Source organism: Alosa pseudoharengus, unplaced genomic scaffold (assembly GCF_046254945.1).
Source record: "Alosa pseudoharengus isolate Yale_2024_CS ecotype anadromous, Long Island Sound unplaced genomic scaffold, YU_APseudo_1.1 YU_APseudo_1.1_scf_86, whole genome shotgun sequence".
Lineage (NCBI taxonomy): Eukaryota > Metazoa > Chordata > Actinopteri > Clupeiformes > Clupeidae > Alosa > Alosa pseudoharengus.
Genome location: NW_027468877.1, coordinates 1 through 144,179, shown reverse-complemented (window position 1 = coordinate 144,179; position 144,179 = coordinate 1). Strand labels below are relative to the sequence as shown.

The 144,179-nt window shown below is 43.1% G+C and overlaps 2 protein-coding genes across 3 annotated transcripts; one reads left to right on the top strand and one right to left on the bottom strand.

The window, feature by feature from the left end:
* Positions 1–50,083: 50,083 nt before the first annotated feature.
* On the top strand, positions 50,084–52,332 carry LOC143113490 (uncharacterized). The gene is made up of 4 exons (XM_076275441.1): positions 50,084–51,202; positions 51,307–51,590; positions 52,092–52,157; positions 52,316–52,332. Exons 1-4 carry the CDS (start codon positions 50,559–50,561, stop codon positions 52,330–52,332), a joined length of 1,011 nt encoding a protein of 336 aa, XP_076131556.1. The 5' UTR covers positions 50,084–50,558.
* A 34,779-nt stretch (positions 52,333–87,111) lies between these two features.
* LOC143113491 (mitotic checkpoint protein BUB3) lies at positions 87,112–133,810 on the bottom strand. Of its 2 annotated transcripts, none has more exons than XM_076275443.1 (8): positions 133,685–133,810; positions 106,285–106,479; positions 106,106–106,175; positions 103,878–104,029; positions 90,912–91,070; positions 90,253–90,430; positions 87,915–88,185; positions 87,112–87,395 (listed from the first exon to the last, which is right to left on the bottom strand). In XM_076275443.1, the coding sequence occupies exons 2-7, from the start codon at positions 106,477–106,479 to the stop codon at positions 87,965–87,967; spliced, it is 975 nt and encodes a 324-aa protein (XP_076131558.1). In that variant the 5' UTR covers positions 133,685–133,810; the 3' UTR covers positions 87,112–87,395; positions 87,915–87,964. The 2 variants fall into 2 exon arrangements, with proteins under 2 accessions (XP_076131558.1, XP_076131557.1); XM_076275442.1 differs by having other exon boundaries at positions 87,969–88,185.
* Between the last annotated feature and the right edge of the window lie 10,369 nt (positions 133,811–144,179).

Genomic DNA, 144,179 nt, shown 5'->3' with positions numbered 1-144,179 from the left:
ACACCAACGCTGCACGACTTGTGGCCAAAAAACCAACTTGCACTCTTAGAGTGAATACGCGCTATCTCGGGAGTCGTATGTGATGAAAAATGGAACAGACTGTCATTCTCCCATACTGCCACTAAGGGGCCAAGAGTGAAAACCCGCTAACTCGGGAGTCGTATGTGATGAACATGTCACGCTAGCTGCGGATTCACATACGATTCTGGCCCTAGCCAACCGCCTATCTCCGCGACGCAAGGTCACAGCGAGACGGGAGTGGCGCCATTGCGTCCGGAGCGTCAGAAAACATGGGGGTGCATGGGGGTGCCGCCAGTCTAACACCAACGCTGCACGACTTGTGGCCAAAAAACCAACTGCACCCCGGTGCACTTGTGGCTATTACCCCCTATCATAGTCAGGGATAGTGAGAGTGAAAACACTGAGGCATAGCTGCCTGATTTCCACACGAGGGCGACACTAGTCACGCTAGGGACGTGCTCACATGTGAATCCCGACCCCCCCCCCGCATGTGGAAGCACGCTAACTGCGGATTCGTATATGATTCTGGCCCTAGCCAACCGCCTAGCTCCGCGACGCAAGGTCACAGCGAGACGGGGGTGGCGCCGTTGCGTCCGGAGCGTCAGAAAACATGGGGGTGCATGGGGGTGCCGCCAGTCTAACACCAACGCTGCACGACTTGTGGCCAAAAAACCAACTTGCACTCTTAGAGTGAATACGCGCTATCTCGGGAGTCGTATGTGATGAAAAATGGAACAGACTGTCATTCTCCCATACTGCCACTAAGGGGCCAAGAGTGAAAACCCGCTAACTCGGGAGTCGTATGTGATGAACATGTCACGCTAGCTGCGGATTCACATACGATTCTGGCCCTAGCCAACCGCCTATCTCCGCGACGCAAGGTCACAGCGAGACGGGAGTGGCGCCATTGCGTCCGGAGCGTCAGAAAACATGGGGGTGCATGGGGGTGCCGCCAGTCTAACACCAACGCTGCACGACTTGTGGCCAAAAAACCAACTGCACCCCGGTGCACTTGTGGCTATTACCCCCTATCATAGTCAGGGACTGGTGCACGCTAGCTGCGGATTCACATACGATTCTGGCCCTAGCAACCGCCTATCTCCGCGACGCAAGGTCACAGCGAGACGGGGATGGCGGCATTGCGTCCGGAGCGTCAAAATTAATCTAGAATCTCACCCAATCCTGAGCGCCCCCCCCCCCTCCCCCCCAAACACACACACATTAGCTTAAGCTAAGGCCTTGTGAGAGGCCTACTAGCTACTGTGATGGGACGGGCCGGGAGAGGCCTGGGGATGAGTGCTTGTGCTCAGACGGGCTCAACTTGGGCCTAGGAGCAGGGAGAGACACAGAGAGCTGCGCTAGACCCCCCACAGCAGGCACAGCCACACACACGCACACACGCGCGCGCAGGTGATAGAGAGGGACAGAGAGAGGGGCCTGTTGCTCACACAGGCTGCAGCTGCTCACAGAGGCTCCAAAGACTCCTCTCTGTCCCCTGCGCGCGTGTGTGTGAGCCTGGGAGCATTACCCTGTATCCTACTCCTAAACTTAACCCAAATTAAACACACTAATCAAACTAGCTAACACCCTCTATGCTAAGCCCGCAACAGCTTGACCTCTGGTTTGACCCCTGACGCTTGGAGAGGCACAGAGAGGCCTAGGAGACAGTGCATGTTCTCACACAGGCTGCTGCTGCTCACAGAGGCTCCAAAGACTCCTCTCTGTCCCCTGCGCGCGTGTGTGTGAGCCTGGGAGCATTACCCTGTATCCTACTCCTAAACTTAACCCAAATTAAACACGCTAATCAAACTAGCTAACACCCTCTATGCTAAGCCCGCAACACAAAGTGGCAAACACCCCCCCCCTCTGGGTACCACCCCCCCCCACGGACAACCAGGCTTAAGCACCGATAAGTACTGGTGCACTGTGCCCCACTTAAGCTAACCTCGCAAGGGTTAAAGCCTTAAGCAGAGCCGAAAAAATCTCAAACCCATGGTATACCTGCGGGTTCGTATATGATTCCGGCCCTAGCAAACCTCCAAGCGCTAACTCAAGAGCCGTATGTGATGAACATGTAACAGACTGTCATTCTCCCATACTGCCACTAAGGGGCCAAGAGTGAATACGCGCTATCTCGGGAGTCGTATGTGATGAAAAATGGAACAGACTGTCATTCTCCCATACTGCCACTAAGGGGCCAAGAGTGAAAACCCGCTAACTCGGGAGTCGTATGTGATGAACATGTCACGCTAGCTGCGGATTCACATACGATTCTGGCCCTAGCCAACCGCCTATCTCCGCGACGCAAGGTCACAGCGAGACGGGAGTGGCGCCATTGCGTCCGGAGCGTCAGAAAACATGGGGGTGCATGGGGGTGCCGCCAGTCTAACACCAACGCTGCACGACTTGTGGCCAAAAAACCAACTGCACCCCGGTGCACTTGTGGCTATTACCCCCTATCATAGTCAGGGATAGTAGGAGTGAAAACACTGAGGCATAGCTGCCTGATTTCCACACGAGGGCGACACTAGTCACGCTAGGGAGGTGCTCACATGTGAATCCCGACCCCCCCCCCGCATGTGGAAGCACGCTAACTGCGGATTCGTATATGATTCTGGCCCTAGCCAACCGCCTAGCTCCGCGACGCAAGGTCACAGCGAGACGGGGGTGGCGCCGTTGCGTCCGGAGCGTCAGAAAACATGGGGGTGCATGGGGGTGCCGCCAGTCTAACACCAACGCTGCACGACTTGTGGCCAAAAAACCAACTGCACCCCGGTGCACTTGTGGCTATTACCCCCTATCATAGTCAGGGATAGTAGGAGTGAAAACACTGAGGCATAGCTGCCTGATTTCCACACGAGGGCGACACTAGTCACGCTAGGGAGGTGCTCACATGTGAATCCCGACCCCCCCCCCGCATGTGGAAGCACGCTAACTGCGGATTCGTATATGATTCTGGCCCTAGCCAACCGCCTAGCTCCGCGACGCAAGGTCACAGCGAGACGGGGGTGGCGCCGTTGCGTCCGGAGCGTCAGAAAACATGGGGGTGCATGGGGGTGCCGCCAGTCTAACACCAACGCTGCACGACTTGTGGCCAAAAAACCAACTTGCACTCTTAGAGTGAATACGCGCTATCTCGGGAGTCGTATGTGATGAAAAATGTAACAGACTGTCATTCTCCCATACTGCCACTAAGGGGCCAAGAGTGAAAACCCGCTAACTCGGGAGTCGTATGTGATGAACATGTCACGCTAGCTGCGGATTCACATACGATTCTGGCCCTAGCCAACCGCCTATCTCCGCGACGCAAGGTCACAGCGAGACGGGAGTGGCGCCATTGCGTCCGGAGCGTCAGAAAACATGGGGGTGCATGGGGGTGCCGCCAGTCTAACACCAACGCTGCACGACTTGTGGCCAAAAAACCAACTGCACCCCGGTGCACTTGTGGCTATTACCCCCTATCATAGTCAGGGACTGGTGCACGCTAGCTGCGGATTCACATACGATTCTGGCCCTAGCAACCGCCTATCTCCGCGACGCAAGGTCACAGCGAGACGGGGATGGCGGCATTGCGTCCGGAGCGTCAAAATTAATCTAGAATCTCACCCAATCCTGAGCGCCCCCCCCCCCTCCCCTTAACTTAACCCAAATTAAACACGCTAATCAAACTAGCTAACACCCTCTATGCTAAGCCCGCAACACAAAGTGGCAAACACCCCCCCCCTCTGGGTACCACCCCCCCACGGACAACCAGGCTTAAGCACCGATAAGTACTGGTGCACTGTGCCCCACTTAAGCTAACCTCGCAAGGGTTAAAGCCTTAAGCAGAGCCGAAAAAATCTCAAACCCATGGTATACCTGCGGGTTCGTATATGATTCCGGCCCTAGCAAACCTCCAAGCGCTAACTCAAGAGCCGTATGTGATGAACATGTAACAGACTGTCATTCTCCCATACTGCCACTAAGGGGCCAAGAGTGAATACGCGCTAACTCGGGAGTCGTATGTGATGAACATGTCACGCTAGCTGCGGATTCACATACGATTCTGGCCCTAGCCAACCGCCTATCTCCGCGACGCAAGGTCACAGCGAGACGGGAGTGGCGCCATTGCGTCCGGAGCGTCAGAAAACATGGGGGTGCATGGGGGTGCCGCCAGTCTAACACCAACGCTGCACGACTTGTGGCCAAAAAACCAACTGCACCCCGGTGCACTTGTGGCTATTACCCCCTATCATAGTCAGGGACTGGTGCACGCTAGCTGCGGATTCACATACGATTCTGGCCCTAGCAACCGCCTATCTCCGCGACGCAAGGTCACAGCGAGACGGGGATGGCGGCATTGCGTCCGGAGCGTCAAAATTAATCTAGAATCTCACCCAATCCTGAGCGCCCCCCCCCCCTCCCCCCCAAACACACACACATTAGCTTAAGCTAAGGCCTTGTGAGAGGCCTACTAGCTACTGTGATGGGACGGGCCGGGAGAGGCCTGGGGATGAGTGCTTGTGCTCAGACGGGCTCAACTTGGGCCTAGGAGCAGGGAGAGACACAGAGAGCTGCGCTAGACCCCCCACAGCAGGCACAGCCACACACACGCACACAAGCGCGCGCAGGTGATAGAGAGGGACAGAGAGAGGGGCCTGTTGCTCACACAGGCTGCAGCTGCTCACAGAGGCTCCAAAGACTCCTCTCTGTCCCCTGCGCGCGTGTGTGTGAGCCTGGGAGCATTACCCTGTATCCTACTCCTAAACTTAACCCAAATTAAACACGCTAATCAAACTAGCTAACACCCTCTATGCTAAGCCCGCAACACAAAGTGGCAAACACCCCCCCCCTCTGGGTACCACCCCCCCACGGACAACCAGGCTTAAGCACCGATAAGTACTGGTGCACTGTGCCCCACTTAAGCTAACCTCGCAAGGGTTAAAGCCTTAAGCAGAGCCGAAAAAATCTCAAACCCATGGTATACCTGCGGGTTCGTATATGATTCCGGCCCTAGCAAACCTCCAAGCGCTAACTCAAGAGCCGTATGTGATGAACATGTAACAGACTGTCATTCTCCCATACTGCCACTAAGGGGCCAAGAGTGAATACGCGCTATCTCGGGAGTCGTATGTGATGAACATGTCACGCTAGCTGCGGATTCACATACGATTCTGGCCCTAGCCAACCGCCTATCTCCGCGACGCAAGGTCACAGCGAGACGGGAGTGGCGCCATTGCGTCCGGAGCGTCAGAAAACATGGGGGTGCATGGGGGTGCCGCCAGTCTAACACCAACGCTGCACGACTTGTGGCCAAAAAACCAACTGCACCCCGGTGCACTTGTGGCTATTACCCCCTATCATAGTCAGGGACTGGTGCACGCTAGCTGCGGATTCACATACGATTCTGGCCCTAGCAACCGCCTATCTCCGCGACGCAAGGTCACAGCGAGACGGGGATGGCGGCATTGCGTCCGGAGCGTCAAAATTAATCTAGAATCTCACCCAATCCTGAGCGCCCCCCCCCCCTCCCCCCCAAACACACACACATTAGCTTAAGCTAAGGCCTTGTGAGAGGCCTACTAGCTACTGTGATGGGACGGGCCGGGAGAGGCCTGGGGATGAGTGCTTGTGCTCAGACGGGCTCAACTTGGGCCTAGGAGCAGGGAGAGACACAGAGAGCTGCGCTAGACCCCCCACAGCAGGCACAGCCACACACACGCACACAAGCGCGCGCAGGTGATAGAGAGGGACAGAGAGAGGGGCCTGTTGCTCACACAGGCTGCAGCTGCTCACAGAGGCTCCAAAGACTCCTCTCTGTCCCCTGCGCGCGTGTGTGTGAGCCTGGGAGCATTACCCTGTATCCTACTCCTAAACTTAACCCAAATTAAACACGCTAATCAAACTAGCTAACACCCTCTATGCTAAGCCCGCAACACAAAGTGGCAAACACCCCCCCCCTCTGGGTACCACCCCCCCCCACGGACAACCAGGCTTAAGCACCGATAAGTACTGGTGCACTGTGCCCCACTTAAGCTAACCTCGCAAGGGTTAAAGCCTTAAGCAGAGCCGAAAAAATCTCAAACCCATGGTATACCTGCGGGTTCGTATATGATTCCGGCCCTAGCAAACCTCCAAGCGCTAACTCAAGAGCCGTATGTGATGAACATGTAACAGACTGTCATTCTCCCATACTGCCACTAAGGGGCCAAGAGTGAATACGCGCTATCTCGGGAGTCGTATGTGATGAAAAATGGAACAGACTGTCATTCTCCCATACTGCCACTAAGGGGCCAAGAGTGAAAACCCGCTAACTCGGGAGTCGTATGTGATGAACATGTCACGCTAGCTGCGGATTCACATACGATTCTGGCCCTAGCCAACCGCCTATCTCCGCGACGCAAGGTCACAGCGAGACGGGAGTGGCGCCATTGCGTCCGGAGCGTCAGAAAACATGGGGGTGCATGGGGGTGCCGCCAGTCTAACACCAACGCTGCACGACTTGTGGCCAAAAAACCAACTGCACCCCGGTGCACTTGTGGCTATTACCCCCTATCATAGTCAGGGATAGTAGGAGTGAAAACACTGAGGCATAGCTGCCTGATTTCCACACGAGGGCGACACTAGTCACGCTAGGGAGGTGCTCACATGTGAATCCCGACCCCCCCCCCGCATGTGGAAGCACGCTAACTGCGGATTCGTATATGATTCTGGCCCTAGCCAACCGCCTAGCTCCGCGACGCAAGGTCACAGCGAGACGGGGGTGGCGCCGTTGCGTCCGGAGCGTCAGAAAACATGGGGGTGCATGGGGGTGCCGCCAGTCTAACACCAACGCTGCACGACTTGTGGCCAAAAAACCAACTGCACCCCGGTGCACTTGTGGCTATTACCCCCTATCATAGTCAGGGATAGTAGGAGTGAAAACACTGAGGCATAGCTGCCTGATTTCCACACGAGGGCGACACTAGTCACGCTAGGGAGGTGCTCACATGTGAATCCCGACCCCCCCCCCGCATGTGGAAGCACGCTAACTGCGGATTCGTATATGATTCTGGCCCTAGCCAACCGCCTAGCTCCGCGACGCAAGGTCACAGCGAGACGGGGGTGGCGCCGTTGCGTCCGGAGCGTCAGAAAACATGGGGGTGCATGGGGGTGCCGCCAGTCTAACACCAACGCTGCACGACTTGTGGCCAAAAAACCAACTTGCACTCTTAGAGTGAATACGCGCTATCTCGGGAGTCGTATGTGATGAAAAATGTAACAGACTGTCATTCTCCCATACTGCCACTAAGGGGCCAAGAGTGAAAACCCGCTAACTCGGGAGTCGTATGTGATGAACATGTCACGCTAGCTGCGGATTCACATACGATTCTGGCCCTAGCCAACCGCCTATCTCCGCGACGCAAGGTCACAGCGAGACGGGAGTGGCGCCATTGCGTCCGGAGCGTCAGAAAACATGGGGGTGCATGGGGGTGCCGCCAGTCTAACACCAACGCTGCACGACTTGTGGCCAAAAAACCAACTGCACCCCGGTGCACTTGTGGCTATTACCCCCTATCATAGTCAGGGATAGTAGGAGTGAAAACACTGAGGCATAGCTGCCTGATTTCCACACGAGGGCGACACTAGTCACGCTAGGGAGGTGCTCACATGTGAATCCCGACCCCCCCCCGCATGTGGAAGCACGCTAACTGCGGATTCGTATATGATTCTGGCCCTAGCCAACCGCCTAGCTCCGCGACGCAAGGTCACAGCGAGACGGGGGTGGCGCCGTTGCGTACGGAGCGTCAGAAAACATGGGGGTGCATGGGGGTGCCGCCAGTCTAACACCAACGCTGCACGACTTGTGGCCAAAAAACCAACTTGCACTCTTAGAGTGAATACGCGCTATCTCGGGAGTCGTATGTGATGAAAAATGGAACAGACTGTCATTCTCCCATACTGCCACTAAGGGGCCAAGAGTGAAAACCCGCTAACTCGGGAGTCGTATGTGATGAACATGTCACGCTAGCTGCGGATTCACATACGATTCTGGCCCTAGCCAACCGCCTATCTCCGCGACGCAAGGTCACAGCGAGACGGGAGTGGCGCCATTGCGTCCGGAGCGTCAGAAAACATGGGGGTGCATGGGGGTGCCGCCAGTCTAACACCAACGCTGCACGACTTGTGGCCAAAAAACCAACTGCACCCCGGTGCACTTGTGGCTATTACCCCCTATCATAGTCAGGGATAGTAGGAGTGAAAACACTGAGGCATAGCTGCCTGATTTCCACACGAGGGCGACACTAGTCACGCTAGGGAGGTGCTCACATGTGAATCCCGACCCCCCCCCGCATGTGGAAGCACGCTAACTGCGGATTCGTATATGATTCTGGCCCTAGCCAACCGCCTAGCTCCGCGACGCAAGGTCACAGCGAGACGGGGGTGGCGCCGTTGCGTCCGGAGCGTCAGAAAACATGGGGGTGCATGGGGGTGCCGCCAGTCTAACACCAACGCTGCACGACTTGTGGCCAAAAAAACAACTTGCACTCTTAGAGTGAATACGCGCTATCTCGGGAGTCGTATGTGATGAAAAATGGAACAGACTGTCATTCTCCCATACTGCCACTAAGGGGCCAAGAGTGAAAACCCGCTAACTCGGGAGTCGTATGTGATGAACATGTCACGCTAGCTGCGGATTCACATACGATTCTGGCCCTAGCCAACCGCCTATCTCCGCGACGCAAGGTCACAGCGAGACGGGAGTGGCGCCATTGCGTCCGGAGCGTCAGAAAACATGGGGGTGCATGGGGGTGCCGCCAGTCTAACACCAACGCTGCACGACTTGTGGCCAAAAAACCAACTGCACCCCGGTGCACTTGTGGCTATTACCCCCTATCATAGTCAGGGACTGGTGCACGCTAGCTGCGGATTCACATACGATTCTGGCCCTAGCAACCGCCTATCTCCGCGACGCAAGGTCACAGCGAGACGGGGATGGCGGCGTTGCGTCCGGAGCGTCAAAATTAATCTAGAATCTCACCCAATCCTGAGCGCCCCCCCCCCCTCCCCCCCAAACACACACACATTAGCTTAAGCTAAGGCCTTGTGAGAGGCCTACTAGCTACTGTGATGGGACGGGCCGGGAGAGGCCTGGGGATGAGTGCTTGTGCTCAGACGGGCTCAACTTGGGCCTAGGAGCAGGGAGAGACACAGAGAGCTGCGCTAGACCCCCCACAGCAGGCACAGCCACACACACGCACACACGCGCGCGCAGGTGATAGAGAGGGACAGAGAGAGGGGCCTGTTGCTCACACAGGCTGCAGCTGCTCACAGAGGCTCCAAAGACTCCTCTCTGTCCCCTGCGCGCGTGTCTGTGAGCCTGGGAGCATTACCCTGTATCCTACTCCTAAACTTAACCCAAATTAAACACACTAATCAAACTAGCTAACACCCTCTATGCTAAGCCCGCAACAGCTTGACCTCTGGTTTGACCCCTGACGCTTGGAGAGGCACAGAGAGGCCTAGGAGACAGTGCATGTTCTCACACAGGCTGCTGCTGCTCACAGAGGCTCCAAAGACTCCTCTCTGTCCCCTGCGCGTGTGTGTGTGAGCCTGGGAGCATTACCCTGTATCCTACTCCTAAACTTAACCCAAATTAAACACGCTAATCAAACTAGCTAACACCCTCTATGCTAAGCCCGCAACACAAAGTGGCAAACACCCCCCCCCTCTGGGTACCACCCCCCCCACGGACAACCAGGCTTAAGCACCGATAAGTACTGGTGCACTGTGCCCCACTTAAGCTAACCTCGCAAGGGTTAAAGCCTTAAGCAGAGCCGAAAAAATCTCAAACCCATGGTATACCTGCGGGTTCGTATATGATTCCGGCCCTAGCAAACCTCCAAGCGCTAACTCAAGAGCCGTATGTGATGAACATGTAACAGACTGTCATTCTCCCATACTGCCACTAAGGGGCCAAGAGTGAATACGCGCTATCTCGGGAGTCGTATGTGATGAAAAATGGAACAGACTGTCATTCTCCCATACTGCCACTAAGGGGCCAAGAGTGAAAACCCGCTAACTCGGGAGTCGTATGTGATGAACATGTCACGCTAGCTGCGGATTCACATACGATTCTGGCCCTAGCCAACCGCCTATCTCCGCGACGCAAGGTCACAGCGAGACGGGAGTGGCGCCATTGCGTCCGGAGCGTCAGAAAACATGGGGGTGCATGGGGGTGCCGCCAGTCTAACACCAACGCTGCACGACTTGTGGCCAAAAAACCAACTTGCACTCTTAGAGTGAATACGCGCTATCTCGGGAGTCGTATGTGATGAAAAATGGAACAGACTGTCATTCTCCCATACTGCCACTGAGGGGCCAAGAGTGAAAACCCGCTAACTCGGGAGTCGTATGTGATGAACATGTCACGCTAGCTGCGGATTCACATATGATTCTGGCCCTAGCCAACCGCCTATCTCCGCGACGCAAGGTCACAGCGAGACGGGAGTGGCGCCATTGCGTCCGGAGCGTCAGAAAACATGGGGGTGCATGGGGGTGCCGCCAGTCTAACACCAACGCTGCACGACTTGTGGCCAAAAAACCAACTGCACCCCGGTGCACTTGTGGCTATTACCCCCTATCATAGTCAGGGATAGTGAGAGTGAAAACACTGAGGCATAGCTGCCTGATTTCCACACGAGGGCGACACTAGTCACGCTAGGGACGTGCTCACATGTGAATCCCGACCCCCCCCCCGCATGTGGAAGCACGCTAACTGCGGATTCGTATATGATTCTGGCCCTAGCCAACCGCCTAGCTCCGCGACGCAAGGTCACAGCGAGACGGGGGTGGCGCCGTTGCGTCCGGAGCGTCAGAAAACATGGGGGTGCATGGGGGTGCCGCCAGTCTAACACCAACGCTGCACGACTTGTGGCCAAAAAACCAACTTGCACTCTTAGAGTGAATACGCGCTATCTCGGGAGTCGTATGTGATGAACATGTCACGCTAGCTGCGGATTCACATACGATTCTGGCCCTAGCCAACCGCCTATCTCCGCGACGCAAGGTCACAGCGAGACGGGAGTGGCGCCATTGCGTCCGGAGCGTCAGAAAACATGGGGGTGCATGGGGGTGCCGCCAGTCTAACACCAACGCTGCACGACTTGTGGCCAAAAAACCAACTGCACCCCGGTGCACTTGTGGCTATTACCCCCTATCATAGTCAGGGACTGGTGCACGCTAGCTGCGGATTCACATACGATTCTGGCCCTAGCAACCGCCTATCTCCGCGACGCAAGGTCACAGCGAGACGGGGATGGCGGCATTGCGTCCGGAGCGTCAAAATTAATCTAGAATCTCACCCAATCCTGAGCGCCCCCCCCCCCTCCCCCCCAAACACACACACATTAGCTTAAGCTAAGGCCTTGTGAGAGGCCTACTAGCTACTGTGATGGGACGGGCCGGGAGAGGCCTGGGGATGAGTGCTTGTGCTCAGACGGGCTCAACTTGGGCCTAGGAGCAGGGAGAGACACAGAGAGCTGCGCTAGACCCCCCACAGCAGGCACAGCCACACACACGCACACACGCGCGCGCAGGTGATAGAGAGGGACAGAGAGAGGGGCCTGTTGCTCACACAGGCTGCAGCTGCTCACAGAGGCTCCAAAGACTCCTCTCTGTCCCCTGCGCGCGTGTGTGTGAGCCTGGGAGCATTACCCTGTATCCTACTCCTAAACTTAACCCAAATTAAACACACTAATCAAACTAGCTAACACCCTCTATGCTAAGCCCGCAACAGCTTGACCTCTGGTTTGACCCCTGACGCTTGGAGAGGCACAGAGAGGCCTAGGAGACAGTGCATGTTCTCACACAGGCTGCTGCTGCTCACAGAGGCTCCAAAGACTCCTCTCTGTCCCCTGCGCGCGTGTGTGTGAGCCTGGGAGCATTACCCTGTATCCTACTCCTAAACTTAACCCAAATTAAACACGCTAATCAAACTAGCTAACACCCTCTATGCTAAGCCCGCAACACAAAGTGGCAAACACCCCCCCCCTCTGGGTACCACCCCCCCCCACGGACAACCAGGCTTAAGCACCGATAAGTACTGGTGCACTGTGCCCCACTTAAGCTAACCTCGCAAGGGTTAAAGCCTTAAGCAGAGCCGAAAAAATCTCAAACCCATGGTATACCTGCGGGTTCGTATATGATTCCGGCCCTAGCAAACCTCCAAGCGCTAACTCAAGAGCCGTATGTGATGAACATGTAACAGACTGTCATTCTCCCATACTGCCACTAAGGGGCCAAGAGTGAATACGCGCTATCTCGGGAGTCGTATGTGATGAAAAATGGAACAGACTGTCATTCTCCCATACTGCCACTAAGGGGCCAAGAGTGAAAACCCGCTAACTCGGGAGTCGTATGTGATGAACATGTCACGCTAGCTGCGGATTCACATACGATTCTGGCCCTAGCCAACCGCCTATCTCCGCGACGCAAGGTCACAGCGAGACGGGAGTGGCGCCATTGCGTCCGGAGCGTCAGAAAACATGGGGGTGCATGGGGGTGCCGCCAGTCTAACACCAACGCTGCACGACTTGTGGCCAAAAAACCAACTGCACCCCGGTGCACTTGTGGCTATTACCCCCTATCATAGTCAGGGATAGTAGGAGTGAAAACACTGAGGCATAGCTGCCTGATTTCCACACGAGGGCGACACTAGTCACGCTAGGGAGGTGCTCACATGTGAATCCCGACCCCCCCCCCGCATGTGGAAGCACGCTAACTGCGGATTCGTATATGATTCTGGCCCTAGCCAACCGCCTAGCTCCGCGACGCAAGGTCACAGCGAGACGGGGGTGGCGCCGTTGCGTCCGGAGCGTCAGAAAACATGGGGGTGCATGGGGGTGCCGCCAGTCTAACACCAACGCTGCACGACTTGTGGCCAAAAAACCAACTGCACCCCGGTGCACTTGTGGCTATTACCCCCTATCATAGTCAGGGATAGTAGGAGTGAAAACACTGAGGCATAGCTGCCTGATTTCCACACGAGGGCGACACTAGTCACGCTAGGGAGGTGCTCACATGTGAATCCCGACCCCCCCCCCGCATGTGGAAGCACGCTAACTGCGGATTCGTATATGATTCTGGCCCTAGCCAACCGCCTAGCTCCGCGACGCAAGGTCACAGCGAGACGGGGGTGGCGCCGTTGCGTCCGGAGCGTCAGAAAACATGGGGGTGCATGGGGGTGCCGCCAGTCTAACACCAACGCTGCACGACTTGTGGCCAAAAAACCAACTTGCACTCTTAGAGTGAATACGCGCTATCTCGGGAGTCGTATGTGATGAAAAATGTAACAGACTGTCATTCTCCCATACTGCCACTAAGGGGCCAAGAGTGAAAACCCGCTAACTCGGGAGTCGTATGTGATGAACATGTCACGCTAGCTGCGGATTCACATACGATTCTGGCCCTAGCCAACCGCCTATCTCCGCGACGCAAGGTCACAGCGAGACGGGAGTGGCGCCATTGCGTCCGGAGCGTCAGAAAACATGGGGGTGCATGGGGGTGCCGCCAGTCTAACACCAACGCTGCACGACTTGTGGCCAAAAAACCAACTGCACCCCGGTGCACTTGTGGCTATTACCCCCTATCATAGTCAGGGACTGGTGCACGCTAGCTGCGGATTCACATACGATTCTGGCCCTAGCAACCGCCTATCTCCGCGACGCAAGGTCACAGCGAGACGGGGATGGCGGCATTGCGTCCGGAGCGTCAAAATTAATCTAGAATCTCACCCAATCCTGAGCGCCCCCCCCCCCTCCCCTTAACTTAACCCAAATTAAACACGCTAATCAAACTAGCTAACACCCTCTATGCTAAGCCCGCAACACAAAGTGGCAAACACCCCCCCCCTCTGGGTACCACCCCCCCACGGACAACCAGGCTTAAGCACCGATAAGTACTGGTGCACTGTGCCCCACTTAAGCTAACCTCGCAAGGGTTAAAGCCTTAAGCAGAGCCGAAAAAATCTCAAACCCATGGTATACCTGCGGGTTCGTATATGATTCCGGCCCTAGCAAACCTCCAAGCGCTAACTCAAGAGCCGTATGTGATGAACATGTAACAGACTGTCATTCTCCCATACTGCCACTAAGGGGCCAAGAGTGAATACGCGCTAACTCGGGAGTCGTATGTGATGAACATGTCACGCTAGCTGCGGATTCACATACGATTCTGGCCCTAGCCAACCGCCTATCTCCGCGACGCAAGGTCACAGCGAGACGGGAGTGGCGCCATTGCGTCCGGAGCGTCAGAAAACATGGGGGTGCATGGGGGTGCCGCCAGTCTAACACCAACGCTGCACGACTTGTGGCCAAAAAACCAACTGCACCCCGGTGCACTTGTGGCTATTACCCCCTATCATAGTCAGGGACTGGTGCACGCTAGCTGCGGATTCACATACGATTCTGGCCCTAGCAACCGCCTATCTCCGCGACGCAAGGTCACAGCGAGACGGGGATGGCGGCATTGCGTCCGGAGCGTCAAAATTAATCTAGAATCTCACCCAATCCTGAGCGCCCCCCCCCCCTCCCCCCCAAACACACACACATTAGCTTAAGCTAAGGCCTTGTGAGAGGCCTACTAGCTACTGTGATGGGACGGGCCGGGAGAGGCCTGGGGATGAGTGCTTGTGCTCAGACGGGCTCAACTTGGGCCTAGGAGCAGGGAGAGACACAGAGAGCTGCGCTAGACCCCCCACAGCAGGCACAGCCACACACACGCACACAAGCGCGCGCAGGTGATAGAGAGGGACAGAGAGAGGGGCCTGTTGCTCACACAGGCTGCAGCTGCTCACAGAGGCTCCAAAGACTCCTCTCTGTCCCCTGCGCGCGTGTGTGTGAGCCTGGGAGCATTACCCTGTATCCTACTCCTAAACTTAACCCAAATTAAACACGCTAATCAAACTAGCTAACACCCTCTATGCTAAGCCCGCAACACAAAGTGGCAAACACCCCCCCCCTCTGGGTACCACCCCCCCCCACGGACAACCAGGCTTAAGCACCGATAAGTACTGGTGCACTGTGCCCCACTTAAGCTAACCTCGCAAGGGTTAAAGCCTTAAGCAGAGCCGAAAAAATCTCAAACCCATGGTATACCTGCGGGTTCGTATATGATTCCGGCCCTAGCAAACCTCCAAGCGCTAACTCAAGAGCCGTATGTGATGAACATGTAACAGACTGTCATTCTCCCATACTGCCACTAAGGGGCCAAGAGTGAATACGCGCTATCTCGGGAGTCGTATGTGATGAAAAATGGAACAGACTGTCATTCTCCCATACTGCCACTAAGGGGCCAAGAGTGAAAACCCGCTAACTCGGGAGTCGTATGTGATGAACATGTCACGCTAGCTGCGGATTCACATACGATTCTGGCCCTAGCCAACCGCCTATCTCCGCGACGCAAGGTCACAGCGAGACGGGAGTGGCGCCATTGCGTCCGGAGCGTCAGAAAACATGGGGGTGCATGGGGGTGCCGCCAGTCTAACACCAACGCTGCACGACTTGTGGCCAAAAAACCAACTGCACCCCGGTGCACTTGTGGCTATTACCCCCTATCATAGTCAGGGATAGTAGGAGTGAAAACACTGAGGCATAGCTGCCTGATTTCCACACGAGGGCGACACTAGTCACGCTAGGGAGGTGCTCACATGTGAATCCCGACCCCCCCCCCCGCATGTGGAAGCACGCTAACTGCGGATTCGTATATGATTCTGGCCCTAGCCAACCGCCTAGCTCCGCGACGCAAGGTCACAGCGAGACGGGGGTGGCGCCGTTGCGTCCGGAGCGTCAGAAAACATGGGGGTGCATGGGGGTGCCGCCAGTCTAACACCAACGCTGCACGACTTGTGGCCAAAAAACCAACTGCACCCCGGTGCACTTGTGGCTATTACCCCCTATCATAGTCAGGGATAGTAGGAGTGAAAACACTGAGGCATAGCTGCCTGATTTCCACACGAGGGCGACACTAGTCACGCTAGGGAGGTGCTCACATGTGAATCCCGACCCCCCCCCCGCATGTGGAAGCACGCTAACTGCGGATTCGTATATGATTCTGGCCCTAGCCAACCGCCTAGCTCCGCGACGCAAGGTCACAGCGAGACGGGGGTGGCGCCGTTGCGTCCGGAGCGTCAGAAAACATGGGGGTGCATGGGGGTGCCGCCAGTCTAACACCAACGCTGCACGACTTGTGGCCAAAAAACCAACTTGCACTCTTAGAGTGAATACGCGCTATCTCGGGAGTCGTATGTGATGAAAAATGTAACAGACTGTCATTCTCCCATACTGCCACTAAGGGGCCAAGAGTGAAAACCCGCTAACTCGGGAGTCGTATGTGATGAACATGTCACGCTAGCTGCGGATTCACATACGATTCTGGCCCTAGCCAACCGCCTATCTCCGCGACGCAAGGTCACAGCGAGACGGGAGTGGCGCCATTGCGTCCGGAGCGTCAGAAAACATGGGGGTGCATGGGGGTGCCGCCAGTCTAACACCAACGCTGCACGACTTGTGGCCAAAAAACCAACTGCACCCCGGTGCACTTGTGGCTATTACCCCCTATCATAGTCAGGGACTGGTGCACGCTAGCTGCGGATTCACATACGATTCTGGCCCTAGCAACCGCCTATCTCCGCGACGCAAGGTCACAGCGAGACGGGGATGGCGGCATTGCGTCCGGAGCGTCAAAATTAATCTAGAATCTCACCCAATCCTGAGCGCCCCCCCCCCCTCCCCTTAACTTAACCCAAATTAAACACGCTAATCAAACTAGCTAACACCCTCTATGCTAAGCCCGCAACACAAAGTGGCAAACACCCCCCCCCTCTGGGTACCACCCCCCCACGGACAACCAGGCTTAAGCACCGATAAGTACTGGTGCACTGTGCCCCACTTAAGCTAACCTCGCAAGGGTTAAAGCCTTAAGCAGAGCCGAAAAAATCTCAAACCCATGGTATACCTGCGGGTTCGTATATGATTCCGGCCCTAGCAAACCTCCTAGCTCCGCGACGCAAGGTCACAGCGAGACGGGGATGGCGGCATTGCGTCCGGAGCGTCAAAATTAATCTAGAATCTCACCCAATCCTGAGCGCCCCCCCCCCCTCCCCTTAACTTAACCCAAATTAAACACGCTAATCAAACTAGCTAACACCCTCTATGCTAAGCCCGCAACACAAAGTGGCAAACACCCCCCCCCTCTGGGTACCACCCCCCCCCACGGACAACCAGGCTTAAGCACCGATAAGTACTGGTGCACTGTGCCCCACTTAAGCTAACCTCGCAAGGGTTAAAGCCTTAAGCAGAGCCGAAAAAATCTCAAACCCATGGTATACCTGCGGGTTCGTATATGATTCCGGCCCTAGCAAACCTCCTAGCTCCGCGACGCAAGGTCACAGCGAGACGGGGATGGCGGCATTGCGTCCGGAGCGTCAAAATTAATCTAGAATCTCACCCAATCCTGAGCGCCCCCCCCCCCTCCCCCCCAAACACACACACATTAGCTTAAGCTAAGGCCTTGTGAGAGGCCTACTAGCTACTGTGATGGGTCGGGCCGGGAGAGGCCTGGGGATGAGTGCTTGTGCTCAGACGGGCTCAACTTGGGCCTAGGAGCAGGGAGAGACACAGAGAGCTGCGCTAGACCCCCCACAGCAGGCACAGCCACACACACGCACACACGCGCGCGCAGGTGATAGAGAGGGACAGAGAGAGGGGCCTGTTGCTCACACAGGCTGCAGCTGCTCACAGAGGCTCCAAAGACTCCTCTCTGTCCCCTGCGCGCGTGTCTGTGAGCCTGGGAGCATTACCCTGTATCCTACTCCTAAACTTAACCCAAATTAAACACACTACTCAAACTAGCTAACACCCTCTATGCTAAGCCCGCAACAGCTTGACCTCTGGTTTGACCCCTGACGCTTGGAGAGGCACAGAGAGGCCTAGGAGACAGTGCATGTTCTCACACAGGCTGCTGCTGCTCACAGAGGCTCCAAAGACTCCTCTCTGTCCCCTGCGCGCGTGTGTGTGAGCCTGGGAGCATTACCCTGTATCCTACTCCTAAACTTAACCCAAATTAAACACGCTAATCAAACTAGCTAACACCCTCTATGCTAAGCCCGCAACACAAAGTGGCAAACACCCCCCCCCTCTGGGTACCACCCCCCCCACGGACAACCAGGCTTAAGCACCGATAAGTACTGGTGCACTGTGCCCCACTTAAGCTAACCTCGCAAGGGTTAAAGCCTTAAGCAGAGCCGAAAAAATCTCAAACCCATGGTATACCTGCGGGTTCGTATATGATTCCGGCCCTAGCAAACCTCCTAGCTCCGCGACGCAAGGTCACAGCGAGACGGGGATGGCGGCATTGCGTCCGGAGCGTCAAAATTAATCTAGAATCTCACCCAATCCTGAGCGCCCCCCCCCCCTCCCCCCCAAACACACACACATTAGCTTAAGCTAAGGCCTTGTGAGAGGCCTACTAGCTACTGTGATGGGTCGGGCCGGGAGAGGCCTGGGGATGAGTGCTTGTGCTCAGACGGGCTCAACTTGGGCCTAGGAGCAGGGAGAGACACAGAGAGCTGCGCTAGACCCCCCACAGCAGGCACAGCCACACACACGCACACACGCGCGCGCAGGTGATAGAGAGGGACAGAGAGAGGGGCCTGTTGCTCACACAGGCTGCAGCTGCTCACAGAGGCTCCAAAGACTCCTCTCTGTCCCCTGCGCGCGTGTCTGTGAGCCTGGGAGCATTACCCTGTATCCTACTCCTAAACTTAACCCAAATTAAACACACTAATCAAACTAGCTAACACCCTCTATGCTAAGCCCGCAACAGCTTGACCTCTGGTTTGACCCCTGACGCTTGGAGAGGCACAGAGAGGCCTAGGAGACAGTGCATGTTCTCACACAGGCTGCAGCTGCTCACAGAGGCTCCAAAGACTCCTCTCTGTCCCCTGCGCGCGTGTGTGTGAGCCTGGGAGCATTACCCTGTATCCTACTCCTAAACTTAACCCAAATTAAACACGCTAATCAAACTAGCTAACACCCTCTATGCTAAGCCCGCAACACAAAGTGGCAAACACCCCCCCCCTCTGGGTACCACCCCCCCCACGGACAACCAGGCTTAAGCACCGATAAGTACTGGTGCACTGTGCCCCACTTAAGCTAACCTCGCAAGGGTTAAAGCCTTAAGCAGAGCCGAAAAAATCTCAAACCCATGGTATACCTGCGGGTTCGTATATGATTCCGGCCCTAGCAAACCTCCAAGCGCTAACTCAAGAGCCGTATGTGATGAACATGTAACAGACTGTCATTCTCCCATACTGCCACTAAGGGGCCAAGAGTGAATACGCGCTATCTCGGGAGTCGTATGTGATGAAAAATGGAACAGACTGTCATTCTCCCATACTGCCACTAAGGGGCCAAGAGTGAAAACCCGCTAACTCGGGAGTCGTATGTGATGAACATGTCACGCTAGCTGCGGATTCACATACGATTCTGGCCCTAGCCAACCGCCTATCTCCGCGACGCAAGGTCACAGCGAGACGGGAGTGGCGCCATTGCGTCCGGAGCGTCAGAAAACATGGGGGTGCATGGGGGTGCCGCCAGTCTAACACCAACGCTGCACGACTTGTGGCCAAAAAACCAACTGCACCCCGGTGCACTTGTGGCTATTACCCCCTATCATAGTCAGGGACTGGTGCACGCTAGCTGCGGATTCACATACGATTCTGGCCCTAGCAACCGCCTATCTCCGCGACGCAAGGTCACAGCGAGACGGGGATGGCGGCATTGCGTCCGGAGCGTCAAAATTAATCTAGAATCTCACCCAATCCTGAGCGCCCCCCCCCCCCCTCCCCTTAACTTAACCCAAATTAAACACGCTAATCAAACTAGCTAACACCCTCTATGCTAAGCCCGCAACACAAAGTGGCAAACACCCCCCCCCTCTGGGTACCACCCCCCCCACGGACAACCAGGCTTAAGCACCGATAAGTACTGGTGCACTGTGCCCCACTTAAGCTAACCTCGCAAGGGTTAAAGCCTTAAGCAGAGCCGAAAAAATCTCAAACCCATGGTATACCTGCGGGTTCGTATATGATTCCGGCCCTAGCAAACCTCCAAGCGCTAACTCAAGAGCCGTATGTGATGAACATGTAACAGACTGTCATTCTCCCGTCAAAATTAATCTAGAATCTCACCCAATCCTGAGCGCCCCCCCCCCCTCCCCCCCAAACACACACACATTAGCTTAAGCTAAGGCCTTGTGAGAGGCCTACTAGCTACTGTGATGGGACGGGCCGGGAGAGGCCTGGGGATGAGTGCTTGTGCTCAGACGGGCTCAACTTGGGCCTAGGAGCAGGGAGAGACACAGAGAGCTGCGCTAGACCCCCCACAGCAGGCACAGCCAGACACACGCACACACGCGCGCGCAGGTGATAGAGAGGGACAGAGAGAGGGGCCTGTTGCTCACACAGGCTGCAGCTGCTCACAGAGGCTCCAAAGACTCCTCTCTGTCCCCTGCGCGCGTGTGTGTGAGCCTGGGAGCATTACCCTGTATCCTACTCCTAAACTTAACCCAAATTAAACACGCTAATCAAACTAGCTAACACCCTCTATGCTAAGCCCGCAACACAATGTGGCAAACACCCCCCCCCTCTGGGTACCACCCCCCCCACGGACAACCAGGCTTAAGCACCGATAAGTACTGGTGCACTGTGCCCCACTTAAGCTAACCTCGCAAGGGTTAAAGCCTTAAGCAGAGCCGAAAAAATCTCAAACCCATGGTATACCTGCGGGTTCGTATATGATTCCGGCCCTAGCAAACCTCCTAGCTCCGCGACGCAAGGTCACAGCGAGACGGGGATGGCGGCATTGCGTCCGGAGCGTCAGAAAACATGGGGGTGCATGGGGGTGCCGCCAGTCTAACACCAACGCTGCACGACTTGTGGCCAAAAAACCAACTTGCACTCTTAGAGTGAATACGCGCTATCTCGGGAGTCGTATGTGATGAACATGTCACGCTAGCTGCGGATTCACATACGATTCTGGCCCTAGCAACCGCCTATCTCCGCGACGCAAGGTCACAGCGAGACGGGGATGGCGGCATTGCGTCCGGAGCGTCAGAAAACATGGGGGTGCATGGGGGTGCCGCCAGTCTAACACCAACGCTGCACGACTTGTGGCCAAAAAACCAACTTGCACTCTTAGAGTGAATACGCGCTATCTCGGGAGTCGTATGTGATGAACATGTCACGCTAGCTGCGGATTCACATACGATTCTGGCCCTAGCCAACCGCCTATCTCCGCGACGCAAGGTCACAGCGAGACGGGAGTGGCGCCATTGCGTCCGGAGCGTCAGAAAACATGGGGGTGCATGGGGGTGCCGCCAGTCTAACACCAACGCTGCACGACTTGTGGCCAAAAAACCAACTGCACCCCGGTGCACTTGTGGCTATTACCCCCTATCATAGTCAGGGACTGGTGCACGCTAGCTGCGGATTCACATACGATTCTGGCCCTAGCAACCGCCTATCTCCGCGACGCAAGGTCACAGCGAGACGGGGATGGCGGCATTGCGTCCGGAGCGTCAGAAAACATGGGGGTGCATGGGGGTGCCGCCAGTCTAACACCAACGCTGCACGACTTGTGGCCAAAAAACCAACTGCACCCCGGTGCACTTGTGGCTATTACCCCCTATCATAGTCAGGGATAGTAGGAGTGAAAACACTGAGGCATAGCTGCCTGATTTCCACACGAGGGCGACACTAGTCACGCTAGGGAGGTGCTCACATGTGAATCCCGACCCCCCCCCGCATGTGGAAGCACGCTAACTGCGGATTCGTATATGATTCTGGCCCTAGCCAACCGCCTATCTCCGCGACGCAAGGTCACAGCGAGACGGGGGTGGCGCCGTTGCGTCCGGAGCGTCAGAAAACATGGGGGTGCATGGGGGTGCCGCCAGTCTAACACCAACGCTGCACGACTTGTGGCCAAAAAACCAACTTGCACTCTTAGAGTGAATACGCGCTATCTCGGGAGTCGTATGTGATGAAAAATGGAACAGACTGTCATTCTCCCATACTGCCACTAAGGGGCCAAGAGTGAAAACCCGCTAACTCGGGAGTCGTATGTGATGAACATGTCACGCTAGCTGCGGATTCACATACGATTCTGGCCCTAGCCAACCGCCTATCTCCGCGACGCAAGGTCACAGCGAGACGGGAGTGGCGCCATTGCGTCCGGAGCGTCAGAAAACATGGGGGTGCATGGGGGTGCCGCCAGTCTAACACCAACGCTGCACGACTTGTGGCCAAAAAACCAACTGCACCCCGGTGCACTTGTGGCTATTACCCCCTATCCTAACCCTAACCCTAACCCTAACCCTAACCCTAACCCTAACCCTAACCCTAACCCTAACCCTAACCCTAACCCTAACCCTAACCCTAACCCTAACCCTAACCCTAACCCTAACCCTAACCCTAACCCTAACCCTAACCCTAACCCTAACCCTAACCCTAACCCTAACCGTATTTGTAACCAGGAGGAGCATTTCTGGGAAGCTACTAACACACTTTTCAAGGTCCTCAGGACCAGAGGCTACTCCCGCTCCTTCCTACGACGAAGTCTCCATTCCTTTCGGAAACCTAAAAACTTGGAAAAGGAAACAGGAGAGTTACTGCCACTGGTCACGACTTATTCCAAAACTAGTTTACAGTTAAATAGAAACATTAAGGTTAATTTTGACAAATTTATAAAAAATACACAGGTGTTACAAAAATTTAGGGTCATTTCAGCATTCAGAAGGAACCACAACTTACAGGACCTTTTAGTCCACAGCAAATTGCCTCCATCACAACCTCAAACAATCTCGAATAACTGTCCTGAATACCAACACAAAAAATGGATTAGGAACCATCGAACCAAACAAATTTTCAAGATCTGGCCTGCCCTCAGCCCTAATTTAAAGAATTGCGTATATCTCATTTATTGCATTAGATGCGGCTCACAATATGTCGGGGAAACGAAAAATTCAATTATGATTCGACTACATCAACATAGGTATAACATTAGGAAACAAAAAGAGACGGATACGTACCTGGTCAAGCACTTTCTCACCCACGGTCTGCAGTGCCTTCGGGTTATGGTCCTCCAACATAATTCTCTATGGACAATAACTCAAAGAAAACATCAGGAACATCGTTGGATAGACAAACTAGGAACAAAGTATCCAGGAGGCCTCAACGAACAATAAGGAAACTTCTCCATCTAAGCCCAAACCTTGCCCTTTTCCTAATCCTAACCCCAACCAACTCCTTACCCCAAACCAATCTCTTGCCCTTTTCCTAATCCTAACCCCAACCACAACTCCTACCCCCAACCAATACCTAATCCTAACCCCAACCCCAATCCCCCACCCACTCCTTACCCCCAATCCTAAACCCAACCACAACCCCTAACCCCAACCAACTCCTAACCCCAACCACTTCCTTGCCCCTATCCTAAACCTAACCCCAACCAAACCCCTACCCCCAACCAACTCCTAAACCCTTAACCCCCACCCACCAAAAACGAATCGGCCTACTACCTGAAAAAGGAAAATTACAAAAATTAAATAACTGGAAAAATAATGATTACTTACCTTTTCTTACCTGAAGAAGGAAAAATCACAATATTAAATAAATTACAAAATAATTATGGTTACTTACCTTTTATCTACATGGACACAGACAGGGCCGGATGAACGGTGGGCAGCCTTGGCCTTCTGGGAAGGACCGTGCCCAACGTGAGTCCCAACATCGTTGGGGCCGCGGATTCATTCCCCTAACCTAACCAGCCTGTGCCTCCTGGTTGGCCTTGGTTCGCTTGCTGTCACTGGGCCCTCTATTTTGTAAATTTCAAACAAACCTAATTTCATACAAACCTACTTTCTTTCCCCTTTGGAAATATTCAAAAAACACATAAACCTTAAATTCATTGTCCAAAGAGTCCTTTGCTTCTTTTTCCCCCCCTTTTTTTAAAAAAATACAATCTACAGTCCTAAGGATTTTATAGTTCTTTTTACTATTACATTCCTTAAAAATATTAATAAACCTTCCTCAACATTGTTAAATTACTATAAAACATTATTCTACTAATTCCTATTACTTTCTATTACATTGCTGAAACCTTATTGCTGGTTTGAGTACAACATTTCAGACTCCGCCCCCTGTATAAAAGGCGAGAGCCAGACGATTTGGCTCATTTTAGTTTGGAGCAGCGAAGAGTAAAGACCTCTCCTACCTCACTGAGCCTATGATTTCTAACATTGGCCTTTTGGTCCAGAAATCCATCTAAGACTTTTCATGAACAAATTGTTCTTCTTTTCTTTATTATTACAAAAATAACAAAAAAACAAAAAACAAACAAAAAAATCTTTTTACTTACCTTACTTACCTTATCTTCACTTTGTTACAGAAGAAAGCGACTTGCTCCTTCCTGTATACAAAAACTTTTTTCACTTACCTTTCTTTTCTTCAAATTTTACACAGAAGAGAGCGACTTGTTCCCTGTGGAAAACCTTTTCAACTTTTTAAACTTTGTGGTTTTGCATTATTTTAATATCTTTCTTTACTTTAATATCTTTGTTTAATTTCATAACTTTGAAATCAAAAGAGCGACTTGCTCTACCTTTTTGCTTAGCCCAAGCCTGATGAAGATTTATTATTTTTCGAAACGTTGCAACTTTTTGGGCTATTTAAAATAATTTTCTTTTTCTTTTGCAATTTAAGGCACCTTATTGCCCTTTAAGTGAACACAGAGCTTTCAATTGGAAATCCATATTTTTGGATGATTAAGAAAACGATTTTGGTCTCTGTGGTATTGGATCTTCTGAGCGTTGTTTAGTTCATCCTAATTTATTTATTTATTTTTTTTCTTCTTACAACTTAAAATAATATATTAAAAACTCATTACCTTAGCCACTTTTCCATCAAGATGGCCAACCGTCCGAAGGATAGGTACTTAGGACCTTGGGTTAATCCCACTTACCGTTTTGACCGATCAAGGAGGGGTAAAGGACAAGAAAATCCTAAAAACAAAAGCAAATTTGTATCTCAACCCCGAATTCGAAATCGGACAAACCCTTGGACACAACAGAATTTTCCGGGACCTGGGACCTTTCATCCTAGGGCACCCCAACCATCCTTCAATTCTAATAGGAATTTCATTCCTCTAAATCCCAATCAAAAGATCTTTACTAGAAAAGTTTACGATCTGATTCGGATGGTACACCATTTGGCAAATGTTTCTCCAGAAACAAATCCCAAACAACCACCAACGTTTTTACGGATTGTTGAATATTTGAGCTCAGTTATTAAGCCAGTAGCCCTCAAGGAATCCACCCAAATGCTCCTTGAGGGCAATGCTAAAAATTGGGCCTATACCACCCAACTCATTCTGGAGGCTCATTATCAAGAGGGCATCATCCAAATTATGGAGGAATTGAAACCTCTCATGCAACATAATTGGCGTGAGGCCCTCAAAATTGCCACGGACTGGGCTCAAAGAAAATTTAGACAACGTCTAAATCAGGGTGCTTTAGCTAAGACTGAGGAACTATTAAGGGACCTTGTTGACACAGAACAGGCCCCAACACCGGGGCCTGTGCGAAGGACCACTGTCCAAACTCAGACGGACCCAGATCCACCTGAGAATCCTGTCCCAAGGGATAATGAGTCCCCATCTCTGGGTCAAGTGTTAACTCTCTCCCCACGCAACCCTTTTAGGGATAATTTATTACAAGGGAAAGCTCCCTTAGAACGGAGGGAGGGGAGAGTTAGGAATCCTTGTGTTTTACCAACTGACAACTCCCTTGTGGATATTCATCCACAACCTGAGGACACCCAAACCCCACTTCGACCTACCACCCCACAGAGGCTTTCTCCTCCACTAGTGGTGGACAACCAAGCTGACCTCTCAGTCCATCCTCTAGTGGTTGAACCCACTGCCCAAGACTCAGAAGGGGAGGTGTCATTACCCCCCTCTGATTCAGAGGAGGAAGAGGAGGAAGAAACCTTACAGGAGGCTTCTGCAGCCCCAATTAGATTCAAACCCACTAGACATCTTAGTACTAAAAGGAAAATGGTGGATTGGTCTATTACTGTCCGAAAGAGAATTCTAATGATAGGGGATTCCAATCTTTCTAGGATCCCTGGGCACGACCTAGCGGACCTGCAAATTGATAGCTTCCCTGGGGGGACCTTTAGACACGCGGAAGCCATTCTTGACAAAGCCAAGATGACCTCAGTCACAGTAGACAAAGTGGTCTTATCCTTTGGCATCCTTCATATGGACCAAAATCCAAAACAAACTGCTGTTAAACAGCTTCAGAGGGCGATCAAGATGGCCAAGGACAGGTTTCCGAACTCAGAGGTTTGGATTCCGCTTATAAATGTCTCTACGGGACTGGAGGCAGAATGCCAGGACAATTTGGAGGAGCTCAATAGACACATTCAGACCAATATGCCTTTTATCCCCAAATTGCCGGCTGAGGCCTTTCAAACCACGGATGATATCCACTGGACCAAGGAAACGGCTGAGGCTATGCTAGCGCACTGGCTTAAGCACTTAAACTTACAAGCCCCGTAAGTCCAATTGGTCAGGTGGGGCCTCAAAATGTGATCATTTTGTCCCGATCCTTTAGGGCCACCCAGGCCCAACTGAAATTACTCAGCAAAGGGCTCAGTTTTATTCCTACCTTTAAATTATACAAGAACCAGAAAAAACAAATGACACTGGATTTACAAACTTACCATCGCCGCTTGAAACTAGCCGCTTATTTTGAGGGCAGGGGGGACCCTGATCAACTGCCATTCATGCCGAAATCAGAATGGGTTCCTAAGACAAGCCAATTACCGCGAACTGTACGCAATATTATTAGGGCTGATCAATACGCCCTTTCCAATCTACACTGGGATCAGAGAGACTCCCTTAATCTCTCCCCAGAAGAAACCCTGGCTCTTCAGGAGTTACGGAACCTTAAGCACATTGTCTTGAAACCTGCGGATAAGGGCAGTAGTATAGTGATTATGGACAGAGCACAGTATGTTTGGGAGGCTGAAAGACAATTAAATAATCAAGAACACTACACAAAACTTAAAGAACCAATTTACAAACAAACCATTCCTTTAGTGGAGAACATCCTGGATCACCTACAAGAAGAGGGTGTGATTAATTTCAAACAAAAAACTTACCTTAAAGGTCCAGGAAATCCTCGCCCAAGAATTTTTTACCTTTTACCAAAAATTCACAAAGACCCTAACACCTGGCCCAAACCCTTTGAAGTCCCTCCGGGCCGCCCTATAGTATCGGACTGCGATAGTGAGACTTACCATACAGCAGAATTCATTGAATTTTATTTAAACCCCATCTCCAATCGACATTCCAGTTTTATTAAAGATACATATGATTTCTTAAACAAGATTAAAAATTTAAAAATTCCTACAAATTCATACCTTTTTACCATGGATATTAATAGTCTATACACCAACATTGATACAATAGATGGCTTGGAGGCGGTTAAAAAATGTCTTAAAAAATTCCCACAACCCTCCAGACCGGACAAGTGGTTATTAGAGCTATTGAAAATTAATTTGACCAGAAATGATTTTGAATTCGACGCCAACTTTTATTTACAGATTAAGGGCACAGCAATGGGGAAACGATTCGCGCCCTCATATGCAAATATTTTTATGGCCCATTGGGAAGAAACAGCTCTGGCCAATTGTCCCTTAAAACCATTACATTATTTCAGATTCTTGGATGACATATGGGGTGTTTGGACGTTCTCTAAGGAAGAATTTGAAGCCTTTTTCCAAATTTTGAATGGTCATCATCGGTCTATCCAACTTACTTACCACCTGGACTCGGAAAAAGTCAATTTTTTGGATACTGTTATCTTCAAAGGACCAGATTTTCACCTCACACATAACCTTAGCTCTAGGGTTTATTTCAAGGACACAGATACACATGCTCTTTTATTTAAATCAAGCTTCCATCCGAAGCATACTTTCAAAGGGATACTTAAATCTCAACTTTTGAGATTCAGTCGTATTTGTAACCAGGAGGAGCATTTCTGGGAAGCTACTAACACACTTTTCAAGGTCCTCAGGACCAGAGGCTACTCCCGCTCCTTCCTACGACGAAGTCTCCATTCCTTTCGGAAACCTAAAAACTTGGAAAAGGAAACAGGAGAGTTACTGCCACTGGTCACGACTTATTCCAAAACTAGTTTACAGTTAAATAGAAACATTAAGGTTAATTTTGACAAATTTATAAAAAATACACAGGTGTTACAAAAATTTAGGGTCATTTCAGCATTCAGAAGGAACCACAACTTACAGGACCTTTTAGTCCACAGCAAATTGCCTCCATCACAACCTCAAACAATCTCGAATAACTGTCCTGAATACCAACACAAAAAATGGATTAGGAACCATCGAACCAAACAAATTTTCAAGATCTGGCCTGCCCTCAGCCCTAATTTAAAGAATTGCGTATATCTCATTTATTGCATTAGATGCGGCTCACAATATGTCGGGGAAACGAAAAATTCAATTATGATTCGACTACATCAACATAGGTATAACATTAGGAAACAAAAAGAGACGGATACGTACCTGGTCAAGCACTTTCTCACCCACGGTCTGCAGTGCCTTCGGGTTATGGTCCTCCAACATAATTCTCTATGGACAATAACTCAAAGAAAACATCAGGAACATCGTTGGATAGACAAACTAGGAACAAAGTATCCAGGAGGCCTCAACGAACAATAAGGAAACTTCTCCATCTAAGCCCAAACCTTGCCCTTTTCCTAATCCTAACCCCAACCAACTCCTTACCCCAAACCAATCTCTTGCCCTTTTCCTAATCCTAACCCCAACCACAACTCCTACCCCCAACCAATACCTAATCCTAACCCCAACCCCAATCCCCCACCCACTCCTTACCCCCAATCCTAAACCCAACCACAACCCCTAACCCCAACCAACTCCTAACCCCAACCACTTCCTTGCCCCTATCCTAAACCTAACCCCAACCAAACCCCTACCCCCAACCAACTCCTAAACCCTTAACCCCCACCCACCAAAAACGAATCGGCCTACTACCTGAAAAAGGAAAATTACAAAAATTAAATAACTGGAAAAATAATGATTACTTACCTTTTCTTACCTGAAGAAGGAAAAATCACAATATTAAATAAATTACAAAATAATTATGGTTACTTACCTTTTATCTACATGGACACAGACAGGGCCGGATGAACGGTGGGCAGCCTTGGCCTTCTGGGAAGGACCGTGCCCAACGTGAGTCCCAACATCGTTGGGGCCGCGGATTCATTCCCCTAACCTAACCCTAACCCTAACCCTAACCCTAACCCTAACCCTAACCCTAACCCTAACCCTAACCCTAACCCTAGGTCAAAGGTCAAAGGTCAAAGGTCAAACTACTCCCTTACCATACCCTTGTCCAAACCCTAACCATTCGTCCAACATATTTCCATTGTGTTTCCATTCAAACACATTTTCTTTCATAACTCTCGAACCCTACCCCTAGTGGCGAAATGGATGGGTGCAATTGTAAGTCATTTTCAAAGATCTATCCACTCAAACAGTAAAAAAAATTTGTATGGGGAAAAAAAAAAGTTCACTACAAATGTGTGCCATTCGACTCAGAATCACCTAAAACGTACTCCTATACACTTTCTGGGGGAACTTTTTTCAAAACCCACTTTGGACTTAGAAGAATTTTTGATTTTTCCCATTCATTTCAATGGGGAAACTAAAAACGGCTATAACTTCCGAACGAAAGGTGATAGGTCAAATATTTTCTTTTCCGCCTCCCCAAAACCGGCCACGAGGAAGCCGGGGAACTTGTCCGCTTCTCTCTACGACCTTCCGTTCTCGAGATATAAGGATTTTAAGGTTTATTTCCGGTTTTTAACCAACTTCCGGTCATCACAGGAAGTCGAGAGTGGGCTCAAAAGGAACGGCATCAAGAAATACGCAAGTGATATGAGTTTCAAGATGATAGGACCTTCCTGTCTGAAGTTGTCAGACGATCGTCGCTAGCGACGATCCTGCATTTACCCCCTATACCCTAACCCTAACCCTAGCCCATCTAATACGGGGTTTTAAGCCTATAACCTAGCCAGAGTTATTAGACGCCCATCTAATAGGTAGTTTTAAGCCTATAACCTAACCCTAACCCTTAACCCAACCTCCAGCCACTTGGCTAAATTCCAACCCCACCCCTTAGCCTAACCCCAACCCCTTAGCCTAACCCTTACCCCCACCCTCAGGCTAACCTCAACCCCCAAGGCCAACTCCAGCCCCCCACCCCTTATCCTAACCAGCCCCTTGGCCTAAACCCAACCCCTACCCCTCATCTTAACCCTTCCTTAATTAATTATTTATTTATTTTTCCCTCCCCTTTTCTAATATACATAGTTTCTAATTTAATAATTCTCTTTATATATATTATTTTATTTTTAGACAGTGGACTTCTTCCTACCCTTATTCCCCTCCTTGTTGGTGTGGTTGGATCCAATCGGCCAGTGCACCCACAGTCACCCACTCCACCAAAGATCATGTTCCCCTAACCTAACCCTAACACTAACCCTAACCCAGCTGCTCACAGAGGCCCCAACTTAGACTGAGGCCTTGTGAGAGGCCTACTAGCTACTGCTGACCTCTGACTTGACCCCTGATGCTTGGAGAGGCTTGGGGAAGAGTGCTTGTGCTCACACAGCCCCCTCTGGGTACCACCCCCCCCCACGGACAACCAGGCTTAAGCACCGATAAGTACTGGTGCACTGTGCCCCACTTAAGCTAACCTCGCAAGGGTTAAAGCCTTAAGCAGAGCCGAAAAAATCTCAAACCCATGGTATACCTGCGGGTTCGTATATGATTCCGGCCCTAGCAAACCTCCAAGCGCTAACTCAAGAGCCATATGTGATGAACATGTAACAGACTGTCATTCTCCCATACTGCCACTAAGGGGCCAAGAGTGAAAACCCGCTAACTCAGGAGTCGTATGTGATGAACATGTCACGCTAGCTGCGGATTCACATACGATTCTGGCCCTAGCCAACCGCCTATCTCCGCGACGCAAGGTCACAGCGAGACGGGAGTGGCGCCATTGCGTCCGGAGCGTCAGAAAACATGGGGGTGCATTGGGGTGCCGTTTATTACTTTAAACAGCATGAGCAGGAATGCATTATTATATATTAGCAGGAAAGAATGAACAGGCAAAATCGATGGAACTTTAATATAAAATTATCAAAAGACAAAAAAAAAACAATATAAAAGGCCTTAACAATATATATATATATATATATATAAATGCACTGCCTTTTGTGGACGCTCGCATCTTCTTCCGCCTCAATGCTAGAAGTGTCCATCAGCCGCTGACATTTTTCCATAGCTTTGGTGTATGAATCTACGTTAAGAGAACAAAGTTTCTGTGAGCCAGTAGTAGAGCAAAGCAGTATTTCCATATAGAGAAAACTATTATTGATAGTATTGCAGCAATCAGTCATCTGTACACAACCAGATTTTCTTCACTGGATATTTGGCCCAGCTTTTGACTTGATTTTTGTATTGTAGCCCAGAGAATTTCTAATGGGGAGACACAGCATCCATAGAAATGCATGGGCTTAGTTTGTAAAGCCAGTTTGGCAGCTGTGTATAGCCTACTACACACATTCCGCCCCTTCCTGTATGCTTCCCAACAGACCTCTGAAGTTCGCCTACAAAAAGGAACCAACACTGCCATCTTTGCCTATAAGGAGATCAGGGTGTTAATTTAACCTAACTACCTATGACAAGTTACATTGCAAGTTAGGTCTGGGGTAGCAAAAATCTAAGTTGCTGTCTTAACGTAGGCCTGTTGAAGATCACAGTTAGCCTACCACTCGAAGGCAGAGGACAAACGTGTGTTGAGCAAAATGTCTGCATTATGCCTGGATTATGAAAGACATATGCCTTTCATTATCTCGATCATGCACAAAGCATCATGACCACATGCCTTTGCTACAAAATAGATCAACATAGTAGGCTATTTTCTTAATGCACGATTACAATGTTAGTGATCAGACTTGCTTTAGGCTTACTGGCTATGTTAGGCTACACCTTGCGAAAACTATGCTGTGATCTACAGCGGCATGTGTCAGGCTGCGGTTCAAACACATTCATTTGAACTGATGAAATTGTATTTGCTGCTTTGCTAATGGACAAATGAATAATTGAATGAATAATTTCCGTCCATATAAGCTAGATGTCATAAACAGACGCTTTAATAAACCTTTGGTGGATGTAATCCTCCCTTGAACTAATTATAGCCTTTATGCAAAATGCCATCAACTAGTTTCTTTCAATGTGTTGTTTAACGGTCTTCTAGTAGCCTACGTCGTGGAAAATATAGTAATAGACTACTGACCAGTGATCATATCTGAGCATGTTAATATGACTTGTTGATGAATTATTTAAATTTGAAATGTTTTAACAGATTTATTTAGGAAGTGGTTCTAAATTTAGGTTTGATACGGAAATCGGCTACATAGCTTAACCATAGTTCACACTGAAACCCGATCATTTAATTTAAATGTTATTAAACCGTTTATTAAATGTTTACATGTGTAGGCCATTGACAGTAAAAGAAAGGTGTAGGCTCTGCCGACTGTCTCGCCATGTCTTGAATGAAACGTCATAAACGTATCGAATCTTGGGGAGCCAGGTAGGCCGCAAAGCATACACCCGATGCGCACTCCGTTTCGGGGAAAAGAAGGGTGGATTTGTCGGCCGAATTCGAAGGAGCCCAGGGGCCTCATTTATAAAAGTGTTGCGTAGAAACCATCCTTCATTTGATCTTAGATAATTTCTGAAATGATCTTACGTGTGATTCAGAGAACACGAACGTACGCACAAAAAAACGTGCGTACGCCACCATTCCAGATGTGCCCACTATAAATCACAAATGAACGTCAACTTGTGCGCAGCCGGATGGTTTTAGGTCTCCGCCTTGTAAACACCCCCTCATCAATATCATTAGCATATGTTTTAATGAAATCAATGGCCTAAAAGCTGTAGCCTATGTAAAATTATATATTGAAAACATTGTATAGGCCTAGCCTATATGCGTCAGTTCGAATAGCTTAACTAATTATGTTTTTTCCAGCAAAGCTTTCTGGAAAGAGATCGTATGCATCCATCCTTTTGCTTGCAGTAATGTGAATAATCAACATTTAGTATGTTTAGGCCTACTCTGATTTAGCCTACAAAACAGAGGACTAAATTATAAGCGTGATATGTCATGGCTTAACGTTTCTTTTAGGATAGGCTATGTTTTGCTGATAAAGTAGCCTAGTTCGCCGGTCATTATTCATTCATTCCGCATATCTTTGCTATCGTTTTCTTTCAATAATGTCCAATTGCTTAAACATTGTCCTTTATTGTTGCTTTTAGGCCTACCTTTATATTTTAGCCTACATTATTCAACTCACGTATTGTCATCTGATCTTGGGCACTGCCAGTCAAAAAAACAAACAGGTGCACGCTCTGCACCTCTTTTCGCAACTCCGACGCAACACTAAATATGCCCTGCTTTCAGAATCCGATACCGCATGGCGCAGTCCACCTCACCGAGATCGCAGAATTCATAGTTCACCCACCTCTTATTTTACCACTACATCCCTGGCACGAATGTACTTTTCCTCTCCTAAACGAGGGCAATTGGACATTTTATGGTCAATATTAGATTGGTGGCACTAAATATACTAGATCACCTGTAAGAATGTTTCAATCATTCTATCGTAGGTCTTGGAGTTTTTTTTAAATAGATATTATGAAATAAGTAAGCTATACGTTTTTTTCACTTTATTAAGTGGGCTATAGTTCTCATTAGCAGTTTTATGCCAAACCATGAAACATTAAGCTGCGTCCAAAAACGTATTTAAAAATCTTCTGATATTGATCATGCATATGACAAAGAAAGACATGAGATCGTTGGTCTTGGAATTTTGAAAATGCATCGCACTTAGACCTCAGATTACTTGCAGTACCCCGGCATTACCACAAGGAAATGGTCGTTTGAACCTGACGTGGAGATAAGCACTTTTCCACGTCAAAGACGGTTTTTATAAATCTGAGCGTTGGCATGGATTTGAGCGTACGCACGGTCTAAGATCAAATCTGTGCTTAAGAACGCTTTATAAATGAGGCCCCAGGAAATGGGACTAATTGCGCTACTACCGGTCTACGAATCTGGCCTTAGAACCATGTAGCCCCTGAAATGAGACACGCTCATACTCATGAATGTTTTGGTCCATGGCATTGACCAGTATTGTAATGGGTGTAGACCATTACACACTGTGTATTTGAAATGTGATTTGGTGAGTGGATATGTCAAATTGGGTGTTCGCAAACAGTTACCAGTTAGATAGATAGATCGAAGTCTATCTATCTAACTTTTTTTTTGTGAAGTTCCCCAAGGGGAAATTCAAGTTGAGGGTGTCACTGTCATTCTCGGGAATGACCTTGCCTCATCCTATTGTGTCTGACAGTCTAGTTGTGATGTTGATTTAACCAGGCAATTTCCTTCTGTATATCCTGCTTGCACTGTGACGTGTGCTCAGGCCAGGGAATTTGAGGATGCTGTTGATCTCTCTGATTTCTTCATGACTACGCCTGGTGAGCCTATTGAGTGCAAGCTATCTGTTGAGCCTGATATTTCTGTGTCTGATCCTGCTGACCTGCCTGTCACTAAAGGGTTTGCTTTAGAAATGGGCAAAGGACAATTGAGCACTGCACAAAGGTCCGATCCATCTTTACTTCACTGTATTGAGGCTCCAGTAGAAAAAGTTAATGTCCCTGAAACTGGTGTATGTTTCAGGACATCCCAGCTTGCTTGAGGCGGGGTGGAATGCCACCTATCAAATAGTGTTGCCTACAGGTTATTGTGACCATGTCTTGAAGTTGGCCTATGATCATGTTCTGTCTGGTCACCTAGGTGTAAATAAAACGTATCACCGTATTGCTAAGTACTTTTTCTGGCCTGATTTAAAGTCAACTGTGGCAAAATACTGCCGCTCTTGTCACACCTGTCAACTTGCAGGTAAACCAAAGCAAGTCATTCCAACAGCCTCATTTAAGCCAATTCCTGTAGTGACTGAGCCATTTGAACGGCTCATTGTTGATTATGTGGGCCCATTGCCTAAGTACATCTGGACACCAGTATATATATACTGACCATAATGTGTACTTCCACTCTCTACCCTGAGGCAATTCCTTTGCGAAGTCTCAAAGCAAAATGGATTGCAAGAGAGCTTGTGAGATTTTGCTCCACATTTGGTTGGCCCAGAGTTATACAATCTGACAAAGGGTCAAATTTTACCTCTAAGTTGTTTGCTTAACCCTTAAGAACGTAGGTTTTATTTAAACCAACGTACTCCACTGGGTGAGTTTTTTGGGCTGCGTCACTAGCGTTCTACACTGACATTCTATAGTCATTATTAGGTGGCCTACAATCTATGCAGTGCAGCATGGCCTGATCTGTTTTATTTCACGTGAATATTGCAAAGTACCACACACACACATGCTTTCATCATGTGAGACAACGTGTTACAATTGTCACGAGGATAACAGGACACGCGAATTAGAGCTTAGATCGGGCCCAAACAATCAAGCCCGACCCTACCCGAGCCCGTGCACATTGTGCCAGAGCCCGACCCGGCCCAACACATTAACTGTAATTATGAGCCCGAGCCCGATTTAAACCCGACATTTTTTTTTAAATACGTGGGCCATTAGCCTATAACTGACGTTCTCAACTACAATTCCGAGCTGTTTGAGCTACAGAAATCCGTTTAGAATTATATTAATGAATAATGCAACGGAGGATGAAATGAATGTAGGCTAAACTATGTTTGTTTATTCAGAATGGAATGGATTGCAAATGAATCCGAATGAAGAAACGTAAGCCACTTACAACGTAAAATGATGTCCCTGCAGCAAAACTCAACGCATTTCTCTGTGAGGGCTTGCCTCGCTCTCAGGTGTAGGCCCTATGCTTGGAGAAGTGACAAAAGAGGACATTGAAGGCTGGCTATCATTATTTCTGCCATGGCAAGCCTGCTTCATGTTCATCTTAAAGTATTTTTGCTGTCATAGGTGAACTTCGTGCGCACTTAATGCACGCAACAAAGCATAGCCTACCTGACAAATGCATACCTCCGACTTTTCTCCAAACTTGCTCGAAGTTATTTCTCCTGTTTTCATTTTTTTTTCTTTACATCTTCAAGCTTCACGTTGCACTTAAGCTACACAATACAGCACAGCAGGCCCGGTATGATGCGTGCGAGTGGAGAAGCTGCACATGACACGTGTTGCAGACGACATTACAAATGACATTTTGTAACTCTGAGCCTAACTTGTATAACTTTGTATACACTTGTTACTTAGGCCTACAATGATAAATATATAATATTTCTGAGTCTGACATAGCTTTAGCTCCCCACCCAAGTAGGCTAATGATAAAAATAAAAAAAAGCTTGATCAAGGACCCGGCCCGGCCCGGCCCGAGGATAGTGGCTGGAAATGATCTTGGGCACTGCCAGTCAAAAAAACAAACAGGTGCACGCTCTGCACCTCTTTTCGCAACTCCGACGCAACACTAAATATGCCCTGCTTTCAGAATCCGATACCGCATGGCGCAGTCCACCTCACCGAGATCGCAGAATTCATAGTTCACCCACCTCTTATTTTACCACTACATCCCTGGCACGAATGTACTTTTCCTCTCCTAAACGAGGGCAATTGGACATTTTATGGTCAATATTAGATTGGTGGCACTAAATATACTAGATCACCTGTAAGAATGTTTCAATCATTCTATCGTAGGTCTTGGAGTTTTTTTTAAATAGATATTATGAAATAAGTAAGCTATACGTTTTTTTCACTTTATTAAGTGGGCTATAGTTCTCATTAGCAGTTTTATGCCAAACCATGAAACATTAAGCTGCGTCCAAAAACGTATTTAAAAATCTTCTGATATTGATCATGCATATGACAAAGAAAGACATGAGATCGTTGGTCTTGGAATTTTGAAAATGCATCGCACTTAGACCTCAGATTACTTGCAGTACCCCGGCATTACCACAAGGAAATGGTCGTTTGAACCTGACGTGGAGATAAGCACTTTTCCACGTCAAAGACGGTTTTTATAAATCTGAGCGTTGGCATGGATTTGAGCGTACGCACGGTCTAAGATCAAATCTGTGCTTAAGAACGCTTTATAAATGAGGCCCCAGGAAATGGGACAGCACTAGTTGCGCTACTACCGGTCTACGAATCTGGCCTTAGAACCATGTAGCCCCTGAAATGAGACACATGAATGTTTTGGTCCATGGCATTGACCAGTATTGTAATGGGTGTAGACCATTACACACTGTGTATTTGAAATGTGATTTGGTGAGTGGATATGTCAAATTGGGTGTTCGCAAACAGTTACCAGTTAGATAGATAGATCGAAGTCTATCTATTTAACTTTTTTTTTGTGAAGTTCCCCAAGGGGAAATTCAAGTTGAGGGTGTCACTGTCATTCTCGGGAATGACCTTGCCTCATCCTATTGTGTCTGACAGTCTAGTTGTGATGTTGATTTAACCAGGCAATTTCCTTCTGTATATCCTGCTTGCACTGTGACGTGTGCTCAGGCCAGGGAATTTGAGGATGCTGTTGATCTCTCTGATTTCTTCATGACTACGCCTGGTGAGCCTATTGAGTGCAAGCTATCTGTTGAGCCTGATATTTCTGTGTCTGATCCTGCTGAACTGCCTGTCACTAAAGGGTTTGCTTTAGAAATGGGCAAAGGACAATTGAGCACTGCACAAAGGTCCGATCCATCTTTACTTCACTGTATTGAGGCTCCAGTAGAAAAAGTTAATGTCCCTGAAACTGGTGTATTTTTCAGGACATCCCAGCTTGCTTGAGGCGGGGTGGAATGCCACCTATCAAATAGTGTTGCCTACAGGTTATTGTGACCATGTCTTGAAGTTGGCCTATGATCATGTTCTGTCTGGTCACCTAGGTGTAAATAAAACGTATCGCCGTATTGCTAAGTACTTTTTCTGGCCTGATTTAAAGTCAACTGTGGCAAAATACTGCCGCTCTTGTCACACCTGTCAACTTGCAGGTAAACCAAAGCAAGTCATTCCAACAGCCTCATTTAAGCCAATTCCTGTAGTGACTGAGCCATTTGAACGGCTCATTGTTGATTATGTGGGCCCATTGCCTAAGTACATCTGGACACCAGTATATATACTGACCATAATGTGTACTTCCACTCTCTACCCTGAGGCAATTCCTTTGCGAAGTCTCAAAGCAAAATGGATTGCAAGAGAGCTTGTGAGATTTTGCTCCACATTTGGTTGGCCCAGAGTTATACAATCTGACAAAGGGTCAAATTTTACCTCTAAGTTGTTTGCTTAAGTGTTGAAATTGTTGAATGTGAAACATCAAATGTCAAGCGCTTACCATCCAGAGTTGCAAGGTGCTTTAGAGCGCTTTCATCAAACTCTGAAAACTATGCTATGTGCACACTTTGTTAATGCGAGTAAGGACTGGGCAGAGGGTTTTGCCACTAATGAAGTTTGCAGCACAGGAGACTGTGCAAGAGTCACTGGGCTTCAGTCATGCTGAGCTCATGTTTGGCCACCGTGTTCGCGTTCCTCTAAAACTGTTAAGTGAACAGTTGCTGTCAATCAACCCCTGTGTCTGTTGTTGATTATGTGGGTTTTTGGGCCTAAACTATCACCAGAAGGAGAACACTGGGCTACTCATTCCACCAACGAGTTACCACTGAGGAAAAGAGTCTTGAATTTGATCTAGCGTTTATGGCTGGTCGACACAACAGATGCTCATCAGTGAGTGGTTGGGGATGTACACCTGGATCATAGAATTTAAGATAGCCGTAAGCAGATTCAATAAGTTTCCTATAGGCCAAGGTCTATTATAAGGAGTCAAAGTAGAGTAGTAGAGGAGTTACATGTCCTCTTTGGCTGTTTGAAGACCAGGCGTGCTGCAGCATTCTGAATCATTTGCAACTACACAAGCAGGTAAGCTAGCTAACAGTGAAATACAATAGTCCAGTTTGGATATAACCATGGCCTGCACAAGAAGTTGTGTGGAATTTTGTATCAGATAAGGTCTGATCTTCCTTATGTTTTGCAATTCAGGCTACATGTTCAAAGAAATTAAGTCGGTCATCAATTATGACGCCAAAGTTACGTGCCAATCTAGTTGGGGTCAGTGAAGAGGAGTCAAGCTGGATTTTAATCTGTTGGGGAATAGCTGTTTTAGCTGGAAACACCAAAAGCTCAGTTTTTGAGAGATGAAGTTGAAGGCGTTCTGTCATCCACACTGAAATATCAGGCATGCAGAGATCTGATAGGAAACAGTCCTCAGGTGGTAAAGACAGGTAAAGCCGTCCGCATAGCAGTGTGTTAAATCCATTGGAGTGAATGGTCTCACCCAAGGAAGTGGTGTCAATAGTGCCCTAATACTGATCCTTAAGGCACACCTGTGGTGAGGTCATGATACTTTGCTACAAGACACACTGAAAGAACGCCTTTTAAGGAAGGATTCAAACCAAGATCTTTCCCAGAAATTCCCTGTTCAGACAGTGTAGAAAGGAGAATGTCATGATCAGTATCAAAGGCTGCAGGTAAGTCTAGTAGAATTAATACTGATGACTGAGCAGACTTCTGATTTGAGGTGCTGCTGTTTATGGGTTTGAGACCGGGCGTGTGCAGGGCTGAACCACGCAGGTTAAACAGTAACAGTAAATGTAAGTAGGTTACATTAGCTACTCTCAATGCTTCAGTCACAGACAGAGCAATTTCAGTAGAATGACCCCTCTTGAAACCAGACTGCATACGGTCTAGCAGTTGTTCTTATACAGTTCTTCATCAATTGTATGAAGTGTACTTTTTTTTAGCAAAGACATAACCCTTGCCTGTTTAAAAGATGAAGGAACTATTCCAGAACTGAGTGTAGTAGTATTAAACAAATGCATGACTGCTGGCAGAACAGCAGGTGTGACAGACTGCAGAAGAATAGACAGGACAGGATCCAAAGGGCATGTCGTTGAATGACTTTGCTGAAGCAGTAGTGAAACCTCTTCAAGAGGAGCGAAAGCGTCCAACAATTCACAGGCAAAGCTCTCCTTATAATGGGCTCATCAAATTGAGCACTTATCCTGTTGTGTTTGAGGTCAAATATGACCGATTGAAAATTCTTCTCTCTAAAAAATATTGTTAACTTATTCTCACTACCATGAACACAGGGCATCTGAACATACAAAACAAATGTTGATATTTTGTATAACAATTTGAGTGTTTCATTTAACTTAACTGTTTTATAGAACACCCATGTGTATTATCGGTCAAAAATGACTGACCATTTTTTCACCCATTAATTTCTAATGGCCAGTGTATAAAATTGAGTCCAGGCACATACTTATTGATCAGATGGACTGTATATGCACTTATGTACACACACAAACACACCATCACTCCCCTCTTTGCTTCTATGCCAGCCCCCATTGGAACCTTTCCCCAATGGAATCTTCCCCTTTCTGACTTGCATGAGCTCAGGTCAGTAAGGCCTGCAAGGCCATAAATACCAAATGGAAGTTTAAAACTGGTTATTTCCAATAGAACACAAGTTGATACAAAGGTTTATCACAACATTAGATGATAATATGTGTGTTACTGTGTATTTATAACAAGTTATAATGCAGCGGTCATTTTTGACCAGCAACACAAAACTAGTAAACATAAAACGAACACAACAGGAGGGTGAAGCAACTTTCAGTGAAAATGTTGCAAAGTCATGCTGACAGTGTCACTGCTGACAGTGAAGTTATGGCAGTGGTGGAGGATTGAGAAGAGACTTGAAAGTTGAAAAAGTTTTCTACTATCAGTTGCGCTCTCAATCTTGCTCTGATAGAATGTCTTTTTTGCAAGTCTAACAGTGAATGAAAAAGATGATAGCAAAGACAGGTAGTTACTAAGACCATTTCCATCTCTGGATTTACGTCATTTTCTCTCAGCAGCTCTAAGTATTACTATCATTAAGTCTGCTTGCAAGCACACTTATTGTTCTTCTTAAGTTTTATTATTATTAAGTGTGCTTGCAAGCACACTTATTGTTCTTCTTAAGTTTTATTATTATTAAGTGTGCTTGCAAAGCAGCACACTTATTGTTCTTCTTAAGTTTTATTATTATTATTTTTATTATTATTTTTCCCGTCTCCCTAATTTTTTGTCAGCCCTAGCGCCTAGGCCCTTTGAGACAGAGACACCGTTCCAACTTTAAAACGCCCGGTCAGTACCGGTGTAAGTTGGTCGCGAAGATGACGTCAGGTGGGCATGCCGTTCGTCCGCCATATTGGATTGAACAGAAAGCGAAATAAAATTTTCACAGGTCACAAATTTGTCAAATTTGGGCACAACCTTGCCCAATCATGAAATCCTTGCTCTGGATGGACTTACGAACTGAAATAGCAAGGAGAACAGTAGCTATATATAGCTTACATAATAGAGTTGTTTTCACATTGACGGTATTCAAATTACATTTTTCATTATTGTTACATATCATGATGGGAGAGTATTATTAAAAATGTTACAAGTATGCAAATGCATATGTTTACGGGCATTTAGGTTTTGTGTTGTTTTGTCTGTGTTGTTTTGTTGTAAAGACATGCAAGGCATTCTGGGCCATGTAATAGACAAAGCAGTGGTCGGCAGCGTTAACTTGATTTCCTGTATTAATATGTATTAGCAGTTATCTCATACAATAAGTAGAATAATGTAGGCTATGTAGATGTAGCTGTAACATTATAATAGTAGAAATAATGATATAGATATATGCAGTGTATTAACAGAATATAATAAAACAGAATAAATATGGATATTCAATATGACAAATATATAACAGATATGTACATAACATACAGCTATGTGCAGTGTGAAAACAGTGTCATTGTAGTGCAGAAACAACATTATAAGAGTAGAAAGAATAAGTCTATGTGCAGGATGAATAGTATAAAGATCAGTAGAATAACTATGTATAAATGTAATTACAGTAGGCCTATGTACATTTGTAAATAAATAAAAAACTATGGGTGAGAGGGATAAATAAATTTTATTTAATCGTAAAAGTAAATTGCATTCAATTAAATTGCAATTAAAAATCTTTCCAGTAGGCTTTAATGTCACGCCAGGGGCGTCGCCAGCCAATTTTACCGGGGCTTCAGCCCGGGGTAAATTGAGCTCAGCCCGGGTAGCCAAACATTTTTTATTTAACTTTTTTATTTCGTTGGGCATTCTATCCCTCGTAGCCTGTTAGAACAAGGAATCCCGAACACTAAACTCTGACAAGGAGAAGCAGAACTGGCGAGGGTGGGCTGGGGGTGGGTGGAGAGCGGCAGAGGGTCGCTTCGCGGTCTGGTCTGAGATCAGTGGATCTGTGCTCTCAACTAACGTTACTGCTGTCAACTCACTGGGTGGTGCAGCGTCATAGGTTGCAGTACGTTGATAAAGCAGACGTGACATGGCCAGCAAAAAACAATTGAAACTGTTTGGCTTTTTCAAACGAAAGGAAAAGGGTAAGAATTCATGTTTCAAACTGAAATATAAGCTTAGTCCTGTCCGACCAACTCCATAAAGGCCAGCTATATGGTTGTTGTTTACCTATCCTATTGCTAGCTGGCTAGCAAGCTATCATTAGTAAACACTAAGCAGGAGTCAAAATTAACTTTTTGAAATGTGAATATCTACCATTCACTATCTTGAATGTCTTCACTGACAAATGAAGTGGCGAAATTCACCCACCATTCAATAGGTAATCCGTATTTTCTGTCTGAAATCTACCAACTTCCATATTTACCAGCATTTGTCTGGTGCAATTTTGAGCCCTGCTAGTAGCTAAGCAAGCATTAGGCAACTGCAAGGCATCTGGGTCAGGTTAATTGGCATGACACATTTCAGTGCTCGTTTTGAGAGAGAGAGAGAGAGAGAGAGAGATTTATTACACTCAGCTCTAAATAACAAAATTTAGCCAGAAGGGCTAAATGCTTTCCCTCCGTTCCAATATAGCAGAAAACTGCAGTTTTGATACTGTAGTAGGCCTGCAATGTAGGATTTTTTCGTAAGGGAGATGTTTTAACAGTGACAAACTATAAACCATTAAATATCTAGAGGGGGCTGAGACAGCTTTCATTCATCCTGTAATGAGCCATTTAACCATCAACGTGATTACAAAGCTGATGACATAAACATAAAACAGCATTAAAAACAACAAGTTTCATGCTAAACATGTTCCATGGGAATGGGAATGGGAATGGGAAAATGGGAATGTGTTTAAATGTCCACTGAAATGCAAATGCAAAGCATTTGTAATTAGAGCTGAACATTGCAATCTCAAAAGTTCTTTGTATCCTGCAATGTAGTATAGTATGTTTTTGTTGGTTTGCCACACACTGATCTGATTCCATGATTTTGTAGAGGGTAGCTGTTTTCTCTCTCTCTCTCTCTCTCTCTCTCTCTCTCTGTATGTGTGTGCAATCCCATTTTAACATCAAACATTTTACTGTCTTTTTGGTAGATCTCTGGATCATAGATAAAATAACAAAAGAGCAGATGGAGAAAGAAGGGAGATCAACAGAAGGAAAAGAACATTTGCTTAATGATACTTTTACATGCAACCTCACACTTAAATATGTATGTACCTAGTAATTCAATAATAAATAATTTGGGCAGTCTAATGTAGTCTGTTGTCTACTCTAATAACACCTTTTATGTACTGTATAAAATCAGCTAATCTTTACATTTACATCCGGTCCAGCCGGGCTAAGCCCAGGTTGTCCTGAAAGTCTAGAAACGCCCCTGTGTCACGCAAAAAGTACAACCAAAGCTGAGCTTGATCAACTAGAACGTCTAAAGAACCAGGGGCCTCATTTATAAAAGGGTTGCGTAGAAACCATCCTTCATTTGATCTTAGATCATTTCTGAAATGATCGTACGTGTGATTCAGAGAAAACGAACGTACGCACAAAAAAACGTGCGTACGCCACCCTTCCAGATGTGCCCATTATAAATCACAAATGAACGTCAACTTGTGCGCAGCCGGATGGTTTTAGGTCTCCTCCTTGTAAACACCCCCTCATCAATATCATTAGCATATGTGTTAATGAAATCAATGGCCTAAAAGCTGTAGCTTATGTAAAATTATATATTGAAAACATTGTATAGGCCTAGCCTTTGCCATCTGATGTTAACTAGCCTATATGCGTCAGTTCGAATAGCTTACCTAATTATGTTTTTTCCAGCAAAGCTTTCTGGAAAGAGATCGTATGCATCCATGTCTATTGTCCTCTGCTCGCTTTCATTCCTTTTTCTTGCAGTAAATGCGAATAATCCTACTTTGTAGAAAAAAAAAGGGTAGGCCTATGAAGGAAAGACCTCTAGGCCTATATAATCCTGTACGTTATGGTACAGTAGGCTACGTATCCAATATGACCCAGAGTAATATGCTGATTTAGCCTACAAAACAGAGGACTACATTATAAGCGTGATATGTCATGCAGGCTTAACGTTTCTTTTAGGTTAGGCTATGTTTTTGCTGAAAAAGTAGCCTAGTTCGCCGATCATTTTTCATTCATTCTGCATATCTTTGCTATCATTTTCTTTCAATAATGTCCAATGGCTTGTCCTTTATTGTTTGCTTTAGGCTTACCTTTATATTTTATCCTACATTATTCAACTCACGTATTGTCATCTGATCTTGGGCACTGCCAGTCAAAAAAAGCAAACAGGTGCGCGCTCTGCACCTCTTTACGCAATTCCGACGCAACACTAAATATAAAGATGCCCTGCTTTCAGAGGATAACTTCCGTCCCTTGGTTGTGTAGGCTATATATGATATAAAATATCTATAGCCTACATTTTATAGCTTACAGTCAAATATTACCTTTTTGTTACGAAGCTGGGAATAGGCCTATGAGCGCAAATTACGCGAGTAAACGCAGTTTATCCACCTCTGAAATTTCATAAATAGAGTTTAGGCCTACCCACCTCTTATTAAAGTTTATCCACCTCTCAAAAAAGTTTATTCACTTTTAACATTCAAAACTGTATGATCAAATACTATCCTATATTCCCAATACTGCACAACAACCTCCAACATTATCAAACCTTTTTGAATGCCTTCCTCTCCTAAACGAGGGCAATTGGACATTTGATGGTCAATATTAGGTGAAATTTTGGTGAAAACACTAAATATACTAGATCACCTTCTAGTATATTTAGAAGACATCTTAAGTGGGCTATAGTTCTCATTAGCAGTTTTATGCCAAACCATGAAACAATAAGCTGCGTCCAAAAACGTCTTTAAAAATCTTCTGATATTGATCATGCATATGGCAAAGAAAGACATGAGATCGTTGGTCTTGGAATTTTTAAAATGCATCGCACCTCAGATTACTTGCAGTACCCCGGCATTACCACTAGGAAATGGTCGTACGTCAAGTTTGAACCTGACGTGGAGATAAGCACTTTTCCACGTCAAAGATGGTTTTTATAAATCTGAGCGTTGGCATGGATTTGAGCGTCTAAGATCAAATCTGTGCATTGTGCTTTATAAATGAGGCCCCAGAATTTGAGTGTAGTTTTTTTCTGGGTCCCAGGCCATGTTGGTCTGAGGGGAAATGAGAAAGCGGACAGTGCTGCTAAGCAAGCCCTCAATGAAGAAGTCACAGAATGTCAAATCCCTGCCCCAGACCTTAAACCTATACTGAACTCTTACATCTCAGATAAGTGGCAATCTGAATGGGATTAATATACCAACAACAAGCAAGGAATGTGAATTTTGGCACATTTTCATGATCCACTGTGTCGTTATGGGCCACACAAAAAACGGTGTTGCTAAAATTACTCCTATTGTGGCTATTAGAGACATGCGTTCATGGGTATCCAGCTACATTCAATGATTTAAGTAAAATACATTCACACACAAAAAAACCCCATCACTAATGTTGTGGACATTCCTTTATTTTGAGATACATCAATAGGCTCTCAAAACAATCCCAAACAGACATAAGGTCACACTCATAGCTCATATTTCTAAAATAAATCAGTGAAACAACAGACAAACAACAGACAAACAAGCAGCATTTTAATGCCTTAGTCATATTTCATAATTTCAATTATTTCTCTAGGTTACCTGGATAGCCCAGTTTGAGAGGTGCAAGACGCGTGACATTATTTATTTTTGCAGCCAATCACTGCTGTTGTTTTATTTTATTGATTTGATTTTAGTCATAGAAGCTAAATTCGAAGGCAGGCCACAGGTAAAAGCCAACGAACCGCATTCACCCCGCAAGGCAATAGTTGAATAGAGCTTTTGAGGTATTGCCACTGCTCCAACACTGAAAGGCACTGTTAGAATGCTTGGATCAAGCCAGGTTCAGCATCGAAATATATATATCAAGAAATATAGTGCAATGTAGACAGTAGTATACAGTTGATTTACAGACGGTGGTTTAGAGTAATATGAAGTATTCCTTTATATAGCCCTCTCCTAGAGCTTTTGAGATATTGCCACTGCTCCAACATTGAAAGGCACTGTTACAATGCCTGGATCAAGCCAGGTTCAGCATAGCGTATGCCACTGTCCGCTCACGTTGCTGACCGGACCAGGGCAAGCACACTTTCGCAGTTCCCGGCGGAAATGCAGTCTAGTTAATATAGTAATAGTAACAATAGCCGAGTGGTAAAATAGTATTTTTTATAATTCCATCACCTTTATGGAATTATCTTGTTTCTTATATCAATTAACATTTGTCAAAATGTTTTTAATAGAAAAAAAAAAACTCTAGCTTAGCCAAAAGTGTAGACTCAAAAATTCACCATTTTGGGGATATTCATGGGCGTAGATTTGCGTGGGGACCGAAGGACGTGTCCACACCAATGTCAAATTACGACTGAAATGTCCCCACAAATATTCAGTTTGAAATGGGGGGGAAAGCGCTCACATGCGCTACACAAAGAGTTAAATAATTTCTCACTCCAGTGAGCCGCAGTCTCCTGCGCAGCATTGCCCAGAGCTTCAGCTTCACTTCGACATATGAAGTGCGTCCAAATTCACCCATTCGTCTGTTGAACTCCTCGAGAAGTAGGCTACTCATCAAATGTGTCACATGAAAGAGCCTTTTCTCAGCTTTTAAACAGTGCTAGCTAGCCACTATTTGCTGTGAACAGTTAGCGAGAAAAATAACTTCAAGAGATTGAATAATTATTCTCAGCGCCCATCTCCACATCCATTCGTCTCGGTGGAATACACACTCTTCACGCAACACATGACAAACCATATATCAGAATAAACAGCAAACCTTACCGAATACAAAGGTGTAATGCATTCCCGTGTATCAGGTCCGTAGTCACCATAGACATTGAGGGGGACGTGTCTCCCCAATATTCAAATATGACCAAAATGTCCCCCCCAATATTCGGACATAGAAAAATAAAGAAAGAATAAAACTAGGCCTACAGGAAACCAACACGTATCTGAAATGTAATCAAACGTAAATAACGCACAAATGAGTGACCTATGGTTCCAGAGTAGTCTACACCCCTGAGTGGTTTGTCCTGGTGATTTTCCGTTTTTCGTTAGTGGCGTTCGCTATCAAAAGCTTCCATTTACTGCACCCTACTGCGGTGAGGTAGGGCTGTCAACAATATCGCAAAAGCTACCGGAACAATTTTCACAAAACTTCTTGGAAAGGTGTAGCACAGGCTAAGGAAATCCCATACATGTTTGGAGCCGATCAGACTGAAAGGGAACATTTTCCATATTGTAGCCTATTCTCGCAATGATAGCGAAAGTGAAACGTTTTATTTTAAATGATGAATTTGTGCAAGCCTGTGTCATTTCTTTCACGTCTTTCAACATAAATAATGCATTCATATGCTAGTAGTAATGCCAGAAATTACCGTGTGTAGGCCTCTTAGAAATGATTGTTGCATCTTGCATATTATATTTAGATGCGCACTCAATCGCGCATCCATGCAGGCAAAACGTGATCAAATGTGGCGACAATACGTGATAGCAGTTAATGTGAATCGCGGAAATAACCAAAGAAAGGAATTTGCACCTCCATTCACCAATTAAAGGCTGTAGTAGGCCTAGTGTTTCTACATGTTGGCACAAAACGTCATTTCTGTCAGAAGCCAGTCTATAATGCATACAGGGGTACATGAGGTGAGTCAGACAGAAGAGGGGCCTGTCTCAGTAGCCTTTTCCTGAATCCTGTCCCTTTCAAACTATGTTAAAATTGTGTGATTAGCCGCCAGCATAATAAAATCTAAATTAAAAGACAAAATCTTATTAGGCTCCAAACATGAGTCTAAGCCTTAGTTTTAAAAAAATCTTCAGGTGTAAGTAATAAGTCAAAGAACCACATTCTGTGTTATGTAGAGGTTATCAAAAGATACTCTAGTTTGTAATTTCTTTTAAAGTATACATTTTGAACACAAATGGAGTCATGGGTCCAGGGATGGACCAGTTGCTTCTTCTCCACCCTTCTCTTTTCACGGGTGGGGGGCGCATTCTGTTTGGGGGTCCCTCAGACCCCACCACAGATTTGGTCCCCCCCAATGTTGACATCATGACTACGGCCTTGCCGTGTATACAGTAGTTAGCTTTTCCAGAGTAATCCGGTTTTGAAATAAATTGTAGCAAAATTCAATATGGTCTTTCGGCATTAAGCATTTCTTAAAACTGAGCTGTGCTTACATCGCCTAGATATCTGTAAATATTAAAAGGCAGCTCACGGTTAACGGTGTGTTTCCACACAACGAAATTTCGCGTCGCTCTCATTGAGGTTGAATGGAGACGAAATTCTCCCTAGTTGGGCGAAATGAAAGCGAATCGCCGAGGCAGGCGAAACAAAGTTGGCCAAAGTTTAACTTTATTTAAATGAGGACCAATCGAGAACCAATCAGGTCCGCGTCTTTGTGTTTGGAGGCGGGAGTTACAAAAAAGTGTGACCAAGATGGCGGAGACTACCTGAGCTGTAACACGAACATTTGTATGTGATTAAAATGTTTCTACACGAACATTGGCACTTGTATCAACACGAATTGTGGTTTATATGCCACACGAACTTAGTCAGAGCACATACACCACTAAATAGACCACTATATATGTTAGTTTAAGCACTCGATCTTTTTAGCTAGCTGACAGGCGAAATGCTAGTATTTTAGGACATTGGATTGCATTGTAAACCTAGCTAGACAGCTAGGCTACATGCTGCAACACAGGTATGAAATATATTATGTCTTTGTGACCTTGTTGTTTCTATGAACATGAATTGTTGTTTATATGCAACATCAACTTAGTCGAGGCATAAAGACCCCTGGATATCTTCATTAAGTACTTAAACATTTGAATTAGCTGATTAGCCTAATTAGCTCGCTTGCCACCACTGGCTAGACACTGCAGTCAAAAGGTTAGCGGTTTCGCCGTCACGACCCCGAGGCGAAATTTCGCTGGCCGAAAATCGCGAGGTGTTTCGCTGTGAGCGTAAGAGTCTGCCAATGTAGCCTTAATGATTTCTTTTCACAAAAAGCTAAGCTTGCATGTATTTACGTTTCTTAAAACTGAGCTGTGCTTAAATGGGTCAATGCATTATTTCATAACAGACCAAATAGAAAATAAATATTAAATGTTAAATATAGCCTACATATCTGTACATGTTAAAATCAGATTATGTAGGTTACACAGTATAGTTAGAATTTTTTTTCCATCACATTTTAATCATGGATAGTTGGACAGTAGCACATTTTAATCATTTGTGACCCGCTCTAGCGAAATGAGTCGGAAGTCGCAACGTTCTATTTTGAGATATGGCCGCTTACAGTAATTAACATTGAAAATATCCATTTTTTTTTTTACCTTATATGAAAGAAAAGGTCTTCAAAATTAATCTCCCAAAGTTTCATCACCACAGTAATTGCGAAAATGCACTTAAATTGCTGTTTAAGTTGACTTGCAACTCTTAATCTCACAAAGAATATCTCGAATAACGCTGTTTTACCAGCCGGCTCAACAGAGGATTTCGCACGAGGATTTGGGTATTCCCTGAAACGTCATGATCTCAGTTATCCAAATATGGTGTGAAAACGTCAGTCCCTTCTTATTAAACCTATCAAAATGTTCACAGAGTCTCCTCAGTTGCCAATAGGAAGCCCTGTTTACAGCCTTGTGCGACGCGATTGGTCCACCTACCATCCTGTCAGATTAGCAGTGCTACTGTAGTCTAATGCTAGCAACATTTTCTCCAAAATATCTCCTTAAAAAGTTTGCGTTTCACTTAATACTTTGTATTCAACCTCGTCATTTTTATAGTGTAGTGTAGTGTATACCGTGTGTTTAATGTTTAGGGTCATGTCGTCATTTAAAGAAAGTGAAATAGCTAAAGCATTAAACTCCGTTGACGCCTCCAATTTGCGCTCTGCTGCTGGCCAGGAAGACTGGATAAAGCTGGTGAATGACTACTTTGGATGTAGTGATGTGCCATCTGATGACACTGACAGCGATGAAGACAGTGACTTTGACTCACGACCGACTTTGGAGCTTGCTACCCATACTGGCGACGACAACGACGACGACGACAACATTGAGGACTTCTCGAGCGAGCAGCCTGTCACTGACATAGGCGAGGTGGAGAGGGTTATGTCCACCTGTGAAGCAGTGTGTGTGGGTACGGTGAATGAAAACCGAGAAGATGAGATCACAAAAATTCGTGCGTTTTCTTGCAAAGGTTGTAAACTAAACAATGGGCAAGAGTGTTTTAAATCTTTCGAGGAGGACTTCGTTTTCGACCTTCGATTATCCATGGCGTCTCTTTCTGAATACGAGAAAGACCTTATTCTTCTGGGGAAGATCAGCTGTCACTTCCAGAATGATAAATTCACGTGTTCGACGAAGAAAATCCAGCGAGAGCGTCAACATCAAAGGTCGGAATATTACTTGGATGGAAAAAGAATTTGCCGTGAAACATTCAAGTTCCTACATTGGTAAGTAGGCCTAGCTTTACAACCATTACACTTATGCGACTGATCAGAAGTATGTTCTTGATTTTACTGACAGTAGCTTACGTGATGTTCCCGTTAAATTTCAGCATCAGCCAGAATAAACTGACAGCTCTGCTGAAACACTACAAGGAACACGGCTTGACCCCACGAGTTAAAAAGTCTGGAGGTCGCCAGAGAAGAGATCAGAGACTGCTCACACATGACGACATCTGCCGTGTTGTTTCGTTCATCGTGAACTTCGCAGAGCTTCACGCATTGGTTCTCCCTGGTCGCATTCCCGGGTATAAACGTTTCGATGTGAAGTTGCTGCCATCTCATCACACCAAGGCGACAGTTTTCCGTGCTTATGAAAGCGCAATTAAGGCAAGAGGTAGGTGTTATCCAATGTCGTAGTGGTACAATAAGAGGGGGGTAAATGTAGTAGGCTATGCAGAATCAGATGTTTAAAAAGACATGCAGAATATGTTTGATGATGGAAGCTTATTGCTGTGATATTAATCCTGTAAGGCCTGTATACTTGTAAACTTACTCTTAATTATAGTCTGATGGTTTCCAGGACTTAGTGGGTTCAATCTTAAATCAGGATAATGCAGTGGGATTTGGCAATGTTAATAGTTGCATTTGGTACATAAACTCTATTAAGATGTGGATAAACTGTGTTTACTTGCGTTTAGCTACCACTACATCCTTGCTTATTACTGAGCATTTGTGTGCTGAAATTATGTAAATAAGCCTACACTGCAAATAAGCCTATGCTGAAAAAACATAAGTAGATCTACCTTTGATTACAACAGCATTAAAAAACTGAGATGTTGAAAACAGTGCATTGATACAGAAATTAAGCAAGCCTTTCTCTATTTTGTTTTATCAGAACATCGTGTGGTGAGTCTTGTGACCTTTCGACGCCTGTGGAAGACCCTTGTCTTTGCCATTGTGCGTACAAAGCCAATGACTGACTTGTGTTGGCAATGCCAAAAGAACAACTCCATCATTTACAAGTCCGCTAACCTGACTGAGGCAGAGAAATCCAGTCGCTGCAGAAAACAGGAGGATCACCTTGTGAAAGTCACCCTAGAACGTTCACTCTATCAAGAGATGGTCCAGAAAGCTAGGGATACCGTGAAAAACAATGCCATTCATGAACTCTGCCCATGTGATCCATGCTCCCAAGACATCACGATGCATTATTCCTTCGATTATGCACAGCAGGTGCATTATCCCTCTGACCCTCTTCAGCCTGGTCCCATGTATTTTTTGACACCCCGCAAGTGTGGCTTGTTTGGCATCAACTGTGAGGCCATTCCCAGACAAGTGAATTACCTTATTGATGAATGTGTATGCATCACAAAAGGAGCGAATGCTGTGGTGTCATTCCTTGACCACTTTTTCAAGCATTATGGCATGGGTGAAAAGGATGTGGAGCTGCATTGTGACAACTGTACAGGACAAAACAAGAACAACACTGTGCTGCAATACCTGCTGTGGAGAGTGCTTCATGGTTTGCATGAAACAATCACATTAAATTTTCTCATAGCAGGACATACAAAGTTTGCACCAGATTGGGCATTCGGGCTGGTAAAACAAACGTATCGCAGGAAGATGGTTTCCTGTCTGAATGACATTGTAGATGCTGTTAGAAGTAGCACACAGACTGGAGTCAACATCGCACAACTTGTCGGGGGAGAAGATGGGAAAGTCGTTGTGAATCAGCGTGACTGGCAGTCATTCCTCAAGCCATTCTTCCGACCTCTCCCTGGTATAACCAAACACCAGCATTACAGGTATGTAGATTACATCAATAACGTGCTGATATATGTAGGTAATTGTTAAAGTGTGTGCGTGTGTGTGTGTGTGTGTGTGTTTGTAAGAATGGATGATTTACTCATTTTTTTTCTCAAACTTCTGTATTTTCAGAATGAGCAAAGACTATCCTGGCTGGGTGTTCTACAAGGAATTTGCCAATTCTGAGGAACGTGGAATATGCCTGCTCAAAGAGGATGCACCACCAATGCAGAGACCCCTTGCTGTCAAGCCTCCTGGTTTGGATTTGAAACGTCAGGACTATCTTTACCAACACATTCGTGAGTTTTGCACTGACAATACAAAGGACATTACATGCCCAAAACCAGCTGGGGAGGTGAGCTGTTTCACTGAGAAAGAACCTAAGAAACGTAGAGTTGAAATATGATTTCAACTATGTGTCTCTGTGTTTATGCCACACACACTCTCTCACTAACTCACTGACTCTCTCTCAGTCTCCCTCTCTCTCTCTCTCTCTCTCTCTCTATGTAGATACATGTATATAGTCAATGTCTCTCTGCCACACACACACACAGACACACACACACACTGAACACTCACTCACTGACGTTTTGCCACTCTCTCAAAGGCTTTAAAGCGAAAAAATGTAGTATGTCTGTACTGACTCTCTCTCAGTCTCTCTCTCTCTCTCTCTCTCTCTCTCTCTATGTAGATACATGTATATATAGTCAACGTCTCTCTGCCACACACACTCACTCACTCACTGACGTTTTGCCACTCTCTCAAAGGCTTTAAAGCGAAAATGTAGTATGTCTGTTTTGACTCTCTCTCAGTCTCCCTCTCTCTCTCTCTCTCTCTCTCTCTCTATGTAGATACATGTATATATAGTCAACGTCTCTCTGCCACACACACTCACTCACTCACTGACGTTTTGCCACTCTCTCAAAGGCTTTAAAGCGAAAATGTAGTATGTCTGTTTTGACTCTCTCTCAGTCTCTCTCTCTCTCTCTCTCTCTCTCTCTATGTAGATACATGTATATATAGTCAATGTCTCTCTGCCACACACACACACACACACACCGACATTTTGCCACTGTCTCAAAGGCTTTATCTCCATCTGTTCTGTCTTTTGTGGTTTTGGACATGAGTCTGTCAAATCAGCTGAATTGAATTGTATTGAATTTAAATGAATTGAATCTCTGTAAAAATCGCCTTAAATTATTATTGAATTATTTGATAAATATTGAATAATGTGTAATAAATATTTTGAAATTATTGATGTTTCAGTCTGATTTAATAGCTTTTTCTAAGTATCTAAATGCCTTTAGTAAAATCATGTTGTAAAAAGACTGGATGCAGCTCTGGATGCCAAGGATTACTGAAGAGGTCATCAAAAAACGGACGGAAAACTTTAAATGCGATTATCTCGGGTTTTCAGTTGGAAAAAGGTGCTGCCACGCCATAATTCAAATGAATGTAACTTCATAACCATTTAAGATAGGACTTTGACCAATACATCATTTTAAAGCTTATGTTCTCATCTTTCCAAAGATACCAATATCTCAATTTTGAGTTCTTGGTCACTGTGACTCATTTTGCTGGATCAGGTCACATTTTATATATCTATAGTGGCTGGTGAGTGGCTTTTTTTTGGGGGGGGGGGGGGGGGGGTCCCCTCGAAAGCTCAGACCAAACCTACGCCCTTGGGGATATTATTGAATTTATATTGAGTTTTTGGGAAAATGTCTAAATGCCATATGTTTTAATCTGTTTAAGGTAAGGTACACAATTTATTTGAATTCTATTTAACCTGTAAGAGGCTTATGTTTGAAGGAAATTTAATTATTTCTGATATTTGACAAATATCTGACAAAAATTGTTTTTTTTAATGATTTAAAAAAATACTTAGGGTTTTAAAATCAACAGTGAACCTCTGTAAATATGTATTTGATAGGAAAGGACAGTTTTTTGCTAAAATTACACTGTTTGTACTGGAAATGTCCCCATAGCATAGGAAAAAGTGTGTAAAAATATGCCATTTTGGAATACGGCGGCCATATTGGATTTTTGGACCAAAAACTAGGCCTAATGTTTCCAGCAGATGACCTGTATATAGATATTACACATATCTATATCCTACTTCATACTATTCTTACTGCTCTGTTTTTATTATTTATATCAGTGGTTCTCAAAGTGCGGGGGAACAGAGATATGGCAGATGGGGCAGGATGAAGTGGAGGAATTATTATTTTTTGTGCCCATCGTTTACAATGCCTTTCTTTTTTGACAAGGAAGATCACAGATTCAAAACAAAATAATCACACATAAACATAGGAGTCAAACAGACCGACATATGAATTTAAATAACGTTTTCAACCAACGGAACGAGACCGGAAATATAACGTGGAGCCAAAATGCGAGACCATTTTGGCTGGTTGATGGGGGATCATCCACCCACCTCCAAAATGGGGAAAGAGAGAAAAATCTTGAGAACCAATACTTTATATGTTGAGTGTTATATTTTGAGAGCAAAAATGAATCAGAGTCAAGTTTAGGATGCATCGTAGACAGGTTATCTTTCATTGTTCATCATTCATATGGCCAGAAAAGAATGAGATGACAGTCGAAAGAGACAATTACCGTGCTGTTATCATTTGCTTGGTATAACTAGCCTCCATCACTCAACCAGTGCTAACGGTAACATTATTTTACCTGTGGATATAACATTAAGCTGGTGTAAGATTAACGTACCTGCAGTAAAAACCAAGCATGTCCGATAAACATTCTCAGGTTTATTTCGGATTCAAGAAGAAATGGGAATTACATTTCATGTGAAAATCATCCTACCCTTATTAGACATTCTCTGCTGTAAGCTGTTGTCCTTGTAAGTAAGTAAGTAACACACGTTATAATCAGGGCTTTGAACCAGAATTTTTCCTCAATCGGTTCGTTCCAAACAGAAACAGTATTTTAACGTTTCCGGTTTTCGGTTCTACCCTAAAATTGACGTTCCTGAACTGATTAGAACATAAAAATAAAGTTCCTGAACCGGTTAATAACGTTTCATGTTGTCAGGTTGTTGCGGGACATACAAATAAATAGGCTGCTCATTAGAACTTTAAAATTATATTGTTAGTCTACATAATGTTCCTTAAGTCTCTATCCGGTCATCAAACATTAAAAAATCAATATAGGCTACATTATGTAAGCGGCATAACTGTAATTCTGACATGGCTACATTTTTTTCATGTATAAACATGAAAATTTCTTAAATCATATTGCACAGAAATCTTGTCAAAGAAGGAAAAAAATAACGGTATTAACCCTATTAACATCAATTATTTTAGATAAACGATTCTGTCCCGGAACATAAACATTTTTTAAAGTTTCTGGGTTTTTTTCTGTTCCTAGCAAAACATAAAAAGTTTCTGGTTTTCGTTCCATGAACCGGTTCAAAGCCTTATAATTGCCGATACCGATAGTATGTACGTGCGTTTGTGGATATGTGTGTGTGTGTATTTGTGCGTTCGCACGTGTGTGTGCGTGGATGTGTGTCTGTGCGTGTGGATGTGAGTGTGTGCATGCATGCGTGTTTGCGAGAAAGACTGTGTGTGAGTCATCCTCTACCTACAACCCTTCGCTCAGCACCTACATCTACAGGCCGATGGGTGTACGGACACGGTATGTACACATACATTAATTTGATAGCACCCCATGGATGAAATTCCACAAAACTTGGAATACCCCCAGAGGATGTCAGGTTAATCATACACATGAAATTTGCTGAAGTTCAGAACCTCTCATCTGAAGATAGCTTGGCAATTAAAGCAGTATAATATTGCATTTTCATTTTTTACCGGGTGGGTGCAAATCACAAATGACTGGTCATGGGCTAAGTTGATGCGGACCCTTGAGACCAACATACCATAAACATTTTGTCATCCTCCTAACCCTAGCTAGCGGTGGTCATAATACAGTAATTAGGCCTGCACAATTTGGGGGAAAATAGGAATCACTTTTTTTTAGTTTAGAAATGATATCACGATTCTCTGCCATTTTTTTGTTTATTGCACACATGAACTAACGCTGATGAGCCAGACCCACATCAAGATGTTGGGTCTGGGAACTTACCATTGGCAGTGGTCAATCCAAGGGGCGGGATAAACGGTTGTCTTTCAAATTTTCTCTGCAAGCAATAGGATAGCGCTACAACTCATGACTCCCATGCATTTTCCCACCAGCAGAGCTAGTTGGCTAGTTAATCAAACTTTTGCCAATTTAAAAAAAATCCCATCTCGAGTCGCGATTCAAAGATTGCTGTTCGCCAGCAGCAGCATCCATCTTCTTTGTTTTCAAGTAGCAGGAAATTCATGTGTAACCGTCGCCGACTCTATACACAAAGGCGCGCGGGAACCTATTTTTGACCAGGGGTGCTGAATAACAAAAATAGCCTAATGGATGTCCGACGATTTGTCCCCCGATTATATCCGATTTTGGATTTTGACTGCTACGTCATTTTAGTGCGGTGTGTGGGTGATAGAGCAAAATTTTAGAAAAGTCCTGGGTAGCCACAAATTCCAATGTTCCGCGGCAGCACTCCGACTCCACTGTGCCCACCCTAACCCCACAGAAGCGCACTTGACATCATTAGCCTATTTCAGTATAGCTAAGGAAAATGACTTTTCTGATCGTCAAAACCACACCAGAGATGTTTGGCTTTAAATATATAGCCTAATAATCAGGCTGCAATGATCTCGCAAATAATTTCTGAATAGCCTAAAGCAGGGGTCCCCAACCTTTTATGTACCATGGACCGGTTTGATTGCCATTCTTTTTTCACGGACCGGCAGGGGGGGGCTGGGGGTTCGGGTTGTGCAATGTTCCATATGTGTTGTGCATGCATTACTTGAAAAGAACTAGCTCCAGTTATGTATGAACAGTGAAGGTAACAAACTCTTAAACATGTGAAAAACGTGAACTTGAAGAAGTGAAAATTGAACAATATGAACTATGAATATGAATATATATATGAAACTTGAAGCTACATCTATCAAGTGTGAACATGTTTAACAAAATATGGGAACAAAACATGGGAACTAAACGTGCATTACGAATACAATCAGTGGGAGCCCTGTGCTTGTTTCTCTGCAACAAGAAGGTTCCATCTGGGGGTGATGGAAGATAGTGACACCCTCAGTGTGTTTGAAATGTCCAGTCGATTGCGCAATTTGGTCTTAGTTGCAGTCATTGCCGAAAACCCGGCCTCGATATAGGAGGATAGGCCTACGTGGTGGGAAATGGTAGCAACGTTTTCAGCGCTTTTACGGCTATCTCGGGATATTCTGCTTTGGTTTTGATCCAAAAATCCGCCAGAGAGGTTTCCTCATACACACTCTTAAGACCACCGTCATTTGCAATTTCGATCAATTGCTCTTCCTCCTGCGCTGACAAGTTAGGACTATTTGGGATACTGACAAATGGGTTGCAGACCCACTCATTGGTTTGCCATGGATCTTTGGAGGATGGGAAGTAACGCTCAAACTCATTTGAAAGCGCAACAAGGTGATCGCGCACCAGCTGCGAGAGAAAGGGCCCTGCCTCAGTCTCTCCCAAAACCCCCAGATTTGAGATGACAAATAAACAATTTACTATCTGATTATACCATTGTTGTAACCATTAATAGTGTCTGGTCTGATATATCTGCCGGCCGTAAAACTAATTTATACTGTTAGCCTGCTAGCTTACGTAAGCTAATATAGTTTAACGTCAGGCCTTTGCTAATGTCATACCGTAGTGTTAACCAAAGATTCTAGAGTGCTACGCTCATTTTTAAAAGATGCATTTAATCCAAAGTCATGTCTAGCGAGACAGCTCTCTATGTAGAGAGGGAGGCAGTAGGCAGCTGTCTTCCGTTTCAAACAGACCCAGAGTCTGATGCAGGCCCAAATCCACCCAGAATTCATGTCTTTCTAATGAAACCAAGACTGTTAAATTTCAAAGATATTGGCTATAGTAAGTTTGTTGATGGGGATGGAGTCGCTAAATATTTTAGAAAGGAAACTGAAAGTCATAGAGCCTGCAAGCATACTGCTCCTACCAACAACTTGATACTAAACATTTAGAGCAAGAACAACCATGTGGTGACACTGTTTCAGTGAGTAAAGATTCAGTTTGGAATAAGACACACTTTGCGGAAACATGAGTGTGCTACGGAGAGCAAAGAAAAACGTGAGCAATTTGAATATGCTTCATATCAAGTACACTCTAAAAAATGCTGGGTTATTTTTTCAACCCAAACGCTGGGTTGAGGCTGTTGGGTCATTTTGTTTGGTTGTTTTTACTCATATTGGGTCATTTCTGTAAACCAGCTTGCTGGGTTGATAGTTTATCACTGCTGGGTTGATAGTTTAGGGCTGTGCTCCCTCCTGTCCCCCACCTGATGTGGAGTACACTACCCAGCACCAGGGTGACTTCAACACAGCTGCATAGTTATTTGAAGGTTGAGGGGAAAAAAATCGTCAGGCAGGCACCCAGCAAACACACTAACGTGGCCATCACGTGGCCGCAACGTGATTTTCCAACCAATGTTTACGTTAATTTCCAACGTGGCGGCAACCGGAAAAGTGAAAGACGCCTTGATGTTGCCGCCACGTTATTTGACAACATTACCGCGACATATCGGCGACATGCAGGCAACCTTCCTGCAACTTAATGGCCACGTAACCGCAACGTCATAGCAACATTGAAACCCATGTTGGAGGTCGCCAGAACGTTGTCAGGATATTAAAAAAAACAGCTCTGGGTGGATCTGCAGATGCAGTCCTCATTTGCCCACTCACTTGGTTTAAGAAGATCAGAGCGACATTTCACATTTGATTACACCATTTATTTAAATTCATTTAATTTGGGAGTTCCTGCCGATGACTTGATGTGCTGCTGCTGCTGCTCCTCCTCCTACTGCTGCTGCCGGGCCTGCAAGCAAAGAAGAAAACCTTTAGCGTTCAGGTAAGGGCTGCACTTTTTTTGAATTTGTGCAGACTGTCCTGAAGTTTTACTTACGTTTTATTGTGCTGCATACTCCGGGTTCCGAGCAGTGGCAGCTTCTCCGTCCCCTTCAGGTTGCTGCCTCCAAATTTAGTAGTGTGGGCTACAGAAAACAACATTTCAATTAAGAGAGGCACAACATAGCCAACGTTTTTCGTCACCAACCATGAGAGAAAGGGTTCCACTTTCAATCTCAAACACACAGGCTACTAGCTCGTGTCTTAGAACATGCCAAACTAATGTCAAAGCAAAATAAGAGTTAGGTAAGCATAGACTCAACCTAATGTTACATCTAAAAGGCAAGCTCGAATTAACAATGTTTGGTCTCCTTATTGCCAATGCACAGGCTGCAGAGGGCAGCATGGTGGTACTCCTCCCATCTGGTGTAGAGTAGAGTTACAGGCATAAAAACAAGATCAGTCAAAGACTTTCTAATGAGGAGACAGCACTCAAAAAATCCTCCATAGAAATGCATGGGGTACTGTTGTCGACACATATCCCACCCCTTCTTCGCCAAAATGTCGACATGTGTATACATTGAGCCAATCATGTGGTGTGATGTGACTACATTGAGCCAATTATGTGCTGTGTTGTGCAGACATCGTGCCAATCATGTGTTGTAAACTCGCCACTGGAGCACACTGGTGTCGTAAAGCCTTGTGCACGCATATTTCTGCCGAATAGGATGCCCGATGAGTACCCAAAAAGCGTTGCAATATGACTGCCGAGTGGAGGGACTTGCCTAAAAGGACTTTGGAGCAGTCAAACTCAGCTAGCTAGACACAATTGTTCTTGTATCAGGGCCGTAGTCACCATAGACATTGAGGGGGACGTGTCCCCCCCAATATTCAAATATGACCAAAATGTCCCCCCCAATATTCGGACATAGAAAAATAAAGAAAGAATAAAGCGCTATACTAGGCCTACAGGAAACCAACACGTATCTGAAATGTAATCAAACGTAAATAACGCACAAATTAGTGACCTATGGTTCCAGAGTAGTCTACACCCCTGAGTGGTTTGTCCTGGTGATTTTCCGTTTTTCGTTAGTGGCGTTCGCTATCAAAAGCTTCCATTTACTGCACCCTACTGCGGTGAGGTAGGGCTGTCAACAATATCGCAAAAGCTACCGGAACAATTTTCACAAAACTTCTTGGAAAGGTGTAGCACAGGCTAAGGAAATCCCATACATGTTTGGAGCCGATCAGACTGAAAGGGAACATTTTCCATATTGTAGCCTATTCTCGCAATGATAGCGAAAGTGAAACGTTTTATTTTAAATGATGAATTTGTGCAAGCCTGTGTCATTTCTTTCACGTCTTTCAACATAAATAATGCATTCATATGCTAGTAGTAATGCCAGAAATTACCGTGTGTAGGCCTCTTAGAAATGATTGTTGCATCTTGCATATTATATTTAGATGCGCACTCAATCGCGCATCCATGCAGGCAAAACGTGATCAAATGTGGCGACAATACGTGATAGCAGTTAATGTGAATCGCGGAAATAACCAAAGAAAGGAATTTGCACCTCCATTCACCAATTAAAGGCTGTAGTAGGCCTAGTGTTTCTACATGTTGGCACAAAACGTCATTTCTGTCAGAAGCCAGTCTATAATGCATACAGGGGTACATGAGGTGAGTCAGACAGAAGAGGGGCCTGTCTCAGTAGCCTTTTCCTGAATCCTGTCCCTTTCAAACTATGTTAAAATTGTGTGATTAGCCGCCAGCATAATAAAATCTAAATTAAAAGACAAAATCTTATTAGGCTCCAAACATGAGTCTAAGCCTTAGTTTTAAAAAAATCTTCAGGTGTAAGTAATAAGTCAAAGAACCACATTCTGTGTTATGTAGAGGTTATCAAAAGATACTCTAGTTTGTAATTTCTTTTAAAGTATACATTTTGAACACAAATGGAGTCACGGGTCCAGGGATGGACCAGTTGCTTCTTCTCCACCCTTCTCTTTTCACGGGTGGGGGGCGCATTCTGTTTGGGGGTCCCTCAGACCCCACCACAGATTTGATCCCCCCCAATGTTGACATCATGACTACGGCCTTGTCTTGTATAGCTGTCTATGCACACTTTTTCATTTCGCTTGATATTTTATTAAACTGTGAGTGTGTGAACAGAAAGTATTAAGACATTCTTACCTTTTTTTCTTTTCCAGGGACCGAACTGAAGAGGGATCGATCCACCATTTTGGAGACAACCGGAGGCAACATTGATAACCCTGACTCAGTTGCGACAGCAGAACCAGCATCTCTACGGCTTAAGGACAACTTCAGCTTGATAGAAAACTTACAACACTTAATTGACATATGAACTGATGTTGGATTGGCACCATTTAGCCTACTTGCTGATCGAATAATTTGGTGAATACAATAATAATTGAATTATAATTAAGCTGGTGTTGTAATGTAGAATTATTTTCTCATGCTATGATTTCATACAACATTTGGGTTCTATGGAATTATTTATTTTCTTATTGGACAGGAGACAGCTATTGGACAGGAGACAGGAATATCCCATGTCAATAGAATAATCTGGTGTTTTAAGGTTAATTAGTCGGCGGCAGAATTAATGTATTGAATCAACACAGCATTTGTGATCGCAGGGTTGTTACCTTCGCCACTCGGCCTCAGAACCTCGAGGTTACAGCCAAACAAAACACCTGTGATTATATCATTACCAAACACTCCTACTCACACAATTTCAAATTGCTTAACCTCTTTTCAGCCTTGGTAACTGAATACTAAAATTAAACTTAGGTTGATTGTCAGTTATCAGTCTTATCCTGTGGGTCATGTGCACTGCTGTTATTTTCTTATAATTTAATATAAAGCATAGTTTGGATTGGATTCTGATTAGCAGTCAGTGGTTTAGCTACTCTCCACCTCAGCCTCTCCAAGGTCTTTATGCTCTCTCCAGGTTGACCAATGCCTACCCTGCAACGTGGTGAATGCAACGTGAATTCATGAAACACATGAATTTTACTTCAAATGTTAATAGAAAGAATTGTCAGTGTGATTTATTAATGTGTTCCCTACATGCATTTAAAATAAATGATTCATCAATTCAGTATCTGAATATATTTGATTGCTATTTTTCAACTGGGTCAGAGTTTGTGGAAATTAGAAAATTGTAGTTCTGGATGGCAAACATTAATCTCAGTTTAGCATTATTTTTGTGGGGATGAGTCATCAGGTAGTAAATAAACAGTACAAACCAAACAGTACAAACCAAAGCGCCACGTTGCGGCCACGTTATTTACACCACCAAATGGCAACGTTACCAAATTACCATAGGGCCACGTTATGGCCACGTTGCTCAAGTCACCAAATGGCAACGTTACCAAATGACCATAGCGCCACGTTGCGGCCACGTTATTTACACCACCAAATGGCAACGTTACCAAATGACCGTAGGGCCACGTTATGGCCACGTTGCTCAAGTCACCAAATGGCAACGTTACCAAATGACCAAAGCGCCACGTTGCGGCCACGTTATTTACACCACCAAATGGCAACGTTACCAAATTACCATAGGGCCACGTTATGGCCACGTTGCTCAAGTCACCAAATGGCAACGTTACCAAATGACCTTAGTGCCACGTTGTGGCAACGTTGCTCAAGTCACCAAATGGCCACTTCATAGTGGCAACGTTGTGGCCACGTTGCAGGAAGGTGGCCGTGACCAACTGGCAACTTATAGGCAACGTGGCTGTTTAGTTGTGTGTTAGCTGGGCAGGCATATTCTTTCAACCGTCAAGTCCAGCAGCTGTCAACATGCAATACAAATCAGGTGATTTCGGAAGGTATGTATCTGCTTTTATTTCTTTATTTATTTTTATCCAGACGGATTTTAAAAGTCCACCCAGAGACATACCCTTCGTGATATCAAGGAATATTCTGCCTGCCATTTCGTTCAGCTTCAAGCAGGTTAGCAGGTGTCATTCCACTAATATTAGCTACTGTTAAAGTTAAATCTACACAAATACAGACTCATAAAAACATAGTTCTGTATTCACTGGGTAGGAACTGCTGAACAGAAACAAAACAAACTTTTACAACGAACTACAATTAGCATACCAGCAGCTGGTAGGTAACGTTAGCAGACTTGGAAACTTTATGCTAATTAAATATGCTTCGTGGCTAACGTTTGTCAACTAGCTAACACAGTCGAAGTAGTCTCTTCACAACACGTAACTTATGATAATAATCATGCCAAACAACATCGTATTAAATCATTCAGGGTAGCCTCATATTATAGCCATCTCAGCTAGCACAGTTACGTTGCCGGTACGTTGCTGCAATGTAACTGAATGACCCAAAATACATTGCCACAACGTCGTATCCAACGTTGCCACAACATGCAAAGTGAAAGGTGAGAATTCGTAACCGCAACGTCACTCCCCAACGTTACCAATCCGTAACTGCAACATTAAGTTGCGTTGCAGTAACGTGGAATTGAAAGGTGCCGTTTCGTAACCGTAACGTAAGTTACCGACGCCACCAGTCCTGTTCAGCAACGTTGCCACAACATGCAAAGTGAAAGGTGACAATTCGTAACCGCAACGTAACTCCCCAACGTCGCCACTCCGTAACCGCAACATCAGGTGACGTTGCAGCAACGTGGAGTTGAAAGTTGCCGTTCCGTAACCGTAACGTAAGTTACCGACGCCACCAGTCCTGTTTAGCAACGTTGCCACAACATGCAAAGTGAAAGGTGACAATTCGTAACCGCAACGTAACTCCCCAACGTTGCCAATCCGTATCTGCAACATCAGGTTACGTTGTAGCAACATGGAATTGAAAGGTGCCGTTTCGTAACCGTAACGTAAGTTACCGACGTCGCCAGTCCTTAACAACAACTTCAGGCAACATTGCGGCAACGTCGCTAGTGGAAGGTTTCATTACGTAACCGCAACTTAACTTGCCAATCCGTAACCGCAACAATAATAAAATTATAGTATGTGCCTTACATGACAACTACCCTTCTTACAGCACTTGTACATAGGCCAATTAATACCTGTAGGCACAGCGAATGCTTTGATCCGGGTGATATTACTGTTACTGTGGGAGAGAGACAACTTATGTAACATCAGATCACATCATCATGGTTATCTATTTTGCTATTAATTACCTACAGTCTATGTATGAACTTACCTTATGTGTGTAGCTGATTTTCAACCATTCAGGCTTATGTCCTCCAACAACATACACCATGTAATTGTCAGCTGGACTTTTATACTGGGTTAGAACTAGTAGTTTCACGTCCACGGTTTCTTTTTAAAAAAATATAAACTATTCAATTTATTGTTCAAAACATCAGTAAGAGTTGAGCCTAAGCTAAACTGTTTCAACCATATTGTTTCAAAATCAATAACAATAATAGCCTATAAACGAGGCAACTGACTTGCAATGCATGCTTGGAAGCAAACCTCAACATGAAATAAGAGACACCTTAGGCTACATTAGTTCCCCCCTCATTATGAAATAGCCTACTTTTTACAGTTTTTCACTGTTTTTCTCAGTTGCTAAAACACTAAAACCCATTGGCTGAAGAAGGTTCTCAGTTGCCTGAACTCATTTAGCTAATTCTCAAAACACATTCTGAACTCTAATGCACATGTCATCCATACTGGTAAACACAAGTGACAACAATTACAGTTTTTTTCAATCGCTAAAACACAATTTCTGAAACCTTGCTCCATTTTCTTAAAGCATTAAACACAAAACCCTATTTACAAGCACTATTTACAAAACCTCTGACTCCTCTTGCAAAATCAAACTTTCGCCTTAAAACAGGAAACATCAAGTGGAAATTACTACTCTTTGCATTTTTTTGTTCTTCCTCCTCCTTGTACCTCTATTTTTACAGTATCCTGCATCTCACAAACTTGTCCTTTGATTGTTGTTCTTTGTTGATATGAACTTGCACCAGTCAAAATCTATTGAGCAGTCAGTACTGCAAACAAATGGAAAGCACAATGTTCAGGGCCATACGATTTGTTTACAGTATTGTACAGTATACAGCCTACAATGCACTGTAGTACAGTGTCCAATAAAAATCCTCTTTCTTGCCATCCTCCCCTTCCTGCTCATCCCCCACTTTGCATATGCACTCGTCTTCTTACATAGTTTCTTCTATCCATTTTCATTCCCACCTTCAACAACCTGTTTGCTCTCTGAACTGGCGTATATTGGTTTTGTCACATCATTTGAAACAAGTGAAATCAATTTTGAGTGGTTGTGTTTAATCGATGACATGTGTATGTCTATTTGTATTTTATTTTTGCCACTTGTGTTTACCAGTATGGATACAGTACATAAGCATTAGTGCAGAATGTGTTTTGAGAATGAGTGTTTAAAGTTTTTCTAAAAATTGTGTTTTACCATGTGAAATGGTTTAAGGTATTGACAACAGACTGAATAATTAGCTTAATGAGTTCAAGCAACTGAGAACTTTCTTCAGCCAATGGGTTTTAGTGTTTTAGCAACTGAGAAAAACTGTAAGTACTCATATATTTTAGATGTTACATGTACTGTACATATACTGTATATACTGTATCACCACATATGTATTGTGCATACATTGTATGTGCATGGTCTCATATATGTACATATATTGTGCATATACATATATCTTTACAAATATTACCAATACATTTCCCCATATACATCTGAATACATTATGGTGGATATTTCTAACTAATTTGGGGCAGTCATGGCCTACTGGTCAGGACTTGAAACCGAAGGGTTGCTGGTTCGATCCCCGACCAATAGGTAAAATGCTGACCTGATCATGATGTTGTGGCACCATTCTTCATGGTAGCAAATGGCAACATCATCAGCTGACCAGTTCACAATGTTGTGGCAACATCACTCACAATACTACATGGCAATGTCATCGGCTGACGTCGTGGTGACGTTTCCCACGGAATCAAATGGCAACGTCATCAGCAGACCTGTTTACAACGTTGTGGCAACATCACTCCAAATACTACATGGCAACGTCATCGGCTGACATCGCCGGTACATTTCCCACAGCATCAAATGGCAACGTCATTGGCTGACCTAATCACGATGTTGTGGCAACATTACTCCAAATACTACATGGCAACATCATCGGCTGACGTCGCCGGTACATTTCCCACAGCACCAAATGGCAACGTCATCGGCTGACCTAATCACGATGTTGTGGCAACATCACTCCAAATACTACATGGCAACATCATCGGCTGACGTCGCCGGTACATTTCCCACAGCACCAAATGGCAACGTCATCGGCTGACCTAATCACGATGTTGTGGCAACATCACTCACAATACTACATGGCAACGTCATAGGCAGACGTCGCGGAAACGTTTCCCACAGCACCAAATGGCAATGTCACCAGCTGACCTAATCACAATGTTGTGGCACCATTCTTAACGGTACCAAATTGCAACATCATCAGCTGACCAGGTCACAACGTCGCTGCAATGTCACTAATGGTACTAAGTGACAACATTGTCTGCAAAGTATCTGTGACGTTGCAACAACGTAGCCAGAAGGTAATGTCGCGGTGACCAAATGACAACTTTATGGCGAAGTTGCTGCAACGTCATGTGTTAGCTGGGATGTAACTTACTGGGTGGTTCTTGGTGATGACATTAACTTGGATTCACTAATTGAATAATGTGTTAACATTAGCTAGCTAACGTTAGCACTGCTGAACTTATGTTTGTCAGCCTAATGTTAGGCTAATGGTAATGTTGTTATCAAGCTCATCTGACATAAACGCACGTTTTGTAGGCTATTACCGGTATTATGTTTAAAACAACTCCATAATATTAGGTGGTCATGGTTTCCGAGTGTGTTGGACTAATAATTTGTCTCCTGGTGGATTTTTATGTCTGTCAATATCATTCACTGGTAATGGTTCATGCAAGTCTTGATATAAAGTTCTGTGTTAGGCTAACAGTGATTAAAATGCACTCTTTTTTTTGTTTGATTGACAGGGCTGACCCCCAAAACGGACTTCGGAATCTGCCTGCCTTCATGGAAGTATCACATTTATACTAGGCTATCTATTCAAAAATAAAGAAAATTATAGCTGCAAGCAGCAATGAGGGGGCCAAGCAGAATAGGCCGGAGTAGCCACGGTGACAAGATAGAACTCAGCAGACACCCGGGATCAACAGGGCTGAAACAGGGCTGAGTATTGCCACCGCCTCCGCCAGCCAGCCCCCCCCACCTAATCACCCCAGCCCGTCCCACCCCGTCCTGCCCTGCCCTGCCTTTGCACGCACGCATTAGAAGTAACTGGATGGAGCATGTCATCAGTTTCAAATCAAAAAATAAAAGACTGATAAAACACATCAGCAACTACACATCAAAATGCAATATTGCTAATTGCAGCACCCCTTACAGGTCAAAGGTCACCATATTTTTTGAGCGTCCTCCTAATGGGGTAATGAATATATGTAGTAAGTTTGGTTATGATACATGGCAGGGTTGCTGAGATATGAGCTCACTTCCTGTTTAGCGGCTTCGCCACCAATTTCAATTGGCTGTTACGGGCGAATGCTTTTGTCAATTGTTCCAGAGAGCAATATATTAATAGGTTATGGTCTGAAGATGGTCTGTGCCAATGTTGGTGAAGATCAGATGAAATTTGCGACCTGTGAAAACTTTTGGATGTTTTTGATTAAATCTAACATGGCGGCCGAATCAATTAGGATGACATCACAAGTTGGCCTGGGTCGGCCTAAGGACCTCCAACAGTATTACCAGACACCACTAGTACATTTGAATTCCAAACACAACAGCAGATACAGGGCAAAAGGCATGTTTCTTAATTACAGCGCCCCCTAGAGGTCAAAGGTCACCAGATTTCTTGAGCGTCCCCCTGATTGGGTCCCGAGTCCATACACCAAGTTTGGCTTTGATACATGCAAGGGTTGCTGAGATATGAGCTCACTTCCTGTTTGGCGGCTTCGCCGCAAGTTTCGATTGGCTGTTACAGCCGAATGCTACTGTCAATTGTTCCAAAAAGCAACGCACTGATAAGGCATGATCTGAAGATGGTCTCTGCCAATTTTGGTGAGGATCCGCTGAAATTTGTGACCTGCGAAAATTTGTACGTGTTTTTGATTAAATCCAATATGGCGGCCGACTCAATTACGATGACATCACAAGTTGACTTGGGTCGGCCTAAGGACCTCCAACAGTATTACCAGACACCACTAGTGCGTTTTAATTCTAAGCACAACTGCAGCTACAGGCCAAAAGGCATGTTTCTTAATTACAGCGCCCCCTACAGGTCAAAGGTCACCAGATTTCTTGGGCGTCCCCCTGATTGGGTCCTGAGTCCATGTACTAAGTTTGGTTATGATAGGTGAATGGGTTGCTGAGATATGAGCTCACTTCCTGTTTGGCGGCTTCGCCGCAAACTTCGATTGGCTGTTACGCGCGAACGGTTTTAGTTCCTAAGACAAAAAGCAATGCATTAATGAGGCATAGTCTGTAAATGATATCTGTGAAGTTTGGTGTCGATCGGACAAAATATGTGACCTGAGAGGACTTTTTAGTGTTTTTGATGAAATCCAATATGGCGGAAAATCCATCATGGCGGAAATTGACGTCATAGGGTGCGTTGAACTCGGCTTGGTCCAAGGATTCCAACGATACCTCATTTTTGACAATCGGCAATACGGGTAAAAAGTTACGTGCGTGAACGCACGTCCAACTTTGGCCTGTTGGTGGCGCTAGAGTGCTCTAGGAGCCATCATGAAACTTGGTGACATTAATCATGGGACTGTCCCTAATCAGTGTGCCAAATTTCCCAACTTTTCACCAGACGGTTCTATGGGCTGCCATTGACTTCAATGGCGGAATAATAATAATAATAAATATAGCTGCAAGCAGCAATGAGGGGGCCAAGCAGTATAGGCCGGAGTAGCCACGGCGACAAGATAGAACTCAGCAGACACCTGAGATAAACAGGGCTGAAACAGGGCTGAGTATTGCCACTGCCTCCGCCAGCCAGCCCCCCCCCCCCACCTAATCACCCCAGCCCGTCCCACCCCGTCCTTCCCTGCCCTGCCTTTGCACGCACGCATTAGAATTAACTGGATGGAACATGTTGTCATCAGTTTCACATCAAAAAATAAAAGATTGATATAACACATCAGCAACTACACATCAAAATGCAATATTGCTAATTGCAGCACCCCCTACAGGTCAAAGGTCACCAAATTGTTTGAGCGTCCTCCTAATGGGGTCATGAATATATGTAGTAAGTTTGGTTATAATACAAGGCAGGGTTGCTGAGATATGAGCTCACTTCCTGTTTGGCGGCTTCGCCACCAATTTCGATTGGCTGTTACGGGAGAATGCTTTAGTCAATTGTTCCAGAGAGCAATATATTGATAGGTTATGGTCTAAAAATGGTCTGTGCCAATTTTGGTGAAGATCAGATGAAATTTGCGACCCGCGAAAACTTTTTGATATTTTTGATTAAATCCAACATGACGGCCGAATCAATTACGATGACATCACAAGTTGTGCTGGGTCAGCCTAAGGACCTCCAACAGTATTACCTGAAACCACTAGTGCATTTTAATTCTAAGGACAACAGCAGCTACAGGCCAAAAGGCATGTTTCTTAATTATAGCGCCCCCTAGAGGTCAAAGGTCACCAGATTCCTTGAGCGTCCCCCTGACTGGGTCCTGAGTCCATGGACTAAGTTTGGCTTTGATACATGCAAGGGTTGCTGAGATATAAGCTCACTTCCTGTTTGGCGGCTTCGCCGCAAGTTTCGATTGGCTGTTACAGCCGCATGCTACTGTCAATTGTTCCAAAAAGCAATGCACTGATAAGGCATGGTCTGAAGATGGTCTCTGCCAATTTTGGTGAGGATCCGCTGAAATTTGTGACCTGCGAAAACTTGTACGTGTTTTTGATTAAATCCAATATGGCGGCCGAATCAATTACGATGACATCACAAGTCGACATCGGTCGGCCTAAGGACCTCCAACAGTATTACCAGACACCACTAGTGCGTTTTAATTCTAAGCACAACTGCAGCTACAGGCCAAAAGGCATGTTTCTTAATTACAGCGCCCCCTAGAGGTCAAAGGTCACCAGATTTCTTGAGCGTCCCCCTGATTGGGTCCTGAGTCCATGTACTAAGTTTGATTATGATAGGTGAATGGGTTGCTGAGATATGTGGTCACTTCCTGTTTGGCGGCTTCGCCGCAAACTTCGATTGGCTGTTATGGGCGAACGGTTTGAGTTCCGAAGACAAAAAGGAATAACTTTTGTGAGGCTTCGTCTGAAGATCAAGTGTGTCAGGTTTGGTGTCGATCAGACAAAATTTGTGACCTGTGAAGACTTTTAAGTGTTTTTGATAAAATCCAAAATGGCGGAAAATCCATCATGGCGGAAAATGACGTCATAGGGTGCGTTGAACTCGGCTTGGTCCAAGGATTCCAACGATACCTCATTTTTAACAATAGGGTCAACGGGTCAGAAGTTACGTGCATGAACGCAAGTCCAACTTTGGCCTGTTGGTGGCGCTAGAGCGCTAGAGCTGCCATCATGAAACTTGGTGAAATGAATCATTGGACTGTCTCCAATCACTGTGCCAAATTTCAGAACTTTTTGCCAGACGGTTCTATGGGCTGCCATTGACTTCAATGGCAGAGGAATAATAATAATAATAATAATAATAATAAATATAGCTGCAAGCAGCAATGAGGGGGCCAAGCAGAATAGGCTGGAGTAGCCATGGTGACAAGATAGAACTCAGCAGACATCCGCGATCAACACTTTCAACTAGTGTCACATCAAAACATAACTGATTTTGTAGGGCTGAAACAGGGCTGAGAATTGCCACCGCCTCTGCCAGTCAGCCCCCCACCTAATCACCCCTGCCCGTCCCACCCCGTCCTGCCCCTCCCCGCCCTTGCACGCATGCATTAGAATGAACTGGATGGAACATGTTGTCATCAGTTTCACATCAAAAAATAAAGGATCGATGAAACACATCAGCAACTACAGATCAAAATGCAATATTGCAAACTGCAGCAACCTCTACAGGTCAAAGTTCACCAAATGTTTTGTGCGTCTTCCTAATGGGGTCATGAATCTATGTAGTAAGTTTGGTTATGATACATGGCAGGGTTGCTGAGATATGAGCTCACTTCCTGTTTTGCGGCTTCGCCATCATTTTTGATTGGCTGTTACGGAAGAATGCTTTTGTCAATTGTTCCAGAAAGCAACATATTGATAGGTTATGGTCTGAAGATGGTCTGTGCCAATTTTGGTGAAGATCAGATGAAATTTGTGACCTGTGAAAATTGTTGATGTTTTTGATTAAATCCAATATGGCGGCCGAATCAATTATGATGACATCACAAGTTGGCCTGGGTTGCCCTAAGGACGTCCAACAGTATTACCTGAAACCACTAGTGCATTTTAATTCTAAGCACAACTGCAGCTACAGGCCAAAAGGCATGTTTCTTAATTACAGCGACCCCTAGAGGTCAAAGGTCACCAGATTTATTGAGTGTCCTCCTGATTGGGTCCTAAGTCCATGCACCCAGTTTGGCTTTGATACATGCAAGGGTTGCTGAGATATGAGCTCACTTCCTGTTTAGCGGCTTCACCACAAATTTTGATTGGCGGTTACAGCCGAATGCTTCTGTCAATTGTTCCAGAAAGCAATGCACTGATAAGTCACGGTCTGAAGATGGTCTCTGCCAATTTTGGTGAGGATCCGCTGAAATTTGTGACCTGCGAAAACTTGTACGTGTTTTTGATTAAATCCAATATGGCGGCCGAATCAATTATGATGACATCACAAGTTGGCTTGGGTCGGTCTAAGGACCTTCAACAGTAGTACCAGACACCACTAGTGCGTTTTAATTCTAAGCACAACTGCTGCTACAGGCCAAAAGGCATGTTTCTTAATTACAGCGCCCCCTAGAGGTCAAAGGTCACCAGATTTCTTGAGCGTCCCCCTGATTGGGTCCTTAGTCCATTTACTAAGTTTGGTTATGATAGGTGAATGGGTTGCTGAGATATGAGCTCACTTCCTGTTTGGCGGCTTTGCCGCCAACTTCGATTGGCTGTTACGCGCGAGCGGTTTTAGTTCCGAAGACAAAAAGCAATGCATTAATGAGGCATGGTCTGTAGATGATATCCATGAAGTTTGGTGTCGATCGAACAAAATTTGTGACCTGTGAAGACTTTTTAGTGTTTTTGATGAAATCCAATATGGCGGAAAATCTATCATGGCGGAAAATGACGTCATAGGGTGCGTTGAACTCTGCATGGTCCAAGGATTCCAGCGATACCTCATTTTTGAAAATCGGACTGACGGGTCAAAAGTTACGTGCGTGAACGCACGTCCAACTTTGGCCTGTTGGTGGCGCTAGAGTGCTTGAGGTGCCATCATGAAACTTGGTGACATTAATCATGGGACTGTCCCTAATCAGTGTGCCAAATTTCACAACTTTTCACCAGACGGTTCTATGGGCTGCCATTGACTTCAATGGCGGAAGCGTAATAATAATAATAAGAAAACTAACAAACACAATGGGTGCCTTCGCAGCTTCGCTGCTTGGCCCCCAATAAGAAAAAATAGAAACACAATGGGTGCCTTCGCAGCTTCGCTGCTTGGCCCCCAATAAATATAGCTGCAAGCAGCAATGAGGGGGCCAAGCAGATTAGGCCGGAGAAGCCACGGCGACAAGATAGAACTCAGCAGACACCCGTGATCAACACTTTCAACAAGTGTCAGATCAAAACATAGCTGATTTTGTAGGGCTGAAACAGGGCTGAGTATTGCAACGCCTCCGCCAGCAAGCCCCCCACCTAATCACCCCAGCCCGTCCTGCCCCGTCCCGCCCTTGCAAACACGCACGCATTAGAATGAACTGGATGGAACATGTTGTCATCAGTTTCACATCAAAAAATAAAAGATCAATAAAACACATCAGCAACTACAGATCAAAATGCAATATTGCTAATTGCAGCACCCCCTACAGGTCAAAGGTCACCAAAGTTTTTGAGCGTCCTCCTAATGGGGTCATGAATCCATGTAGTAAGTTTGGTTATGATACATGGCAGGGTTGCTGAGATATGAACTCAGTTCCTGTTTGGCGGCTTCGCCACCAATTTCGATTGGCTGTTACGGGCGAAAGCTTTTGTCAATTGTTTCAGAAAGCAATATATAGATAGGTTATGGTCTGAATATGGTCTCTGCCCATTTTGGTGAGGATCCGCTGAAATTTGTGACCTGCTGAAACTTGTACGTGTTTTTGATTAAATCCAATATGGCGGCCGAATCAATTACGATGACATCACAAGTTGACTTGGGTCGGCCTAAGGAACTCCAACAGTATTACCAGACACCACTAGTACATTTTAATTCCAAACACAACAGCAGCTACAGGCCAAAAGGCATGTTTCTTAATTACAGCGCCCCCTAGAGGTCAAAGGTCACCAGATTTATTGAGTGTCCCCCTGATTGGGTCCTGAGTCCATGCACTTAGTTTGGCTTTGATACATGCAAGGGTTGCTGAGATATGAGCTCACTTCCTGTTTGGCGGCTTCACCGCAAATTTCGATTGGCTGTTGCAGCCGAATGCTTCTGTCAATTGTTCCAGAAAGCAATGCACTGATAAGGCATGGTCTGAAGATGCTCTCTGCCAATTTTGGTGAGGATCCGCTGAAATTTGTGACCTGCGAAAACTTGTACGTGTTTTTGATTAAATCCAATATGGCGGCCGAATCAATAACGATGACATCACAAGTTGGCTTGGGTCGGCCTAAGGACCTCCAACAGTATTACCAGACACCACTAGTGCGTTTTAATTCTAAACACAACAGCAGTTACAGGCCAAAAGGCATGTTTCTAAATTACAGCGCCCCCTAGAGGTCAAAGGTCACCAGATTTCTTGAGTGTCCCCCTGATTGGGTCCTGAGTCCATGTACAAAGTTTGGTTATGATAGATCAATGGGTTGCTGAGATATGAGCTCACTTCCTGTTTGGCGGCTTCGCCGCAAATTTTGATTGGCTGTTACGGGCGAACGGTTTAAGTTCCGAAGACAAACCACCACAACTTTTGTGAGGCTTGGTCTGAAGATCATGTGTGTCAAGTTTGGTGACGATCGGACAAAATTTGTGACCTGTGAAAAATTAGTTTCACTTTCACTAAAATCCAAAATGGCGGAAAATTCATCATGGCGGAAAATGACGTCATAGGGTGCGTTGAACTCGGACTGGTCCAAGGATTCCAATGGTACCTCATTTTTCAAAATCAGGCCAACGGGTCAGAAGTTACGTGCATGAACGCATGTCCAACTTTGGCCTGTTGGTGGCGCTAGAGCGCTCGGGGTGCGGACTCGAAACTTGGTGAAAATAATCCTGGGACTCAGCCTAATTAGTGTGCCAAATTTCACAACTTTTTACCAGACGGTTCTATGGGCTGCCATAGACTTCAATGGCAGAGGAAAGATGTGTAATAAATATAGCTGCAAGCAGCAATGTGGGGGCCAAGCAGGCAGTTCAGCAGGCCAGATTTGCCATGTAAGTCAATGCCGTTGCCTCAGACATATAGCCTAAAGCAGTCACAGCAAGTTCCATGCCATACAACCCAAGATTGGCTGAGTTACAAGGTCAAGTTTCACATCAAAACATAACTGATTTTGTGTGGCTGAACCAGGGCTGAGTGTCGCCTTCCCCTCCCCCAGCCAGCCCACCGCCGCAACCGCCCCTGCCCATCCCACCCCGCCCCACCCTTGCACGCACGCTTTAGAATGAACTGGATGGAACTTGCTGTCATCAGTTTCACATCAAAAATAAAAGATTGACTGAGATATGATCACACTTGCTGTGATTTAAACAGAGAGGACAAAAATTGACGTCATAGGGTGTGTTGAACTAGGCTTGGCCCAAGGATTCCAATGATACCTCATTTTGCCATTCGGGTCAACAGGTCAAAAGTTACGTCCGTGAACACAAATCCAACTTTGGCCTGTCGGTGGCGCTAGAGCGCTTGAGGTGCCGGCATGAAACTTGGTGAAATGAATTATTGGACTGTCCCCAATTAGTGTGCAAAATTGTATAACTTTTTACCAGACGGTTCTATGGGCTGCCATTGATTTCCATTGCAAAATAATGCGCATCAGCAACTACTGGCCAAAATGCATTTTTGTCAATTACGGAGCCCCCTAGAGGTCAAATGTCACCAAATTTCTTGAGCGTCCTCCCGATGAGGTCGGAGGTACATGTACTAAGTTTGGTTTTGATATATGAAAGCGTTGCTGAGATATGAAATCACTTACTGTTTGGCGGCTTCGCCGCAAATTTCGATTGGCTGGTACAGGCCAATGCTTCTTTCAATTGTTCCAGAAATCAATGCACTCATCAGGGATGGTCTGAAGATTGTCTCTGCCAATTTTGGTCAGGATCCGCTGAAATTTGTGACCTGCGAAAACTTGTATGTGTTTTTAATTAAATCCAATATGGCGGCCGAATCAATTATGATGACATCACAAGTTGGCTTGGGTCGGCCTAAGGACCTCCAACAGCATTATCAGACACCACTAGTGCGTTTTAATTCTAAGCACAACAGCAGCTACAGGCCAAAAGGCATGTTTCTTAATTACAGCGCCCCCTAGAGGTCAAAGGTCACCAAATTTCTTGAGCTTCTCCCTGATGGGGTCATGAGTCCATACACTAAGTTTGGTTATGATAGATGAATGGGTTGCTGAGATATGAGCTCACTTCCTGTTTGGCGTCTTCGCCGCAAATTTCGATTGGATATTACGGGTGAACGGTTTAAGTTCCGAAGACAAAACACCACAACTTTTGTGAGGCTTGGTCTGAAGATCATGTGTGTCAAGTTTGGTGACGATCGGACAAAATTTGTGACCTGTGAAAAATTAGTTTCACTTTCACTAAAATCCAAAATGGCGGAAAATCCATCATGGCGGAAAATGACGCCATAGAGTGTGTTGAACTTGGCTTGGTCCAAGGATTCCAACGATACTTCATTTTTGACAATCGAGTCAACGGGTCAGAAGTTACGTGCGTGAACGCACGTCCAACTTTGGCCTGTTGGTGGCGCTAGAGCCCTGGAGGTGCCGACATGAAACTTGGTGAAATTAATCATGGGACTGTCCCTAATCAGTGTGCCAAATTTCACAACTTTTCACCAGACGGTTCTATGGGCTGCCATTGACTTACATTGGCGGAAGCGTAATAATAATAAGAAAAGGTAGAAACACAATGGGTGCCTTCGCAGCTTCGCTGCTTGGCCCCCAATAATAAGAACAAATAGAAAAACAATGGGTGCCTTCGCAGCTTCGCTGCTTGGCCCCCAATTATCAAATAAATAATTGTGTCGAACTGTTTTATTTCATTGCATGGCTTTTGATGGCCATTTAATATAGACTGTTTATATCAGGCCTAAAGCTGTTAACAGAAGGTGACTTTCAAGTAAGTAAATACAAACTTTGAGTTATTAAAAGTTTGTACAAGCAGAGTATTTTAAAAATCAACCAGTAGTTTTTGGGGATTTGGTTACATAACCCAAACATTACGTAACTTTAACTAAACAGTTGTGTCAACATAACCCAACATATTGGTTAAATTTCAACCCAATGCTGTGTTGGACCACATTTTACTCAGCGGCTGGGTTGAAAACAACCCAGTTTGGGTTGTTTTCAACCCAGCATTTTTTAGAGTGTAAGGCTGAAGTAAAACTTGGATGCTAAGCCTGTATTCTTAAACAATTTATCCCACTGATTCCTTTAGTTTTAAGCTTATGTGTATTGGCGTTGCCAAGCTTGTTCGTTGTTGCACTATCGGTGTTGCATTATCTTTTAAAATAAATGTTCTATGAGTGAAATTGCCGTTGCTCTTCGTTCTTTGGGATTTAAGTTTTCTAAGGTGACAATTCGGCTTATAGATTATTTCTCCCTCTTTTAAATTGGAGCGAGCGTGGAGCGATTTCACTGGAGCGGGAGGATTTTTAAGTGGAGTGGGGAGCGAAATTGAGCAGAGCGGCCTGATGTGAATTTGAGCAGAGGAGCAGCCGAGTGAATGTGAGCGAGGAGCAGGATATTCGCACCGCTCAGCTCCGCTCACTAGCTCTGGTACCCAATGCTTTTTGCAATAGCCTACCCTAGATTATTTCTTAAAAGTTATTTCTCCACTACTGGCTCATTTTATCAAACGGGAGCTTTCTCTACGTCCTCCGCAAATTAAGCCACAGGTAGTTCGGTAGAGAGACGTTTGAATAAATTAGCGTTTGCGATTGACAACGTTGTGATACGTAGGCTATACTAACATCGCAAAGTTAACTTGAATGCATACATTTTGAACAAAGTTGTCTAGGCTACACCACGCCAGTCGTGTAGCAGTGCAGGCGGAAGCCAACCTGTTTGAGGGAGGGCGGCGGTGCAGGGAGAGAATGCGTGCTTTACACGCTATGAAATAATGTATCTAGGCTAATCTATATTTTATAGGGCTGTCAAACGATGAATTTGTTTAATCACGATTAATCGCTGAATTTCTATAGTTAATCGCAATTAATCACATATTTTATCACATGATTAAAATTATATTTTGCATTTCTGAACTTTCCTGAAGTCCATATTAACAATATAAAGCTATTATTACCAGTGCATCTTGATTGGGATTCAAATGAAAGCAAAGCAAGTTTCTTTAATAATTAAAACTTTAAGACGTAGGTCTATTTGATTATTTCAAATTTCAAAAGATGTGCAGCAGACCTGAGGCAACACAATGTATTCTTTAGAAATATAGCTGATATAAACTGAAATAAATGCTAAAGCAGAAGTGCATGCACAAAATGTACACACATTATAAAGGGCATAACAAACAGAAAATACTCCATATAGCCTATATTCATTATCCTTGAGTTCATAAGGAACTTTTTATATTGACAAATATGCACAAGAGTGCAAAATGTAGCCTAGGCCTACAGCACATTTTTTTACGAATACGAATACTTTATTGTCCACAAAGTGGAAATTTGTCTTCAGTTTCACCACAGACATATAAACATAAACAATAAGCCCACAATACACAATCAAGCATTCAAGCACTGCACTTATACAAAGCAGAAGAGGAGAACACTAAGTTATGATAAAAAATGTATTTAAAATAGCCTACAAAGTTAATATAAAAGTACATTAGCACTCAGTAGAGTGTTTAGATTAATAAAGTAGCTGAGGAGTAGTAAATATAACATAATACAATACAATAATAAATAAAATAAGTAATAAGACCAATAAAGAACTGGGGGTGGATTAAGTGTAGAATCCTGTATTATTAATCGGCCTTATTCCTTTAGGGACAAAGGAATTCTTAAAGATGTTTTTAATAGCTTTGGGCAACCTAAAACGCCTCCCAGAGGGTAGGAGCTCAAATTCACAGTTCAGAGGATGGGAGGGGTCATTTATGATTTTCCTGGTTTTATTTAAAATCTGTTCATCATACATCACACTTAGTTGCTTTTGCTGCTTTCCTATGATCTTTGAGGCCATATTCACTATTCTCTGTAATTTATTTTTTTGCTGCATGTTCAGGTTGCCATACCACATTATCATATTAAATGATAAAATGCTTTCGACAAGATTTTTATACACTGTTTGCAGGATGTCCCTGTTCACGCCAAAGTTTCTCAGTCTACGTAGAAGGTAAAGCCGTTGTGAGCACTTTTTATAAATAAAATCAAGTGTTTTCTTTAAAGCTGAGGTTGCTGTCTAAAAGAGTGCCAAGGTATTTAAAAACATTTACCACTTCAACTCTCTGTCCCTTTATAATTATTGGCGGTAACAGGTCCATATCATTCTGAATGATAAGTTCTTTCGTCTTACTTACATTCCTTTCTAAGAAGCTATTTTGGCAACATTGCTGAAGAGATGATGTGTGGCCGGCGTAGGCATGTTCTCTTTCCACATCACCTTTCTGCATTAAACCAACCAAGGCCATGTCATCAGCATATTTAAGTAAACTAAAATGTTGTTCTTCAATGAAGTGCATAACAAACAGAAATAGCCTAGTCCATATCTCCATGTTCAGTTCCCGCTTATCAGTGTGAGTGTAAACAATGTTTAGCTTGTGGGCTAGATTAAAGCTTAAACTTGAAATACTTTGGTGATATTTTAATTCCATGTTGACTAAGCCGACACTGGCGCTGACATGAGTGCACTGCTATTTTATAGTCTAGGCTATGGTGCACTGTCACTAGCCACACACATACGCGCCAAAGCTTTTAACTGGCAAACACTGGATGAACAATGGATTTTATGGAGTGTCGCCGTCCAAATAGACCGTGATTTACACGGCGGCAAAGTGTGATGCTGGTGTGCGGAGTTGTATTGAGAAGAATGGAATCTAATGTAGGCCTAATTGAATGTCTATGTCCACAGCGCTTTAAAACACCATTCAGCCGGCCGGGAGCTCAGAACTGCGTTGGTGTTTATTATCTCCATGACTACAGAGGACTATAGGAAACAACATTCTTAGAATCTTTGCTAGGAAGTGTCTGTGGCAGTTTGAGGACAAGAAACGGTGCATAAAAGGGTCAAAATTGTTGCAGCCAAAGATGATTGTTGATAACAGAACAAGTGATGGTGTAAAGTAAAAATTGTGTGCGCGGCGTGTCTTATTTTGTTTCGGGTCTAGCTAGATCTGGTGTGGTGTTGTAGTTTTTCTAACATTACTAGTTGCAACAGCATGTGAAAAAACGACAAGGTTTGGTAGGCCAAAAAGAATGTTAATCTTGCAATAAAAAATTGACACAGTTAAATTGGGTTTGCATTAACGCCGTCAATAAGCCTCTCTCATCTAAAAATGGCGTCTCTTCCGTTTTGCTACGTTAAGACGGATCGCTACTTCCGGTCATGCGGAACACCATTCACGGTGAATGGCAATTGCACAGATGATTTGCACAAGGCGGTATTATGTACCTCTGTGTACCAACAGCAAATAAAAACAACCATATTTGAGGTTTCATAATTTCCCCCGCAATGTGGACCGTCGAAGAAAATGGATTCAAGCCATCAGGAGAGAGGAAGGCCCACTGTTTAACGTCTCTAATAGCACAGTCGTTTCTAGTTTGATGTTCATGAAGTCCAACAACCTTGTGGAAACGAAGATGTTGATGTTGCTAGCTAGCTAGCTTAGCTACGGACCACGACTACGACGCACGACCATCCCCTGGTAAGATTTGATCTGAGTAGATGAACTGGCAAGGAGATAAATAGCCAGGTGTACATTTGCATATACATTATGTTTATTTGGAGGATTTTACTGGCTCTGTGCACTAGATAATGTACTTAAATTGTACCAAAAACGTAAAAAATAACATTACAATGTGCAAGTGTTAAGCTTCTTAAAACCATGGGTGACTGATTAGCACTGATGTGTGCCAGTCTGCTCGGTTTCAAGTTGATATTTAAACACAAATTTAGCTTCCACCTTTTTCCTAAATACACCAGCATGATATGAAAGACGAACTTCGTGTTTGTGTTATGGTCGGTGGACGGCACACGTTTCTCGCTCGTTGTAATCGCTTTTAAAAAGCACCTAAAGATGAATGCTTCAGTTGTGCCAAAATGTATGAAATACAATTTATGCAAGTGTTTTACGCTTCTTAAACCCGTGGGCAGCTCCACGAAGCACTGTTGTGTGCCAGTCTGCTCGGTTTCAAGTAGATATTTAAACGCAATTTTAGCTTCCACCTTTTTCCTAAATACACCAGCCTACGGCATGACATGAAAGACGAACTTCGCGTTTGTGTTATGGTGGATGAACGGCGCACGTTTCTCGCTCGTTGTAATCGCTTTTAAAAAACACCTAAAGATGAATGCTTCAGTTGCTGTAAGTGTTTTAGGCTTCTTAAACCCGTGGGCAGCTCCAAGGAGCACTGCTGTGTGCCAGTCTGCTGTTTCAAGTAGATATTTACGTGATTTTAGCTTCCATCCGCCTACATGCACTACGTGGAGTTTGTCTCTACCTAGTGCTGCACAGAGCCAATAGCCCTAGGTAACAAAGCAAAGATATAGATAGTAATGTTAGCTAGGTTTAGACAGCAAATTGTGTTAGTGTGTCTGTTTTAAACTAAACGAGAGATTATTTCATACATTTATATTTCATACACCTTTTACTGAAACACAGATTATTGTGACGTTATTTTGTGTCACAGCACTCATAACTTACTACAGTACGTCATCATTGCACACTACAGTAATTGTAGTGTACCGTAATTAATTAATAAGCATTGTTGTTTACAGTTTAGCAGGATGTCAGCATCAGGAAAATAAGCTATTCTTGATATGGACTGAGTTTAAAGAGGTGCTGTGATCTGTTTCATTATTTCTCTACTTTTTCTCTACTTGTCTATTTGTTTGCATCAGGTAGGTGCATTGGATGCAGCTCACACGAGGATAGTGGAACTGGAGTATTTTCACTTCCCTGCTCTTCTATATGCATACGCACGCACCCATACACTCCCACATGCTAAGTTGTTAGTAATAATCACTGAATCCGAAATCAAGAAAATACATCGAGAAATATGTCACACACACATGCACGCCCACATGCTGATCAACAGAATAATTGTAAAACAGACAAATTGAAAATTGAACAAAGCACGCACGGATGCACACACACACATACTATTGAAGAAATACTCCATAAATGTGGAATGATAAAAAATATCTAATTTGTCTTTCAGAACTTCAATGACTCGTCTCACCAAATCCTTTCCTCTACACGGAAATGTCTGACTTGGTGTCAGTGACTGTCACACCAGGGAAGGCCAGTGACCGCAAGCTGACCTTGCACCTGGGTGAAATTCCAGTGACTCATTTTTAGTTGAGGTTTCCTCCCAACAAACTTGATGTGAGGTGCCTCGTGATGCTGGTGATGTCTGGCCATTTCACCTCCATTAGTACAAAGTGGGGAACCTGCAAAGAATCAACTACCTGACAATCTAGGCTTGCACCCAGATGTATCATAACGATGCTGCAGTGGGAGACCTTGACCTACCAGAGATCCACGTAGTGGTGGAGCACTTCTGGCTCCAGCCCCTGCCGCATATCTGCGGTTTGCCACGTTCCCTTGAGGATCCTCCCTGCCAACCACTGCTGGGTCTCATCTCTCCTGGCAGCAAGGACCTCATAGCTTGCTGTGAGCCTGCTCCTACGATTTGTCTGGTTAATTCCGATAACGAACGAGACTCCTCCAGGCTCACAGCAAGCTATGAGGTCCTTGCTGCCAGGAGAGATGAGACCTGTCTGAACCTGCGGTTCCTCTCGTACTGAGCAGGATTACCATTGCAACAACACATCATCAGTAGGGTAAAACTAACCTGTCTCACGACGGTCTAATACATGCATACATACATACATACATATATATATATATAATTGGTTTATAGTTTGTTCATTGTGTTCATTTTGGGTGTTCATGTATTGTTCCATGTTGTGTATTTCTATGATGTCCACAAGTTTTTCAATAAAATATGTTTCTTGTTTACTTGTTACTTTGACACTAACCTTTTATAGGGCATATATAATGTGGATTTCACTCTGCAGCGTCCCGATGTTTTTGTTTTTTTAATGACCAACTGGTTAGGTTACGTTTACCTGAGTGCGTGGCATGTGCAACAATGTGATTACAGAGTCCTCTACCAACACACAAAACAGCATATCCCCGCAGTCTTGCTGGCCGAAGTAGTGTTAGTAATAGCACGGTGAGTGGAACATATTAGCAAAAGTTTCTGAACCTTAACTCGTGGAACAACAACTAAAACTTTTGGGAAAGAAATAAGAGCTTTGTCTTCCATAGTGTTGCAACAATTTGCTACTTATGTGTGTTTCTATGGGGAAATGTTTTGGATATCATACAAATTATGGTCATATGAAGGACACATACACACAAGGCATTTAATCAATGATATACCAGCTTGGCTTTTTATTTAAGATTGCCTTTTACAATGTACCTACATAAAAGGCAAGCTTACATAAAAAGCCAAGCTGGTATATCATTGATTAAATGCCTCGTGTGTATATCTGTCCTTCATATGACCATCATTTCTATGATATCCAAAACATTTCCCCATAAAACACACCTAACTTTCACAAGTTAGGCTCCTTACTGTAGTCTACACAGGAAGGTGCATTTGTTATTAACATTGCAAGATGCTCAAACATCGCCCAGGTCTCGGACATCGACACTGTTGCAAGTAAGATGTCATCCTTCAATCAACTAGGCTTCAGTGACGTTTAGCACGAAAAACAGGGTAGGTAGCGTTTGTTTGTCAATTATTGATACATACTCTAAACAACGTTTTTGTTGACAAACCATAGCCATTTGTGTTGAATCTTTTTAATATTATTTGGCCAACGCATCCCCTTCAAAAAGACTGTTGTAAACAATAGCTATTTCGGCGTACTTGTTCCTTTTGCCCCTGAAAGATTCAATGTTCACTACATCTCGTTTGTGCGGCTCCTCGTTTTTTCTAAGAGCTTGGTAGCACAGTGATCTCACAACGACACTACCATCTAGGCCTACTACGTTGGAAACTATACAAAAACAACATGCACGTAATAATTTCAAAATAAAATACTGGATTATTCCTTTACACAGCTTTATTGAAGTGCATTTACAAGCTGTTTGGATCTGACGTTAGCCACCTAGCTAGCTGACATCAACATTACCTTCACAAAACATAAACTGTTTATGGAACAATCTTTATCTACAATCCAATTCTGATGGTTTAGTAGAAGTAGGCTACAGGATAATTTTGTTACACTGCTTTATTGAAGTGCATTTACAAGCTGTTGTGTCTTATCTAGTATTATCCATCTAGTTATCTGGTATTAGCCATCTAGCTAGCTGACTGACTTTACCTTCGTATTTATATATAAATTGTTCATGGAAAAATGTATATCCCCGATCCAGTTTGGATCGCTTAATTTTCGTGTGATGTTACACAGTATCTGCCACCTGTGAATATTTGGCAGATGCCGCAAATTCCTTGTAAACTTGTAGATAGCTCCGATAACGTTAGTTTCTCCATTAGACATTGGGTGTGTTCCAAACGGGTAAAGTTGCTGCCTTTTAAGATATCTAACTGGGGAGCAAGGCAGCAAGTGTGGTTCGAAACCGAAAAAACAAATTCTGCTGCCTTTTAAGATATCTTAGAATTCCCAAATAACGGTCATTTTTGAAGGCAGCATCGATGCACACTTCATGCTCCCTCCTACCCATAATCCCTTGCGGCAACGTCTGAAACAGCTGTGAAAGGTAAACAAACATGGCGGATGACATCGGTAATGGCTGCTGAATCTGTTTAAAATGTCATTTGTGTGACCTTATTTTGCTTAGATTTGTAGAAAAGAGATGAAAAATAAACAACTTACTATCTGATTATGCCATTGTTGTAACCATTAATAGCGTCTGGTCTGATATATCTGCCGGCCGTAAAACTAATTTATACCGTTAGCCTGCTAGCTTACGTAAGCTAATTTAGTTTAACGTCAGGCCTTTGCTAACGTCATACCGTAGTGTTAACCAAAGATTCTAGAGTGCTACGCTCATTTTTAAAAGATGCATTTAATCCAAAGTCATGTCTAGTTAGACAGCTCTCTATGTAGGGAGGGAGGCAGTAGGCAGCTGTCTCCCGTTTCGAACACACCCATTGTTAACCCGAAGCGAGTTTACGGCTTATCGATATTCAAAATGGCAGCGTGAAATAGGCGAATAACGCGTTTAACTGACAGCACTAATTTTAAATAAACAATCACTGGATGCTGCTATGGAAACAATAAGTCAATATATTAGAGATATTGTGAGTAATGCAGGAATGGACGTTACAGTAACTAACTAATTACTGAAATTTGAATTGTAATGCGTGAATTACCTCCGTATTGTTTTGCATTGAGGTGCTACTTCAGACTTGAGTACTGCTATGGTAGGCAACGGAAATTCCTTACTGCAGAAATAGTAGATTGATGCTCCTGTCAACAGTATTGGTCTGGGCGTTCTTTTTAAAAAAAATAGGCTAAATGTTTCATTCAAAGCAGTGCTTTCTCGTCTGCCTCCTTCAGTCAAGATAGCCAGACTGCACTCAAATGTCACTATGAAATGCGATTAATCAGCGTTAATTTTTTAACACGTTATTATTTCTGTAATTAATCAATCGAAATGAAAGGACAATTCCGGCGCAAGATTAACCTAGGGGTTAATAACACATGTGTAGATAATGTGTAGACATAGAAAATAGCACCACACTTTGAGGTAAAAGTCACGTGACAGTCCAGCTCACGTTGCACGCCATTCAGCCTATGCATTCAACTCATAGAATGTATGATTCAACCGGTCCAACGTTGCGAACTGTCACATGACCTTTTCCAAGATGGTGCCTGCCTGCATTGCCTGTATATGTGAACGGTACAGTCTTTCTAAACTATATCTTTTAAAATAACCTGTTGTGTACAAAGTTCACAATGCTTTGGTTTACATGTAGGGACACTTATTATGTTACCGTCGAAGTGTGGTGCTATTTTGAGCCTTGTTAGTGGTATAGAAATAGTGATTCTTTTGCATTTATTTGACTGGTTGTTTTTGCAGTGTTTTAATGACAAATCTCACAAGAGGGAAGCTGAAACCAGTTGTTACTGGCACTGGTTCTGACCCATTGGTATCAGAAGTGTGAAGGAAATAACGACACTTTGACAGCTCAAATATCTCATTAAAAAGCTACACCTGGAAGAGTTCATTGCTCACCTAAAGTGGAGAAAGCATGGCCAAAGATTTCTATTCAAAGAGCCTTGATGAGGCAAGCTGAAACTGTATTACAGGGAATACAATGAAGAGGGTCACCGTAGATGTACAGTATGTTTCAGGTAGCTCCTCCACATTGTGCCATGCCAAAATGCTCTTGACATGGCAGCGTCAGTTTTAGGGCGAGTCACAGTCAAGTCAGCAGTTGATCTCAAGACCCCAATCATATTTATGAGTTGTCAAAATACACTGTAAAAGAAAGTTATATTTCATTTGTTTATTTGTTGGAAACCAGGAAACACTCAAGTAAGAGTGATGCCAGGGCAGCATGGAGTCTGAAAATGTACACAAAACACTAAGTAGATATACAAGTCGTCTTTCAAATGGCAAACTATGGGGAATAAAAAGAGAGGAGAGAATAAACATATTCTACAGTATGACAGAGGCAGAAAAAAAGAGTAAAAATAGTGTAAGGGGAAAAACAGGCAAAATTGGGTGACAACAGGTGACCAAGAGATTGGTTATCCATGAGACATTCAAGTTGACCTGCAAACCAAAACAAGAGTGTTTTTTTTTTTTATTAAATCATGTCCACAAATGTTTTTTAGGCATTAAAAAAAACAATAAAAGTTAGAGCAGTATTTTTAAATACCGATTTGACTGTACTCGCAAGCTGGTTGTTTATAAATATGGTTGCAGAAAACGACTAGAAAAGCATGAGGGTCATGTGTGACAGTTCCCAGATAAAATGTTGTATTGTGCTTTTGGGTGCTAAAAGAAAAGAGCAACAGACTCCATTTCTATAGAATACATCTAATCTTTCTGTTTATTTTCAATTATTTGTTAATTTGTTTGTCTATGTCTTGATGTCTGTGTGTACAGTGCTGTGGGTTACACTCTGTGCATAAAAATGTGCTATATAAATAAAGACTTACTTACTTTACTACTACTTCCTACTTATTGTTAGCACACTACAAAAACTGCTTAACTAATAAAATCTAACCAAGTGGTATTAATAATCTATCAAAATCAAAAAAGTGTTTTTTTCTGCAGTATTTTTCTTACCTTAAAGAGTCCACAGGTACTCATGTTTTTTTGTGACCAGATGAAATAACTCACTTTGGCTTGGTCTCAGCGTCTGTGACCTGTCGGATAAAAATGGCATCCTCTGGGTGTGTGATATCACCCTGCTCATGCATATAAGATGAAGCAATTGCAAGGAGGCTTCCATCAATACTGAAAGCCAAAGATGCAATGCTGGTGGGATAGCGGTGGAACTGGCACAGACGCTTCTTGTTAAAGGGATCCCATATGTTCACAAAGCCATCAGAACCACCTGTCAATGGAAATAAAAGACTTAATAAAAAATCTGGCTGTACAAAAGGGTAAAAATCAAATGCTAATCAACATACGTTAGCAAGTAGGTAAAGCAAGGCAAGTTTATTTATATAGTACATTATATACACTGGGAAATTCAACACTTCAAAACATACAGTTTAAGTCATATAAACTCCCCACAACTTCAATATTTTACAACATAATGAATGGTACTTCGAAAAAGTTTTATTTTAGATAGATTTCTGCTGGGCTATACATCTTAGTGAATGTCTAATAACAGCTCTTAGCAGTCATTGTGAAGAGTGTATCTTGCATGCATATGGTTGATTTCGCCATTTTTATAGTTAGAACATAAGTGTTCCCATTTATATAATGTTTCTACTGCACAATGTTACTTCACTATATTTATACATGGGTTAGGTCACAGCCAGGGGGTCAGGATTTGGAGGGTTAGCTTCAGCCACTTAGCATGGCATTTGGCCGCCGACATTTTTGAAAACATGGCGTTACATGGTTGCAACCTCTAGCACCAGTTTTTACATGCTGATTGGTAGATGCAGTGTTTCCCATACATTGATTTATTTGTGGCGGCCCACCACAATATCAACATTGACCACCACACAATGATTTTCCTGGTTGTACTAAATTGTGCTTAAATCTGGTTAGAATCATAACCGCGCTGCACTAATTTGTTAAAAACTGTTGCATTCGAGTTAATTCTGCAAACCTACCACCACAAATAGAATTCAATTCTGTGGGACACACTGAGATGACAGCTCATGCACGAGTGTAGTGTTGGGCACGAGCGTTCTCGCGCGTCCATGTTGGTTAAGCATATTTCTGGAACTACCTACTTGGATACCTACCTACTTGGATTAAGCTACTGATACTTGACTTAATGCCTACATTGTTTAGGCTGTATTATACCAGACTTTGTAGTAAATAATATAAAAAAGTAAATGTTGTCATATACTATTATTTGTGGGTTGACAAGGTAACTGATTATGACAATACATTTATGCATAGCAATTACCTATATCCAATTATTAGCCTAGGCCTACTCATTTTTTGGTCTATAGCGAAAGGCACATATGAAGCACAGCTGAAGACGCACGGTCACGAGATGTAAGCAGCAACTCCTCTGCAGAATAAATGTCTTTAGGTTTTTTTTATTCAGTCATTCAAACATTACTGGGGTAAGGGTTGCTTTTTTCAGGCTATGTTTTTGATGGTAACCCATTATCAGTCAGTAGTAAAGTAATTAACTGTGTATAACTGTTTTGACGTTGACTATGGCACCACGGTGAAGTTGGTATAAATCCCATTAGGATCATCAAGTGCCCACATGGTCATTTGGGGGTCCAAATATGGGGTTCCAAAAGAGTCACCTCTGCCGGAGAGGGTTTTTGGACCCCCATAAAACCCCCACTAGTGGTACCATACCCTTCAAATTCATTTTGGCAAGAGCAAGGTTCCACACATAACAAATAATCCTGTTTAGAATAAATATAATCATTAGAGAATTCCGGTTTGATATTGACCTAAAGTGTGTTGAAACATGATACCGAGTGTGAACGTATGTCTCATAGCTCATCTCGGCTTGTCCCCTGCACTCAGAAATCTGGTGCTAGTTAGCCGATGCTACCAACAGTTTTTCAAGGGGGGTGCCTCGGGCATCGGCCTAGCCATGCAAATAAATCAATGTTTTACACCATTTACAAGGCTCAAAGTAGCTCCACACTTCATCGGTAGACTTCCGAGGGCCTTGACATTTAAAAAACACTAAGAACTTTGAAAAAGCACTGGTAGTTTATTTACAAGACGATTTATACAGACAGTACCTTCCGGAAATTTACCGTTGGTCGCCATCTTGAATTTAGTCACGATAAGTCGAGCGACGAGTACAAATGAACAGGTATGATAAGGGATACGATTCCAAAAATAATTCCGTGGAAATGCATGGATTCCAGTTGCTGCTACTGGAAGCAACTGGAATCCATGCATTTCCACGGAATTACTGCACAGTACAGTCATAGTAGAAGATAGAACTAATAGGAAAGTGTACCTGTGGCAAAGGTGTTGTGAATACTGTGAAAAGAGATAGCGTTGACAGGGTAGACCTGCTCAATGCCATTCTCCTTCAGACGGTGACATTTAAATGCATATTTCTTCTTCTGCACTTCCAGACTGGGATCCAGATACTCCACAGCCACCCTTCCCTCAATTGAGCTCAAAACATAACCCTGCAGATAGCATAAACCACATACAACTAAACAGTCAGTTATTATTGCCCATTCTAAAAAAAAAATGTTAGAATCTCACACACACACATGTATGTTGAAAAAAGAAAAGAAACAATGGCTCTATTTATATGCATATAATTCACTCATGACTGAATGAAACATAAAAGTAAAAGAAACACAGAAACTTACACTGCAAAAACTGCTTGTGTATTAATTATATATAAAACTGTTATTAAGCTTATATCAAGATCAAACAATGTTGATGGTATTGTTTTCAGTATAAAGAGACTTACCTAGCGCTTTCCTGTAAAACAATACCAAATAGATTGTTTGATCTTAATATAAGATTAATAACACTTGGTTAGATTTTATTTTTTTGCAGTGTACTGTATACATACAGTATTATACTGTGTTATCATTTGCATCATGTCTACATTAAATTTGGTTTAATTTACAAAAACAAGGAAATAACAAGGCAAACCTGTTTGTTTGGAAAAGCACGGATGCAACGAGTCTGATACTTCAGACTAGACTCTCTTCTCTGCTGGACATAACCCATGTTTCTGAGGTCCCATACAAGCACCCTCCTTCCAGCTGTTCCCACAATAAGTCGATCTCCAGCAACTGACAGAGTGTAAACCTTTGGAAGGGGAAATTAATGATAATGTTACCATAATACTTAAAATAATATAGACAAATACCTTCCCAGATCCCATATCTACTATATTTTCCATTTTTGGTATGCCTAGGAACATGATAAAATGCAAAAAGTGCAAGGACATTGCCAAAACCACAAAGGCACACAGAACATTTACTCTCTAAAGACACTATAAATTATATGTACCCCTCTGTTTCATGTGATGTCAGTCTTGATGTTGCTGGTGATGCGCAACGTGAGTGTTACGACCCTGCATTTTGAAAATAGTCACCTGTGGAATCTATTTCCTTTTGAAGAATTATTGCTATTTTTTTCCCTTTCTTTGTTTGGTAATTTTTCTATGAACCCCTCTGCTTGTGTTGTGTTCAAGACACATCATTACATTTATGGTCCATTCTCAACCACTGCCTCTGCTTCATTGGTCACACCCACTTTGATTGAAGGTAACTCCGCTCGGTACCGTGACAGTCAGACAGAAGATGGGCCGGTCTTTAGTTTCTGAATTCTGTCCCTCTCAAGTCACGTTAGGCTAAATGGTGTGATTAGCAACTAGAATTTAAAAAAATTGCCGCCACTGTTAAAAACAAATCTAGCGGAAACACTGTAAAGAATCACTTTATTATTGATAGGGTGGCGCCGGCGACAATAGGCTAGGTTAGTCAATCCAGTGCTTTTTAGAGATCAGTGAAATCAATGAACAGGCACAGCCAGAGGCTCATTCACAAAACATAAACGAACGCAATAGGAGGGGAAGGTGGTCATACTGGCACAAACCTATAACTAGGCTACAGGCAAAACATGGGAGACACGGGTATTTGTATTCTTTAACTTAAGCCTTGTGCACACAATACAATAACAAGACAGAATTTTTGGGTAGGCATTTAAATCTACCCAAGCCTGTTCCTGACACTTGTTAAAAATGCTGTGGTTGGACTAATTAGGCCTTGGAGCAATGGGACTTATGTTGTCAGAAAAATGAGAAATGCTGAGTGCAGGAAAAGTTGAGATTTAAAATAACGTTCACTGTGCTTTCTTTTACGTTTCTTCCTCAATAGCACTATTGCTTTAATTCTTCATTCAGAGCTGATGACAGTCAGTCAGCCTTTGCGTAAAGAAATAGGCCATAGCCTACATTTGAACATTTTGACAACTCTTAGCCTATATGATTACAATGAATTTTGATAAAAAAGATTGGGATAAGATTGATTTATTTACAGACTTATCTCCATTAAAACCTTTAATACATTTGGCTATACAACAAAGAAACTTTAAGCACATCTAAATAAATATACTATGTTAAATACATATATATTAGGGGTGTAAAGATTAACTGATACGTATCGGTATCCGTTTTTAACGTGTAAGATACGGCTACATCGATACGTGAAGCCCCGTATCGGAAAAAAACTGAAATGAACCGGTCGTTATATCGATTTACTTGTTATGAATCGGTGCACAACCTTTTCTGCTCGCTCAGACTCATTTACGTTCCAAGCAGCGCGTTCATCCCACTTCCGGTTTTGAAACTATACGTGGCACGGAATTGTGGGTAATGCAGTTCGTTTTTGGTTACATTCATTGCCCAAAGTTGTCAAATGACCTCATTACCCATACATCTATTGCAACTTAACCATGTGACAACTTGCACTCGGTCGGCTTTTGTTTTTCGAAATCCAGCGCGAAATTAAGCACTTATAGCTTTCCTAAACAGCAACGATAGTCTGTAGAGTAGCCTTACCTTTGATGAAAGGATTTCCTTAATGTTAAATAATAATTTGGCCCTTGCTGCTAAAACGATGCATAAATTATTGGCCAATGATTTTGTTCATATTCACTCAGACTTGTGGCATTTTAGGTTTCTGCATTAGGTCTACTGTTGGAACAAAATAAGTCCAGAGAGTTCATTGATTTGTAGGCCTATTTTATTCTTGTAGGGTAGGCTAGGCCTATATGAGAAAAGGCCAAGAGTGTCTTAAGCACTGATTTATTTTATTTCGGTATTGTCTTACCTCAACAAGGCTACAGCTCCATGAAAACAATCAGATATAACTCTATAAAGTCTATAAAAATGTATTTTTATGTTGTAATTGGCTGCTGTGCTTGACTGAAATGTAGACTATTCTTTTTTCATTTCAATACAGTATATGAAACAAACCTCAGTTTAGATAATTATATTCACACATTTTGTTGCCTAATTGACAACCATGACCATGATAATTGATAATATAAAATGAATGTGCACCTTGAGCAAATTATAAAAATTCTTTCAGAATGCTTTCCATTCTTGAACTGCATCGAATCGCATCGCATCGCATCGCATCGCATCGCATCGAATCGTACTGAATCGTTTTTTATAAACATGTATCTTTTCTTGTATCGAATCGTGCCCATGTATCTAGATGCGAATCGTATCGTCTTTTACATGAGAGATTCACACCCCTAATATATATCCATGTATTTATCAATATATATCAAAATATGAGTAAATATTCAATATTGGTCACTTTCTTATATTTTCTGCATATACTTAAATATAATCAGCATGGACTTTCATGCAAGATATCCAGTTAAGGTCTTTTGCCTTTTGCAGGGCAGTATAGTTCATACCCATATCAACTTAATGTTAATTTTCTTTTGACCAATATGTTTGTTCTGACTGAAAATTACACGGTCACATGCCAAAAGATTTTAAGGCAATGTGGTAGAAATATGGAATCAAAAAAGAAGTGTTTTCATCTTTTTTTTAAAAAATGTTTATGAAAAAACGGCATGCCCAAAAATCTATTATGGCGCCAAAGTAACGTGCCGATTTTATTAAGGTCAGTGAAGATATTAATCTGTTGGGGAATAGCTGTACCAAAAGCTCCGTTTTGGAGAAATTAAGCTGGAGGCGACGCGGTCATCCTGACGGAAATATCCTTAAAGGATAATTTAGTTAGTTTTAGATAGTTTTGAATCGCCTTAGACTGTTTCAGAGTGGCTGGCAATGGGCATGCACAAACATGTCCTTAAAACAACCCTTAACGTTCGTTTTCAAAACTGTGCAACTCACCGATCTATCTGCAGTCACACAGACAGGGAGGCTACAAGCGTTCTGTTCGCATTGCTGAGTTCATAGTTTGTCATTTGTGACCTCATACATGACTGTACTAAAGTATTAGGTACAGTTGGCACATCATTATGAATTATGATGTATTAAGCATGATCATGACTATTTATTTTTCTGCCAAAAATGTGGTCATTACTGCTCAAATTCTGATTTGAACATAACATTGGAGTTCTCTAAACACATGTCATTATTCACTACTTTAGTTGAGGGGCCACAGACTAGGGCTGCACAATTATGCCCAAAATGATAATCACAATTATTTTGATCAACATTGAGATCACGATTATTTATCACGATTATTAATTAATTTTAGTGACAAAAATATTTTTTCCCTAAACATATTGGACTTGCTATCTGGCTCATCCAAATTCTTCCCTTCACATTTACTCCCCTAAATTACTGCAAATATAGACTTGACTGCAACTTCCAAACAAATTTTTTGTGCATGCTACTTTGTTAGTATTTGGGGAAACGTTAACGGCCCACCGGGAATCCTCCCAACGCTCCCCATTAGCCAGTTAAGCTCTGCTTCTTGTTCCTGAGTTTAATCGCTTAGTCCAGAGGTTTCCAAACTTTTTGACTCAAGGACCACATTGGGTTTTGAAAATTGGCCGGCGGGCCACACACTAATAATAATAATAATAATAATAATAATAATAATAATAACATTTTGTATTATTTAAATGACAACTTAATTTCTTAAGAAATACTGTTAATTTGATGCTGTTTAAATCATTTATAAATGGTGCACTGTCACTTTAAGACTCTTTGCTATGGCTAGTGCTGTGCCTATGGCTGTGCCCTCTTACAGTTTATAATTGCCATCGCGCTCTCTTCCTCTCGTGCACTCAAATACATTCCCAAATTGAGTAGCAGTTAGATCTGCTGCTATGGAGATACTATCTATCTTGATGTAATAAGCTGTTTTGACATTGACATTATAAACGTAGTCTAAGAAGAGTGTAAAGCAGTTTGCAGTAGCCTAAAGTTGACCACAACGTCGTCTATCGCTGGAAAAAAATAGCGAGCAGCCTATGATAAACTAATAAATGCTCGGCGGGCCGGAAGTGCGTGGCGGGCCGCAGTTTGGACACCCCTGGTTTAGTCATTCGTTGATATGTAAACCACTGACGTGTAGGCTACATTTTCATTACTGTTCACTCGTTTTGCATAGGCTGTCTTGAAACGCATATGCATTGTAGGTTGCACATGTAGCTTATAAAATACATGAATAAATTAACGAATCCCGTCGTTAGCTCAACACTTATTATAGGCTATATTGGAGGAAGCAAACAAAGACTAAAAGTTAACGTGATAAAAAAGGCATGTGTGGTTTACGTCATGTGATGTGTTTCACGGTATGAGTTGAGAGCCCTGCTTTGCTTATGTTTTGGTTAACTTCACTTGCCTGAAATCCGAAATATTTTCGAACAACGGATGATCCGTTTCGGGGGACAAGCTCTTGGCCTTCTGCTGCGCCAAACATACCACACATTAGATTTTTGATCGTCGTTTTTTGTATAATCTAAATAGCCTACTAATAGTTAACATAATGCTATTAGTCCACAGTGCATCCAAACTGAGCAGTGCATCAGGCTGAGCAGTGCAGGGAGCAGCTGTCATTGAAAGGCTGCATGCAGGCACATGGTCAGACAAGTTTAAGGAGCGCTTGATTTGTTTTGTAGTGTAGGATTGCCAGGTTGGTTCTATGGATAGAGCACGCATTTTTAATATCGCTCGATCACTCAAATTTGATCGTGGGAAGCCAAAATCGTGATCGTGATTAAAATTCGATTAATTGTGCAGCCCTACCACAGACATGATGAATGCATGAGAAATTAACCTAAAATTCATGTAATCATGATGATCATGCTTAAGAAATCATAATGATATACCCATCACACCTAATGCTTTAGTTGATGTGTTGTTCATACATGAGGTTAGGGCTGGGCGATATGGCTGAAAACTGTATCACAATATAAGCATTTCATATCAGTTGATATCGATAATTATTGATTTTTAAAAAAAAAATCTTTTTCAGATAAGGACCAGAAGAAAAAAAAGTCCAATTTAAACACTTTTATTTTAAACTTAACCTTCCTCTGATTTTAATCACCTCAGTTATCAATCAAAGCAAACAGGGAAAAGAAATAGCAACACAATCTTTTCGGTCGCTTAGCAACGGGGACGCTGGCTGCAAGCCGCTCCGTCTGACCTGTTTTTATTCGGATTTTTTAATATTTTACTATTTTATTCCTGATTATTTTTCTTCAATTATTGTAGATTCGTTAATTTAGCTGTACAGTTATAGATAGCCTTTTTTATTTAAACGGTTTATCTTGTTTTTCCACACTTTTATTGCGTTTTATGAAGTCTGCCTCTAGTCCGAGTTCTACCTGCGCTGTTTTTTCGCCTGGTGTTCAGCTGTTTTTTCCCCCCCTGCCGATTGCCATCAGCAAGGCCTTCACTGCTATTGGACTTGCTGTCTGCTTGTGTGGTGGAAGCTGTGCTGGATTCGAGCTTGCTAGTGTCTCTCCTTTTCTATCCTGAATACGCTGGGTTCATATAGTTGGTTGGCTGTCCAGCTGCTGGTTTAGTCGGTTGACTGACCAGCCGGAGATTGGGGCTTCATGCTAGCTAGGTGATTAAATTGCACACTTTGGACTGGCTGATGCATCAAGCCGTGTCGGAGTTTGTGTTTTGGCTATGGGGGGCTTTCAGTACACACCCCTTGAACTTCGACAGTTCGCCTCCACCGACACCATCAACATCGAGGTGCTCCACCTTTGCCGGGCAGCGGGGATCCTCCGGCGGAAACGCTACTTGCACAGAGGCGCAGGTCGCTCTATCATCCGTGCGACAGACGAAAGCATCCCTCCATCATCTCCATGGGATTTCTTGCCTAATCAACTCGGTTTTCCAGAGCAGTCCGCTCCCGCAAACAACTCAGTGTCAGTGGAGAATCTACAGCGACCAACAACGCAGCGAGAATCTGTCTCTCACATCTTGGACAACTTTGATGGAGCTGCTGAGAATGTCACATCACCATGTCAGACTGCGCCTGAACCGCCGCAAGACCTTCATCCGAAGGTAAAAGTTCTCACAGCTGGTTCACCGCAGGAAGTTCTGCAGCATGCGCAAGACCCTCCTCCCGTCAAATTTGCGTTATTGAACGCCTAATCTATTTGTAACAAGACTTTCATTTTAAACGACCGCTTCACGTCTCATCACCTGGACTTTTTGTTTATAACGGAGTCTTGGCTCAGCGGTAACGACGTCATTCCACTTGGAGAACTCTGCCCTCCTCACTGCAGCTTCATGAATTCCCCTAGGGCAGGGGTGGGCAAACTGCGGCCCGCGGGCCAGATCCGGCCCGCCAAGCACTTTCATCCGGCCCGCCGAGCATTTCATTTAGTTATCAGGCTGCTCGCTATTTTTTTCCTGGGATAGAGACGACGTTAGCTTTACTGCAAACTGCTTTTCACTCTCCTTAGATAACGTTTACAATGTCAATGTCAAAACATCATGTTAAATAGTTTTACATGATGTTATCTCTAAGTTATCTCCTTTGCAGCAGATCTAACGTGAACATTATGCAATCCATTTAATTGGGAACGCGTCTGCACTCACGAGAGGGAGAGAGAGCCGCAGGTTCCAGCTGGCTTGTGATTGTTGATAATTGATATCTCCTTCTTATAAGAAAGTTTTAAAAGGAAATCATGAAGGCAACAGTAGTTCCCACTACTGACCATTTAAAAACTGTGAGAGGGCCCAGCCGTAGGTAGCACTAGCCATAGCGGAGCAGGCAGAAGATCAATGAGAAATAAACGTGAATTAAAGCGACTGTCTTAAAGCGACAGTGCACAATTTATACATTTGTTAAACAGCATAAAATTAGCAGTATTTTAAAAACAAATTAGCAGTATTTTAAAACAAATACTTTTCATACTAAATTATAGGCTATAAAAAAATGTATTTTTTTACGCGTGTGTCGTGGGGGGTTGTGCGGCCCGCCGGCCAATTTTCAAAACCCAATGTGGCCCTTGAGCCAAAAAGTTTGCCCACCCCTGCCCTAGGGCTACTGGTCATGGAGGTGGTCTGGTCACTGTTTATAATAACAACTTTAAATGTAGAATTGTACAAATTGATATGTTCTCCACTTTTCAGGTACAGCTTGTAAAGATAAATGCCACCCTCCTCTGTGCATTAGTTTACCGACCACCAAAAATTAAGCTTAATTGTAATTTCATTCAAGAATTTGCTGATCTACTATCTTTTATGGCCTCTCGCTCTGACAATTTCATGATTTTAGGGGATTTTAACATTCACATCTGTTGCCCATCAAAACCTTTGGTTAAGGACTTTTTATGCCTTGTGGACTCTTTCAATCTTGTGCAATCTGTTACATCAGAAAGGCCACACATTAGACCTAGTATTGTCTTATGGTTTCAATGTTTCCAACTTAGAAATTATGGATGTTGGGGTCTCTGATCATTTTTTGATTTTATTTGAATCTATTTTGTTTTGTATCCCTGTATCTCCCCCTAAGTCCTATTCCTTTGCCCGTTCTATTAATTCCACCACAGCCACAACATTCTCTAATACTTTCATCCTCTCTCACTCACCTACTATCTCTGTTGCTATTTCCACCTGCTCTGACATTGAAGAATTAGTCACTCTCTTTAATGCACACTGTCTTGAGACCTTAGACTGTGTTGCCCTACTAAAACAAAAGCGTGTCAAAACTATCACCACTCCATGGTTAAATGCCACGACCCGTTCTGTCAGAAAATCTTGCAGGAAAGCAGAGCGCAAATGGAAAAAAGAGAAGCTTCAGGTCTTCTATGACCTTTTCAGAGATTATTCTCTAAAGACCTACCAAAACTCTGTTAAGGCAGCAAAGGTTGAGTATTATGCTCAGCTTATCAACAAAAATGCTCATAGGCCTAAAGTTTTATTTAATACCATTAACTCTATTATAAATCCTGCCTCTGCGTCATCTACTCTTGCCCCTTCAACAGAAATCTGTGAGAAGTTTCTCAACTTCATCAATAAAATTGACAAAATAAAATCTCAAATCTCACCTCCAGATTCGGATCCCTCAGTGATAGAACTTTCACCTAGCTGCCTCCAACAGTTTCAGGCTATATCTTCCTCCCAGCTTTCTGAGGTGGTCTCCCATATGAAATCTACATCCTGCCACTTACATGTTTTACCTGCACGCCTTTTTAAAGAAGTTTTTACCATCATCTGCCCTCTTGTATTGGCCATAATTAATCACTCACTAACCAATGGAGTGGTCCCCTCAGGTTTTAAACGTGCAATTGTGCAACCTTTACTTAAACAAACCTAACCTTGAGCCCAGTGACCTGAAGAATTATAGGCCTATTTCTAAATTACCTTTTCTGTCAAAGATACTAGAAAAGGTTGTCCTCTCTCAGGTTTCTTCTTATCTGAGTGAGTTCAATATATGTGATAAATTCCAATCAGGTTTTAGATCTCTGCACAGCACTGAATCGGCCTTGCTTAAAGTCCAAAACGACATTCTCTTAGCAGTTGATTCTGGATCTTGTGCCCTCTTGGTGCTTCTTGATCCGAGTGCAGCATTTGACACCATTGACCATAACATCCTATTAAAACGCTTGGAGGATGAAGTTGGTCTCCAGGGTTCTGTTTTGCAATGGTTCTCTTCTTATCTTAGTGATAGATCATTTTCAGTTAGTTTAGGCAAATTCTCCTCTTCCTCTGCCCTTATAAAATGTGGTGTTCCTCAGGGTTCCATTTTGGGCCCTCTTTTATTCTCTCTTTATATGCTACCCCTTGGCTCAATTTTTAAAAAGTATAACATTCAGTATCACTGCTATGCAGATGACACTCAGTTTTACCTGCCTGTTAACACTAATGGCATTTGTTCTTTGGAGAATATTTTTAACTGTCTCAGTGACATCAAATGCTGGATGGCAAGAAATTTTCTTCAACTGAACGAAAGTAAAACTGATATAATTATTTTTGGCCCTCCAAGCGATGTTTCTATCTTGAAAAATGCACTAGGACCTCTCTCTGCAAACTGCCACAGTGAAGTAAAGAATCTTGGGGTTTTCTTTGACTCCTCTTTAAATTTTCATAAGCAAGTAAATAGTGTGGTCAAAGGCAGCTTTTTCCAGTTAAGAACCATTGCAAAACTGAAGCCCTTTTTGTCCTTCTCCGATCTTGAAACTCTTATACATGCTTTCATAACATCTAGACTAGATTATTGTAATTCCTTATATGCAGGCCTGACCCACTCCACTCTCAACAGACTTCAGCTAGTTCAAAATGCAGCAGCTAGATTATTAAGTGGCTCTAAGAAACGTGAGCATATAACTCCTGTGTTGGCTGTTACCTGTGGAGCACAGAGTTAAGTTTAAAATTTTACTTTTTGTCTTCAAAGCCCTCAGTGGTTTGGCACCTAGTTACATAGGTGACCTACTAATTCCTTACAGCACTCCAAGATCACTTAGGTCTTCATCTCAGAATCTTCTCTATATCCCCAAAACACGCCTTAAAACTAAGGGTGATAGAGCCTTCCCTGTTGTTGCCCCCCAACTCTGGAATAGTCTACCTGTACATATTAAGTCCTCTCCAACCATTGACTGCTTTAAGTCTAACTTAAAGACTTTCATTTTCTCCCAAGCTTTTAATCTACCTTAATACCCCCCCCCCCCCCACACACACACACTCTTTATTCTTTATTTTATTTTTGACCAATTAGTTTATTATTTCAATTATTTATTTATTTTCCCCCCATGTTATGTGATTATTGTTGTTGTACCATTGTCATTGTTTTATGTTTGTTTGTAAGCACTTTGGTTCAACTCAGTTGTTTTTAAATGTGCTATAGAAATAAAGTTGACTTGACTTGACAATCATGAAAAACACTCAAATAAATAAGACTGAATGAAAAGCAGCACTGGTTAAAGCCTGGAAATATTGTAAACAAAGTAGCTTGATTTGCTAGTTTATCATAGTCTACTGGTCAGGCTGTTCAATTTACCCACGTGTGTAAGTTTCAAATGAATACTTTTTCTCCTTGGAATAGGCCCGTTTGAGTCTTGGAAAATACTTTTCCATTTACATCGGGATTGAGATGATTAGAATTTAGCAGTCAATTTGAATGCAACAGTTTTGAACAAATTCGTGCAGCGTGCTAATGCTAACCAGATTTAATAGCAATATAGCCAGTCGTCTTGCACGATTGTGAATGTTTGGATGTGCATGCTGAGGAGGGGTGCGCCTGTTGAGACGGGGAGAGAGAGAGAGAGAGAGAGAGTGCACAGGGCAAGGACTCGAGTCTGTTCTATCGCCTACTCTGATAGAGTTGCACATACTAGCTACAATGCAAGATATATTTAGCCTGTTTATTTATGGACAACGTAAGGCGGGAGGTGTGTGCTGCTTTTAATTATCGAATGTTCTATCGAATGTATTTTTCATTGATATCGATTACATGTCTATTGCGATATATATCTCTATCGTTTTATCGCCCAGCCCTACATGAGGTCATCATGAATGAGAGTATATTAATTCATGTCAATCCCTGATGATTCATAGGATATTAAGGAATGAGGTAATGCATAAAATCATGAATTAATTCATGATAATTCATGTACCTTTACCATAAAGTGTTACCCATATTTCTTCATAACCTTTTTGTTAGTAAAATGATTGAATGTCCTGTGAATTAATAGCTAGATGAATAACTTTATAACTAGTGCAAGTTCAAGTTACTTTATTTGTACCCATAGGTAGATTTTTGTTTGCAGTATAGAGTGCTTCAAGAGAATTTGGCAGAACAGGAGCACAGAGGATGCCATCTTTACGGCAATTCCCTCCGCCCTGTCCCTCCTAGACAATAGCAACACCTATGTAAGAATGCTGTTCATTGACTTCAGTTCAGCATTCAACACCATTATCCCCTCCAAATTGATCACCAAACTCAGTGAAATGGGCATCAATACCTCCCTCTGAAACTAGATTCTGGACTTCCTAACCAACAGACCGCAGTCTGTTAGATTAGATAACCTCACCCACTCAACCTTCACCCTGAACACCGGCGTGTGCTGAGCCCTCCTTTACTCCCTCTTCACCTACAACTGCATATCTGTACATGGCTCTAACACCATTGTCAAGTTTGCAGACAACACTACGGTGATTGCTCTCATCAGCAACAATAATGAGACAGCCTGCAGGGAGGAGGTCCAGCACCTAACATCGCGGAGCACCGACAACAACCTGGCTCTCAACACCAAGAGGACCAAAGACCTCATTGTGGACTTCAGGAAGTCAAAAGCTAGCACACAAAGCCTCATCCTCATCAACAGGACTGAGGTGGAGCATGTCACCAGTTCATGTTTCTGGGTGTCCACATCTCTGTGGACCTCTCTTGGACCCTCAACACCTCTACCTTGATCAAGACGGCTCACCAGCAGCTCTTCTTTCTGAGGAAATTAAAGAACACAACCTCTCTCCTCAGATCCTGGTGAACTTCTAAACCTCTACCGCTGCACCATTGAGAGCATCCTCACCAACTGTGTCACAGTATGGTATGGCAACTGCTCTGCCTCCGACCGGAAAGCACGGCAGAGGATGGTGAAAACTGCTCAACGCATCACTGGTTCCTCACACCCCTCCATCAACGCCCACCCCCCACCTCCCCGGTGCCTCCTTGCCTGGGCCTGTTGAGGTGTCCATGTCAATGGCAACCTTCACAGGGACAACAAGGAGGCGAACATTTTGCCCCCATCCCACCCATAGTATTCTATTTATATTTATAAATGTACATACTGTAATTACACTTAAACATAGCGATATTCTATATATACTGTACATACACTTGTTTACCAATGAAGCCAGGCCAGGCTCTTTGCCAAAGAGGACCGTAAACATAGTCAAGAGTATGGTTCACGAGGTGATAATAAGGCTAATTAGCATAATAATATATTTTTTTGCATTTTTATATTTTTTATAGCCTTTACTTTTTATTTATTGCCCACAGGAGATTTCTGAGATGCACAGGTGTGAGCAATATTAATTTATTTACATGGTATAATGATGCCCGTCTGAAGAAAGTGCCCAAAATCGCCATTTTGGCAGCCATTGTGTTTATGCCAATTAGATGGTCAAAAACTCAAAATTCTGCTTGGGAACAGGGCTAGTTGGATACAGCACATGTTAATTATGATAAAAAGTCCTGTTCCCAACAAGCCCCATACTGAGCCATGCATATTTAGGTCATAATTCATATGCAACAACTTATTTAAGAACTATGAATAAGGGGTAATTAGGAGCTTACATAGGGGAAATTCTTAATTAAGGGTCTAGTAAGGGTAGTCCTTGCAGTAAGGGTAGTCCTTGCAGAATAAGGTATTAATTAGTGACTTATAATGACTAACAAATGGCTAGTATGTTCAACATCCAGTATTTACGTTAAGTTATGCAATTCTAGTGATATCATAACATGTCAATTAGATGAGTAAATTTCCTCCCATCACAATCTGTTAGTCATGCTCAACATTTATTTTATTTTCAATAGGCCTTTATCTCTGACCACTGTCAAAAAGGGTTTATATTAATGATGATCTTATGTAGCTAATGTTAAGTGTTGAATTGGGCTAGCACAACAAGATCAAGATCATTCATACCTTTTCAGGTTGGGTAAAGGTTCCAGCATTGCATGGGGTCCTTGGGTCCCACAGTCGAACTGACCTGTCCCAACTGCCTGTTACCATGACATTGACCTCTGGGCAGTACTCTACACAGCGAATTGGTGCATCATGTGTTCCAACAATAGTATCTACAGAGAAAACATAAATACATGTTATATATACCAGTGTTTCTCAAACATTTTCAGACCAAGGACCACTTAACCAATTAAAATAAAATACACAACCACCTAGCTAAAAAAACAACAACATACCTACTTCAACAGTATATTACACAGTAGGCCTACTCACTGAACCACCTTGCTTATTGTGTCAGAGGATTCATATGATTTAAACTGGCATAGTTTACATAGGCAGTGTTGTAGAACTGTTTGGATTCACAAGTTGGTTCAATATTGCAAACAACTCATCTATATTATATTTTACCATGTCTGCTCGCGGACCACTTGGGATAGCTTGCGGACCACACTTTGAGAAACACTGATGTATACTGTATGTATGATATATATGGGTAATTCTATAATTCAGGGTACAGTTCAAGTGTAGAGAGAAACCAAAAAAATATAATGCATTTTTATCATTAAACTTTTTTATAGTCATAGAACACACTTCAAAGTTAACATGACAAGTATTTGCTGAGCTTAAACCTATAAGACTTCAAGTATTTATTTGAAAAAAATGATGTAATAACAGAAAAATCTGTCAACTCTGTTAGAGACAAACTCAGTAAATTATATATATTTAGCAAATGTGATACATTTTTAAATTATGCCTTCCCTAAGATAACTTTTGTCTCCACAGTTACTGTAGCAACTTTTAAAAAAAAAAACACATTCCACTGGCAAGTTTCCAATGCCATGCCACACCATGCCAATCTCTAGGTATGGTGAAGGGTATGTGGTGATGTAGGGATATTTTAATTCCAAAGGCCAAGGGAACTTTATCAGGATGCAACTTTACGATACATTCTTCATTCACTAAAATTGGTGTTCGGGTTAGATTTTTAATCATTTTTTTAATTAAGGCATTAAGATCAATTTCTAACAGATTATTTTATATTCCTCTTTTTAGTCAACTTTAGCATGGGTTCAAATACTTATTCTCCCCACTGTATATATGAACATACCCAGGCTTTCTTTGGATAACCTGGATCATAGGTTATCCAAAGAAAGCCTGGGTATGTTCATGTATCGTAGTATACCCCACTGGTCCTAACTGCTAAGTTGGTCTTTGTTAAGACCAGTCTTTAGAATAGAATTTACGTCGGTTGCACCAACTGAAATTATGCCTAGGCTTAACTACGTCCAGTCTTAACACAGCACACCATTTTAACACAGTTTGGGAGGGACAGAAATACCTAATCAGAGCAAGCAGGGCCCGTCTTCTGTCTAACTCACCAAGGTGACGTGAACATTATAGCACTATAGCTTTTGGTTAACAGAGAATAATGCAGATTATCTTCCTCACTCATTTCTTTGTGCAACAGCCCACATTCTGCATTCACTCCAGCGAGACGAGTGAAAAACATGTTTTTAAAGCGGTCATCACCAAAGGCTATTTGCTACGATAATTATCGCAAACGCTAATTGCCAACCATTTCGTTCGGAAATTCTAAAACAACGATGTTTTTTTAACCTTAACCTTAACTCAATATCCATAGGTGTGTAGATTTTAACAAAATCTAGTTTGGTTCTTATCAGGGCTTTTACTGCCTGAAACATCCGATTTTGTTTACCACGCTCGGAATTTAGTGCTGGGCTTGCGGGTGCCTATTCCCAACCTGTCACACGGCAGATCAACGGTTAGCCCAAGAATTCTCGTCGGCAAATCAAAATTCCACTTGAGCTCCAAGCGGATTTGTACACGCAGCCTTACAACACTGTTTGCAGCTCTTCGAGTCACGGTAAAATGTAATTTAAAATAATATAATATAGTGACACATACACGTAAGAGGTTGGACATGCGTGACGGTTGGTAATATGTGACGTTCCTATATCTCAGTTAGGCTTACAAACATGTCATCATGAATTCCATTTTTTTGTGCAGTGGATTAGGCTATATCACTATGCTGTTTCATAGACAGTTACATAAACTTAATTTGTTGTTTTAAATATCGCTCAGTACAAATAATTCATGTCCATATTTTATGGAAGAAAAGCAAGTATATAGACGGACATGGACAAAACATTGTAATATGAAGAGCGTACCTTGATCTGTATTTAAATCGTGCATTTTCAGTTGTGCATCCAAGCCCCCACTCCAGGCATGTGTGGGGTCCTATATTTGGATCAAAAACATTCAGTTTTAGATGCATTGCTTTTAGAAGACAGTAAATTATTCACAATGATTTATAATTTGTTCACTATAAAACGATCAAACCACTTACATAAAAGGCACAATCCAACACTGGGGCAAGATGCTGATACTTCATTCTCATAGAATTGCTCCCAACATCATACAGACGTACAGTAGAGTCCCACGAAGAGACCAGTAAAAACTGTGCCGTACTAGGACTGAATTTCACAGCTGAAATACTGTCTTCAGGACCTTGGTTGAGTTTAAATTCATTTGACCCAGTCATCTATGGCAGAGATAAACATTTGTAGGTTAAAAATAAATACATAATGCTTTATCAACAATCTATTATCAACAATCTATTATCAACAAGTTATTTCCTCAAGGTTTTAGAAGTATTTACACAAGCCTTTGTCTTTATCTGGTATAGAGAATATTAAATATCTTCTTCACATCACTTTAAAGGAGGCTACTCGCTGAGCAGAGCAATACGTTTTTTAAAAATAAAATCAGCCAGCATGTGGCTACAGCAGGATTTTTTCATAACATACTATTTCGTCAGCTGCTTCAGATTTGCTCTCTCTTCGCATGAACCCCCACCAATGAAATAAGCAATTAAAGTGTCACATGACCTTAACCATGTTCAATTGATTGTTTTTTACAAAAATGCTTCGTACAAAAATATAAACTGTGTAAACTAACATCAATAAAATTATAATTATAAAAAAAGTTAATGACCAAGCATACACCAATGACAATTATCCCAACTGTACAAAAAGCATAGCTTCACAACTTGCATAGTTATCATCATTCACATCACAAGTTGACATTACATCGCATACTGGGCGCCATCTTAACGATCTGAAACGCAAGTATCAAACGCAAAGCGCAAGTAGCTTTGTGGGCGGATCTTGGGCGCTGTTGCTATTTTACCGGCGGGATAAATGACTTTTTCGCCCGACGCAAATCTAAAATGGGGTGGTCTGAAGCAGCTACATTACTCATGGGTGTGGTTTGGGCATAACGTGCAATAAACCAATCAGAGAGTCATCTCACATTCCCTTTAACAACAGGCGCGCTTGTTCCATAGCGGATTGCTATTATGATGGCGGATTTGCCAGGCGCAGCCAGGAGTGGTTCACAGTACACAGTAATAAGGACTGTTCAGGACAGTTTGCTATTGATTTTTCTTCATGACAAAATGAAATACAGAAATGTCATAAAGACATACTTTCCAGTGTTTTGGAATCATAACTGAATCGCGAGGTTATGGATGGTGATATTTTTGCAATGTAATCTAACATAACCTCACTATACAGTAGATGATGCAGCTCCTCTGTCAGCCGTGCTGCTGCTGGAGCATTTGGGTTAAATGACATCAGCATGCAGTTCAACATCACGTCTCTTTAAAGCGATGGTTTGGAGTAATTTCATTCTAGGGTCCTTTGCACCATGACCCCGAGCCAAACACCCTCCCAGAACCTGTTTTCCCTTGGTTGAACCCTGGTCGAGTAGCGCTGTCAGAAACTAATGACTTTCTGCAGGCGTAATGGAACCAACTTAGTATCTCGTAAATTACCCCACTAATAATGCCCTGAATGGTACGAAACTTCTACAGTAGTACAACTATGTTCTTTACTCATAAAACGAGGCATTGAAAAGTTTATTTAAATTACACTTGCCTGATGGATGCTGCTATCTGCCGTCAACGTTACTTCCGTGATTTGGGAAAAGCCTAAAAGTCCTGGCAGGAAGCATGCATAAGGATGTAGATCTAGGAATGCACTAATATTTTGTTCGTAGTACCAGTTTGCAACAATTATTAGTTAACACTAAGTTGTAAACACTTCGGAAAAAATATTAAAAACGGGATATACCAAAAAACTTTGATGTAATCGCTTCCTGCCAGGACTTTTACGGGCTTTTCCCAAAACACGGAAATCGCGGTAGAACTTCAGAGGGTGTTCCCATGGCGATTCTTTTGCAAGTTTGAACTTTGAACTGGGAAAAAAGCTCTGAAAACAACTTGAACAGACAAATAGAACAAGGCACTATATTCAGAAACAATATGAATGGAATGGAGAGATAACAGTAATTATTTTGGTCCTGTTCTAATTGTGCCATGAATCTCACATATAAAAAACTTTTTTTTTAAGTATATTTTTTGGGCTTTTTTGCCTTTATTTGGACAGGACAGTGGAGAGTGACAGGAAGCAAGTGGGAGCGAGAGATGGGGTGGGATCGGGAAATGACCGCAGGTCGGATTCGAACCTGGGTCCCCGTGGACACTCGGACCCGTTTATAGAAGAATTGTTTATGAAGGTGTCTTTGTTATTTTATGAAGACGCATCTGGTTGATTTGCTTTCATTAATGGTTTAGCTCGAGGCCACCCCACTATAAAAAAATAAAAAAATAAAATGTCTCGCTTTTCCAATGCACCATTCATTTGTATTACCTTAAAGATGCCCTGCCACACGCATTTCATTACTTTGAGGTAATGTCTGAAGTTCTACCATGGACTACCATTTTTTGTGGAAAACATGCCTTGGTTACCTTGTTTCAAGCCATTCTAGTGTGGTATTGAAAGCCTGCATGAAGACCTGGCTCGATTTGCGGCAGTTCTCATTCATATTCAACAAGCTAAGCTGCTTGACTCTGATTGGCTAACAGCTAGTAGGTTTCGTCCATAACATGACAGCCGTTATTAACCTGCTAGGCTAGCGAGTTCATTAAACCTGTATAACATAGCACTTCCTTGAGTTGACAATTACGTTTTACTTACAGGCAATGGTCGTAGACTGCGATGGTAGCCTGCTCCAGGCTTCAACAGCAACCTTTTTGCAAAGCCTGTGGCATTGTTCCAAAAAATAAACTGAAGCCATTTGATCCTCAAGTCTGGGTTCTTGGGCAAAATGCATTGTTAAAGTTCTATTTGTGCATAGCGCACAAGTCCGTTGACATTCAGCCATTCTTGCATAGACCTACGAAAACTGTAAGAGCTAAACGAATTTTGTGGGGATGGTCTCAACTGGGCGAGCTCATGAATAGTAATGAGCTCATCAATTCCACGTCAATCTGAAGAGCTTTGGCAATTGGCCTAATTTCTCCGCTTATTTCTTTTCAGTGGCTAGAGCTGACAGAGGAGTTAGCTGTTCATTTTCACATTCACGACATAGCACAAACACATATGGACCTAACATGTTTAAAAAAATACAAGTAAAAACGGTTTTGTGTGGTAGGGCACCTTTAAACACCATCTGTTGAATATGATAGCCTACTTTGCGCCCTCACATATCAGCTAAAGAAGATGATTGGGCAGGGTGCAAAGCTAGGCCTAATAGCCTAGGTGTTATTTGATCAGAAAATACTATAGTTCGGCTACATAGGCTACTATCAGAAACTGGGAAACTTTCCGAATCTGAAACCTATAGGTTTACGCTTTGTTAAACTCCCCATCAGCATCACATCACTAACCACAGCCATCTAAGACTGGTATTCACTCGGTTGGATATCTGAAGCCAGTTTGTCTACCAACCATCATAAATTAATGCAGGCTACTTGCTTAGCATAAATCCTATTGCTAAATGTTGGGACTGGCAAAGAAATCTGGGGCGTACTTGATGGCTTACTATTATGTTTCATGCAGTGGAAAGTGTCGGAACTTCCACCGCTGTTCATTGAACAGGGGCTGTGCTGTAATGGAAACCCTTTTCCGTAGCCAAGTAGGCCTAGCCTATTGTTTAATTATGGATGATTTACTTTTCAAGGCTAGAATGCCTTGAGTCGCGCCAACAATTGTGTTTAAATGTAGCCTGCTTCAGCCTAAGCTCGAAGGGGGTGGCAAGCGAATGAGCTTGAGAGCGAGTGTTTGAGACCCATGGTGTAGGAAAAGGCTTTTCTTTGCCAACAGTATTAATCCAACCAACAATATAATAAAATATTAAGAAGAGGTCTTATTTCATTGAGTTAAATCGAAACAATGTCTTGCTGGTGGACTGATAGCCCTAGTGGTAGGCAATTGAATTATTACCATGAATATGCTACCCAAAAAACAAACACCTAAATAGCATAAATTAACTCCACGTGGGTATCGGACCACTAATAATTTGAACTGCTAGCTTGATAATCAGACTTCTACCTACTTTTGCGCCATCGAAAACCAGCTGACGGCACAGAAATTTACTTGAGTTGTATGATTAAAAGAAGTCAGCTATTGTTATTATCATTGTAACAAGTTAACATAGCTGATCATGTTATCTGGCTACCATGTTATCTTGCTACCTTTGCCCAAGCCATTTAGTAGGCCTTCAAAGTGTTTAAGTTTTACAAGCGTTCCACTGAGGTTAGGCTGTGGCCGCCCCTACCTGAAGTGTCTGTAGAGGCACGATTGCCAGCAAATAAAATCAAATAAAAATGTGTTGCCTAGGCTAATTATGTAAGCTTTTGTCCAGCCTATTCTTTTAAGAATTCAGTTCATGAAACACAGGCACTGAAACGCACATTGCAATGGGCAGGAAAAGTCTATAATGTGTCCATATTTTACACAAAATTTGCGCACAGGGAGAGTCAAAACTCTTAGTCTTATAGGCTATACCTACACATTGCTGTTTCATGCAAGTAAGCAAGCTGATCTGATGTGTTGACCTTTCTCTGCTGGCTATTCGCCTTATTCACCCGGCGGCCATTATGAGGCTGATAGGTACACTTGCCATTACACCTCAGTCCAGCAGATGGTGGTGGTTATGCACTCCGTTTGCAAACTGCCAAAAAAAGCTCACCGAAAAAGAAAAAGGGTTCACTGGCCTGTTCTTCTTCTTCAGTGAGTTTTTTTTTTAGCAGTTTGCAAACAGACTGCATTACCACCACCATCTGCTGGACTGAGGAGTAATGGCAAGTGTACCCCTCAGCCTCATAATGGCCGCCGGGTGAATAAGGCGAATTGTGATGGAAATGTCTATTCAGTGGATTAAGAGAAGGGGAGGGGTGGTGTATTAGCACCTGAAGCACAAAAGTCAGATGAGGGGGGGGATGGTATGGTATCTTGACCGCAACAAATCCAAAAGCAACAATCTTTATAAAGAAATCAGAGTATACTTTTCTAAACATAATACACTGCTCAAAATAAATAAGGGAACACTAGGTGTATAGCATCAAGGTTATCCAACGTGTAAGCTATTGGTCTGGCCAGTTACATAACAGAGGAGGTTGTAAAACAGTTTCACCTGCTTTGGTGTCATCAAAGTTCATCTTAAATTAAAAAACTGCAGTGTTATTTATTCAATATTTATAACCTAGCCTTCCTCTCATCACATTCTTTCTTCTGAGATGCACACGCTATGCGCAAATACCTGACATCCAGGGTTTCCCGCAGCACTTTGCAGTCAAGGCGACCGCCTTGGCAAAACAAGCCTGCCGCCTTAACTACGTCGTCAAAAAAAAAAAAACCGTGTTACTCTGTCCTGTTTTCTCCCTTTCATTCCAAACCGTGACCAACGCCAATCTCCCTTCTCCGCAGAACGCATTAAAAAATAAGAAGAAACGTGTCATGAATCGAAAAATAATCAGATTTTTATCATTTTAACATATGTGATATGCCTCCGAATCAGAGCTAGTGAGCGGAGCTCTGAGCGGTGCAAATATCTCGCTCATCGCTCTCAAGAATCAGTCAAATCGCGAACAGCCACAGCTCCGTTTAATTGTCAGGTGTGATGAAATGCGTTCATATTCCACTTTTTATGTCATAAACGTTGCAGGCCTATGGAAAGGTTTTGTGGTAGGATTGTCCAATGATCAAGTTGTTGCTTCAATTTGTGTTTTAATTTATGCGAAGCACCGATGCTGGGTTCATCCGTTTGACGAAAGTTTAAAATGTTTAGCCGACTGCATAATTTGTCATTTTCGTTCTATAAGTTCCACTTTTCATGTCATGAATGTAACATGCCTATGATAAGTAGAGATGCACCAATATGGAATTTTAGGGCCGATAACGATAACCGATATTTATTGGTTTGTTGTGGCCGATACCGATACGATAACCGATAATATTACTCTTGAAAAAAAATTGTGAAAAGTGATTTGGGGAAAGCATTTAATAAGCATAATTTTATTGCTGTAATTTTACCTACCACCAAATGATGGACAGAACTCATAATAGTCCTCAATAGTGCGGCAGTCAACATCATAACAGTAGCCTAGCCCTACAGTATGTGTGGCTCCTTTAAGTGAACCTGACGTCAGTGAATTGCGAGTGAGTGGCTAGAGAGTATGAATCGTTTTAATTTAGGACTAAACGCTCATAAACGGCTCAGCTGGGAATAAGCTAGAGTATAGTGACCAAATCAGAGTTTGTGGTGGAATGGTTAGCATATTTCTAGGTGGTAATACAAAACCCAAGCTAACGTAATGCAAATATAATACTAAAACACAACTTAGAACTAGGCCTACTTATGTACTCGTCCCACTAACGAGTTTGCTTATTTGTTTCCCCGACCAGCGCGGTAAAGTGCAAACACACCAGTACAAGACGGCTCTAGATAGGGCTGAGCTCCGCTCTGGTAAGGTTAAATGGCGGATCATTCACGAGACGATTTTGAGATGCACAGATTCCCAAATGAATGCATATCCACAGATTTTGTTAGAGTGGTGAAATACATTCACACCGCTGACATTATATTGAGGAAAAAGTATAGCCAACCAAGCTCAAGTAGCTCAGTGTAGCCAGACGGACCTTACGTAGGCCTAAATTAGGACTTTAAAAAATATCGGCGCAAATTATCGGCCAGAAAATAATATTTTAATTTTTTCACTTATCGGCCAATAATATATCGCCCGCCGATATATCGTGCATCCCTAATGATAAGGCTTTGCAGTTGTCCAATATGGTCAATCTATTGTCTCAATTGTGTTTCATATGAGGCGCAGAAGCTACATTCATGCATTGTTTTGCTCCAGTTGATAATGTTTCTGCGTAATTTGTCAGCTGTGATCAAATGCGTTCAATAAATTCCTGTTTTATGTCAAATATAACATGACTATGATTAATGCTTGTATGGTGTATCTAATTTAGGCCTCTCTTATGTTCAATCAAATTCGCTTTGCCCACCCGTTTTTTCTGTGCCCACCCATTTGAACATTTCTGGCTACGCTACTAGAAAGGAAACTGATAAGTCAGTGTACTATTCCTACAAAACAACTAGATACTAACAATGTAGAGCAAGAATAACCATGTGGTGGTGACACTGTTCCAATGAGTAAAGATTCATTTTGGAATCTAAGAGGACACATTTCGTGGAAACATGAGCAAAGAAAAACGTGAGCAATTTGAATATGCTTTCATATCAAGTGGAAGGCTAAAGTAAAACTTGGATGCTAAGCCTGTATTCTTTTGGAAATGAATCCCGACTGATCCCTTTAGTTTAAGGCTTATGTGTATTAATGTTGCCAAGCTTGTTTGTTGTTGCACTATCAGTGTTGCAGTCTTTTAAAATAAATGTTCTGAGTGAAATATATTGCCGTTGCTCTTAGTTTGGGACCGGGAGCGAAATTGACCTGACGCGAATTTGACCGGAGGAGCGGCCGAGTAAACAGCCACCTGCTCTCAGCACAGTATAGACTTGCGCATCTTTTTAAGATGGTGAGCGTAAACAAAGGAAAGCCCTCTAATCGGACGCGCAAGACTGACAATAGACGGGCGGAAAAGAGCGGCCACTCCGGCCTCTAAATTAAAAAGCACACCGCGCTCAAATTCCATCCATATTACACAAAACTATAAAATAATCTAAACTTCGTTCAATCTCGGTGTATAGATCAGGACAGACTTGCGGAACAGGCTGCAGGGCAACAGACTGACAGCCTGCATGAAGATAAGCGTTAATAGTAAAACAGTGCAATTACTAGGGCTGTCACTTTTGTGAAAAAATCCTGTTCGATTTTTGAGACATAAGTGTTCATTGAATCGATTGTAAAATCGATTTTTTATGTCTAAAGACGCTTCCATTTTCAACGCAAAATATAGGCCAATCCACAAACAACTAACAGGCATTAGGACGAACGTACAGAGGGCGCTTGAAGACGCAAGCCAGCAATATTTCTGATGATTTATTGGCGTGAAGTTTCGTGCACAATGACAAACAGAAGTGCAACATTCTCGAAAACCAGTAAGCCGAGTGGACTGCCATTACATCAGTGACATAACTGCAGGCTTCAACGTAGCTGTGTCTGTGTTTACGATTAGAAATGTCAAACAAATTTCGCCTACGTAGAACTCGATTGCACAGTTTGCGTAGCCTACCGCTTTGTTCTTCTCCATAGTTTGATATACCAAAAATCCGAAGTACTTCCACATCTCCTCAAGTTATTAGGGCCTATCACTCGTCTCTCTACATGTCGCACAGGTTGATCGCGTTGTCCTCCATTTTTTGGCAAAACACGAGCAGCACAGCAGCTTATTGAAACAGCTGTTCCCGGTGCGTAAAATTGGTGGGAATTTTCTTTTTAGCTTTCGCAATGCTTACTGCACTTCGGAATTATTTCATATTCTTATATTCTTGTTTGTGAATTTTGTTACATCTATCTTTTTTATTTGTTTATTTCGTTTAAAATTAATACTGTAAATATTTGGTTAAAATCGATTCCCCATTTTAGTTTTCGAAACTTGTGTTGTTTGGTCCAATCGATTGTGCAATCGATTTTCGAACGTAAAGTGACAGCCCTAGCAATTACCAAAGGGCCCTTGAAGTGATCTTTTTAAAGCCAAGGAGGATGGCTTGTAACAATGCTAGTTGTCAGCTCTGCCATAAGTAGTGACTGATCATCACATTTGCACATTTTGTTGTTTTGCACTTTCTTTTGCACTTGATCTATAGTTTGTAATATTCTTTTTTAAAATTGCACAAATTACACAAATATTTTGAAATATTTGTATACTGTTGTATAGTTTGCTTGGTGTTATTACTTTGTTAACTGTTAGCTGGTTATTTATTTAATATGTAGTGTTTAATAAATCATTGTTAAATGTACAGAGTCTGTAGTGTATCGCACAAACAAGACGCCAGCAACCATAACCCCCCACCCCAGTCGGACGGCAACCCATTTACTGCGGGAAACCCTGAACATCTGAAATGCGACTCATACTTATTTTTAACAGCCAAACAAATGTTGCATAACATAATAAACAGTAACAGAACAGGTCATTGCTCCTGCAAAACGAATCGCTGAACCACACCAGCGATGCCACAGCCAGAGCCGTATATGGCTCTCCATATACGGCTCTGGCCGCAGCGGACTTAAGCTGCCACCTAGTGGCGACGGTTGTAATTCAGTTGCGTGAAACACACGGAGCGTGAGTGAAACAACGATTTTGAAATTACTCCTACTGAATGGACTTGGCCCCAAATATTTTTCTGAAATGCTTCCCCAATATACACCTAATAGAGAGCTTAGATCTACTGGAACTTGTCAATTAATAGTCCCCAGGGTTAAAACCAAGCAAGGAGAAATGGCATTTAGCTATTATGCCACACAGCGCTGTAATCAGCTTCCAATAGATATTAGATTTTCCCCAACACTAGAGTGTTTTAAAAAGAAACTAAAAACTGAACTTTTTCATTCTGCATTTATTGATTCGTTTTTAGGTCACAGCCGTCACAGCCAATTAAACTTTAGACAGCCGCAGCAACTTCAAAGACCACTGGACCAAATGCCTCAGACATGAAAGAAATAAGCAGTTTATCAACAAGGCTATCACGATTTTAGAACTGTTACATTCATTACGCTTATGCGAATGTTACAACAGTAGGCTACTGGACGTTTTAATGGCTGCCTCAGGTTGTAACAAAGGTAGGTCCTAGGCTAGCCGAGACCTACATGTCGCTGTTAAGTTCAATTCTTAACAAACTAGACATGTATGACTCCTTTCTGGCCAAATTTCACAGCTTTCACGTTTAACAGCTTTATGTAAATAATTGCCCTTCTGGGACAAATAAAGTGTTACTACTACTACTACTAAATCGAGTTTGAACAGAGAGTATAGAAAAGTTTTACGATTGTGCCAGTTCTCCCCTACTCTCGCATAGTAAACAAATGGAATGTTGGAACATTACGCTCCCAAACACAAACGCAAAGGGGTGGGGGTTAAAATTAGTAGGAAAAAAAATATATAAACAGTCATATATATCTTTTTGCCGTGGTATAGTCTTAAGTTTCATTTAGATGTCTTGAAAAGGTCTTAAAAGTCTTTAAATTTGCACTTGGAAAATGTGCAGATACCCTGAGAAAGACCGTTGGTTAGCTAGCTCACTTAAAATATCCTAAACTTTTTTTGACCCTGCCTCTTAAAAAAAATCGGAATCGAGAATCGTTAGGAATCGGAATCGAAATAAGAAATCGGAATTGGAATCGTTCAAATTCAAACAATACCCAACCCTACTCCAGAGAATGTCAGGTTAATCACACACATAAAATTTGGTGCAGTTCTGAACATTTTAACTGAAGATAGGGTCGATTAACCCTTTGAACCCTAAGCTGTTTTTAGGGCATTTTCACTACCTTTATTCATAAGGATTTATTCTGGTCATTGTAAGTGCCACACACACATATTATATATTGTTTGAGTCTAGGCTATTCAGATCAGCCATCATTTCATGTATTAGTACTAGCATTGATTTTATTTCGAATTTTTTTTGAAAAGCATGCCGTTGACTCATTCACTCGCTGCTCGTGCTACTCCTGAACACAGCTTCACTCTACATTACCCATGATGCATTGCACAAACATAACAAACGAGCAACGTGTGTATTCCCTAGCAACGCCAGTGCAGCGCGGCCAGCAGCCTTCTCGGAAAATGGCATATGATAGCGAAAGGAGAGACGTTGCAGACGCAGAGATATCAGATGATTAAGTAAGTGCATGTTGTGTGTGATGTCTGTATGCTACTGAGACCTTGAATTTCCCCTTGGGATCAATAAAGCATCTATCTATCTATTATGATTATCTACGGGAATTTTACGCATTGTCTCGCAAATACTACGATGGTAAAAACCTTATTTTTCTGTGCAAAGTTGACCACCTGCCCTGAAAAAAACAAGTTAGTTTTTTATGATACATTGCTTTTCCTGGAGGTCTTCTTCTGGAGGAACAGTATTGGGGCAACAGCTATATGCAAAAACTTCCATTTTGTGTGATAGAATTTAAGATGTAGTAGTAATTGATTTCATTGCAATATATAACACTAATTTGTTGTGGCTTTTTATTGCAGGATAACAAATAATTATAGGCTAAATAGGATAAATTAAGAAAAAATGCTTTTTATTACACAATATTCTTCTATAATTTCATGAGGAAGCTGAAAACTACAAACTTCCAGGTGGCCATCACACTCTATTAATTGTGGTAATGTTAAATGCCACACACACACAAAAAACAACTTTGGAGAAGTTTGGGTTGGGGGGTATGTTTGAAATTAAACATGACAAACCAGACATTATAGTTTTAATATGTTCTGTGCAAATCAAATTACTGCAGATTTAAGACATTTTATTCTGAGAAATTAAGGTGGTAATAATGACAGGTCCTCGTAATCTGTGTTAATGGGTCTAAACCAGGGGTCTCAAACACCCGGCCCGCGTCCGGCCTAATTCCGGCCTGCGACGTATGTCAAAATAATAATGTAATCCGGCCCTTGAGACTTTTTAATTGTGACAAACAACGATACTGATTAAAATAGACGATAGTTCCAAGTACGGTGACAAATCTCTTTGTACTCTGCTCCACTATGTGCTAAACATCCAGTTCATTCAAACCCAAAATCGCTGCACAAAGTTTTCAGGAAATACTTGTATTACACGCGAGAAACAAAGACGTGCATTTGTAATGACGCGGAAGCGATGCAGGCCATAGTGTTGCAGAAATTGAAGCAGAAATAGGCCTACACCAAATGTTGAAAAACGTTTACGTGTGATGAAGTCTTAGGTAGGCTATGTTATTCAGAGAATATCCTTTTGGAGAGAATATCCTTTTGGAGATTATGATCGATCGTCTATTGAATGGAGGTGCGTCTGCGTGTATACGACGGTGTCCACTATACCATGCTTATTTCGACCCTCTGCCCAACATAGCTTGGAGGTTGCAGTGGTAATCTTGATGATAGTGTCCGTAATGGACGTGGTACAGACAGCAGGGCTAGTAGAAATAGGGCTCAAAACTACAAAGTCACCCGCAATATGATGCGAACTTCTGGGTACTCAGATTACCCGCGATAGGAACTGATTTGACCAGAATACTTTATTGTAGGCCTTGTGGTTTAGAAACCATATACATCTTAGGTGTTGGTATACATCTTAGGTGTTTTCCTGTTAATTTGTTATGTGGGCAATATGAAAAAAGGAAAGTAAACCTGCTCAAATATGTTCATCCAGTATTTATTGAAAGGTGCATAATTTGAGGTGCTTGCCATCCAGTGCCAAATTAGATGGGTAAATTTACCCCCTTCATAAACTTTTGTTTTACTCAAAGATTTTAACATTTACAGTAGGACTTTATCTCTGACCACTTTCAAGCCATGGCCTTTTGAAATTTTTATATAAAAATCCAATGGTGTTGCTTCACACCAAATATTTTTATTTGGTGTGAAACACACACATACCTGTTTTTATGCTTTTCATTTGTTTAATAATTTGTATTAATAATTATTTTATCATTATTTTATTTATAAGCTAAGGTTGCTAGCACAGGTGTCTAAAACTAGATAAAAACACTTGCACTTTCTGTTTGCATTGTGGTATTTGAAAAAAAGAACATCGCATTTTCAGAAATAGCCGGCCCTCCAATCAGATGACGTTGGCAGAATTGGCCCCCAGCTCATTTGAGTTTGAGACCCCTGGTCTAAACAGTGTGGGTCGAGTGATATTTTTCTTGATACTGACAAAGTTATAAACCCGAGTTATGGTACTGCTCTCATACAGTCTATGGTTGCTCTATTCAAGTCCGCAGCTGGCTGCCAACATGGCCTAATATACTTCTAGAACGCTTCGTGCTTTAGCAAGGCCTCAAAATGTCACTTTCCCTACTTAACAGAAACTGTTTTTATTGCAACAGCTGTTTACAGGGGGTATTGCAGCACATTGATTTTCTCTCTTCTCCTTTTCAGGATCGAAGACGAGCTGAATCACATTTTTTACAGTTAATACACAGGTTTGTACACTGGCTACAGCACCTGCATCTTTTGTGAGATAAGTAACATGATAACATAATTTGGACTTGACCTTTCTGTTTCTAAGGTAGGATATGTCTTGTTTGCTTATTTCATGCACACAGCCATTCAAAGCGGTCACATAGCATAAAAAATAGCAATATTATCTAGCTAATGCATTTCATGTCGAGGCCAAGTCTATTTTCTTTGATGTGAAGGCCTATTAGTTAATAACAGGCTGTGTCACTGCTTGAGTCCCAAAGTTGGAAAATGTACCATGTGTCTGTTGTTGTACATATAGCTGCATATTATAACCCATGGTCAACAACCTGCCTGATCCTGAACAGCTGTCTCAAAGTTATTTGAATTTTGTAAACATTCTGTTAATGAAATTTAATTGTGACAGTGTACATATTTTCCCAAAACAAATTATCATATTATGTTTGACACAGAGAGTAGATGTGTTGGCTGAAAACCTGCAAACAGTGACAGCTGTTTTCAGTAAGGAACCCCGAATCACCTTAAATTAATGATTTATGTAATAATTTATGTTTTTTCTGATAATGATTACCCTTTATTGCCTCCTACAATAAATTATTTTGTGCAATCTGGGGACACAGAATAAAGTGGATGCACACAGGCAGCAGACAATATTTAATGAAAAGTTACATGTACACATACTGTTAGGGACAACTGATTGACAGTCACACTTACATTGAAAAAGTTCCACACCTTCTCCAGCCATACAGCTTCATGAAAGTTCTGAATATAGCAGGCAAACTACAGCAGATATTGCACTTTACAGTGAGGCCCGCATAAGACTTTACACGCACTGCCTTACAACCATGGTGCATTTTGCCCATGTAATTGTTTCAGAATTTCTTGAAACCAAAGTATGTGGGCCCTGGTTGAAATTACGTGGAATGACCCTATAGCATATGGCATTCACTCTCTTTTTTTTTTTTTTTCAAAAAAGAGATGAGAACAAACAAAGCCAATCAAGATGTCATCAAAATGGTGAATGGCACAGTCTATCTAATGTGTGTCATTGTGAGAAGTGCAATATCTGTTGTATCATACCTGCAATATTCAGAACTTTCATGTAGATGTATCTATCGAGATGGGGCGCAGGCTAAGGGCAGGAGGGTCAAATGGCCTTTTTACTGACGTCTTTATTGTGTGACTGTCAATCAGTTGTCCCTGATTGTTGACAGTGTTGTTGTATGTGGAAATGTAGCCTTAAATTATGTGCGCTGCATGTCTGGATCCACTGTAGCCTCTGTCTTCTGCTGTCCAAAACAATTTCTCTTAGATGATAATAAGGGCTGATCGTCATCATTATGATTGGCAAAAATAGAAGGCACAGTAGGAAATGGATGCATGTTAAATTGCCAATTGAAAACCTGCAAACAGTGACAGTCCCAGTTAACACATGTTTACTCTGTAACAGACATATGATCATTTGTTATTGTAAAATGTTACAATTTCATTAACAGAATATATATGAAATTTTCTCAATAACTTTGAGACAGCTGTTTGGGATCAGGTCAATTTAGCATGTCAATAATTAAACACATACACATAATCAATAGGCTAGGCCAATATTATGTTCTTTACTCTTAGTATGACCTTTCTTATGGTTGTTGACCATAGATTATAAGTGCAAAGGATACTAAAAAGGTTCATTTTTGCATTTTCCCTTTGGGACTCACTACAGTTAGGCTACAACACTATTCTATAAAGAAAAGACTGGTAGGCTAGACATAAAATGCATTGATAATAGTGCTGCCGCGATTAGTCGACTTAGTCGACCATGAAAATTAGTCGACGGCAATTTTTTTAGTCGAAGAGTCGTTTTACTATTGACCACCTATTTATTTTTGGTCTCCCGTCTCAAACGGCTCATTGTAATGTTATTAACTCTTGAAAAGTACGACTGTCAAACAGGCTACTTAGACTTTGGCAGTCATGTTTTAAACCCTGCCATGCACGCAAGTGTAAACTCGAGCAGCAAAACTGCGTGCCTGCCTGCTTTCAGCGAGCGCAATTCATTATTAGGCAGAGCTAAGTGGGGAAAGCTAAACTAGTTACGCTAGTCCAGACTCTGACTAGTATTGTGGAAATTGCAATAAATTAAGTGAAGAGAGTGGCTCACGTTGACAACGCAACGGTGTGTAAAAAACATGCCGCCCCGTGATATCAACAATAAGGTGCGCGTCATTTCCCATGTTGAATAAGTCACAACGCTTAGCGTTCAAGCCACTGATAAAGTGAGGTAACCTATGTGGTAAGACGCGCAAAGTGCCTGTACCCTATTTGTTTTGAACATGCTGATGTCAGGCTCATTTGCAAAATCCTCAACTCCATACGCCTTTTCAAAATTGGCTAGACCAGCGTTTCTGAAACTATGGGCCGCGGACGAGCACCGGCCGCAACGTGGATACTGCTGGTCCCAGAGCCGCAGAGTGAAATTATTCCCGGGGCTTCGTCTGATAATTTGCTGCGCAATTGATCAAGGAACCGCGGACCGACAGAAAAAGAAAACAAACGTTTCTGCAATCAGTGTCATCAAACATAGAGGCATTAGCCTGGCGAGCCAGGCATACCATTAGTGTTCATTCAATGATGCGTGTGCGCGAGAGAAACTGAAACCACTCGATAACGTTGGTAGCAAAGCTCCGATTCAACCTATTGAAGCTATTTAATTATGAAACGACATTTAATAGAACGATGTGGATTTGTGCAACTTCCATAAAAGCACAGACTAATACACTATCTAGCATTGTATTGTATAGTCAAATTTGAATAAAGTGGCCAAAAGCTATTGTGGCATAATTAAATGTCATGTTAATATTCTTTCCATTTGCCTACCAGTGTATGATGCTTGCATGAGGGAAACATCCCAAAACAATGCCACCCATATAATTGCTGGTGTTTTGAGAAGTATTTATCACACTGTAAAAAATACAACTTGCCTTTAGTACTGCCAAATAACTTTTCTGACTAAACAGAACTCAAATAATCAAATAGTGTAGTAAAACTCATTATAACAAGTTTTCACAACTAATTTGGGAATTTCACCTAACAAACTTAAGAAACTGAGTTGACTCAACTTGTATAATTAAGTATCTATAAGAGAGAAGTTTCCCAAAGTTCACTGAACTTTTTAGTCAAGTTGGCGCAAGCGCATTGTTTCCTAACGTATCAAGGCGACCTGTGGGCTGCGGCTTGAATTTGTCAGGAGGACAGAAGCGAGACACCTTCCCTACCTCTATGCGGCATGGAGCAAATGACAACAGAATTGTCAAAGGTAAGTAAGGCATTTAGTTTTATCCAATATCCAATTGTTGATCTGACTGCCCACATTCCGTTAGCAGCTATCACTAGCTAACGTTAGTGATGTCTAGTTATAACTGTGAATGGTAGAAGCTTGCAATGTTCTGGGAAGACATAACCGATAATGCTGAACAAGGATGTTCCTAAAACATTCACTTTCAGGACAACTTTGTGTAAAATGGATGTCAGCAAGGAACATTCTTGGAAATAGTGTGGTGTTGTTGAAATAGTAGCTATTAGGCTAAGCTAGCCTGCTAGCTAATCTTAGTGGCTAAATTCCACAACTAGTGATAGCCATACAGCTCTGCTGCTACAGCTCAATTATCAAGGCAATGCAATAGTATAACTGTCTGGTTAGCTATTTCCCTGTTTTGCTGAAAACATGTATGTTCCTAAAATATTAACCTTTATAGAAAGACCTTTTTATTGGATGCCAGCGAGGGTAGCTATCTCACTGTGCAGTAAGCTAAACCCCTGATTAAACCTCACTCCCGCCCAAAGTTTTTAGCAATGTCTTGCAACTGCTGCTACTCGATCTGCAGAAGCGCTGCATATAGGTTGAAAAAAATTAAATGGCAATGTAATTTTTAATGCAACATATGTCAATAGAATGCAGGCACATAAAACAGTGGCAACCCCACATTCGCCGATCGCGCTCCCTTAACAAATGCTTGATCAGAGCCAACAAATGGACAAGTTATAGCTTCATCACTACGTAAATGTCCTCCAAGATGTTTAAAAAAGTCCACTGCACTACAAACATATATAAAAAATAATAATTTTCTACTCTTGTTGTTGCAGACTCTTCTGTTGCTATGCAATGTAAGGAGTGTCCATTTTCTCACCCGGAGAGACCCTCCTGACCCATTACAGGCTTCATCAGTCACCAGGGAAAAAGCTGGCTCTGCCTCCACCCCCAGTGCATGTGCATCTTTAAGACTTTAGGTAAGCTTACATTAAAATTTAATTTGGCACGGTACCATGCAAAAGACAAATCACCTCAGGTCGAAACTACATTCAGTTGTCAATAGTGTACATTCCAATGTGATTGCAGTGCAGTGAACTTTTTTTTAAACATCTTGGAGGACATTTACGTCGTGGTGAAGCTATAACTTGTCTATTTGTAGGCTGCGACCATAGCATTGGCAATGTACAAAACTTTGCGACACACAAAAGTAGGAAGCACAAACACTTCATAATTAGGGAACTCGGAAATGCAGTAGGTGCACCAGTTAATGATGAACTCAACGTGTTTTAAAATGTATGCAAATGATCGCATATTTAATTAGATACTGCCTAATTTGCATATAAATTAAACACTAAATTACAGAAAACTTGTAATACTTTTTTTTCTCATATTAATGTAAGTAATACATTAATATGAGTATAAGTAATACAACTGGGAAAGTTTCATAGTGATATCTGCTAGTTAAAAATGTTACCCTATTCACCTGTAGTGTCTAGCCTTAAGTAAAAAAAGAATTAAGAAGACATCTGAGCTGCACCGGCGTTCCTCTCCTTCTCTTTACATTTTCTGTCCTGGCCTGGTTGCACCAGATGGTCGCTAAAAGGCACACGTGCGGAGAACTTTTAATTTATTTTTTGCAAATTTAGTGATGTAGTTCTGTGCTTTTCCACCAAGGATGCAGATGCTGAGGAGGACTAGAGGCATGAAAATTGGAATCTTGACTGTCATTGAAGACGACCACGCCATGAAAGCACCGGACACTGTCACCAATATCGCCTTCGTCCTGGAAGAGACTGTTCTACAGGACATCAAGGATCTTCCATCTGCACTGGCCTACCTATGCGGACTCCTGCATGACATGGGGTGCCAATACTTATGACCCCTGTATTTTAAGGAAGAACATTTATTTATTTATGATACATTATTCATTCACAAAGACAATTGGTGTTCTTATATGTTGGATATTCCCTCATTGTTTAACTTAAGGCATTAAGATCAATTTCCAAAAGATGATTTAATATTCTTCTTTTTAGTCAGCGTTTGCAGAGGTGCCAATAATTCTGGAGGGTACTGTAGGTCAGGGGTGTTCACACTGGCTAAAAATAAAAACATTGTTTGATCTATTTGGATTTTTGAGTTGTTATTTAGACTTGTTTTTGGTTAGAGTCAATGTATTAGTTGGCATTAATATATATTTTCAAGTTGGGAGCATTTGTTGATTCAACTTGATTATTTAAGTTCTTTACTGTCAAGTAGAACTTACTCAAAAAAGCTAGTGAAATGTGTTGACTTGTTTTTTTAAGTTGGAAGAACTTTTGATTCAACTTGAATTTTTGAGTTGCCAACCTAATGTAAGTCCACCTTACTTACAATACTAAGTTGTCATTACTAGATATTTCAAGTTAAAAGCACTTGATTCAACTTGAATTTTTGAGTTGCTAACCTACTGTAAGTCCACCTTACTCACAATACTAAGTTGGCATTACTAGATATTTCAAGTTGGGAGCATTTGTTGATTTAACTTGAATATTTGAGTTCTTCACTGTCAAGTTGAAATTACTCAAAAAAGCTAGTGAAATGTGTTGACTTGTTTTTTTAAGTAAACGCAGAGAGTTTTTTTTTACAGTGCATGCAACCATGCAAAAGCAATGAATTAATTATATTTTACATTGGTAAAGCAGTCCTCTAATGTGCATGTTTTCACAAACTTTTTGTGAACAGTGTTAGCACTTTAAACATTGGCTGCTTTGAAGTGCATGTATAACAATATAGCATAACAATAATAATTGATAATGATAATTTGATGGGGGGTGGGTTCATGTAGGTGCCATGACCGGCCCTCAGGTCAAAGAAGTTTGACAAACATTGAACATTGTCTATGTCCATGGCAACACTGGCATACAAATAAAGTATATCAAAGGTCTGACATTAGACCTGATGGTAGCATTTGATGGTGATTTCTTTTTTTTACACATGTTTTTGAACAGTTTACTTAAGTTTTCCCTTCAGTTGAGTTCAAAATAAAATGGACACAACGAAATAACAAACACTTGATTTAAAAAAAAAAAAAAAGTCGTTTAGATTAGTCGACTAACCGAAAAATTAGTCGAAAGATTAGTCGTTAGAAAATTAGTCGTTAGTGGCAGCACTAATTGATAAGAAGATAACATTATTGCTATGACCGAAAACTTACACAGCAGGCCTTCAGCGACATCATAAAAAAATTGGCTCCGTTACGCCACTTGGCGTGCCGGAGGATTAAAGAAAAACTAGATCTAGGTGGATTTGACATTCCTAAATTGCTGTTTGCATAAGTAGTAATTGCTTTGTTGTACTGTCTGCTCTGCAAAATGTTCCATTGTGAGTGCTGATGAGTGTTGTCTCTGCTTCTCATCCACAGTGTCATCTTCACATGGAGACCTGGTTGCAGCCCTTTGTTTTTATCATTTAGATATCAAGTTTCTGCACCCATTCACATCGGGAGTGCAGCTGTGGAGAGTCAAAAGCTTCAGATTCCTGGGTATAAACCTCAGTGAGGATCTGAGCTGGACACACCATATTGGTGTGGTCACAAAGACAGCAGCTCTTATTTCTGCACCGTCTGCGGAAATTTGCCATGGACTACAACATATTGACCAACTTTTACCGCTGTACAATAAAGAGCATTCTGACTGGTGGCATAACAACATGGTATGGTAACATCACTGCCCAGGATCGAAAATCGCTACAAAGAGCACAACGCATTACAAGGACTGAGTTAACATCCATCAAGGACCTCTACAGCCAGCGCAGCAGAAGAAAGGCCAAGCGTATAGTTTCTGACCCCAGTCATCCCAGCCACTGTCTTTTCACCCTCCTGCCTTCTGGCAGACGATACAAGAGCATAAGGACCCGTACCAGCAGATACAGGAATAGTTTTTACCCGCTAGTCATCAGGATGCTGAATCGTCCTTGGAATTCCCCACATAATGGAACTTAATTTTTTGGATTTTGTTTTACCCTCTTCCTCCTCCTCTCTCAATCCTATTCTTTTATTATTAGTGGGTTTGATCCAGCAAGCCCACAGCATGGCTGAAAGCAAGCCCACTATTGTTCTTCTTAAGTTTACTTATTAGTGGGTTTGATCCAACAAGAGGCTTGCGGAGCAAGCCCACTATTGTTCTTCTTAAGTTTACTTTATTTATTATTCCTTTTCGAAAGAAGCCCAGTTCAATGCCTTGCCAGCATTAAGTGTAAAGGCAATGTAAAAAAAGATGAGACAGCGCGAAGCGCTGTCTCATCTTTTTTTTAAAGCCAAACCATGTTCATATAGGTCATTAAAAAAATAAATAAATAGTATTTTCCAAATCCATTCAGCCCAGTCCTATGCCCAGCTAGCTCCATTCAAACTTAGTCATGTGTACAGTTGTATAGATTATTACATTGAGAACCACACTTTCATGCAGATATTATGCACATCCACGCATCATTATTATTCAAGTTAAGTTACTCATCATTGCCCGGCAAGAAGTCCACAATCAATTGTCTTGCCACGATCTGTGGAGCTTACAGACAACGTTATATTACTATAGGTTCTGTATGCTATTTAAAGCCGACCTAACGATGAGTCCCTTCATGACGGTGTGTTGCAATGCATTCTGGGTGCTGTGCTGTGATTCGACGGCTCGTCACCTGACCCAACAAACAACAACTCTCTGGGATGTGGCGTAAATATCGCGTAAAAACCTTGTTGCCAGAACAACAGGGAAGAGGCAACAGGATAGCAGCACGAAAGATACACAGGATACACACGGAATTTTCATGGACGTCCTCATCAGTCTATGGTCTAACTTATAAACGTGTCGGGTCAACGTCAACGATATGTAAGTTAGGCTAACGTAAACGTTAGCTATTTGCTGTTGTCATATGCTTTACGTGATGGCCATTCATCACACTGAATCAGAATTACCTTAGCTCTCAGTAAGTTACAGTTTATTATAGTCATGTGATTTACATAAAGTAGTAAACAACAGTAGGCCTAATGTTACACGTGTGAACAAGTTAAATTCTACCCCACAAGCCACAATAGGAACGTTCAAGTAAGCGTTAGCACATATACAAACCTTTTAAGGTTAGCTAACATGCTAAGCATTGAAAATGAATGCGTTAGCAATAGCCACTGCTTTTTTTGAGCTGACAAGCCATGGAAATGCGTTAACGTAATCAGCCAAATTGACTCACTTCTTAACCTTGGTATGGTGTTACAAGGATGTGGAGTCGACATGTAAATTGTTAGTATGGTTTTAATGTGTAAACAGACCAACCATGATTTTGCAATGAAGTCATTTTAGGTACTACTTTCACGAAGTCTGTAGTTCTGTCAAAGTTTATCTTATCGTTGAACAGACTACATGGTTATCTTCCTTAGACTTCGTAGATGTAGTTACTACAATTTGGAAGCGAAATTCAAAGTGTAAATATGGTTTTAATGTGTAAACAGACCAACCGCGATTTTGCAATGAAGTGAATGGAGACATTTTAGGTAGCCTACTACTTTCACGAAGTCTGTAGTTCTGTCAAAATTTATCTTATCGTTGAACAGACTGCATGGTTATCTTCCTTAGACTTCGTAGATGTAGTTACTACAATTTGGAAGCGAAATTCGAAGTGCAAATATGGTTTAAATGTGTAAACAAGACGCCTGATGTTTAATATATGTTAATGAATGGGCACAGTATTATTGTGTACAGTAATGGGCTATCAGTAGTATGAACAGTTCATGTGTTATGTGATTTACATAAACTAGTAAACAACAGAAATGTTAAAAGCTGGTATTGTGTTTCCTGAATTCTTACATTCAGGCATTCAAATGAAATGTAATTAAATAGCATATATATACTCTATCAGTGTATGATGCTTGCATGAGGGAAACATCCCAAAACAACGGCACCCATATAATTGCTGTTGTTTTGAGAAGTATTTCTCATGCAAGCATCATGCAACAATGCAAAAACAAAGAAACTAGTGTAGGTACTACTTTCACGAAGTCTGTAGTTCTGTCAAAATTTATCTTTAATGTGTAAATAGACCAACCGCGATTTTGCAATGAAGTGAATGGAGACTTTTTTGGTAGCCTACTACTTTCACGAAGTCTGTAGTTCTGTCAAAATGTATCTTATCGTTGAACAGACTACATGGTTATCTTCCTTAGACTTCGTAGATGTAGTTACTACTACAATTTGGAAGCGAAATTCGAAGTGCAAATATGGTTTAAATGTGTAAACAAGACGCCTGATGTTTAATATATGTTAATGAATGGGCACAGTATTATTGTGTACAGTAATGGGCTATCAGTAGTATGAACAGTTCATGTGTTATGTGATTTACATAAACTAGTAAACAACAGAAATGTTAAAAGCTGGTATTGTGTTTCCTGAATTCTTACATTCAGGCATTCAAATGAAATGTAATTAAATAGCATATATATACTCTATCAGTGTATGACGCTTGCATGAGGGAAACATCCCAAAACAACGGCACCCATATAATTGCTGTTGTTTTGAGAAGTATTTCTCATGCAAGCATCATGCAACAATTCAAAAACAAAGAAACTAGTGTAGGCCTAATTATATTTTACATTAGTAAAGCAGTACTCTGATGTGCATGCTTTCACAAACTTTTGTGAACAATCTTAGCACTTTAAACATTGACTGTTTTGAAGTGCATGTATAGCAATATAGTATAAAAATAATAATTGTGATATCATTACAATTTGATAGGGGTTGGGAGGAGGGGGTGGGTTCATGTAGGTGGGCCCTATGACCCCAAAGTATGCCTTGACTGGGCCTCAGGTCAAAGAAGTTTGAGAAATGCTGATGTGGACGACAAAGCAGCAAGGAGGCGTCGTGTGATCATTTAAACAAGTTTTATGACAAGGTCGATAAGGGTGGGAAAAATCTTACATTTCTGTGCAAACTTTGCCCGCACTTCAGTCACATTGTCTTTTAAGAAAATGCAGTCCTTTTTTCGGTTCCAGCAGCCAACAACCTCAGAACTGACCCTTCAGGCCTCTCAGGAGGCGCTGGCCTTTAACCGCAGCCAGAAGAGAGTCAGCAGAAATTTGATTGCCTTTAAAAAATCTGACTTCTTAAAAAATCTTAAACTGGCTGCATTACGTGATTATTTCTGAGATTCTGATACGTTTTTAACCATGACCTATACACAGTTCTGGTTTGAAAATGTATCTCTTAAAATAATCACTTTATGCAGTCAGCTTAAGATGGCTTACTAGCAACTAACTAATTACCCTAGCAACAACCTAGAAACCACCCCTGTAATGTCAACCTAGCGACCACCATAGCAACCAGCATAGCAACCATGTTATTTATGCGTTTTAGCTTATTGGATGTTGCGTTAATGCAGACAACTTTTGATACGTGTGCCCGATTTTCATAAATGAGGTACCGTTGGAATCCTTGGATGAGGCCGAGTTCCATGCCACTGATCAAACCCACTCTTGCAGTTCCTCGGAACCGCAATTCTAGTTATATCTTCTTTTTCACCCACTTTTTGGCCGAACTACTGCTCCTAGACCGTTTGAGCTATCGACGCGGTTCGAACTCCAAAAATTCAGGCCCGAACCGGTGTAACTTGCTTGTTAATTTCGTGTCGCTGGCCCTTGTCGTTTTCGCAGTATTCCCGTTTTTCGGCGTTTTTGGGCCCCATTGAAATGAATGGCGGAATGTTCAAGGATTCTAATTCGATTGTGACATCACAGCTCTAATTGTTTAAGCTTGCACCTGGCAGAGTTCTGAGCCATCTGGCAGAGCTCTAATGGGCTGGGCTGGGCTGTCTGTGTATATGAAGGTGTGTGCATGTAACTTTTGACCCGTATGTCCGATTTTCATGAATGAGGTACCGTTGGAATCCTTGGATGAGGCCGAGTTCCATGCCCCTGATCAAACCCACTCTTGCAGTTCCTCGGAACCGCAATTCTAGTTATTCTTGAAGTTGAATGGACACTTCAACACAAGGAATTTCAATGCTGATAAATGCTTATTTATGAGTACGATGATGAAGTTGAACTTGTTTTTTGTAGACATTAATTAAATAAACCTAAATGTAAAAACAAACCCTCTTCTATTATTTTGTTCAGTGATTCATATATTAACATTTTTGTTAAGCATTTTTGTAGCTTTTAGATAATGGTTGAACCATATTGATTCAGTAACATTATTTCAACCTAATGTAGATTCCCATTTAGGTGATGGTTGAAACACCATTGATTCAATGTCAGTATGAAGGCAGCAGCAGAACTACAGTTACACCCCACTAATGATCAGCAGGCAACCTGTAGAGAGAGTCTCAAGTTTTAAATACCTTGGTGTCCACATTACTGAAGACTTAAAATGGACTGTTAACACTCAATATGTTCTGAAGAAGTCCAGACAACGACTCTACTTCCTTCGTCAGCTAAGGAAATTCAAAGTTTCTACATCCATCATGAAGGCCTTCTACACTTCAGCGGTTGAGAGTGTTCTAACTGGTAGCATTATCACCTGGTATGGAAACTCCACAGTTAGAGATTGTAGTACTCTGCAGAGAGTAGTGCGCTCAGCTGAACATACTATAAGAACTCAACTCCCTGCTCAACAAGATATCTATTCCAGAAGAGTACTCCTAAGAGCCCAAAAGATTCTGAAGGACTCTTCTCATCCTAACAATAGATTATTCCTACTGCTGAAATCAAGAAGACGCCTATGTAGTCACAAAGCCAGAACTGAGAGACTCAGGAGAAGTTTTTATCCCCAGGCCATCTGAACTCTGAACTCACACTATACTGACTTTGCACACATTCACTCCTCAGCACTCTCAAACATTTCCCAACTCTTAACTCACACTATACTGACTTTGCACTCATTCACTACTCAGCACTCATGACCCCCCCCCCCCCCCCCCCCACACACACACACCTACAAGACTTTTAGCACTTTTACATCCCTCTCCTATGCTACAGACCTTTTATTTATTTTGTTATTTCATCACACGTCAAAACACACACACACATATCTGACTTTCTCCAACTTTTGCACATCTCCATAGAACTTTTTATTTATTATTTTTGATTTCTCCTCCATCTACCCATGTCCTTGATTGCCTAGCCTTTCTGCCCCCCCCCCCCCACCCTACCCCCATCCCCAACACACACACAAAAAACACACACACTTACATCATCACCGTCATCACCTCACATACATACAGCACACTGCTTGCTACAGTAAGCCTCCTCTACATACTTGTTGCACACTGCAACCCCCCTCCTCCCTACATACACAGCACATTGTCTTCAGGATCTTCTCCAACACACATCCTCTACATACTTACAGCACACTGCCCCCACCTACCCACACACACACACAGTCACTGCTCCACTCCCCTCCTGCCCACACACACATCTTCACAGTCATCACTCACATACATCATACATACAGTACTCTGCTTAAAATAGTAAGTCCCTTCACCATACTTGCAGTACACTGCTCCCCCCCCCCCCTACATACACAGCACATTGTCTTCAGGATCTTCTCCAACACACATCCTCTACATACTTACAGCACACTGCCCCCACCTACCCACACACACACACTACACACACACACACACAGTCACTGCTCCACTCCCCTCCCGCCCACACACACATCTTCACGGTCATCACTCACATACATCATACATACAGTACTCAGCTTGAAATAGTAAGTCCCTTCACCATACTTGCGTTACACTATCCCATCTCCCCTGTCATCCCCCCAACACACACACCAAGACCCCTGGCAGTTGGGTTAGCCCCTTGAGCCGTGGATCTGCCCAAGGTTTCTTCCTTGGTAAGGGAGTTTTTCCTTGCCCCTGTTGCTCTTGGGTGCTCCTTGTTGGTGCCCCCCCCCCCCAATCCCAATCCTCCCCCACCTTTCTTATGCAGCCCTTGCCACTTAATCTACTAAAGCCCTCTTCTACTGCACTTTTTACCCCCCCCCCCCCCATTAATGCACAAATAGGCTGACACCAGACATAATTTCACTGCATTTCTTACTTCCAGTAACTATATGCATGTGACAATAAACTTCCTGTTATCATTGTCTCCTTGATTGAAAATCCAATGTTGATTCAACAGAAAGTAGAGGGGACACTTTCAACATCGGATCAATGTTAGGCTTCAATGTAGTTTCAACATTTCTGCCAAAACATATTTCAACGTTGATTCAACTGAATTTTGCTATGTGGGGCACCTTTATTGTCTATGGCCCACATTGGCAGGCAATCACAGACACCTGTCTGATTTCCAGTCAGTCACATGCTCCTCCATTGGCCTCCAGTGATTGCTGGCCCCACAAAGAAGGCGTCGCTATTTACGTACGTTCTCGAGCCCAATGAGGTATCTAGCAAAGATTCTATAGTTAACTTTATCAACCGTCTCTGTATCTAGCTTTCTAATATCTATGGTCGAATCCCCATATCCACGCGAGTAAACGGAAAGGGCGGGACTTTGGCTCTTTTAACGTGGGCGCCGAAAAGAAAACAGGAAGGTAACGCAGCTGCCATGCACACGCCATGCATCCGATGTGAATGGATTAGTATACCGTTGCCCATTAAAATGAATGGGAGTAGCTGTCAGTCTCCCCAGGTCTACAAACACGGGCGATAAACGGTAACAAATGCGTCGAAGTGCAACGCTTGTGTTAGCGTTGCCAAGGATGCCTGCTAGCAAAATGTCCATTTAGTGTGAGACGCAAATTATACGAGTTTAGACTATAATAATTACTAACTTGAAAACAACAACCCCAATTTGTAAGGATCGATCATACAGTTGTCAATAAGTTTAGCGTTAACCTGCCCGTGAGGACAGCGGCAACGTTACTGTTCGCTGTCTTAATTTGGTGCCTGACTAGTCACACACACACATTAACCCAGTTCACAAACTGTACAACAAATTATATGTGATCTGCAGTGACGCTCAGACATCTTACCGTTCAAAAGATTGCTGCTGTAGCGGACAAAAACTATTTCAACAGCTTCGACCAGAAACGATATCCCAAGGCGCAATCGTTTTGTTTTAAACCACTTCCGTGCGGGCTCTCTCACTTTCAAATGAATTGACCTCCCCAGAATAAGTCCCGCCTCCGTAACTTCCGTATCCATCCAACTTCCGGGCGTGGATTACGGTGTGTTTCCACACAACGAAATTTCGCGTCGCTCTCATTGAGGTTGAATGGAGACGAAATTCGCCCTAGTTTGGCGAAATGAAAGCGAATCGCCGAGGCAGGCGAAAAAAAGTTGGCCAAAGTTTAACTTTATTTAAATGAGGACCAATCGAGAACCAATCAGGTCCGCGTCTTTGTGTTTGGAGGCGGGAGTTACAAAAAAGTGTGACCAAGATGGCGGCGACTACCTGAGCTGTAACACGAACATTTGTATGTGATTAAAATGTTTCTACACGAACATTGCCACTTGTATCAACACGAATTGTGGTTTATATGCCACACGAACTTAGTCAGAGCACATACACCACTAAATAGACCACTATATATGTTAGTTTAAGCACTCGATCTTTTTAGCTAGCTGACAGGCGAAATGCTAGTATTTTAGGACATTGGATTGCATTGTAAACCTAGCTAGACAGCTAGGCTACATGCTGCAACACAGGTATGAAATATATTATGTCTTTGTGACCTTGTTGTTTCTATGAACATGAATTGTTGTTTATATGCAACATCAACTTAGTCGAGGCATAAAGACCCCTGGATATCTTCATTAAGTACTTAAACATTTGAATTAGCTGATTAGCCTAATTAGCTCGCTTGCCACCACTGGCTAGACACTGCAGTCAAAAGGTTAGCGGTTTCGCCGTCACGCCCCCGAGTTCGACTTCGGTTGAGTCTGACTTGGTCTGGCTTTCTACGTAAACGTGATCTAGCTAGCCGGGAGGAGCTACAACAGAGGGCAGCTCATCCCGGACAGAAAGGCTACAGCAGAGCCCGTCTACGGAGAGCCTTGCCACTCCGTATTAAGTCCCATTGTACCGAATTTTGGATGCAGTTCCACCAGAGTTCCACTGGGGGCGATCGCCATGAGTGCAGAATGAATGGGAGTCAATGGAGCTAGACAGCTAAATTTGTCTCTTCCACCTGATTGTCGTTGACAAATCTCAGATTTGATTGTAGTTTGTATAACTTCAACATGGGTTATAGGTCAAAAGTTGAATGGAGTACTTATGTCCTTTTGATTTCTTACAGGTTGGGTCGTTGTTGCACATAACACGCTAGCATTGTGCTAATGAATGACATCATTGACACATTTGAAAGGCTTTTTAGAACAATGAAAGCCTGTGGTGCAGGTTTTTTTTTTTGTCTTTTCTGGCAATTTTCTAGTTGGTAATAAACATTTAAACAATTATAAATTGTATTTGATGTTGTAAAGTATCACAAAAAAGAAATATAATAAGGAAAAGTAGGTGATATTAAACGGTTAGCAACAGGTTTGCGAAGATTCTTATTTCTCCCACAATGCATTCCATGACGTCACATGAGGTACTCGTTTTGGGAAGACATAGGAAAGGCCGCCTTGATACCATTGAGAGAGACTACGATTAGTGAGAGTAGCAGCTAGTGAGAGAGTAACAGTGTCAGATATATAAGTAAATATAAAGATAGAGATAGCCTAGATAGATAGATAGAGATAGATAGATAGATAGTGAGAGAGAGATAGCATAGATCAGCGGTTCCCAAACTTTTCCCTCCGCGTACCACCGCCTACATTCCGACTCGGCTCGCGTACCCCCACCATCCGACACATAAACACATAACCCCCCCCCCGCGTTGACAATATTTGTCCGTTTCCCGGTTTTAGGTGCGTGCATTTGGTCAGTTAAAAAGTTATGAAAATTAGCCTGCATAGTAGCCTAACTACATCCACATACAATATCTTATCTTATAATAGGCCTACAACAACGCATGACAAGGATGTATTCGTTTGTACAACACTATACAGTCTAGAAAGACTAAACTTAGGCTACCTTTAGTTTGTTAAATGTAAAGCCTAGCTTAATGTTACCTTTCTTTCAAAAACCTGTTATATCCGCGAAACTTTCCCCCCACGGACCATCCAACAAAAGTAACGCATTCTATTAGCTATTCCAGGCGTCATGTTTAATAAGCTGCCCTTTTTTTGATGAACACATACAGAGTTTATAAATGATAACCTTTAATTTCACGTTTTCATATCATTATGACCTGATTCGAAATTATGTATTTATTCATGAATTAATTACAAAAGATTTAAAATTTTCATTTTATAGGCTACCTGTCCGCCATAGCCCTTTTCATCTCGCGTACCCCCTAGAAGCAGCTCGCGTACCACCGGGGGTACGCGTACCACAGTTTGGGAATCCCTGGCATAGATAGATAGTAGTGAGAGATAGCATAGCATAACATAACATAGCTGATGGAGAGAGGGAGAGAGTAGATATATAAATAAATAGATAAAATGGTTTACTACTGTGTTTGTGCCGGGTGCAAGAACTCCAGCAAAACTGGACTTAGGGTCCATTGCTTCCCCAAGGACAAAGGGATCTTCCGAAGCTAGGTGCAATTTGTCAAGGTTAGGTGGGCAGATTTTTCAGCTAGCTCCGTCACCGCCTTCTCGAGAATATGTAGCGCGCATTTCAAGGAGGAGGATTACCACTCAGGGGATGCCAAGATGGTCTCACTTGGTTTAAAGAGTGAGAGGATGGCGAAGTTAATTCCTACCGCTTTGCCGTCTGTGCATGCAAACCTCTCTGCCTGCCCTGTCCCGAGGTCCAGAGACACCGTCTGCCGCAAGCGAGATATTGCCACGGTAAGCATCATGCTAATGTTTACAAGCTGCGCGTTAGCTAGCTCTGTGTGTTTGCGTTTTGTGTTAGACTGCTACGGTTCTCTTTCACATATATTTGTCCATGACCGTGTCACCAGGGCTGTAGTGGAGGCTAACGCAAGTAAACACAGTTTACCCACCTCTGACATTTCAGAAACAGAGTTTATCCACTTCTCACTTCAGAGTTTAGCTACCTCCCAATACAGTAAATGCACTACCTCATAGAGTTTATGCACCACATGCACTCTAGACATGTATTACCACTAGTATTGATGTAAACATTTAACAGTAACCTTCAACATCATCAAATATGTTCTGAATGTCTTTCATGTATTTTTGAATACATCGAGTAGCGCATATCAGGGTCCACTGTACTGTAATCTTTTTTCTCTTGTGTACCCTCTTCGCTGACCTTTTTTATATTTGTTTTCACAAGATGTTGACAGACGCCTCACAGCAGGAGACCATGGACAGTGTGATACTGGGGATCAGCCCTTGCCCACCTCCACTTCTGATGCTGGGACACAGGTGTACCAGGCTGGCTTTAGTCTGTTGGTTTGTGATATCATATTTGAGTGTTATACTGTATTGGTTATGTAAGTGGTAATAATTGTCGCTGTACCCCATTCAAGGGGTGCTGCATGTCTGCTCCTATGTCTGTGTGCTTGGATTTTCTTTTTTGTTGTTATTTGCATGACATTTCTTGTATGTAATTCAAAATAATTTACCAATCATTTTACCTGTGCCTTGTCAACCTGTGAGCGGTGTTGTCTGGGCTCACTGTGTGTCTGCTTGATGTGCTTTTGCATGTATCACTGCATGTACAGTATGCATGCATGAAATATCATGGGTTTGTGTGTGAGAAAGAGAACCATCAGCTGACCCTCAGGTAAGACCACACTATTGCAGGCCAAAGAAACAAGGTGCAAACATTTCGCGTCTAGCCCTTCATCAGTGTTCCTTGTATGTGTACCCCCCCACCCACCCCCATCCCCAACACACACACAAAAAACACACACACTTACATCATCACTGTCATCACCTCACATACATACAGCACACTGCTTGCTACAGTAAGCCTCCTCTACATACTTGCTGCACACTGCCCCCCCCCCTCCCTACATACACAGCACATTGTCTTCAGGATCTTCTCCAACACACATCCTCTACATACTTACAGCACACTGCCCCCACCTACACACTACACACACACACACACAGTCACTGCTCCACTCCCCTCCCGCCCACACACACATCTTCACCGTCATCACTCACATACATCATACATACAGTACTCTGCTTGCAATAGTAAGTCCCTTCACCATACTTGCAGTACACTGCTCCCCCCTCTCCCCTACATACACAGCACATTATTTCTCCAACACACATCCCCAACATACTTACAGCACACTGCCACCCCCCCCCCCCATACACAGCACATTGTCTCATTAGGAAGCTTCTCCAACACACATATTGCACACTGCCCTCTCCCCACATACACAGTACACTATCCCATCTCCCCTGTCATCCCCCCAACACACACACCAAGACCCCTGGCAGTTGGGTTAGCCCCTTGAGCCGTGGATCTGCCCAAGGTTTCTTTCTTGGTAAGGGAGTTTTCCCTGGCCTCTGTTGCTTATGGGTGCTCCTTGGTGCCCCCCAATCCCAATCCTCCCCCACCTTTCTTATGCAGCCCTTGCCACTTAATCTACTAAACCCCTCTTCTACTGCACTTTTTACCCTCCCCCCCCCCTACATACACAGCACATTATTTCATCAGGAAGCTTCTCCAACACACATCCCCAACATACTTACAGCACACTGCCCCCCCCCCCCCCATACACAGCACATTGTCTCATGAGGAAGCTTCTCCAACACACATATTGCACACTGCCCTCTCCCCACATACACAGTACACTATCCCATCTCCCCTGTCATCCCCCCAACACACACACCAAGACCCCTGGCAGTTGGGTTAGCCCCTTGAGCCGTGGATCTGCCCAAGGTTTCTTTCTTGGTAAGGGAGTTTTCCCTTGCCCCTGTTGCTTATGGGTGCTCCTTGGTGCCCCCCAATCCCAATCCTCCCCCACCTTTCTTATGCAGCCCTTGCCACTTAATCTACTAAACCCCTCTTCTACTGCACTTTTTACCCCCCCCCCCCATTAATGCACAAATAGGCTGACACCAGACATAATTTCACTGCATTTCTTACTTCCAGTAACTATATGCATGTGACAATAAACTTCCTTGTATCCTTGTATGTTTTGTGCCTAACCATTTTTTTTAATAGAGATTTGTTTACTTCCAACCTGTGTCTTTATCCTTGTTCAGTAAATGTTTAAATGTTCAGTAACCATTACAAGCAATGCCAATAAACTGTTTTTTTTTTATTATCAAAATTCATGTGTTCTGTGTACTTTATAACATTTTAAGGGCAATGGAGCGATCACAATAGAATAAGCATAACAATTCTTTTTATTCATTTTCATCTAAACGAGGCCATTGAAAGCCCTGGGGCCTGTACTACGAAGCGGGGTTTCTGGCTTATCTGGGTAACTTCGAGAGTAACTTGATCACGTGTGGCGTAACTTCCCGATTAACCCGTACTATGAAAGGTGGATAGGTTTTAACCGAGGTATGCTGCCATGGCAATTTACGCTGCATCTCAAACCTGCTCCGACCAGGTTATGTTCTTGGTTAACCCGAGGTTTCCGTTAACCACACCCTTTATAAGTACCACCCCTCCACTAACAATTTCTCCCGAGACATGTCGGCGTACCTGGATGATCCATACGACATTGGAGCGCAAATCGTGAGGGACTCTCTTCGCAGGGCGAGGGGTTTTAGAGACCGCCAGAAAATATATATAGCCTACCCGGACGATATTCTCTATGAAGATATAGATTGTCAGCCGAGGGAATTCGTTATCTTTGTCAGATGATCTAGGAAGACGTCTCATAGCAATGCCCGTATACGTGGACATTCATGTATTCAATCGGTGATGCAAGAATACTGTATGTCCTAAAATAAATCGGACATAGGCCTACAGTATGCTGAACATCTGAGCAAGAATAGCCTAAAATAAATCGGACATAGCCTGCAGTAGGCCTAATAAATAAAAATCACCATTTTAACAAACTTGTTGAATTGAATGTCATATTACTGTACCCTGCACATAAAGGCTACACATTTCCACAGCACCAGAATCCGACCGAATGCCTCCCTCAACCCCCTCCATAATCGGCCTTCCACTATTATTTGCGATGGCCAACTCCTCTGCTACTGTAAAACACTCTGGTGCCTTACAGTAGTGTTCAAAGACACCTTTTTCTTGTTAGCTGTAAAACAGAGGCCAAGTGAAGGCTATAAGCATAGGCCTACATGTTTTCATAATTAGGAAATATTAATGCAAGCTATGACTATATAAACCACTATTCTGAATAATGTGTTTGTGTTTCATTTTCACCTGCTGCCATGTGCGTTTGGCAATGGTGTTGCATCTGAAATGTTCACAGGATTAGGCATACACTAAATCAGTCAATGGGGCTACTTAAACATTCAATTATCCTTATTACTGTAATCTATATGCCCACTTCTAAATTGTGTTGCATCTGTAGGCATTTCTATGAACTCAAAATAAGTAATTTAATTATTTCAACTCATTAAATACATTCCGCAAGCTATTACTCCTCCGTATTTGAAGAACATGTGGAAATAAAACTTTACTTTTAGGCATTTAGGATCTGCAATACGTTGCCAACAGCTTTGCCAGCATGCTTTGTTCACTGCCGACGTATTTGTCATAATAATTGCCATTCCTCATCCGTAAAATAAGGTGAACGCGTCATCACTGAAAGTGGTGATTTGCGCTGCAACCTGCCCCTTTTATGTGAACGCGCACAAACTCCAATGAGGTTAACCCCGGCTCAACAAATCAACTTCATAATCAGCGTCGTAGTACCGATTAACACCACTAAAGATAACCAGGTTTTGTCAACCCCGGTTTAACAAAGTAACCTTGGGTTACATCTGGGTTAGTTAAGCTCCCTTCGTAGTACAGGCCCCTGATAGGTCTGGGGTCCGTTGCACAAAAGCAGAATTAAGACATCCGGGATAAGTTACTGAGCTGCGCTCAATGAATCCAAAACAAGAGCGTACAGGCTTAATTGGTTGCACAAAGACCAAGCCAGGATGAGCAGACACGGATTCATCAAGCCAGGTGAAACCTATCCTGGATAAGTGCGCGCTCACGGCTCCCTCAAATAGACCCCGCCACCGATCACAGATTCACTGATTCACCATGGCAACTAGCGGCTTCATTGCTTCTTCTACGGTGTGAAGTAGGTAGCGATAGCCTTTTCACAACAGCAACAAACAGCAACACCTCTGTTTAGGAGAATATTGCAACTAGTTCCGCGACCACCACGTGCGAAATGGTTAGGCACTCCCGTGATGTCACATTGTCGCATGACAGGTCGGGAATGGCGAGTATGTAAAAGTTAATTAATGATCACAAACGTTTAAATAATGACAATGGGTCTAGGTATATGTGATAACAATGTGTAGTGGGCAGTGGAATAATTATTGGTTTCCGTTTGTGGTGACTGCTTACTGAGATAAGGGATGAGATTAAATAGATCCTGGAACTTAGCCTGGTCTGGAGCAGGCTAGCGCCAAAGAATAAATCGCCATGGTAACTTATACCATAACATATCCTGCTGCCCCCTATCCCGCTTTTGTGCAACTGGATCACGGATAAATTGAGCCAGGATAACCAAGATATCCCGGCTTAATCCCTTATCCTAGTTTTGTGCAATAGGCCCCTGGTCACCACTTTGGAATTGTTGTCTGATGGTGAAACCACACAAGAGGGTAGAGGCTTCCTTATACTCCTGCCTAAAACCCCATAAGCCCAGCGTATAGCCTGCCTGTACACAGTGTACCGGTATTGCATAGGGATAAGTAGGAAAGATTGTTCAGTTTAAAACTGTAAGTAGGTTGGAGACGTCATTTTAAGCCTGTGTCTTATGCATGTTTATTGTGTATGCGACACATCTCCTCTCCTATAACTGTTGGTTCAAAGAACTCCGTGTAAAAAGATTGGTAAAGTAAACATAAACCATGAACATACTCGTGCGTGCTGGCTTGAAGGGGACCATGATCTTGCCTGGAGTGTGAGTATGCTATGTGTAGCACAAACGGATTCAGGCAGCATGCCTCAAATCCAGGACGCTGTGTTAGGCACGTTATTTGCTGGCCGCGGGGTGAGCTCCTCAGCGACCAAAACGCGCTCACCTCCCTACAACACAAGCTCTCCACCACAGTTTCCATGGGACGACACCGCCCACACATACACCTGCCAATTTGCCAAACACAGCGACACAGAAACGCTTATTACTCTCTCCCGGTAAGCGGTACCCTGACGGTGTCAATGACAATGTCAATCTCGGGGAAAACTAGCACTATAATCACACTGAAGACACGACCAGCCTACTCGGCGTCGGCTACGTTTGCAAACAACATTTTCACCGGAGAAAGAGGTAGCTTGAAAGCTTAGAAATAAACATAGGGGTTCACAGGTGGGTCAAGCTACCAGTGGCGGCTGGTGGTATTTTTTTCTAGTGAAGCAGTTATGAAATTATGACCCCCCCCCCCACCCCTCAAGGAAACAAACATTGTGCCTAACACACCTGGCAAAGTTGGTGAGGTTGAATGTATGAGACACATGATGACATTGAACTGTCTGCAATGGCATAAACAAAAGCTATGTTTGATCAGTCAGAGAGCTCAGAGTAATTTGTTGAGAAATCAAGACCTGTTTACCACCATCTCGAAGTACAGGCCACAAATGGGGTGTAGTGGGCCTAAGACTGGACAAGACAGTAAACAAGGTTTATGTATTATTATTATTATTATAAGTTTGCATATTTTTGTTAGACATATTGCTTGCAGAGACTAGGCTATCTATGGTCATGCCCCCAAAAAAGAGCATCTCCACTTTAGCACTTATTAGTGACTAGGTACGTTTTTGCAGTGTATTAATGCCAAGTTGTTGATGTCCACAACATCTTGAAACAACAACCTTCCAATATTCTAAGCTACTAATTATGCCCCATAAGCAATGTCAAATTCAGTAGCCTATTAAGAGACACATTCTTGCCTCTGGGATATATTAAGAAATTATACCATGACTGTTGCTCTGGCATATGTTTGACCAACCAGTTTGTTTCTGTCACTGCCTTCCTTCTCTACAAAAGTAAAGATCCACTTGGCATTTGCCTCTGATACATTGAAGAATCCTAGATTTTTTTCTAAATCAAATCAGTGTCTATTTCGTTTTTAAATGGTAGTTGAAATTTAGCTTCAAGCAGATTGTTCTGAATTGTCTTTGACAAAGTTGAGGTTTTAAAATGGGAAGCCAAGACGTTAGGCCTATAACACATCCATAACATAGGCTAATGTTATCATAACACATCAATGAACTTACAGGATGGCTACGTTGAGAAGCTGCACTTATGCACCTAATGCATAGCCTACTGTAGCCTACAGTTTATCAAGTTTATCCTTACCGTAGCCAAAGTAGCACCCACGAACTGTGTTAATTTCACAGGAAGTCTCTTGGTCTCCCCTCTGCATTCACTCATAGGTCCTCATTTCAAAAAACTGTAAAGAATCCTGTACGTTGCGGTCAACGATGTTCATCGCCTGAAACTTCCGTCGAAACCATCTTGCTAGGACTTAGCTTCTAGCTTCTAGCGAGTCACTAACGTTAGCTGACTGGTGGGGGAGACCCCTAGCTGATGTTAGAAAACACAGAGCTACACACAATAATCCTAAATAAAACGTTCTCTCCTACACAGAAAAAAATCCGATGTACCTTACAAAATTAATGTAAAACAAACTATGCGAATGAATTACACAATTCATAATGAAACTCTAGTAAGGTCACTGAAGGCAACTGAAAAGTGATGGCAAGCTAATGGAGACAGTGATTGGCCAGAGTGTTGCGTCAATCATATTCAACGGCAGGAAGTGTGAAATTCTGCCCAATCGGTCACTGCTTCACGGGTGGGACTTATCTGCCATAAGGATCAATTGAAACTGAAAAATTCCACGAGCCGCCTGGGGTTTCACTCGATTTACATTGAAGTCAATGGGGAAAGATATCTATGGTAGTGAAGCAAAACGAAAAGTTGGTGAAGCAGTCTGATTCACTGTAATTCTCTGTTTCACCGCGGGTGCGATGGCGCTGTTGTCACTCACAGAACTGATTTCAGGAAAACAGCTTGTTTTAGTAACTGTATTTCTGTTTCAAAGGAGAAAAATTGTGATAATTGTAAGATTTTTTTTGTGTTTTGTTTTTTTACTTTTTTTTGGTGAAGCACTGCTTCACCTGTAGTCTTATAGAAGCCTCCTCTGCAAGCTACATAGCTAGCATAATATGCCTTCTATTTCTAGATCTTCTGACTAAGTTTAGGGTACTTATCTAAGCCAACGACATAATCACTGTCACTAGATATAAAGAAAACATTGACTTTCACTCGACAGTAAAAAAAGTTGTTATTGTAGGCCTACCCACTGCTATTCATAGACTAGCTCCAGCGCTCGTTG

Excerpts from the sequence above, each read along its gene's own strand:
- LOC143113490 (XM_076275441.1), top strand. The coding sequence starts at position 50,559 with ATGTTTAGGGTCATGTCGTCATTTAAAGAAAGTGAAATAGCTAAAGCA. Across the intron at positions 51,203-51,306 it reads ACATTCAAGTTCCTACATTG|CATCAGCCAGAATAAACTGA; the intron begins GTAAGTAGGCCT and ends GTTAAATTTCAG. Across the intron at positions 51,591-52,091 it reads AAGCGCAATTAAGGCAAGAG|AACATCGTGTGGTGAGTCTT; the intron begins GTAGGTGTTATC and ends TTGTTTTATCAG.
- LOC143113491 (XM_076275442.1), bottom strand. The coding sequence starts at position 106,479 with ATGACTGGGTCAAATGAATTTAAACTCAACCAAGGTCCTGAAGACAGT. Across the intron at positions 106,176-106,284 it reads TGTTGGATTGTGCCTTTTAT|GACCCCACACATGCCTGGAG; the intron begins GTAAGTGGTTTG and ends ATCCAAATATAG. Across the intron at positions 91,071-103,877 it reads CCTTTACCCAACCTGAAAAG|GTTTACACTCTGTCAGTTGC; the intron begins GTATGAATGATC and ends CCCCTTCCAAAG.